The 144,179-nt window shown below is 42.3% G+C and overlaps 3 protein-coding genes across 14 annotated transcripts; 2 read left to right on the top strand and 1 right to left on the bottom strand.

The window, feature by feature from the left end:
- Positions 1-65,471: 65,471 nt before the first annotated feature.
- HNRNPA2B1 (heterogeneous nuclear ribonucleoprotein A2/B1) lies at positions 65,472-77,935 on the bottom strand. Of its 5 annotated transcripts, XM_031590129.2 has the most exons (13): positions 77,727-77,935; positions 73,659-73,769; positions 72,722-72,868; positions 70,942-71,152; positions 70,533-70,634; positions 70,367-70,456; positions 69,747-69,809; positions 69,222-69,341; positions 68,867-68,989; positions 68,091-68,173; positions 67,009-67,937; positions 66,638-66,768; positions 65,472-65,819 (listed from the first exon to the last, which is right to left on the bottom strand). In XM_031590129.2, exons 1-10 carry the CDS (start codon positions 77,754-77,756, stop codon positions 68,112-68,114), a joined length of 1,059 nt encoding a protein of 352 aa, XP_031445989.1. In that variant the 5' UTR covers positions 77,757-77,935; the 3' UTR covers positions 65,472-65,819; positions 66,638-66,768; positions 67,009-67,937; positions 68,091-68,111. The 5 variants fall into 5 exon arrangements, with proteins under 5 accessions (XP_031445989.1, XP_031445988.1, XP_031445991.1 ...); XM_031590128.2 differs by having other exon boundaries at positions 65,472-66,768; XM_031590131.2 differs by having other exon boundaries at positions 65,472-66,768; positions 70,376-70,456; positions 77,727-77,934.
- Positions 77,266-91,103, top strand: CBX3 (chromobox 3). 5 transcript variants are annotated; one of them, XM_031590134.2, is made up of 6 exons: positions 77,266-77,525; positions 79,290-79,340; positions 83,224-83,366; positions 85,219-85,384; positions 86,745-86,839; positions 88,413-91,103. In XM_031590134.2, the coding sequence occupies exons 2-6, from the start codon at positions 79,317-79,319 to the stop codon at positions 88,537-88,539; spliced, it is 555 nt and encodes a 184-aa protein (XP_031445994.1). In that variant the 5' UTR covers positions 77,266-77,525; positions 79,290-79,316; the 3' UTR covers positions 88,540-91,103. The 5 variants fall into 5 exon arrangements, with proteins under 5 accessions (XP_031445994.1, XP_031445997.1, XP_031445993.1 ...); XM_031590133.2 differs by lacking the exon at positions 77,266-77,525 and adding an exon at positions 77,976-78,083; XM_090142651.1 differs by lacking the exon at positions 77,266-77,525 and adding an exon at positions 78,410-78,713.
- Positions 91,104-101,296: 10,193 nt separating this feature from the next.
- On the top strand, positions 101,297-132,881 carry SNX10 (sorting nexin 10). Of its 4 annotated transcripts, none has more exons than XM_031590138.2 (7): positions 101,297-101,474; positions 113,349-113,404; positions 120,875-120,961; positions 123,058-123,158; positions 123,833-123,931; positions 131,461-131,676; positions 132,117-132,881. In XM_031590138.2, the coding sequence occupies exons 2-7, from the start codon at positions 113,381-113,383 to the stop codon at positions 132,193-132,195; spliced, it is 606 nt and encodes a 201-aa protein (XP_031445998.1). In that variant the 5' UTR covers positions 101,297-101,474; positions 113,349-113,380; the 3' UTR covers positions 132,196-132,881. The 4 variants fall into 4 exon arrangements, with proteins under 4 accessions (XP_031445998.1, XP_089998776.1, XP_089998774.1 ...); XM_090142650.1 differs by lacking the exon at positions 101,297-101,474 and adding an exon at positions 101,512-101,775; XM_090142648.1 differs by lacking the exon at positions 101,297-101,474 and adding an exon at positions 110,055-110,882.
- Positions 132,882-144,179: the final 11,298 nt, after the last annotated feature.

The following is a 144,179-nucleotide window of genomic DNA, read 5'->3' as shown; positions in this document are numbered from 1 at the left end:
TCCAATTTGAACCTCCCCTGGTGCAACTCACAGCCATTACCTCTTGTCCTATCGCTGTTACCTGGGAGAAAAAGCCAACCCTCACCTCACTCCAAACTCTTGTCAAGGAGTTGTAAAGAATAAACAGTCCCAGAAACAACCCTCACGTGCCGCATCTGGCTCTGTTAACACATACCTTCAGCTTCTCCTGTTCTGCATTAAAAGGTGGAACTCACAGATATCTGGCATCTTCAGTCTTGCTTGCACATTGATGATTCAAACAGATGCAACTTGAACAGCTTGTGCCTCACACCCAGCAGCTATTTCCAAAGCTGCTCAGAGCCTCCGCACCTAGTTTTCCCCCCATATCTGTCACACAGGATGTTCAGTTGACAGTGGCATCTCTCTGCCAGAGAAGCTACCAGACTGAGCCAAGTGGACACATCAACACTCTCCCAAACCAGAAATGTTGGCTCTACCTCAGCTTAAGTACATTTCCCTAACTCTATGCTTCAAGCACTGTAAAATAATCGGATGTGTCTTTTCCCATAGCACATCCTTTGTGCATATATTCTTACATTTAACTTTTCTTCCCTGTTTAATCAGAATGTTCGCATACTTCTGAAAAAAGTCTCTACTGACTAGATAGTAAATTACTCTCCTGAGTTTTCCTGTTTTTCACAATGGTTCACAACACCAAACATACTTACTACCAACTGTTTTACTAAAAGAAGCACAAGTGATGAAAATTCCCTAAACGCCTGTGAAAATATCCTTTAGTTCTTCTGTTCTCCAGATATCTCCAGGATATTCCCTGGACCAGGTGGACTTATCACCACAAAGGCTCAGAAGAAATTGCCCCCTCTGCTATCATGTGCCTGGTGCTACATGTGGGCATTCCTCCTTCAGCCTTCCTGCCTGCCAGTGTCTCTCTGTGGCAGGCAGTGTAGTAAATTCTTTTATAAAAGATCACATGCATTGTCTGAACTAAGATATTGGTGAAGCAAATTCTGTGTCCATAGATGCCCTTCTGTAGGCCTCATGCTTGGAAAAAGCAACATAGACAACAAAACCTAAAATCATACTTATGTATATACATATATAAGTGTGCTTTAAATGATATATGGTTATCTAAATATATGTGCCTACATTCTTCCTCTCCCAAGAAACAGTTCATGAAGTAGAATAAATAGCATCAGTTTAGAATGTGTGATCCAACAGCAATTCCTCTCACAAATGCCTTTTATTCTTACTGCTGGGAAGTATTTCAGTCTTGGGGCTATGAAATCCAATTTGTAGACAGAAGAAATTGAGTTCTTCAGGTATCTTTTCACATTCAGTAACTTTGAGCATGACTAAGTGGCAGCATTTTGCTGGAAGCTGTACCTAACCAGCAGTGCCTCTGCTGCATACTGCCAGGTCAGCTGGAGCGGTGACTGTCACCGGCACGTTCACCTTCATGCATAAGAAGTGCTTTTAACATTATTCTAGCAATAAGCTTCTGGTTTAACGTGAGCACAAAGTTAAAAGAATTGAGAGTAAGATAAATCTAGGCCTGCAATGCAAACATTTTGTGCTTTCAACAGCTTTCCCCCATCATGCTGCTGGCCATTGAACTAGCCCTTGCAAAGCTGAAGAAGGTGCTGAAGAGTTCAGTGCTGCAAGCCTGGCTCTGAGCTACACCAACCTGTTCCTGCTTCATTCACATGCAGTTAAGACCTGCCTTTACTGCATTTCCCCCCATTTGTTCACTTGATTCCAATTATAACTAAATTTAACACGCAAATTTAAACAATACAGTTCACACAAGTAAACCATAGATCAGAAATGTAACCCAGAACTGGATGCTTAACTCCAAGCCAGGAGCACACAATTTCAAGAAGGAAATCTTTTAAAGACAAGATTTAATTTTCATTGTATTTATATTCTCACTGCTTAATCAAACCCACATGGAAAACACCACACTCAATGAAACTACAAAATTAACATTCCACCAGACCACCCTGTTCTTAAGCCTACAACTGATCCTCAGCTGAACAGGTTGTTTCCAAACATTTTTGCAAACATCCTTCATAAGAGCAGTGCCCTCAACTGCCCATGTCTGCTTTCACTTTTCCTCTTGGCACGACTGACCACCATGCAGTGCCTCCTTTCAGCTCTGCCTGGGGCTGCCAGCTCATAAGTCCAAATTTTCACCATCCATGTTGTATTTCTTCAAACAGTCACAATGCTTTTGTGTAAAACTTGCACCCCTTGCAGCTCATGAGCCTTCCTGCCTCGTTTAGCAGTTTGTTACTCATATTGATTTTATTTACTGTGCAAGGGTTAAGAACAGCTCTACTTTCTTGGCAGCACTCCATACAGTCTCTTCTTTCTCTCTAAAAGAAGATAGTTAATTATAGTGGGTTTTTTTCCCCAACAACTGTTTGAGCACTGACGGTCCTTGCTGGTTTAGCTTAGTAAATGGTATTTGAAATAATGGACTGCTATGTTATCATGAAAAGCCATGAGAATTCAGGATTTGGAGCCCACTTCTTTTCAAATTAATGCACAGCAGAAATGTAGAGTAACATGTTATGCAAGCGAAGTATTTTATGCACATTACATTTCAGGTACTTATTAAGGCATCTCAAGAGGTAAGGGCTCCATTTGTACACTGCAATTACAGATGAAGCTCTTCAATTCATTTGGTCAACATACAGTCTGGCAGTTTAACGTCTCAGGAAGTATTTACCAAATGGAAATCACATGGACATCTAAGTTCAGAGCAGAACCCAAATCCTGCTCCTCTGGCAACTCATGGCACCTTCTGCTCCCCACCCTCTGCCTCCTTCCTAGCTGCACTCACACAGCCATTCCTGCCTTCTTCCTCCCAGTCCCTCTAGCAGTACCTGTGTGAGAGCACACTTGTGTCAAAGTCTCAGCAGCAGCAGAGCAAATGTCCTCCCATATATTTGCTCTTCAAGGCAAGGACTGCAAGAGCTCATCTTTAAAAGCCAGTAGTATGAAATGCACCTTTTCTCCACAGCTTGCTCTATGCCATCAGCTCCTTGTCTTAACAGTGATGCAGGGGACAGAGATGCAACTGGAGACAAAATAAGAGGAGTCTCAAAAAGCAAACAGAACAGATATCCATTATTATTTGGAGCCTTTACACTTATGTGACGCTACTTGGTGAGTGGCACCACATTGGCTCTGTCACCCTCACCTCCCCAACCCTTCCATACTGCCATAGGCCCCTTCTGTACACTGTGAAAGCTCTACACAGGTCTCCAAGCTTCAGTGCTTCCACTCACAAGTGACTGAAGAGCAAAGCCCACTGCTTGTGACAGATTAACTGTTACCCAGGGAAGTAAAAATCCTTCTTCAATGAACATTTAATCCCTTGTTTTACTACTTCAGACAGTTAAAGCAAGCATGTACCTTCGTCCAATGGGACTCAACTTTTGCTTTTCACACTTAGCTAGTTAACACCCTGCAGTCAAAACTGATCATTATGTGCTTAACACCGATCTTTTGTAACCCTTCCTCCTCTCTGCTCCCCCACTTCATTAATGAAAGATTGTGTTGCCATAAACGGCTGTAGAAGCAGATATGGAATAAAGCAAGCAGAAAAGGTAAAATCATTCTTTGGGTATAACGACTGGAAAACAAAACCAAAGCATGAGAGCTGATTGCTATATCTAAGTATGCTTCCTCCAACTGAAACCATCCGTTCCGTACCTCTCCCAGGGCAGCAGGACCTGAAGGAGCTACTGTAGTCAGGTGGGATTTGGGGACATGCTCACAGGAGCTGGCAGTCAATATGGCAAGAACAACGGCACTCACCTGGACAGCTCTAGCAACCCTGAGGCCTGCTGCTAGAAGGTCTCACATACTGGGCTGGAGGAATGAGCAGGGTCTGCTTCCCTGACTACTCTTATCAGTGATCCTTCACCACATTCCCAATGCAGGCACACTTTCCAACTCTCTCCACTTCAGATCAACCCATTTATTTGTGGAATACTTCTTGATTCCTGAAGCTTCTACTACTCTGGACTTCTCACATTACCACAAGTATCAACAGATTATTCCACTGTCCTTCTTAAGCAGATCATGGTACTAACTACTCCGTGCTACAGCTCCCAACCATGTGGTGTATTATTTGCTCACACCTGTACTTAAACATCTCCTAAGTCGCTCAGCTGACAAAATGCACAGTATAGAGAGACTTCTGCTTGCCTGAATAGGACTATTTAAACACACTGTTACTCACTAGTGTGGGTCTCTGGTGAGTGATGTTCTCACAACCAGTAGCTCTGCAAGGAACTACAGACTTACTACTACACATTAAGGATGTTAATGTACGAGCAGCCCAACATTCACTAGTGAGACTTCTATTAAAAAAAATCAGAAATACAGAACTTTACTACAGCTGAAGAGCATTTACAGCAGCTCTGCAGAAGGCAGAGTGTTGCTACAAAGATGTAGCTTTCAAAACTGAAAAGGTAAGAGCAATCAGATGAAAACTGGGTAAAACCAGTGTTGCACAGAAAGCCAGTACTGCCTCACAGTCCAACCCAAATCAAAATAAAGTGGCAACCATTCAACCATACATCAGCAGTTAAATGCTTTTTATTCATAAAGCACAGGATTTTGTATGCTTACTTGTGAAGTTACGCTGGTATAATCCAGCATGTAATTACTTTTGTGTTGGCTATATGAAGCCAAGTTCCAGCTCCTTCAGTCTGCAGTTAATTACAGTGAGGTTTCAGTGCAACACCTTGTGCCTTAAATATAGGTTCAGCTGCACTGAGCTATTTTCAATACCATTAGCACCAGTAATTCAGCAAATAAAGCTCAATCACATAAAGGGTTATTTCTGGAGTACAGTAAGCACAATTAACTGTAGTTGATTTTCTAGCCCGTTACAGAAGGCAAGAAAATAGCCTTACTTGAATGACATTTGCCAAATTTTTTTGCAAATCCTACTTCCCTCCCAAAGTAAAGCAGAAAATAAGTTTGGGACTGCAGTTCCAGTTTGCAGTAAGAACCCACATACTCTCAACTCAGTGCCTCAGAAGCAGTTTGGCCTCCTCCAGCTATGAGGCAAGAGGTACTACTGAAGTACCCCATGGCTGCAGCAGCTCTGCTTCCCATTCTGCAGCTGACAATGCTGGCACACACAGCCTTGTGTGGGCAACATGTATCCCGCAGAGCACTTCCATCCTGCTTTCCTTAAGACTTAGAGAAAGGGCCATCGCTAATGCCGAAAGCCAAACAAATGGAACTCCACAACCCACTGAAATACAGCTACAGTCACACAGCCTGTTCTGAGTGAGCTTCCGCAGTGCTTCAGTTTGACTGGACCCAGAAATGTTTCTTGAACATAGCTGCCCAGGCAACAGATATAAACATCCCAGTGTCACTTACTGCTTTTTGGAGTCAGCTCATGACTTCCAATACTTTGTTTGTATTTCACTGGACCCTATGGTCTATTTATAAATTGTTTATCATACAGTTGCTAGAAGTCAGCAAGTTTACTTCTGTTTTTTGTAAAGCAGTACAATTTAGTTCAATGAAAGCACATGTACAAAATTTGTTCTTTTCACCACTTTCTACAGCATTTTTAGGCTACAGATGGAAGTGTTACATTTGTGCTTAAAAATTCACCAGCACAAAATGTAATCTTTGGAAGTCACAAGAATTGTCCTCAATGCATCATGCCCAGTAGCATCCTGAAACTAAGTACCCACAGGCTGTGCAGCTTGCCTTCAGTCTATGTTCCCTTGGGCCATACCAGATGCGTTCAGCTTTCACTTTCAGAGTATTTGACAGCAAGCTCCTTTTCTGTTCTCCAGCTTCCAGAATAATAAATAGGTTGGTATAATTTCTTTGGACTCTGCCCCTTCAAATGAAGGGCTTGTTGGAAATGTGTGATTTACTCAGCATGCTCATTTGCTGCTCTTCCAATTAAGAAAGGGACACAATTAAATAGACACTTCAGGTTTTCAAAAAGGACTAAAATGTAAAGCAGGTTAGATGTGCCTCCAGCAATGTGTTACCTCAGAGAAATGGCCAAGAAGCCATTGGAAAATAAGTCATATCAATGCAATTATGTAGTTTGACATTCAGATTTTATTTTAAATACCATCACCAGTTACGGGGTGTTGTTTTCTTGTTTGTTTTCTGTTTTGTTCCCTGTTCCTATATCATCTCCCACAAACATCACTCTTAAAGGATAAGACAGAACCCTTTATCCCCCACACAAGGCCCCAGGTACAACCACATACCTCAAGCTCTTTCACATGCCTCACACAAGAGCTAGCGTAAAACAAAACCTGCGCATACCAAGCAGCACATTGCTTTTGGTATATGTTTCTGATGTCCAAAGTCATAAAAAGGCCAGAAAGCCTACATTGCCACAGGACCATTATGACCAACACATTTCAAGACAAGAATAAAGCACAAAACCAGAAGTGTAGAGCTCTTTAGTCCTTCCCTAAGGGCACGTGATCTCCCATATCAAAGCAGAAGTGCCACCAAAAGGTCACTGTTCCAGTAGGACTCGTAGGACAGGAGGCACTGTGTGTCACAGGCATGCGGCAAGGACAAGCCAAGGGCCACTGGGAGGCCAAGCTGTACTCACCTCGCTGTCACAGCTACCCAGCTTGAGCAGCATGGAGCTAAAACAGGCAGAGAACAGGCTCCAAAAGCGATGAACTCTTTCTTCCCACCACTGCCGGATTCAAACATTTTATTCATCCCTATTCTGAAGTTATAACTGGGCTGAAGTTACACTGAACTAAGCTAAAATTTGAACGTGCTACATTTACCCTGAAGGAATACACATGTGCTCATTTCTGTGGGTTTTCAGATCTATAATCATCTACAGCTTTAGCCAGCAAATCTGAGAAAAGTCTTTTTAAGATCTACTGCCCTCAGAAAGTCTATTTAGTAGTACAAAAACTAAAAGCTGCAATTTGCACTACATATCCTATTAGACAGGAACCACCCCTAAATTAAATATAGTGGGACTACAGCCCCAGCAATACAAGGTGTTTCCCTATAACCGCACTGATTAAACAGTTGCGGACACCACACTTCCAAGTCCTTTTTAGCAGACGTCACACACTGCACAACATAAAGCAGCAGGCAATTGGCCAAAAATGGTTAGCAAAAAGGATTCCTTAAACCTCCAGTATCCAAATATAGCTCTAGCTGGTCACATGGGCTGCCATACAGTAAGTGCTCCTCACTTTACCTACCCTCTGATTAAACAGTTTGAGCTAAAAAACATGTACTTAGAATAGCATTTCAGCTTCCAGCTCAATTCCATGAACTGTATAATCTAGCTGTACCTTCCACGTTCAGATGGGCAGGAAAGAAAAGTTAGTTTAGGTTTCCAGTGAGCCTAAAGGGGATGATTAGCTACAGAGAGCTAACAGAATATGTACCCCCTAACGTTTATATATATACACAGACAAGCACACACACATATGTGTGTATATATACACACACACACACACACACATAAAGCAGCATAACTAACTTCCCACAGAATGCAGCCACCGTGAAAAGAGCCTCACTCACTAATTCTACTGTACATAATGATTAATATTTTAGAAATGGTGGTACCTACTCCACCCATTCTTCAGCAATTCCTGCCTTTCCTATTACTCTATGTTCAAAGCTGACCAGCTGAGGATGCCCACCATCTCAAAGATCCACAATTGTATTTCTCTATTAAAGAACCACACAAAGTTTCTGAAGAGAAAAGGGCCGCTCTTGTACTGCTGCCAAGCTTCAACTTAATTGAGGTGGAATTTAGTCAAGCTAGGCCTTTCCCAGCCCTTAAAGCCTATGTCCATGTAACACAGGTGACAAGTTTCTAGTACAGAACGCTGGAACTGTATCAATAAGCACCGGTTCCATTGGCCCTTCCAAAGCACTCCCTCCCTATGGGCTGAGGACCAAGCACTGTAGCACTGGCTCATGGCACATCACACAACTTCTGAAGAAGCAGAGGCTCAGATTCAGGTAACTATTACTTGACAGCAGCTGGGGGCTTGCAAGGTCCGTAAAGAGGAAAGAAAGCTCAGTGCCACCAGGCCATGCCAAAGCATTCAAACAGCAAACTTACACACAAGTTACAATAGAACAAGATGTCACAGCTTCTTTGCTGTAAGTATGAAGTTTTCCTCCAGCCCCAGCCCTCAGTTCATCTACAGTTGTCACACACACAACAAAGCACAACCAGGAGCCGTGCCCGGCAGGTTAGCACACCCACCAACCGGCTCGGTTCCACCGGCAGCACCACGTTCGGTGTCACGTTCAAGCCCGCACTCAGGTCGGGCGCCGACCGCACGCCGGTACCCTGCAGAGCCCCAGACGTCGCGCTATTTCGACCCCCGACACCGCCGGCAGCAGGGCGCGGGAGGCCCCGTGGCAGCAGCGGCACAGCTTTCATCGGAGCGCGGGGCCGGGCGCGGGCAGGGCGCTCCCCGGGCCTGCCACGGCGGAGCAGTGACGTGTCCACCTGAGCGAGCCGCTCCGCCGCCGCAGCCCCCGGAGACAAAGTTCTGTAGTGCACTGACTGCTATCGTAACCAGAGTCTGAGTGTCACAGAACTTTGCTTCAGGAGACCGGATCCTCCTCGGGCGCGGGCAGCGGGGCTCCCGTCCTGCAAAAGGAAGAGGGCACGGTTAGGGAAGCGCAGGAACCCCTCCGCTAACGGAGGAGCGCGGCGGAAAGCGCGGCGCGGAGCGGCGGCGCTGCCCGCGGCCCCAACCCCGCGGCGGCGGCCGGCTCCGGCTGACAGCGCGCGGCCGCCGCCCCTCAGCCCCCGCCGCCCCCGGCCGCGCCGCCGGCCCCGGCCCCTCGCGCCGCGCGGGAGCGGCGCCCCCCTCCGCCGCAGCGCAGCGCTCCGCCGCACCGCCGCGCGCAACAGGTCCGCCCCGCGCCGCCGGCGCCCCCCGCCGCCCGCCTCGGCGCGGCCTCGCGTCCCGTCCGGCCACGACGGCTCCGTCCGCGCGCCCCGCGCCGCCCCGCTCCATCTTGACTTTTGCCGACGTGGAAATTTTGGGTTCGGGGACGAGCCGCGCTCTTATTGGCCAGCGGCGGGCGGGGTCGGAGGTCACGGCTGCTGTCGCCGCTCCGCGCCAAGGCGCCTCGCTCGGAGGCCACGCCCCCCTCGCTGGCCACGCCCCCCGCCCCCCCGCGGGCGGGGCCGCGCCGCCGGCAGTTGCGGCCGTTGAGCGGCGGGGGGAGGGAGCGCCGACGGGAGGGGAGGGCGGGCGGTGCCGAGGGAGAGGCTGCGCGCCGGGGCTGCCGCCGGCCCCTGCTCGGCCTCGGGGCGGCGGGGGGCCGGGCGCCGCGTGCCGGTGGCTTCCGAGCGCTGTGCCCGCGGCCCCGTGCCGTAACTCGGGGAAACTTGGCGCATCCTGCCCGGCTCCGTGCCGAGCGCCGTCCTGCTGCGCGGCGCTGCGGCCGAGGGGCTGAGCCCCGGCGGCGGCCGTGTGGCTGTGGAGCGCGCGTGCGAGAGAGCCACGGGTGTTTCTGGTGCCCGCCCCGAGCTAGCAGGATCCCGAGAGGAGTGTAACACTTCACTTGCGGGCATGTTCCCTCACCCCGGCGTGCCTGACACACAGACTCAGGTGGATCACTTTCCTGAAGTGAGTTTCACACTCCTGAGTTGGTTCTCTTGTTTTTTGGAGATTTGGCTGCTTCTGCATGCTGGCTCTCCAGCCTTCCGTGGCCATTAAAAGCACGGATTCCAAAGTGCACTTTAGCACAAAACAGCCTGAATTATTATAGAGTACGTACGCATTTAGAGGTGACAATTCCTACCATCGTTTTCTCTCGTACGTGGAATTAAGGCGACCAGACCCAAGCCCTGCCGCTGCCCATGGCTGCTCCTCAGCCAGCAGCCCAGCGACCCACCGTGCTGGGGTGGCTGCTGGTCAGGCCCAGGTGTGGCCTGAATGAAATCCTGGGCGAGCAGTGGCAGCCTGCCCCAGAGCGGGATGCCCAAGCAGGAGGGGCCCACCCTCCTCGCCGCAGGATCCCTGCTAAGCCAAGCTTAGTGCTGGCATCTCAGAATCTGGAAGGGAAATAATCTGAAAAAACATTTTAAAATGTGTTCTTTTTAGTTTATATCCGGAAAAAATTAAAGCATAGTGTGAGGGGACGAATAATCTCAGAAGAATCTCTTACCTTTATATACTTTAATTTTGTCTCCTTCTTTTTAGCTCCTTTGTCTGCAGAACCAGAAATTGCAGGTCTTGGGCGAGCCTTTCTGCTGTGTCTATGAAGCATGTTCCTGCCTTCCTGCCTGTGCCTTCTCTGCGCCGCTCGTGCCTCAGCCCTATCCCATCCCGCTCCATTTTGCCATGGATGGATTGTTTCCTGTCTTCCCATTCCTGCTCTATCCCTGGCCCCTCAGCGTGCTCCCCTGTGCTAGGCCGCAGAGTTGGCCTTGGCTACGCTGTTGCCACCGCCGCATGTATGGGAATATTGATTTTACAGTGTGTGTGCTCTGTAAAAAATCAATATTTCAGTAGATTGAGCAGAGCATGTGGCGGTGTAATGGAGCCCAGCCTGCTAATGTAACATGCAGGGGTCCTCATTCAGAGATTGAGGTCAGTCAGAAAATGGAAATGTGTTTTCTTGTTTTATTGTCTGTTTCAGATTTAATGTAGGTGTTTATGTTCTCGTGTTTAACCTATAGCGAGCATAGAGTTGCTTTAAAGTCACATCCAACAGAATGTCACGCATTTCATGCGACATGCATAAAGACATGCCTCAGATGGACAGCCCATTTTTAGAGCTTAGTAATCCCCCTCTCCCCCTTCCCCACCATGTGTCTGTTAAACAACAGTTGAGAGGGGAAATTAGTCATTTTTGTTTCTCCAAATAAAAAATAGTTTTCTGTCATTTGATGCAAACTTGTGTTCTGAGAACATAATTAACCATTTGCAGTGCTTTTATTGAGTCCTGGTATAACAGCATGTATCAAACAGCTCTGTAACTGGGGACGAGTGAAAACAACGAGGGAGGGAGGAGAAATAGCAAACGTACAACACAAAACCAGAGCAGCAACCACAACTGATTTTCACGGAGTTGGGATTTTAGGCAGAGTGTTCCCTATGATACATTATCTGCTTTTTAAATCATTGCATCATTCCTTAAAATGTAGCAAAAGCATTTCTTGAAATGACATATGAAACCACTGCATTCCCTGGTGCGGAGTCAAGATGAGTGTGAGCTGGCTGTGGTTTCACATCGTCAGGGAGGCTTGGTACAGCTCTATCATTCCTTAATCATTTTATCTTCTGCCTTTGTCAGCGGCTATTTCTCACCTACCACATCCTCCCCCTGCAGCAGTGAATACAGACCTGCACAATGTGCACAGGCGTGAGTGTTGTTTGTCTTTGTGCCGAATGTCACAAAGAATCAGAGATGCGGTGGGGCCCACATGTAAAAAGGCAAAGGTGTTTATTGTTCATCAATGACAGGCAGCCCTGGCTGGGGAGGTTTGCAGGACTGGAGCTGTAGCATCAGCTTCCAGTTACAACTCTGGTTTAAGACATGGCTGATGTAAATGGTTTCCAAATGTAAAATACTATTACCCACAGATGCTTACTGCATGGGAATTTCTTAAGTGTCAGTTGATTTTCTTCAGTCACTGGCCCATATTTCTAATTCGTTTATATATCTCACTGTTATGAACAAGTATTCATTGTTTTCAAGCATGGAGATTTTTTTTCCCTTACAGAAAACCACTAATTTCAACATTTTATTTTCAGTCATCATTAAGAAATCAAATGCAATAGGAATGGTAGTAATACTATAGTATTACCAGTTGTTGGGAACCTATGCACTTACCACTGTCAGGAGAAGTAGTAAAATCCTAATGTATTTCAGGAATACATTAAAAACAGTGGTGTAAAAACATAGGAAGAACAATATATTGAAATACTATACTTTGACTTAATTTTACAATATTTCCACATGTAAGTATGATAAACTTATTGTTCCAAGGCAAAATTTATGTCTGAAGATTAAGAACTAATACTTAGGGCTGAATTTTACCTTAAGAATCCATCTGCTTTGGCAGCATCTTTCTGACCAAGAAGACTCAGGAAGGTGGGTATTGCACAAGTCAGGTGGGGGCATGTGAGACAAAGAATCCAGCTGTGACTTTTTGTGAAGTAAGGAGGAACAATTTTTTTCCAGAATGTTAGCTTAAGCTTAAAAGGTGGTAGAGGTCTATGATACCATTTACTTTGATGAAGAAAAGATTCTGTTTTCCCGGAGTTCTCCGCCAGTTTTATGAAAGGGCAGTTTGTTTTTTTGTTTGTTTGCTTTTCATTTTAAAACAATTTGCGTATTATAAGAATTACTATCTAAATGTAGTTTGAAACCAGAGTTATGCGGGATGGAAAATTAATTATCTCATTAGCCAGAGAACTTTTATGGTATTCATGCCAACAAGTAAAGACATAGTCATAAACATCAATCAATATTACAGGACATTTCAGAACAAAAGCAAACAATTTATATATACATAACAATTTATATATATATATATAACAATTAAATATTATACATATATATATATATATATAACAATTTATAGTTTGTAACACTATTTATTGATAAAAGAGAAATGATACAAATGAAATTGGTGGCATATCATTGTAGTTCTTGGTTATTATCTGAGATTGTTTGCTCTTGATTAAATATGATTTGTGTTGCATCTAGGTAACTCTGTACTTCATTATTGTAACAAATGTGCATTAAAACAGCATAATAATATCCTAATTGTGAAATCACTATTAAGTAAATGGAGGTTAAGAGCAATGTCATGTAGTGTTTAACCAAAATGTTATTTCCTAGCGCTTACATTTCCTTGCATCGTAGAGTCATACAATTATTTGCTAAAGTGAGCAAATAATTATAGTGAAAGCAAGTCAGCGATAAAGTCAGAGAAAAGAAGCCAGGTTTCCTGAGTTCTCACTCTCTCTCTAAAAATAGAGTTGATATCTCTGTCTGTCATCATAGAGATGAGTGATTGATCTAAATGCAATTTTGGTAGCATCTGAACATCACGAAATAAAGCAAGATCCAGTATCACAGTCAAGATACAAGGGCATAGCATAGCATAGCATATTTTCAGTTAAGTCCAGCGGAAAATTTTCTCTTGACTTTAGTAAAAGCTTTATCAGTGCATAATGTGATGGTATCGAGTGCATGAGTCATTACATTAATTAGCTGCAAGTTTGCTCATAGCATCTCACAGTGTAGAGATTTGCAGCAGCAAACCCAAGTGTTTTCTACAAAACACAGAGATTCAGGTGTTACAGATCCCAACCAGAGCAACCCTATCCTTTGCATTTTAGGAAGATACTAATGGATCTCCGAGGCTATCAGTGCTGGCTTAGTGTAAGAGTGTCTACGAAACATTAACGTTTTGGAAAACAATACAGGTTTCAAAATTTGGTTTTGTTCTAATTGAAATAAAATTTGGACCTTGCTGATAGAAGCAGGCTTAAAGACCAAAATCCAGCCAGAGCAGTCCCTCTTACCCCATCTGAAGCTCATGTGCCGTTACATACTGGCCCAGAAAAATGCTGCCATGCTGCATTGGAGGGACTCAAACCCCTCGGGAGTGCCCCGGCGCTGAGCAGCCATCTAGTTTGAAGAAAAGATGGGAAAGTTTGTTTTTCACTGTTTTTTTCCAGAAGTTCAATACTGAATCTGAGAAGCCTTACTGGAACAAATACTTTCCCACAAAACGGTTGCAGTTCTGCTAGTCAGCATTTTTGATACAAACAAATATATTGTGGGAAAATTCCCAACAAGCGTTACTTTGGAGTCTTTCAGAATAAAATCATGCAAAGGAGAACTATTGGAATGACATTTACAAAGGGATATGATCTGTATAGATTGCGAATAAAGTGACAGCAGTGTCAAGGACAAAGACTTGAAGGAATTTAACCTTTCCTTGTTAGGGCAGTAAAAGCCCCTGATATAAGAATCTCAGCCAGAGACAAACAAACAACCAAATTCTGTACAATTTACCACCAGCCATGACTTAATCAGTTTGTAACAACTTCAGTGTGGATTGTGCTCAAGTGTGTAGGCAGATCCTGGAGGAACAGGGCTGAGATTTAGCAGCCAATGGGTTCTGGACATAAAAGGCCCAACTTTGTTGAATGATGTGTCCTAGGAATGGAAAGCAAGGGTCATACTGCTCAGGTTGGTGAGTGGCTGCAAGTCATCTCACTGATTTCAAACCTGTCCCAAAAAGCCACTTAACAATCTTCTGGCCGCAACACTGTGAAAAGAAGGCAAATAAACAGGCTAAGATGTATTTGTGTTATAGTAAAATACTTCTCGCAGCAAGGGCTGGGGCAGTCACCAGTCACCTGTGTCTTCCATCTGCCCTGCACCAGCAGCTTGGGCTGAACCAGTTGCCTTCACAGTGAAGGGAGGAAGCGTTTTCATGGCCCATTCCTGCAGTGAAAGCTACTGAGTCTTATGCCATTGCTGCTGTTTCTGCAGCGGACGTCTACCTGTAGCCTCAGTATTTGATTGCAACTTTTTCTTCAGGCTAGAAAAATCTCCATTTATGACCTTCAAGAATGAGTGAAAGAATTCATGTGGCAAAACTTAATGAATAAGTGTCAGTAAGGCAACTGGCAACTGCAGACTGGCTGGTGTGCAAAGAATATTAAAGAAAGTCACCCCCTCCTCCCTGCATGCACACTTTTCTCTGAGCTTTTTTAATGAAGAGTCAGAAATGCTGTCATTGGCTGATACTGGTCTTCTGTGGAAGTCTGAGGGAGCATCTTGCAGTGAGCATCTGGGGAAGAAGAACTCTCCTTACGTACTGAATAGCCAAAGAAGATGGAGGGTGGAGGAAAAATCAGGTAGGATGTTGGGAACAGCTTTTCTCATCCTCCTCCAAACCATACATTTGTGGGCATCAATGGATGTGATCAGGAATTAAAGGTAAATTTCCCTGGGAAGTCCCTTCTTTTTTAATTTATTTCCTTGCTTTTTAGGTTTTTGTAGGCATTTTGCCCCTACATGCACAAGCACAAGTATTAATTGAAACTTACTAAGTAGCCAAAGCAATAAAATCATAGGTAGTAATTTATATTTATTATCATTTTTTTTAAATAGTGGTTGATTTAGAAATAGCCAGTGAACACCTGCTTGATAAAAATCACAATTTCCCTACCACATTTACTTCATTTCTAGTCTCTGCATCAAAGCATGGATTGAGGGAAGAGATGGCTGTTCCTGTTCTAGCTCCCTCAGAGACTGTGTGGCTGTGCAACATCACTATTTCCCCAGGAAGGAGCCTGGGTTCTCCAGAAGGTTCACAGCTCCATGATCATACTGAAAACACCATCTCCTGCCTGAGACATGCCAGGCTGGTGAGGAGCCCCCCTGAAACAAGAATCTTTCCACCAGCCTTCAGAAGCCATCTGTATCTCCTCCAGAACACTGGGGCTTTTTGTAACAGCCTTGGAAGAGGAAGTACAATCTCTGCACCTCCTGGGAATTATTAAAAAATATGGTTCAAAAGTTTCCACTTCCAATATTTCCTTATTCAAAGGAAAGGATCTTCGTCCTGTCCAAACCTCAAAGAGATGAAACGAAGTTTTGGCACCTTAGGTTCAAAGCACTGATGGTCAGTCTGCCTTTCACTTCTGCTCAGGACTGGTTTGTGGCTCTCACCTTTTGCAGGGCACAAATTAAAATCACCATCTGCTCTGTCCTCAGGGAGAATCTTCAGGCCAAACTGTTGCAACAACCCCCTGCTCCTGCCTTTCTGCACCACCAGGGAACATCAGTGAATGCCAAGCTTTTGCAACTGCAAACAAAAGAAAGTGGGTATTCATATCTGCCATGGCTTTGATAGTTGGTTGAACAGGGAAAAAACAATCTTACCAGGAAATCCTCACAAATCTGAACTACACATATCAGCCTTGTTTGCTTGCCAGTTCTTCTGATGAACCACAGGAAATCTATTCCAACCCCAGCACAGACTGTTCACAGGAGACAAGATAGGCTCATTAGCACTGGCACACACATGGAGTAGGCGCGCACACACACACACACACACACACACACACACACCGCTCAGCCTTTGGATGGGAGAGCACAGAAGCTGTAAAATGGGCTTGCCTGACATTATTTGGTTCATGTATTTGTGTTTCTGTTGATACAGCTCTGGCTGTGGTTCCTTTGTGAATGCACCCATGACCTCAATTTGCAGGCTGTTGGAAAATCCCAAGATTGCATGCATGAGAAGCTTGGACAATGCATGTTCTCCTGCATGCAGCTCCACAAAGAATTGCATTTCTTCTATGCTGTAGGGCAAATAATTCTTTGGTAAGAATGCTAATTGATGTAGTGATCACTTATTGATAGAGTCATTTGCAGTTGCTGCACAGCTCTTCATAGGCACTGTAAGCCATAATTACAGTGTGTCTTTTTTTGGGAAATGTATGATTTTGCCAAATCCATAAGTACAACACAACATGAAATGTATTTAAATAATCTCAATAACTGAACAGTGTGTTTAAAAAGAAATATATCAGAAAGTAAATGAGGCATATTCTATGAATCCAAAAGTTTCCATTACTTCCAGCTAAGTTCCCTATCATTAAGTGGGGAATTGCACTAGATTTTAGTTTGATGTCTATAGAACATTTAGTAAAATTGCAGCTGCTTCCAAATAAAGGAGTTAAGTAAAGCTGCCCAACCAAAGAGTGTTTTTGTTTTTTTTTTTTCTCATTAAGATCCTCCAGAAAGATTTCTGTTAACTTCTTTAAGAGGAAGATGAAAACTTCATAAAGTTTTCTTTTGGCACTGATTCCCTGCAGTCCTTCACCGTAAGGACTGTGCTCTCTAGGTCTCATCATAGCACTCTGCTAATTTTATGAGTTTGAGAATAGCCTGTCAAAATTCTGAGGCACACAGAGGTCCTAATCACAAGCAGCTCATTCCTGCTCAAAACAGATTTCTTATGTTGCAGGGGAGCAGTGGGAAAAGCACTTTGTTTGCAGCTCACAAATGAGGCATGCTTTTCCTCCCACATTTCTCAGCAGAATGCAAGAGGATCCTTCGTCTGGTCCTTAGTGCAGCCCTTAGCAAAGGAAAACAAGGAGTAAGGCCAGGACTAGGAAATAACTATGGATTCCTGAATGGAGGAGGGCATTTTCTGAAGTAAAATCATCCAGTCATAGGGAGTGTAGGGCAAGTCCAACCTTAGTGGCTAGAAGGAAAGAGGACAGGCAACTTAAATTGACATTGATCTTGCTGTCATTCCAAGGGTAATATTTTCTTTATGATAAAATGTTCTTTAACAGTCTCTCCAGTGAATTGGGCACAAACAGGCTTTTCTTCTACAATGCTCCTGCCTATCTTCCTGTTCCACCTATTTTTATACCATTAAAAAAAATATTTGTTTAGGCAATGCAAACAAAATCCCACTCTTCCATGTGCTTAAATTCCCTTGACATTCATGTTATAATGTAGTGCACAATCAGCGAGACAGCTAATTTTGTTTCAAACCATTTTGCTGGTTTTGTCTTCATTCCAGTCCTCATTCAGGGAGGGGGAAAAAAAAAAAAAAAACAAAGTCATAAAACTTTCTCACAGTATTTGTAAGCATATGGGACCTGGGGGCAAGTCCTACAGCACCCTTTCCCAACACACATGCATATGTACATAGATACAAACACAAACACTCTTGTGTAGGTGGGTAGGTGAGGGTGTTTTGTGTGTGCTGATGTTGATGAATCAGCACAAAGGTGAATATATATATGTAACTTTTTGGATGCATTTTAAAATTTTCGTCCCCAAGAGTCAATGGATGACAAGATATGTTTACCAAAAAAAGCATGGATTAGCATCTTCCATTAATGTCCATGGTTCATCCACCCATCTTCATCAGGCAGTTATTTGTTTCTAACATTTTTCATTGCAGTAAAATAGTTTTTGAGCCTTTCAACACTTCTCTACCAGTATATGGTACTGTTATGTGCCAGATTGCATTGATATCTCACATGTAACTGCAACTTTGTATTCTAAAGCATTCAGAGTGCGTTCAGGAACAGGACGAAAGACAGCATCTGATTGAAGTCCTGTGGAGTCCTTGTGAAGATTTATGTGATTTTTCTGCAGCTTATGATGTGGCAGAATGGGCAGTTTATGATGTGGGTGGAACTTTGTTCAACACATGAAAACGACTTCATTCTCCAGATTACATTCGCCTGTGGTAGGCAGCAGTGCCTTCTGCCCTCCATATGGCCACCATGTGCCAGTATACACCAAATTGGTTTGTGGGTTAAATGTAAAAAAACCACAAAAGCTCCAGAGCCAATGATTACAAAGCTCCTTTTGATATGGTTAGTGTGTCATTATCCATACTGTGTAATAATAAAGCAGAGCTCATGTTGTCCCTCTCCTTCAGTAGCTGGGGAGCTCAGAGCAGAGCTGCTACACACATTTGATGTCCATGAAATGCCTCTGTCAAAAAGTACACTCGGTTCTCATTTCTAATTAGACATTAGCTTGAAAGAAAAGTTAGATGGAGTCAAATAGGCTCATTCTATGTATTCACTAAAGGCATATATCTGGTGTCCTGTTCTGAGCTTCCTGGTTACAGGGAGTAGCTCAACTGGTTGGGAGGGCTTCTGATCCTTTAAAGCCCAAATTATCGATTTTCAGCTCTCAAAACCTGCATGCCACTCTGTAAACAGTGTTCATCTCCTTCTTCCTTCCAGGTGCAACTCAAGGCCTGGATGTGAAGTATTTTATGACTTTGGCCTTGCCATGAGTATCTCTAAAACAAGACTGTGTGTTTTGTCCAGACAGCTAAGATAAGCTGTAGCTCAGAAGCAAGTGCTTGCTGGCTGTGCCTGTGGAAAGTTTCAGGACAGGGCTCACACACAGCTCCTGACTGCTGCTGTGCTGTGATGCAGCATGTCCTCAGCTCTTTGCAAGGATCCCTTATAGATGCAAGATTTCTGAGGAGGTGAGTTCAGTGGGACGGATTTCTCAAACAAGGTGCATTTATAGTGAATGGCTTCTGCCTTATACTTTGGGCATTTGAATTACTGCTGGGCATAGTTCCTAATGCTATTTTGTGTGCTAAATGGAAACAAATAACAGCTTATCACTCATTTGTCTTCCAACATACAGCTCAGTATTCTGCAACTGTCCAACCCAGAATAGGGCTAAGCCACCTCAGAGAAGTGAGAGGCAGATCAGAGCTGCTTTTCCAGCTGTGATTTACCACCTAGGCTGCACATTGCCTGCTCCAGACAAACCAACAACATGACACCTCATTGAGAAACACATCACACGTCAGGAGAGGCTACCGTTCCTTCTCATGCTTTGTATGAGCAATTCCAGCTTGCCTTTAATCTCTATTAAGATTTTCAGGGAACGCTTGCACATGCATGTAAAAAAATACATTTCTGATTTACATTAGTAATTTGCATTTAATTACAACTGTTTCTGTGAATAAAATGCTATCCATATTATCATAATCCCTCTTTTTTTCCAATCTGTTACAAACTAGTTGTCGTGTTCCTAATCCAGGCAGCTCCCACGAGTATCAAAATACCCTCTCAGCACCAGATTTTGTACTGGATCTCAGAGTTGGCTGACAGACATGCAGAATCACATACAGGCAAACTGCTCCAGCCCAGGCTGGCAGAGGCTGAAAGCTGTTACCATCTGGAATCTGTCCAGAGATAAATGGGAATTACAATAATTGTGGAGTCTCTGTCAAGTTCCTTGCTGACCAGTATCTACATCACAAAGCCACCCCTATATCCTCGCTTGGCAGTAGTTATTACTTTGTTAACAATTTTCAGAGAAATACTGTTAGCAAAAAAACACAAGGAGGATCAGAGAGAACAAAAGGGCAAACAACTGGATATCCAGAATGGATGGCTGTGTGTGAGTATCAGGAATATGTTGAATAAAACAGGAAAACTCTAAGTCTTCATGTACAGACAAAGCCACGACGTAATAGATACTATAAAGACCCAATGGAACAAATCAGAGACCTGGAATTTGGACACACATACATTTTTTTATTTCAATAAAGAAAGGAGGGCAAAAGGGGAAAGATGCAGCCCTGCCTTTGGATACATGTGCTTGTTTTCACTTCGGGGAAAGCTAAGAAGCTGCTTCTTGACTGCCCATGGTGAAAATGAGGAAAGAACAAGGTGGATGTCTTGGTGGAGGTCTGGAGAAAACGAAATCACAGGGAAGAAGAAATGCATGAGGATCTTTTTGCTTGAGCAACTCACAGAGATGATCAGAAGACCTGACCTCAGTGCTACAAAGCACTCTAAAAAGTATATCATCTATAGAGGAAAACACAGATGGTCACCAGGGTCTTGGTATTTGCTAACAATGGAATGTTGGAAATGTATTTAGAAATATATAGAATATGTGAAAGATATGAGAGTTAAGAATTGTCAGCAGAAGTCCTATTTCTGGCTTCTAGCTTATTTTAAAAGGTTGGCAAATTAGAGGAAATCCAGAAGAAATCAACAAAAGAGGTAAGAAAGCATGGAGATACATGACAGAGACGGAGCTGGCTTCTTCTAGAGAGGTAATGAGAGAGTCTCCATAGCAGACTTCCAGTGAATTAGCTATGGAGAAGATGGTGGTCAACCTGAGGTTGGCAGGCTGAGAAGAAATGTTTCATCACCATCAAAGTAGATCTGGGTCTGTTGATGGGGACAGAACCCTAGTTATGAAGTCACGTGAATGAGCTGCTTATAGAGGCCTGACAGACCTTGCTGTCTGGGCGCTGTAAGCCCTTCTGTGTTCTCCCTGTGGTTCTGCCACGTAGGCAGGGCCCAGACCATGTTCAGGTCACCCTGCTGCAGAGTGCTGGTTCTGGGTTATACAGGCTGGGTGTAGCAGCTATGAAGGAAAGCTCACTCTGACTCCACTTAGCTTACCTGTTAACTAGTATTGGAAAAGGATCTTACTTTGAACACATACAGCAGGAAAAAGACAAAGCAGTCTAACATAAACTTAAATTTTCTTTGGAGCCTGGCATTCCGGCTGGGCATCCCCCAGCAAATGGAAAGATTGCTGGTAACCTGCTTCACATGCTTACACAGCACTGTAATTATCATTACCTACAGACTCATTGGATTCTGATTTGTCCTCCAGTGAATGATTGGTATCCTAGTAACACTTTCCTCGATTTTTTTTATATCAGTTATTTTTATCTTTGCATCATTTGTCAAACTGCACACGGTAGCAAAGGCTGAGGACCTTTCATGCTGTGTAAAGTTCATGTCCTTCCACAATGGATAACCTTTATTATGCTCTTCAGGAGCTCCTGGATTGTAAGCCAGCTCAGAACAGCCACGTAGCCCAGCTTTCCTTCTCTGGCAGACACTGTAGCCCTCCCTGCTTCTTCTTAACGAACAATTGCTGGCAAAGAAACAAAGAGCAAGAAATTTTACTTCAAATCAATCTTCCCACCCATACCCATACTATATACAATTTGTGCAGACCAAACAATGTAGTTTTTAATTTGAAAATTATCACTAGACAAGGAATGTGGTGATTTCTTCCCCCATACATATCCACTATGATATATCAGGAGTGACCATTTCCAAAGTCTGTGTCTCACTAAACCAACCCTAGCCTTCAGGAAAGGGGAGAAAGAACCCTGTGTTTCCCTTAAATCCCCTCCTAATAACACTGCATAGCAGTTGTTGAACTAAGAATTTGCTACCTGGAGCTTTGGCCCAGGAGGCTGTCTCCAGGACCATCATATGTCCTTCTTTGATAGAGGCCAGTGATGGCACCAGCAATTGTTGTCACTTCACTGTGACAGTGGATCCATGCTCTATTAATAGTCTGCATGGGAGCTAAGGTCATTGAAATCTCTCTATGGCTGAAGGGAAAAGTGGCTACAGGAGTTCAGGAATTAGTGGAATGTCAGGTCACAGCCAAAATCTACCAGACGAGACAGGGTGCATGATAAGAGGAACTGCTCAAGTTCTTAGCTTTCATCATTTTCTAGTTCCTACCTTCCCCTTTGGTTTTCTGTCTTTGTTTTTCAAAAACACCCTGCCACCCCATCATCCTGTTTTATCTGAGTCATAGCATCACTGCATGACCAAGGAAATCAAGCAGTGAGGTCTGCAGACTGGACACTGAGCATAAGCATCTTGGAAAAGGAATGAAATTACTCTCTTGTCATGACTAGCAGACTGTGGACGCTCGCCTGCAGTTTCTGTGTATGTTCCTTAAATGAGCTCTGCTCTGTCACTTCCTAGGAAATGGGCTATTGCTTCAACACCGGATCTCCTTCCCCATTGCTTCTCCCACGTATGACTAGACAAATTCAGGATCTTCACTGAGTGCCTCGGGGGAAGAGATTTCAGTACATACAGTCCTCTTCATCCTTTCTTGAAGTTCCTCACAAACATTAGTTGGAGAGAAAACCTGCTTACAACCATGTCCCAATCCTATAAACCAGTCCTGAGCCAAGCTGGTCTACACCAGTGTCTTTCATCTAATACTGGGTACAGAAGTCCCAGAATAAATTTACCCTTAACCTGGTTGGAGGCAGAGACCCTATCTCAAGACTCTGAAATTCAAGTGAGTGTAGGCAAAGTGTGTCAGATGGGCATGCCGAGGAGCCACTGAGGAATGCATCATTAAAAATGCACATCTCCTGGCTTATAGATAGAACTACTGATGCCTATGAAGGTTATTTAAATATAACTTTCTTTTAGATGGTATGAAAAGACATTTAGAGCCAATTATTGATATCTGAATAAATTATAGCCTATTGGATGAATGCATAATTACAAACATGGCTGGCCAGACTATCAAGATAATTCTTCTTTTCTGTGGGTAGCATCAATACAGAAGAATCAGAATTGGATGGAAGAGACACAAGTTTCTAGTAGGAATACAGCTGCATTTTAGAGATCTCTGCAGGACTCTGCAGGAACTATCTCTGTTCCGCTGTCTCTGAAGTTTTCTACCAAGTTTTATGGCAGCACATTAACAGAGACAGCACTGTTATGTGCATCATCCCCATGTTAACTGTGCTCTTTTGTAATTTAAGACCAAATAAATACGAGTGGAGAAAAACATCAGGAACAGGCTTTGAAGATATTGAAGTTCTCCAGATAGATGGCGGAGAAAACAAACAGTGGGGAAAAAAAATTGATCATATCTTGCTCACATCAGGACTTAGAAACTGAGATTCTGTTTGCCGCTGTGACACTACCTCCCAGTAGCCATATTGTCATCCACATCATCATTATTTATTTGTCTGCAACACAACTGGGATGAATGACAGCAGCATCAGAGCAAAGGCTCCACTTAGGTCAGTAGGCTTGTTGTGGTTATTGTACACAGAAGATAAGACAGTCCCTACTTAAAAAGCTGAGTTCATGCTTTGCAGATGCTAAGAAAATAATTGCAAATTCACAAAAGTGGTGGTATTCTCTAAACTTCAGGCCAGATCCCCTAAGGCCAGCACAGTGCAATGAATTAATGTATTCCACGGCTGAGACCACGCTCATGGTGCTTGGAAATATCTATTTGCAGGGCTGACACATCCCCAGTGCAGCTGCTGTTGTGCTTTCATCCACAATTACTTTCCTGAATGAGATGAGGAGTGTGAAGAAAACACAGCAAAACATAAGCCATAAAATTAGCTTTATATAATGTCCCCAAGACCTCTCCCTGAGCGGAGAACCGTGTCATCAGCTTAGAACATGGAAAGCAAAATGGGAGTGGGGTGACACTGCTGTCTGGGACGTTCTTGTAAATGTGCTTTGCCAGTTATTATGCTTAGTTAATGTATCTTATACTTTGTTGTTAGTAAAGACTTGCTCCTTTTTCTTCCCCTTAAAAATATCATCTGCTTTATCAAAATGTAGAATATGAAAGCCAGATGCCTTGATATTCTTTTGACTGTTACAAGTTTCCACCCACTTAAACATTATCATTTTTCCTTAATCAATGCAAGAACATTTCCTAATCTTTCTTTTGGCCTCTAAACAAAGACAAAGTTTGGATGAAACAATGGTGGATTTATCAATTGTTAGAGCCACATAGTCAATAATTTTCAGAGGGAAGTTCTGATAGCTGGAGACTTACCAAGCACCACTCCCTGGGCAGGAGGAAGTTTGTAGACAATCTTTGAGGGGTGGAGTGCACATCTGTCTTTGCACAAAGGACAACTGGTGGATAGAGATTCAATTCAATACTTTCATTTTGTAATCAGTATAAAATAGTCTGCTAGGGGTGACATTATGACTCTTCCCACGCCAAATGTAGAACTCCTATTAGCTTTATTTGTATCAGGGCTTCATCTGTGGTGTATCACATGCATCACCTCTTAGTCTGTTGTTTCTGGCAAGCTGCTTAGACAAAAGGACTTTTCATTTAATGTGCATTCCTAACATAGGCTTATCAGACACCAGCAGTGGAAGAATGAAAGCAGAAGGTAAACTTTCCTCCCAGGTAGATGTAAGAAGAGTTAGGGTTCTGTGACAAAGAAATAACCTTACTGACTGGAGATACTGCTGGTGCCTATGAGACTTTGTTTCAATAGGGTAAGGAGCAGAAAAAAAAAAAAAAAAAAAAAAGCCTTTGATGTGTTCCCCAAATATGTCCCACTACAAGTTTAGCTGTGGTTCATGGTACTCTGATCTCCATGAGCTTTAGTACTTGGAAGTAAAATGTCTTTAGCAGAGTTTGATGCAAGTTTTGCTTCCATTAAGTTACGCCAGAACTCTAACGCATGCAAAAATGTGGCCGAGAGAGGAACTGAAGCTGCAAAAATGCATCTGGGTCCCAGTTCTTCACTATCTGTGCAGAGCAATGTGATCACTGGAAGATGGAGATGTTCATATGACGTGGTATCAGAAGAGGAAGATATAATTTACACTGCAGAATAGGGACATTCTCTGATACTAAATACAACCTCCACTTTTGTCCTGTGTACCACCCAGGGAAAGACACTACTACCTATAAAGGAGGCTAAAAGCAGAGATTGGCTCGGCTTAACTTCAGTTCCCAGAAAAATCTCAGAACTGTTTGCAATCAGCTAGAGTAAAAGAGTGAGATAAATAACTGCCACTGATTTGTTAAGGAGAAATTACACCTGACTAATTTAATTTCTTGTTAAGTAGTAGGCCTTCTGAATAGGGAGGAAGAATCACTGTCATGTGTCATGACTTGAGTAAAATTTTTGACACTGTCTAGATAGGTGGGGTAAGAAAATAGAATGAAATAGACTTGTCAAACTATGGGGACAAAACTGTCCAGAAGACTAGTCTGGAAATACAGATCTCCAAAGGATCTGTCTTAGAGAACTTTTCAGCATTTTGCTTTGTAGGACAGAAAAATGAGCACGTGCTAGTATTACAGATGCAAACCTGGGGGGTTGGACGGAAGGCAAGGAATTCAAAACAATCTTGACAAAGTGAAAAGAAATTACCTAGAAATAAGATGCAATTCAATAAGGAGGAGAATTTTCAGTTAGGCGAGAATGATTAACAGCACAAAAGAGTAACTGGGTAGGCAAGAGTTTTGCAAAAAAGGATGTGGGGCTTGTTGCAGATCACAAGTTGAATAGGAGTCAGCAAGATCACGCTGTTATGAAAAAGGCAAATATCACAGTGGGATGGATGATGAGAATTACTGTCTGTAGGACATTTGAAGTAATCTTCCACTCTACTCAGCATTAATAAAACCTCAGCTGGATGCCTGTGCCCAGTTTTTAGGAAATGAGTTTCAAGAAAGACATGGACTAATTGGAAAGAGTTTGGTATAGAAGTTTTGAAATTGGGGATGTTTAATCTAGAGAAAAGAAAACTGAGGAGTGAGAGAACAGTCCTGAAGTGTTTTATGGAAGACTACAAAAAGGAATTGGACAGTCAGTTTCCTATGTCTGTGGAGGACAGAACAAGGAACAATGGGCTTAAAATGAAGAGAGAATAAAGCTAGGCATTAGAAAAAGCCTTTTTTTGTTCTAGCAGTAGATTAGTACTGAACTCTATCTGGAAGTCTGTAAGTCTCAGTTATACAAACCATCCAGGTGGGTAAGGAGAACAACTAAGGATCTTCATAGGTCCCTGCAAGCTGTACTTCTGTTGATGCTGTGCTTATTTAGACAGGCCTGCCTTATTGATGCATATATATTATCAGTGTATTCGAACAAGATTCAAATCTTTTACACCCGTATTAAAACTGTGTGCTCCAACATCTGGTTTTGTAATAGCTGCCATAATAAATTTTACCTTGTAGTTAAGTGATCACATACACTTCCCCTTCCCATACAAAGCAGCATTTTTTTTTTTGTTCCATTTAGGTCTCTATCTTCTGAAACAAGCTCACTTCCTAACACCTGCAGATGCTTTCATTTTCCTGGCAATTTGGAAGAAACACCATTGAAACCCATTTAGATTTGGTATAACAACAGAAAAAAAGTTAGAGAGCTTTTCCTGCTACTTTGAGAAGGCAGCAGCTCATTTTCTGAGGATAAATGTACCAGTAATACCTTGGCAGGCAGCAGAGAGAAGATCCCTTATGTCTTCTAAGCCATGGTAAGGCTGTTCTTTACAGAGCACTTTATAGCAGTTTTAATGATTGTTACATATAATGGTTGCATATGGCCAGAGGGTAACATTAACTTGACACGCGGGATGATACAAGCAGCCCTTTTATGTTTTATGGGTTGCCTGTCATGCTGTTGCTCTTATATAGTTCTTTGAACACAGTATATGAAGTACAGTTGCCAAAAGAAGCTATGTAGTCATTCCAAGAGAGTAAGGGGAAGGGCAGGAAGGAAATACCTGCCTGTTAGATACATCAGATAAAAATCACTTCATTAATAGTGTGTTCAAAGGCTAAAGGGGAAGCATGCTTGCAGCCAGCTATCTCTGAACTCTGGAAAAGCAGCTCACACAAACGCATAAGCAGAATTAGAAATAAGGATCCTCTACCAGCTCTACCAGCTCTTCAGACTGTGGGTCTATTTTACTTCCAACTGCAGTTTCACACGGAGGTAAGTCAGTGTCCAGAGCTGATCCTGATGTGCATCCCTCTGCAGGAAGAACTGAGGCCATCCTTCTCTTTTAGGTCTTGCAGACCTGTCAGTGCCAAAGAACTGCTCAAAAATGTGAGAGCATGGGGTCCCACCAACTGCTGGATGTTTCAAGTTTCACAATTTGCAGTGGAAGGAAGGGGAGTACCAGGGAATTTTTCTTTATTTTGTTGGGCCATCGTCAGGCTGTTGTAGCTGTCTCATAGAGCCGCCAAGACTGCCATGGGAGCTGAGTCCAGGTTGCTGACCACCAGCCTGCACCTCTAGCATCAGCTCCTCCTAGTTCCTCCACAGCACCGCCTCCAGCCACCCCCCTCCTTGGCATCACAGCCTCTCGTGAAGCTGAGGTTAAAAATAACCTTTTCTTTTGCTGAGTTATTTTTGACCTGGATCTGTTCCCCAATCCGGGTCGCAATGTAGTTTCACAAATAGCTGTGCTGGGATAAGCCAGCGTGTTCATGGGGTGGAAACAAATGGCTAAAAGAGGGAGATGGTTTTGTGCCATGTCACGTAGATACAGCATCCAAGGGGCTGTGTTCTGTCTTGCTGGTTTGCAATTTTGGGAAACTGAGTGGCAGAAGCTCCAGAGCTGGCTGGGAGCTGACAAAGTGCCTTGTCACCAACTCCATCAGCTGCTTGGCTGCATGGGCTGCACAGCAAGCTGGTACTGTGCCAGCTTACAGTAGGGTTTCATGAACTTTAGAGAGTGTGTTCATAACTGATGCCCTCTGAATATGAGCTGTTAGAAGCTGCAATGATGCTTAAGTGTGTAAGGTAAACAGTTTAGTTTAAGAGAACGCTCACTTGACCCACAGACCCATGCAGTACAGGCTGAGCACAGCAGCACTTGCTCACCCAGATTTTTGGACTGCAGCACGGGTATTCACCTGAGTGTTTTTTTGGGTATTTACTCAGGTATTCCTAAGCACAGCTTCTAAACCAGCCCAAGTGGGAAGCAGGAGATTTTGATATGGCTTTTATGGTAAGTAAGGGTCAGAAAGCATGGTTTAAAGTAACTGAGGGACAGGTAAAAATTGGCTGTTCTCAGTGAGGCAATGCATATAGATAGTCTGCCTGTGCCCTCAGCATGATAGGAGTGCCCAATCCAAGACCCATGGCATTATGGAAGTGCCACAGTCACCAAAAGTGGTGTAGCAATGTCCTGAGGGGACAGCTTCCCAAGATATGCACAAGGCCAGGCACTGCTACGAGCAACATGCATCATTCTGGAAAGAAGTTTCAGCTGCCAAGTACGTTCTATACACCATCCCATTTCATTCCTCTGCAGAGAAATGAAAACCATCCGTAACATCAGGCAAATCACTAAACTTCCATGAAAAAAAAAAAAAAAAAAAAAAAAGAACAATGAAAAATAGGATTTAAACAGAAGCCAAGACACAGAATTGTATTTTGAATGAGGCCTTATGGAAACTTGTCTTCATGGAAATGCCAGCATTGAAAATAGACCTTGCAAGTTCTTCACCTTTCTGACTGCATGGTAGCTACTGAGGAAGCAGTAAATGTATATAATTTTCACTGATTACATATTTTGAAGTAAAATTTTAAGAGGTAAAATTTTCCTTGCAAATTGTATTGCCAGGTGCTTGTAAGGAAGCCTCATCTGAACCCTTATGTAGGATCTGGATGCCAAGGAAATATCACTCAGGCAGGTCTCAGAAGTCCACAAAACACATCTCCCCAGGTCCCGCTGTCTGGGGCTGCCAGCAAGAAGCTCTCAGCACACTCAGCCTTGTTCCTGGCTCCTTTTGCTCCAGAAGCCACCAGGACTTGGTGATCAACACAACGGCAATTGACACAGTGGGGACCATATTGCTCATCTCTTCCCTTTTGCAGAACGTGTGTGTTCTGTGGAGTATTTTCTGCTCTGAATCAGGATGTTTGGGACTTCAGATCAAATGTTCTTACTGAGTCAGCCAGCCCATCTCCATGCCAGGAAATGAAGCCATCTGATGTCCTGAAGTGAAGCTACTGGAGGGTGAATGAATCCAGAACAACTTGAAATCTGTTTTCTAAATAAATCCTTCATGTTTTGGAGTTTTCGAACAGCATGGGTAGAATCTCTCTTTTCTGCCACAATCAGCACTGCTTTCGTTTTATTTTCAAGCCTTACTGGGGGAATAAATCCAGGATCTACTACATACAGGTATGGTTTACAGACTTCTATCTTTCTAAGGCAGTTGGCTAAAAATTCTGAATGCTCTCTGAAGGCTATAGAGTGTAAGACCTAATGCTGGAAAGGTGCAAGCTGTGATCCTACCCATGGACCTTGTGTATTGCAATACTGGAAATAAGGATCATAGAGATGGACAAGCATGTGCCATTTGTTCCACTCAAAGGACAAACTGCCATTGGTAATGACATTAACCAGATAAATTACAACTTTTGGTTAGATAAAATCTCCTAAAATTGTATTTACTTTGTGCAGATGATGGGTCTTTATCCTTCCTTCTTCTGGGGAATGAAAAAAGTGCAAAAGTTAGAACCCTCTCCTCTGAGTTTTGAAGACATTTCTGCTACCTTGAAGCTCAGTTCTGGGCGAAGTATCTCCATAAGATAAGTAGGAGCATGAGACCTGCTGGAAGGGCCAATTTGTGCTTCCCAGGACTGCATGCTGGGGTGCTATGCAGAACTTGCAGAAACCACACAATTTCCAAATGAACAGATGTGAGCAGAAGATTTGTAGGACTGTATACAGAAGTAAAGTATCAGCAAATTTTTGTACCTTGACGAATACGGAGGTGTCTCTACTTTGGATGGAAGGAGCTTTTCTTTATGCAGTTTCTAAGCTGTTTCCCAAAAGGCTGGGTCAGTCTGTGCTGGGAACAGAAAGACTACTGAGGCTGTTGTCATTAAGAGTTTTATTTAGAAGCAAACCATTATTTGGTGCTTCTCATTTAACTGCAACCACTGAAAACTTCAATGTCTCATCTCAGTCTGACATTGAGCCTCCCAGTCACTGCCCAGCTGGACTTATTTTTCTCTACTGACCACAGAAGAACTCAACATGATCCTCTTAGTCTGAAGATCAAGTCTGATTGCTGCTGTTCCCACTTCTCAGGTGGACCATTGACTCCATTTTCCATTGCCACTTACACTGTGCCGGTTCTGCACCACCAGAACTCCCCATAAGCCTGCTCAGCTCAGAAACCTGGAAGGATACCAAAGGCATCAGAAAACCTTGCGCAGCTGTCTGCTGGTTTTGCATGCTGAGTTGCAGAGCTGGTCCTGTGACATTACAACACCATGAGAATGCAATATCCATACGTAAGAGCAGTTTGGTCACTTGCCTACAGTTTTTCATAGGAATCTCAGGTAAATTTGGAGAAATATGGATGAATTAAAGAAGCAGGATGTAGATCCTCTGTCATGTGGAGCTGCTTAGAGTCTGACAGGGAATTGAGCCAGTTGCTTAGGGGAAAGATGCTGGGCTGAAGTCTTAACCCAGGTGTCAGTTTGTTTGTATAAGGGCTCAGAGAGCGGTGGGTCTGCATGCATGACTTGTGCTGACCCAGAAACTGAAAGAGCTGGGTTCAGAGTTGTGCTCATGCACGAGTTCTGGTGATACCAATACTCTGAGACTGAGAGGTCATAGAATGACCTGGGCTGAAAAGTACCTCGAAGATTATCTAGGTAAGCAACAAGGAAGCAGCCAACCTGCTACCTGGCCAGTGTGCATTGACAAAGCAGAACCTGCAGAAGGTGGGGACGAGGAGCATGGACAATGCAGCCAGGTCAATGCCCCACTGCATGTGCAGCCTGTGGGGTTGTGTTCGACAGTGTTCTGGGTCTCCAACCACCTTCAAACTGGGAAACTGGGGGAAATTATGGACTCTATTGTAAAGGGCTTGGAAAAGGAAAAACTGTGTCTTTTTTTTGCCTTGGAGCTTTACACTTTTTCTCATCCCTAGAAGTTTTGCCAAAACATAGAATGAATTTCACTATTAAAACATGAGGCAGCTGTGTAAAAGAAGGAGAAGCGTTTTTCTAAAAGAAAGCTCAGATGTTTTTGCCCAAGGCAACTCAGGATCAAAAGAAGGACTCGTTGATTTCCCAAATTAATGCATTTTCAAATGAGAGTCCCTTACCCTCTGGAGTCTTTTAGGAAATGTTTTGCAGATGGCACATCTCTCTGCAGTGTGACTTCTTCCAGATACAGTGAGCATTGAGCACGTCCGTGGTTCGGGGACATTGCAGCTGGAGATTTACTCTCAGACCCAATAGACGAACATAATACAGAGAGCACCTCCTAGGTAAATACCAGCACTTTCCTTACAAAACGATCAAAGGAAATGCTAACAAAACCCTGCCGCCCACACAATGCCAAGTACCCGTTTATCAACTACCTGCAATTATTTACATTAGAAGGCCCCGGGGAGGCACACGGTGCTGGAGGGGACTCGTGGGCACACACACGTGGAGCTGCAGAGCCATGAGAGGAGCCCCGCACACCAACCTCGTGGGCATCAGGGCTGACCTGGGGATGCTGCTCAAGGAAAGATGTTCCCAGTGTGCTGCTCCACTGAGATCCACAGCAAAGCACAGGGGCTCGGCAAAGCATGCAGAGAAGCACACCTTTCTCAAACACAGGCAAAATCAGAGCTACAGCTTCCAGATGTATCTCAGCACACCCAGAAATGATAGCTGAAATGAAAATCTTATTTCACTCCTGGGCTCTATGTCCTGTCCTTTTCTGTTGCATTCACACCGTGATTTATGTACATAGCTTTTGCCCAGTTTAATAAGTGAAAGCTGTGCATGTGAAAAGATGAGATATGTTTTCCACTTGGGATATTCTGTGATTCTGTCTATGATGCACAGTTCTTGGGGTTACGCATGAGCAAATCTTGTCAAATGCAAAACTAAATGTATCTGAATAAGACTTCTTAAATGGCATTACATTTCTGTATATTATATCTCCGATATTGCCTTTATCTCAACAGAATCTCACGAAAAGGCACCTGCAAATATTGTACATGCTACATGAACACCGGTCACACACACAGACACGCACGCAGCACCTGCAGCAGTTCAGCCAGAAGCAGCGTGGCACAAGGAGACATTTAACCGCGGCGAGTTCTAAACAGCAAGTTGTGAAACATGCCTTCGCACTGTGGGATGCTCACAGCTCACAGCTGGGCCAGCAGCAGTGCCAGCTCTGCAGAGCAACCTGGGTTTCACCCCAGCTCTTCCTTGCACAGGCTGCCGCCCTGTTCCATTGTGCGCCTCTGCAACACAAGGTCACGGCTGGAGAGCAGCGTGACACACGGCGGTGTGCGGCACACGGTGCTCTGCAGGAACAGGGGCTGCTGCGTTTGGCAAAGGATGTGGTTTCATTGCAGCAAGAAAGCCCTTATCGATGTGCGAGCATGTGTGGCAGCAGAGCTATATAGAAAAATCATACCACAGAAGGTGGGTTAGACAGAAATATCTGAACAATACGTCAGATTGTGACAAAATAGTGACAAAAAGCAACACATAAACATACAAAAAGGGCAACCAGCAATACTGCCTCAGTGCACAGAACTAGTTAGACACCAGTTCTGAGTTAACACAAGATGCCATTGGTGGGTTCTGCTGGAATCAGAGAGGAGCTGTACTTGGGTAAGCCAGAAAAAGCACATTGGCAGAAAATTCTTTTCCCCATTGTTAGAGCATTTGTTGACAGACGTTATGTAGAACTGGATATGAGCGTTGCCCATACATGAAAGCTTTGACCAAAAATTGCAACATACACCCTTTCAGAAGAATATACAAAAAAAAAAAAAAAAAAAAAAAAAAAAAAAACCACTGGCAGTGAGAACAAAGCCATCTCTGAGCTCCACCATTTGCCACGTTTCAGGGGAGACTTTTACTAAGAAAATTTACAACTGGAGGTTTAATGGCTCTGCTCTCACAGACTCAGTCTTAACCAAGAATAACATAAGCCCCATTACATCTAGAAAAACAGTTTTAAGTAGATAGCAAGGTGATTATCAGACTGGATGCCCCTCTGGACATGCAGCAGTTGCAAAGATTTATAGACTAATTCTACACGCTATACTTTTTTTTTTAAATTTAAACTACAGCTACTCATGAAAAGGAAGTGTTCCTGCAAAGGAGACAATAATTTGAGATTATATTTAAAAAAAAGACAGTTCATGGAGATAAGTAACTCCAAAAAAAAAAAACGACCTGGGGTTCGTAACTCTGTGCAATTATAGGAGCTTGCAGTTGGAAGGCGGCTGGCTGAACCTGTTACTCCTGATTGCAAATCTTGGGCTGACGCAGGGCAGGGTTGTCCAATGTCCACACTGGAAGGGGACGGCAGCGGCACCCTCACCCTGCTGGCGTGGCACACTGCTGGAGCAGCAGCACCAACATCCCCGAGTGATCAAACGCTGCTTTCTTATCTCAGGCAAGGGGAAAAGTGCACAGCTCAGAAAAGCCAGAAATTCCAGTTGCGGTAACTCTACTGCAGAGGGGGAATGGGCTGGCCTCATTTCATAGTTGACTAATTCTGCTGGGTTTGCTATCTCAGTGGACAAAACACAGGAGAAACCAAGACAATGCATCACTTTTCCTATTTTGCTTCTATTTTTTCATTCTTACATCTTATCTAACACATGAAGAGCAGAAAAGTGTCCTTTTTGCTCAGTTTTTAAAGTTAAGTGAACCCATCTTCTATTACATGATAGACATCTGATTTCAGGAGTTTCTTCTTCCACTCAGGGTGGGCTCAAGCTCACATGCAGCATTATACTGTTCCACAGATTTCCACTTTTTGCTTACATACAGCAATTCTGGGGAGTCAGTCCTGTAAACGTGTTTTCCTATGATATCTGTGCTGATCATTACTCTCTGATTAATGCATCTTTGCTTATCATTGTCAATGCCAACACCACCTACCATTCACGGACACCTTGTTACAGAGCTTAAAGCCACTGGAGGCTGTTAATTTACCACAATGAACAAGATCCTTTTCAGTCACCATGCCCAGCACAAGCTGAGCTGAGCCACTTGCTGTTTCCATAGTCCCACGGTTTAGACTTGAACTCACAGGTTCCATCTCAGCAATCTTAATGAAAATCATCACCTGTTTTATTTCTAGAGTTGAAATAAAACTTACTACAATAGCAGCCTGTATTATATCTTTGGAGTTGATTATCATCCTTCTTACTCAGGGTGAAGCTGGACATTCCCAGCCTGTGTTTATGATCAGGGACGTGACAGAATAATGTATATAAATTGAGTTTATTGATCACTGAACATCTGTTGGCACTTAAATACGTGGACACATAAACATGAACATAAGCTTTGCAAGTTTGCATTTTTGATGTTCATAAAATTATAATTTACAATCAAGCACACTGCGTTACTTTTTCTTTATCACCTTCATAAAGATAAAGCAAGGTAAGCAGGGCTTTGGATTACAAGACCAGTGCAAGATTGCAAATACTTGGGATTTTATGATTTATGGAAGAAAAATTTCATTATTTTTCCCTCACATCTGACACCATTTAATCGCATTTGGCCTGCTGTGGTAGAGGATTTGTGCCAAACAGTGACTATTGCAAACACAGTTGGAAGTGCGGTGAAATATTAGTTTCTTGAAACACATCCTTTGCTGAAGGTGGTGAGCAAACGGCACTGTATAAATTCCTGATCACGCAGTCCAAACCCATCTCCCCCAACACCAATACAGACCACATGCCTGGGCGTTGACTTTTGATGACAACGCTGAGAAATACCCATAGACCCATCTCTCTCCCCTTCTCCTTCCTGCTCCCCCTTTTCTCCACTGCCTGATCGCCTTGATGTGGGACAGAAGGCCGCAAATTAAATGCTGCAGACCGGGACAAGGGGACAAACCCACGGCGGACTGCAGATATTGGGGCTGTGCCACTGCACGGCCTCACTAGAGGGCAGCCGACAAAACCTCTGGCAACGAAGGCGCGGGAGCGGCACGGCTCCTGGTTTTGTCTGGAGCGTGGTGGGCGCACAGTTTGGCAGGGATATTGCTGCTTTCCTACTCTTGCTTCTTTTCCTTCACCGCCTAAAGAAAACATCATAATTACAACAAAATATGTGTATCCCACCAGGTAGCGCATTCTGAATTATTTGCCATAAAATTGTTTATTCAGTAGTGATTAAGATTCAAGAGCATCAATGTATTTCCTTTCCTCTTTTTTTTAATAGTCCTTAAAATGAATTGTAATCTTAAGTGCCTCCAGTCCTCCCCTCTCTGTTTTCGCAAGTGCTCGCAGATACCTGTCCTATCCTGCAGCACCAACAGAAAGTATGCTATATGCCTTTCCAAAGAAGCACAGGATCCCAAGAGCTTCCAAGATAAATACATTCTTTGAATTCCATGCATTCATCATCTACTTTTCATTAGACCAAAAATTCGCCTATGAAATGATGTGTGATTCTGAGCTGAGATGCATTCCCTATCCCCATAGAAATGCCTTTATTTCCATCACCATCTATTACACTACCATGAAAAAAATGACGCATGTGTTTTCTGCAGTCTCCACGTACCAAGAACAATGTCTATCGAAAATAGCCCTTTGAAAACAAACTGCTTTAGAAATAAATACCACTTGATGTTTATAAGGCTCATTCTTCTGGCTGAGGCTGCTAAGCACTGCTCGATTATGGCCTCCCCTAAGGCGACTAAATGTATCAGGACTGACTGTAATGTCCTCATCTCAATCTTCATATGTTATATATTCAAAATTTGTTTTCCCAAAAGGAAAAATGGGTAGGCAAAAAATGCTAAGCTGGAATCTGATAGGGGAGGAATCATTGGTTGATGAAATCTTGACGAATTAAAATTTATTGCAGAAGTAAGTTTCCATTTCACATCAATACATTAAGGAGTATTTGTTTTCCAGTACCAATTAATACAGTGGAGTGAGCAGTTATGCACAGTTTTTGTCCTTTTTGTCTCTGTGCAACACTTGCACTTGGTCTGCAGTTTCACCAGATACATTCATTATCAAAATGTAGTCAGCACTTCTTTGTTCACGAGTCTGGTAACCTGAGTCTGGCTTTGTTTCTTAATCCATTGAGAGTATTTGGTCCTTTCAGTTACACACGCGTGTGTTGTATGCAGAGTTCCCACCTGGCTGATTTAGTCTGCAACTACCAAGGCCTGTAATGCTGGTTCTACACCTGGATGAGCAGCAGTTTTTCAAGAAAAAATGTTTTTTCCCTCCTTCTCTTGACTGCAAAGATTTTTCTCAAACTGCCACTCTCGGAATGAAAAGATATTTGAGTTGGGAGAGGGGTTTCATTGAATTCTTGCCTACTGCATTTGTAAGAAGTAATTGATTGCACGTGCAGTGTCTGGTTTTGGGGGGTACAGTCGGTTCCTTATCTGATCCACCTGCAGGTCTCCTGGGTAGGGAACTGGTAGTGAGCAGCAAAACCCTTGCCACTGCCTGGTGTCAGGTCATATCCACTCTGAGGCAGAGGGGAGGCCAGTTTTTTTTGTGAAATATGCAGTGAAATGGGTTTGGCCAGTGTGTTTAAAGGATCTTGCAGACTTGAGATCAATAACTTGCTGATGCTTTTCTGTATTTCAGTTTATGTTTTCTGCAGTACCCTTTGGTATAGGTGAGACTATGTCACGTTTACTATGAAGCAGAATGCAAAGAATTGCTGTTTTGTATATAGCTGCAGTGTCAGAGGCAGATATATGTTTGACAGTAAAGGTTGAACCTTCCTACCAATATCCCATTACATGTTGTTACACGTGTGACAGATGACAGCAGAGGGGCAGTCTGACAGTATGGCAGCGGAGATGGAAGTGTGTGTGAAGCAAAGGAGTGGACACGAATCCCTCCTTGCAGAAGAAATTGCACTAATTGACATTCATTGACATTTGCTGAGTGTTTATGGAGACCAAACAGTGGATGTGAGCACAGTGAGACAGTGGTGACAGCAATATGAAAAACAAGCCATGTCCAGATGGCAGGATGGCTTGAAGATTTTTACCAGTGTGGCATGCAGACAATTGTTTATTGCTAGTGAAAATACATAGTGAATGGTGATGACTATGTTGAAAAATAGTGTTTTATAGCTGAAAGTTTGCTCTATCAAACAATGTTATTGTGTTTTTTGTATCTGACTTAGTTTCCATGGAAATAAACGGGAGACTTTACTTTCAAAGCAACCTACATAGTTCCCTTCCTTCCTAAAACAAGTGTTACAAAGTCAGGGATATTCTCACAAGCATTTACTGCTTTCAGATTCACATGGCTGGGCTGCCCTAGGAGCACTTCTGTCATGCCTATGTCTCCCATGAGGGACATGACCCACACCTGGGGACAGTCACCTCTGCTGCACCTGCAGCTTGACACAGCCTGACTCGGTGATGCTTGGGGTCCCCAGGAAATGACACTCTCTCAGACCCTGTTGATTTGGGGCCCAAACACTTCTGTTGTAGCAGACAGATTCAGGGTCGCAAGTGATGTGGAAGAGTTTCTACCTGAGTGTTCCCTGAGAGCAAGTCAGTGAGTGAAATTAAAACCAGGCCCAGAAGATCTATCTGGCTGCCCAGTGGCACACTTTGTGGGATACTTGTTCTGTGCCCAGCTGTTGGTCAGCCCAGACCTGCTTCCATCCATGTGTTCCTCAGTGCAGAGTGCATGCTGTTCTTTACTCAAACCATATGGACCCGCTTGGTATTTTTGTTACATTTCTTATGTCTGAGGCTACCATAAATGCCTGCTGTGCATCTCTGCATGCTTCAGCTTCCAGAAGGAATTTTCTCCTTCATTTCAGCTGAGTACAATATGCATAATTAATTACAGACTTGGGTTGGCTTGTGCAGTAGGATGCGTTCTTCCTTCTTGTGCATTCACTTATTCAGTGTCTCTTGTGAAACAGTCATACACATAGCGGTATCTTATCCACAAATTGTCTGATGTATGGGCCTTTAGAATCGTGGAATCACAGAATAATGAAGGTTGGAAAAGACCACTAAGATCATCCAGTCCAACCACCAACCCATCCCCACCGTGCCCACTCACTGTGTCCTTCACTGTCACACCCACACAGTTCTTGAACACTTCCAGGGATGGTGATTCAACAACCTTCTTGTGCAGCCTGTTCCAATGCAATGCCACTGCACATCTGAGAATATTTTTTTTCCTGAAATCCAATCTGAACCTCTCCTTGTGCAACTTGAAGCCATTACCTCTCATCCTATCACTGTTACCTTGGAGAAGAGGTGACTCCCACCTCAGTACAACCTCCATTCAGGTAGCTGTAGAGAGCATTAAGGTCTCCCCTGAGCCTCCTCTTCTCCAGTCAAGCAACCTCGGTTCCCTCAGCTGCTCCCCATAAGACTTGTGCTCCAGACCCTTTACAGTGTTATTGCCCTTCTCTGGACACAGTCCAGGGCCTCGATGTCTTTGCTGTAGTGAAAAAAATGAACACAGTACATGAGATACAGCTTCTTCTCCTAGTGCTGAGATGTGCAGCAGAACCCTTAGTGATGGGCCCAACCCAAACTTCTCCTTTTTGCCATGCATCCCCGCTCACCCACTTAGGATTAAGGGAGAGGGAGTGTCACTGGGTAACAACATCACTCACCTCACTCAGTTGAACAGATGACACAATAAGGCCAGTGGTGGACAGAGGACACTGGGTACAAAGAAGTGAAAAGTTTGGTCAAGAGATTTCTAGAAGTTTTCCACTGTAAAGCAATGTGGGACTCATCCTGTGCTGTGCCTACATCATCACAGGTCATTTAAGTATACCCCTAGCATGAGTAGAACTGCTGCCATAAACGTGTATAAAAAAATAAATGTTTTTCACTGCTGCATAATTCAAAGCGATGCCAGATTATTGTTTGTTTATTAGCACTAGATTATTGTCACTTGATTATGGTGCTGTGCCTCTGATGCCATGCAGCAAGCTAGGCCTAATAAGCTGTTCCCTCAGTGCCAAATGGGGAGACTCCCAAGAGAGGAGGCAAAAAAATGTGCTTAAGATGGATTGGTGACTTTCTTCAGCGTGACAGACAAGACATTGAGCACAGAGACTGTCCTTTAATACTAGTGCCTGTGCTGGGTGGAAGAGGTCTCTGAGTCCACACCAACCAGCCCCAAAGCTGGTGGACATCAGATTGAGCTGGCTGATGAGATGTTTTGTCACTGTAAGGCACATTAAGTCCCAGCATGAGAATAGGTGGAGTCAGGTACTGACGGTAAGAAATAGCCAGTAGCTCTGCCAAGTAACCAGTGCCTTTTGGCAGCTCCCACCTGCCTAGGAAAGCAGACAGATCAACTCTGAGTGAAGCCAGGCATGTAGGCAGCCCACAGCAGTGAGGCTGCGTTGGTTTTGTTTCTTCTACCTCACAGGAAACAAAGCTTTGCATACTTCACCAGAGTGTTTCAGGTTTATTTTTGTCTTCAGAGCTAAACCCCAAGAAAGAAACCAATGGCTTTGTGTTCTCTGGAGCACGTAGCTGTACTGTAATGCTTGATTAAAACCTAGAAGCACTCCAGTGACACCAGCCACTAAATAATGCAACAGCTCACAAAGCATTATCTGAAATGGCCCTGATTTGCAGCAGGGAAGAAATGAGATCACTGATAACTTTTAATGTGGTCAAGGCAAATATCTAGAAGTGAGGTGGCAATAGACACAGGTTAGATGGACACTGATACAGAAAGCAGACAAACAGACCTGTTAGGACTTTCAGGTTTTCAGGAGGGGTTGTAATAAAGGAACAGAAAATAGAAGTACTTTTTTTGTCTGTTGTTTTCAAGCCAACTCACCTAGGGTTTCCCCACCTGCTGTATGGCAATAAAGATGCCATCACTTGAAATACTTATTTTTGGAGATGACAGATTTTTCTGGGTTTTGTTTTTTACATCACTGCTGCACTTGTGAAGCAAAACCTCTGGGTACCATACACAGAAGGAACCTGTGACCATTCACAAGATTCAGCATCATATTAGAATCACTGCTATACATAAGACAGTCAAAGGTTTTATAGGAGTCAAATGTGTCTGAAAAAAAGAAAAAAAAAAAACCACACAAAAAACAATATGTTTGATTTTTCTAGTTCATTGGAAACAAGAGCTAAGTCCAGCCTGGAGCCTGCTGCAGCCCTGGATCAGCTCTGCTGTTTCTGTGTGCCCATCACATGTATCCTTGCTAAACCTCCCTGGAATGGGGTGGTTGCTAACACAGCTGTGTTCTGCTATGAACCACAGATAGTACTTTGATCTAACATCTGCTTCTCCGCTCTCTTTTAAAGTAATTTCAACCAAGCTGTTTCTTTCAAACTTTGTTTCTCTATTCAGCCATCTATTACTCATGGAAACCACTGCCCTAAAGAAGGAAACACCACCATGTTTCAGTGCCTATTCTCCATGCTCAGCATCATTATCTAGGTTTTTCTAGCAAAAGTTACAGAAGATTGCAGGATCCCTAGGAGCCGTAAAAACAAAGAGTAGCCTTTTCTCAGAGCCTAAGATAATGTAATTCGTTTTTCACATGCTTTTATTTTCTCCTAGGGCCAATTGAAAAGCATGCCCATTTCCCTGCTGCATTTACACAAAAGCATTGGCAGCTCTGGCATTCTGCAGAGCCTGAACCTGCAATTAAGGGATTTATTCCAGGTTAGAAGAGAAGAACAGAGCTTCCACGTATAGAGCTACCTGAGAGTCTTTTGGTTGATGTGATCAAGGGAGGTTGGGTAGGGCTGATGCCAAGTGATAGAAACCATGAGACCCAGGTCCAACATCCAGCACTGCCACCAGACATGGAATTACTGTGCACTGATCCATCATGCATGGGGAATGAAGTCTCTGTATGGGCCTCAAAAGGGTAAAATAGGCTTGGGAAGCCATAAACTTTTGAACATCCAAATACCACAACATTGCAGTTTAATAACATTTCTATATCTGCAAGAAATACAAATGAACTCCTACTATCTCTGTGATGTCTGGGTTACTCCTTCTCAGGCAAATATGCTGCTTTATGGAAGTGATTGCTCTGCTAAAAACAAAGAAAAGGTTATTACTGAAGTAGGAAAAAGGAATGGTATAAGTGAAGAAAAGTATAAAGCAGTTTTAGTAAAATCATTAGAGAACCTTAGCAGCTAAATGGAAAAGAATAAGGTGAACCATGAGGGATTGCTCTTTTTACATTACATTGCACCTAAGTATGTATTTATCAGTGTACAAACTGATTTATATAAGCACAAGACATTCCCCTTCTGAACTGAGAGCATTCTGCATTCATTCTGCACGGGTCTGGGCGACTCCACAGGTGAAGGGGCAAAGAACAGCAAGAGCAGAACCTGAGCACAATTCAGTGACAGGCAGTGTGTACAGAGGTGGTTAATGATGCATGTAGATCAAGTGTAGTTAGAGTCTGGAGAGAGAAAATGAAGAAAAGAAAAACAGGATACAATCAGAAAGAGAATGGCAGAATCTGTAGAGGAGTGGAAATAAATGATGCCATGGACCACTTTCTAGTAAGAAATAGTTTCAAGAAAACTGTCATTATGAACAATTTGCAAACAAAGGAGGTGGAAAATCTGGGACAAATTATTCACCCAGCTTAAATTAGAAAAGGGTTTGGGGGAGTTTTTCCAGCTTTTTATAACCAGTTTTACTCGGCCTAATAAAAGTTGCAGTGCACTGATGAAGTGAAGACAAGGTGCTCTGAGATGTGACTCACACTGGAGATATGTTAGGATCTTTATATCAGCTAACAAATTTGAGGGTATCCCTTTAGTGCCAAAACCTGAAATTTCTTCCCACAACAATGAAATGTGACATCCCGCAAGTTGGCTGCTAATTGCAGTTGTGTACTTCTTGATGACTGATTATGGCATTAGAATAATTTTCTAGATGCACATCTCAAGAAAAAAAAAAAAAAGGAATCCTGCCTAATGATTGCAGTTCTTTAAAGCCTGCCAGGAGAGCTGGATGCCTAAGGATGCCTTCAAACAACACTGATTCAGTAGTGGCACAGAAAATCCATCTGTCCAGAAACTCAATAACAAAATTTGTCATTCAAGCCTAGCTTTTTGAAGATCATATTCCAAAAGCCATTGCTAGACTAATATTTAATTGATGGTCTTATCTGGCAGCAGTGTTACGACAGACCTTCTAGGCAGATGTTGAACCAATCAGTAACCATGAGATTTGGTCTCCTATTCAGTTGGTGTCTGTCCTTTTTTTTTTTTAATGCTGTCTCTCCTTATTATACCTTCACATGGAGAGCCATATGCATTAATATTCCAAAAAGAGATATTAAGCATTTCCTACTGATTATTAAATGCAAGCAGAATAAGTGTAATCAGACTCTTAATTGCACTCAAAAAAAAAAAAAAAAAAAAAAAAAAAGTCCTAAATTCCTGCAGAAAATAAAGCAAAACAGAACAAAAAAAAATAGATTCTGGGAATTGGAGGTTGATGCCTCTCCTTTCTGCCATGCCCCAGTAATGCATATTGTGAGGAATATGAGTGTGCTAGCAGATGGTATAGAAGCAAAGCATATTAAATGTCATTAGCACTCATGAGTGATGATGGTTTAGAGACACAGTGTGTGGCATGGCTTAATTCCTGCCTGAGTGCGGAGCTACTGCAGCTCTGACCCAGGATGGAGCAGGACAGAGAAGCTGATGCTCAGGACTTAGAGCTGACTTGGCACTTATTTTTCACATGCAGATGGTTGAATTTGGAGCTGGAGAGTCCAAGGTGGCTGGGCCTGATGTTGGCAATACTGTTTCTGTGCTTTAACTATCTTTGTTATTCCAAACATTCTTCATTATTCCAAGCATTCGGACTTGGCAGTTTTCATATTCTGTCCAGATTATTACGCAGCTGGTGAAATAAGATGTTTATAGCATCAGTGATGGAAATATCAATGGCAAACCACCTCCCGGAGGGACATGTCACTTTGAGAAGCTTTGGAAAGAGACATTCAACTGTGTGGTCAGATTTTAAAGAATTTAATATTCAAATTAAATCTTGTTTTACCAGCACAAAGATCTCAACCATGAGAACACCTGCATTCACATAGCCGAGTCCAGTGAGGGGAGGCTGGTACTGGAGGTTAGATCTGTAGGAGCTCTGCAGGTGAACAAGGGAGCACCTCTATTTTCTTTCAAATCCCATTGTGGTTGTGTCCAGGCTTTGTATTAAGAATAATCTATATACCTGCTTAGTTTGGAGAGTGAGTGGTCTTCAAAACTTGTGCCCTCAGGCTCTGCCATGCAAGAGAGCCACCCCTGCCTTTCCCTGTTGTAAGCCATGAGTAGAAAATATATAATCTTTTTTCCCCTTCTTTGCATACTTATATGTTTGTACAGTGATTACTTTTGCAGGTAGCAGATGTGTTGATTATAAGGTTCTTATAATCATTTGCAATCTGCATCTTACTGATACAGTCAGATATGAAAGGTTTTCTTTCAATTGCTGAAGGAGAAAGTTTTCCTCTGCTTGTGTTCTACATTTATTGTCTTTTGAATAATTGAATCCCTGCTGGGGAAAAGAAGCAGAGCATTTTCCTGTATGTGTGGTTCACTTCTGGAAGCAAGATTCAGGGTTTGATGCACAGAAATTCCTTTTAGGTCTGCATGACAAGGGCTGATAGTGCAAATTAATTAATTCTTAGTAACAAATAGCAATTTCTTGGGCGTAACACTTACTGAACTAATGCAACATTTTAATTTGCTTTTTAGAGGAAGTGCAGAAACCACCTATGAAGAAACACCTGAGACACGGATAGAAGATTTTGAAAGGTATGCATAACTTAAGCATTACAGTAATTGACATACCTCCTATTCTTAGGTTTTTTTTCAAGTCAGGGGTTTGTTCAGTAGGTTTGGCTGTTTAACGAGAATATGTGTTAATTAGCTACTCATTCCTGTATCTAGATCTTTGCAAATAGTAACACATTTATGGAAAGCAGCCTTCTCCCATTTTCTAATTGCTGAGCTTGGGGCAGAGGTTGCTTCTGCAGATTACACTGATAGCTTTTAAATGATGGTATCAGCTTGCCTATCCAACAGCAAAATTACAGCTGAAATTTCAGAAGAGAATTTGACAACATTTTCTTCTTGGCTTGCATGCTGCTAGTTCTGCAGTACCAGACATGAAAACGTCTCTTTTTAGAGGCATTGGAAGCAAGACCTCTGGCCCACAAAGAAGATAATTTAATTCAAATACAGGGGATAAGAACAGACAGATCAAGTAAAGGGAAGGTTGTTGCAGGTAGTGCCAAAGGGCACACCGAGTGAAACCTGAATGGAAGGAAGACATCTGAAGAGAGTTTTGAAAGCAAGGAAGGAGTTAGCTTAATGATGGGGTAGCTGATCCAAGTGCAAAATGCGGCTTGAGTATAGGGAGGACGTGAGGAATGGAGAGAAGAGACAAGGAAAGCATTAGGAGAGAATTAGGTGAATTCTACACCTCATCTCCATTAAAAGAGATTTGCTAGTATAACCTATGCCAGTAAAGATCATGTGCTGGCAATCCGTTTTGTTTGTGAATATACAAAAATTTGTTCAGAGGGTCTGAATAAATAACTTCAGACGTGTACAGATGACTCTGTCTACAAGACCTTCTTGGTCAAAATAAGAAGCTCACAAAAAAACCAAGCAATTTTACAGTGCTAATGACCCATGAATGGTCATGTGCAGACCTGGCCAAAGTTATCCCAGAAGGCAGTGCAATGGGCAGTAGACACCTTGCACTAGCCAGAAGACTTCCACACAGAGATGTAGGCAGCCAAAGGATGATGTAGTCTTGAAAAGACATGGTGTTGGTTAGAACCCAATATGAATGATTGTCAGAGTGGCAACAGAGAAAGAGAAATAAGCTGTGAAGCCTGTGACCCAAACCTTTGTGTGTATATTATGTTCAAGTTGTGATCAGAGGAATATGGGATCGGATGTTTTAATTTATGTTGAAAAAAACCTCTAATTCTGAAGACAACAAAATTTTAGGTTAAAAAAAAGTGTATACATTGAAAGAAAGCCATTAGCTCTTCTGTTTGAAGAATGTATGACAATTTCAGGCAAATTTTATTTGCAAAACAGATGCGCTAACTTTCATGCTGGATGTGGAGCTCTGTTTGGTTTTTAATATTCTCTAATCTCGCACATTTATTCCTGCCCTCACAAAATTAATTTTTTTCTGCTCTCCTTCTTCTTCATCTTCAATAAAGTAACATTGATTACTTTACCTAGCTTCTGCTGATATTTGGAATAATGCAATCTGTTTGAACAATGATGTTAAATAATAACTAATAATCCTGGCCAATTGTGTGTAATGGGTTGTGTAGATCTGCATTACACTTTTGTCTGCTAGCACTGATCAAGAACTGCCACAGTCAGCAGAGTTCAGGAATCAGAGCATGGTAGAATTAGGAATCAGACCTGTTAGGGGCTAGATGCTGTAGTGACCTAAATTCAAAAGCTAATCCCTGTCTCAAGGAGTTTATGCTATAGATTAAACCCATCACAGGGATTGTCAAAGGGGAGATTATGACTTATCTTTGTGAAGCCACTTCTCTACTTTACAAATGAGCCTTTCCAGAAACTATCATCAAATAAGAACATTATTTATTTATACAGCTCCTAAAAGTATGTTCAGCATTTGAGTGCAGACGCAGACAGGATACAAAGCAGAGGCATTTTTAAGTCTGACAGAATGAAGACTTTTCACATCAGCTGGTCATTTCCTTTTTTGCTGTCAGTTCGTACAGCACAGAACACCATTCTTTATCTCTTGGCAGTGAAGACTGGCAGGTGCTGCTAGATATTGTGTTAAAGGTACAGAGCATGATTACAGTGTGTTGATTCAAAAATATTAACAACTTCTTCCAGAGGGGGAGGTCTCCTGTGTTTTATTTGAAGGAAACTGTAGTCTAGAGCATCCAATTAATACAAGAAAATAGCTCAGAAATTACATTCATCTTCCGTAAGCCTGGCTACCAATGCTGCTACGTTTACTGGCAGACCATGAAGGCATTGCATTGACATGAATGTATTTATCTATTTGTTTAAAAAAAAATAAAAGGGAGCAACAGACATTTTTCATTTTGAAATTGTACCATGTGGTCCTGTAATTAAACGGGCTCAACTGCTCTGTGATTTCATTTGTTCCTATTAATGCAGGGGCATGTCAGAGTTTATAGAAAGTTAATCACTGACACTAAGACATAGAAGACATTGAACAGCACAGTGCATCATATCCCTGTTTGTGCTGAATGTGAATCACCATGCTGGGAGGAACTTGAATGATGCCCAGACCCTTGGCACAAAATGCATTGCTTTGGTTGAAGCACAATGCATTATTATATTATTATATGAACAGGTGTTATGCTGGAGGAGTTACACTGTTGCTGAGTTTGACCCATCCTGTAGTGGGCATGGGGTCTCCCCAGCCTGATCCACATTCTTCATACAGCCAGGCTGAACTAGGGCAGCCTCACAAGGCTGAAGGTTTCCCCCCTGTGCCACAGGGTTCAAATTCCCACTTTTACAGCCAGGAATACCTCTGGCCACTGGCTGTGCTGGTTTGCCCAGCTTTTTAAGCCACACTGCCAAGAGAGGGCAAGGAGCAGCTCTGGGCTATGCAGCCCTCAAAGGAGCAGTGGAGATTTCACTGTTCTGAGGCAGGAGATGGCACTTCAGGCTCCCTCCATGCACAGGGAAAGCTCCATGTAACTCCGTGCCCTGTCCAACAGGGATTTCTGCCAGGATCCTCAGCTGAAGGATGGTGTAATTGAGAACTGGAACTCCCAGCAGCTCTCAAGCTATTTTTTTTTTTCCTGTGGCAGTTGAAAGGAAAAGGGTTGTTAACCCTCTGCTCATGGAGGATTGCAGATGGATTCAAAAGGAGATTATTTTCCATAGACATTCTTAGCAGCACTGCTGCTCCTTCCATGCCTTCACTCCAAAACCCAAAATGTTTCTCTGCATCATTAAAAGTAAATTAGCTCTGAATCTCAGGATGCTTGTCCACAAAATTGCCCTCCATCCTTAAGTGCGAGGACAGATTGGCAGACGGATGGAGCAGTACACATTTTTTCACATCTGATTTCCGTGGAGCAGCACATGTGGGAGCAGCCCTGAGCATCCTGCTGAAAGGGCAGGTGGGTGGGGGGGATCACCCTGCCCTGTTATCTCACCATTTGAAGATACTTCACAGTGAAAGTCACCAGCTCCTTTGTGCTGGATTTACCTTAGCAGCTGCTAGCCTTCCCAAAGTCACAGAAAATATCGGTGCTGTAGGAGAGAAAATGAAGTGCAAAGACTTAATATAATTTCGTCGAGGTTGTCATGAACAGCTTACAAAGCCAGTGCTGCTGAGAGAAGAACAGCAGATGTTTGCAGTGTCTCATCTGTATGCACAGATGTTGTTCTGCCCATCAGGTACATTTAAAATCTAGAAGGACCCAGTGTTCCCCTCCAGGATTCAGGACCCAGCATCTATGCAGGTCCTTGGTGTCCAATCTGCAGAAATATAATTTAAATGTAACAGAATGTCATAACTATATGGCTAAAATGAACAAAATCATGGCAACTATTTAATGCTGTCTTTTGGCAGGAACATTACAGCAAAAGCACACAAAGAATGTTTTTTTTCACCATTTCTCATAACTCAGATCATATGACATAAGCTACAATTAAAAAAAACATCATATAGTAACATGGGGCACATGACTGTTTCCTGCACAAAAGAAATCTTTTTATTTCCCGTATGCATGAATTTCCATATAATTTTTTGGCAAGTTGTTTGTAAGACAGGTAGGTTGCTCAAGTCAGTCTATTTTTTTAAGTAGCAATTCTATTTTTTAATTTTTTTTTCAGAAGAGAAAGGAATAATCTTGAAAACTCTGCCATGGGATCTCCTGTATTGCTGAACAAAAGGCTCAGAATCATACTCTGCGGAAGACCAGCAAAACTGCCTATCCTTCACCAAGATGTATTGTTTTGGCACTAGCTGTCAGGACAGTTGTCTTGAATTTAGCTACTGCATTTAAAAAGTCTGCATAACACCACATACAAACACAGTTTATAAATAGACATATTTGGAGAAGTGTCTTTATTCCTCATTTTTTCAGGACATATGGACTGGTGTGATGATAAACTCAGCACATGCACATTCAGGATCTCTGTTTAGGCCAAATGTTTGCCTGATTCAGCATAGCATGCTTTAATAATGTAATTCAATTCTTCCTCATTTTTAATGCTATTTCAGCCCGTTAATATAATTTGGTGAGCTATTATAGTTGTTACAGCTGCTAGTTTTGCCCTTAATACTGGTTTCACTTATGACCTCAGTCAGAACTAGATTTAAAGTTTGAGATGATGTAAGTGAATAAGGATTATTAGATTTATTCATATGGCAATTTAAATAAGAAACTGCCTGGCTTAGAATAAATGGTAAATGAAAAATGCATGTGATTTATAGACCTGTCCATTTTAAAGATTTATACATAGAGTAGGATGATTAAGTAAGAGACAGACCTGATTATATGAAATATGTAATTTTTGTAATGCAATACTGGAAGCAAGCTGCTAAACAGCACCAGCATAACAATGATTGTCCAAACAGCTTTGATTACAATATTACCATGCAGCTGCTATGCAGTCTTGTAAACACAAGCAGCAGGCCTCTGACCATTGCTTTTCCTTGACAACTGGTAGATGGTGTTATGTTCCCACAAAAAGCATCTTCTTTATTGCAGCGCAGCCTCACTGGAGCAGGCTGTGGGAGCAGAGCAGCATCCATTTGTGCTCTTAAAGAGCAGGGACAGACAACAGCTTCATAAGCATCTATGCTTTCATGTCAGTGAGTATTCAAGTTCCTCCAAGGCTGCATGCTGGAATCACTGACCGTCTTCCAATAGTCTCCTCTATTAGAAATAGAGAACTCCAGGAGCTGGTGGAAGAAATCGCACCTCTCCTTCAGGCACTGAGATGGTCCCAAAGCATTGTCACAGAAACAACTGGATCAGCAAAAATCATTCCATTCCTTCTACATAACAGAAAGAGCAAATTATCCTTTTGCTTTCCATCAAGCTTGGAGAATAGAAGAAAACAAACTAAACCACAACGACAACAAAACAAAAGAACCCCAAACAACAATACTACTGTATTTTCTACTGTGGGTTTTAAGGCTAGAAGAAGCTGCTGTAATTATTTATTATCTCAACCTTTAGAGTGCGAGCCACAGGCCTCCATTCCTCCTGCCACCTTCCTCTTAATTTAGGACTGAACGAAGTCCTAAAGCTTCACCACTGATATAGTAAAAAGCCTTTGTGAACAACGCAGAAGAAGAGTGCTTTAACACTCTCATTACAGCATTACTACAACCTGTTGTGTCTCCTAAGACACGGTCTGATCATGTAAACATAAAACAGTAATTCTGCTTGTGGTTACTGCAGCATTTTTATGCATGCAGATGTGGAGAATTGAAGACCACATGAGAAACTGTGAGTAGAGATACGAGGTTCTGCTATTCTGCATGAATTAATACACTTTTTATGAGAAAGCTTAATAAATGTGTTCCAACCAGGGGGTCCTCCATAATATAATTTGCATGAAACAGAATTGACCCAGAAAATTTTAATCTAAATCCCAATCTGATTTGTATAAAGTAATTTAATTTCCTCCCTAGTAGTTATATGGATTTTATCAATTACACCAATTAAATTGTCAAGCAGATTTATTGACCAGTCATCTACAAGACGCTTTCTTTGATGTACTATTCTGGTATCATCAACTGGTCATGCATGTCCAGCCTTGGGTTTTGGTGTCATTGTGTGCAGCTGAATACTCAAATGAGACAGTTTTAATAAATGAGTTGTGTGAACCAAATTTTGAAATAAGTATGAGGATGGAAAGCTCCTTCCTTTTAATTGCAGGCACAAAATTACAGGTAGTGGCAAATAGGATCAATTCAGACACTCAGCCATCCTATGAGGAAAACATACATTTGCTTTCTGACCTCAGATTTGGACCTCTATGCTATTATCTAGACGTAATCGTTCTTGGTAGAATGCACATCCAGTTAATTTTAAATATAAAAAGTGAGGCATAAAATTAAAGGTTGGTTATGAACTTGGCAACCTATGTTTTTCAGTACATCGGATTTTCTCTGCCTGGTTTTTATGCAAGTGGAAATAACCTTCCTGAAATAACCTTATTATCCGTCTTGAATAATTTTGTTATTAGAATTATTAGATTCAAATTTGTCAGAAAAAAATTATTGGAATCGGACATCTTGCTTCCACTGAGTGAGTCACAGTGCACCTTCTGATTTCCTCATAACCTTTTCCTAATTTCCTTCTACAAGTTTGCCAAGAAAATGTGAGTAATACTGGAAGAAGAGCAAACAAGTTAGAGATCTTTATAGTCAAGCAAAAACAATAATAATAATAATAATAATAACCAGGAAAAAAAATAGCTGCTAAATAAGGGGATTGATATGGAGCAGATTTTAAAGTCTAAAGGAAAAAAAGCAAAGCAAATAAGGAATTTGACACAGTTGGGAGTGCTCTCCTGCCCATTTGGCAACAGCAGATAGAATGGGCACAGTGACATTTAGCCCTCTCCCACTGCAGGTTCAGAGAACACATGGGACACCAATAGCAGGTCTCCTGGGATCTCTTCTAGTACCAATCTCCTCAGAAATACCAATCACTCAGCATAAATTAGAGAATGACACGTGTCTGTCATTGAAAGGAAGAGGCCCGGTGGTGCTGGTTACAGGGCACCCCAAATCTGGTGGTTTATGCTATGTTCTTTTACCACCAAACCACTAAGATTTTATTTCTCACCACTGGCACCAAAAATCTGATTTTTTGGTTCATGTCACTGCAATACTTAAATTCTTTTCCTAAAATATTTTGAGACATTTCTCAAAAGCAATAAATGTCACCGTATGGTAAACAGAGCTGATGTGAAAAAGCCCTTGTTAAAGCACTGAAGAGCCAGTTGGACTGTTTCTGAAATACATGGCTGCATGCATAGTCTCAGTATTTTTGGTAAGCATGCCTGTGAATGTATGCTTTTGCCAATGGCTCTGTATCACTCTACTGCATGATGTAATGAAAGATATCTCGTGATGACTATGAAACTTAAGTAACAGCTAACTATGCCTGTGCCAAACGCAGAGCAAAATGTCTCCTCATCTGCCTGAAGAGGCTCAGGGCTGTTTCTCTGTCATTCTTACCCTCTTCCATTCCACATCTATGCCGCCCCCACCCCCCTTCCTTTTCCTCTTCTAAATCCTAAATCCCCAACATTTCTTTGGTTTAGCCTTTACACAAATTTACAAAATAAAGAATAAGGGAACCAATAGATTAATACACAAACTACTGCAGCAAACAGTATGTGAGAATCATTGAATTGTTCAGGTTGGAAAAAACCCTTAGGATGACCAAGCCCCATCACCTGCCTAACACTACGAGTCCCCCACTGCGTCTCCTATTTAGACAGGTCACCTGTGTTTCCAGCAGGGACTGTCCTGATGGCAATAGCTCAGAGGTTGGGCTGCATCAAAGTCACACTAAATAGGTTGGGGAACAGGAGAAAAACATGACAGCCAGACCCCCATTTCCCTTCCAAGGACTTCAGTCACCAGGTTGGTCTCCAGTTCAGAGTAGTTGTTTTATTCATGAAGGACCTGAAGGTGATCCTGACAGGCAGGAATGTGCGGGGCAGGAAAATTTACATTTGTGCCTCAACTCAAAAGAGCAGCTATAAAACATATGTTCTATACACCTCCTTCCAATCTGCATAGCTGGAGCAGCGCAAACCTGAAGAGGTAGAGGGTACCTCTGTGCCTGTGATGGGACAAAATGCAGACATAGTATTGTGGGATGAGTGATCATTCCCTCCAACCTAGGAACCCCTTACGTATTTCAGATTACAGAAACTTAAATTAGCAGACTGACAGTGACCACAATGTCTTTAAATCAGGCATCTTACGTTGAGTCAAGCACAAAGATTTTTACTGGATAGTTTTGTGATGTTTTCCCATTAAGGATGGGAAATGCAGAGTCAAAGCACAGATATAAAAATGCAGGGAGCAGCTGAGCTTTTTAGTGTAGAAATTCAGGTGGTGTTTCAGGGCCAACAGAATCAAAAGTGTTATTAACTGAGCTGGAGGTGCCCTGCCTGAAAAATAATACTTTTCATTATGAAGATGACACTGTAACACTCTGAATCTTAGGGGATACTATTATTATCTAGAGTAGTTTAACACTTTAGGTTTGATTTCAGTGGGTGCAAATGAAAGAGAATACGGCCTTTGATGCTTAGTCTAACTGCAATTACAGAGTGCTGTAATTTAGCGGACAGCATCTAATTCCTTTCTCCTCATCAAAGAGTAGCTTAAAAAAACTATATATTATTTAAAATGAAGTCAAGAGCTCCCTGGTATCATTTAAATGACCCAAGCAGCAGATATGGCAGGAAAGAAAGAATCATTATTAAATTAACAGTTTCATAAGGTGGTTCAACATCTGACACAGTGGGAATAGAGAGTGAGGTGGTTATTTTTGCTGTATGGAACAGGAATAAATTTCAAGAATTGCTCAAGCATCTGTCAATAATATAAATATATTTTAAATAAGAAACCTCAAGGCTGAAGTCTTCTTTCCAAGCATAACAAAATATTTTCTGACAGGTGTGGATTCCTAAATGCTGAAGAGTCAGTCTTTGACCCAGCAATATGCCTCTGCCTAGGAGGAATTACTGCATTCCAGTTGAAATCGTCAGCCGAAGCTATACTCCTAAAACTGCTACCTCATTTAAGGCTGGAGCAAGTTTTAGAAGTATGTAACTCTTGTTCCAGAAAATCCAACTGAGTCAAAATGTATTTGTAATTTAGCTGTGAACTCTATTGCCAGCTGGATACCATCTTCCTAAATGCTGGGTCTGCAAAACACAATCCAGTATCTCCCTTGAACTCTGAACCATCTTGTCTTGCTAAACAGTCATTCTACAATCTCCGTGATAAATCGATCCTGACATACTATTGCATCAATAAGTAAAAAGAAAAATTTGTATTAAAAAGCTTTGCTTCTTCCAAGAAGCAACTCTTGATAGTACCAACCCCTCCTTACTTTCCTGTACATCAGTAGTCAGTAGCCAACAGTACTACAGTGCCTCAGACTATCAAGATTATCATGATGTTGAGTGCCTCAAGTAAGTCAGGACCTCTTGTCACGCTAAATATCCTTGGATCCCACAGATGCCACTATCATGAAAGCAACTGCTTTATCTGAAATAATAAATGGAAATGTATTCATTTCTACTGATGAGTTCTAACCAGGTGGACTAAACAATGGCTTTTGTCTTTTTCCCCTCCTAGTTCCCAGACAAAATCAACATTCCTGTTACTCCTGTCAAATGATTTTATTTTTTGTGTTTCAGTCTATTTAGTTCTGATTGGTGATTGCTTAGAAGATTTCTTCCTTGGATCCTTGGACTTTTTTGTGTACACATCTTCTTTTCTTTGCCTTTCAGCTAGTGTCCCTGCTGGGAATTTCATGTTTTATGTTGCTGGTTTTTAATGCTTTTTTAAAAATTTTATTTTATTTTATTTTATTTTATTTTATTTTATTTTATTTTATTTATTTATTTTTTAATGGAAGGATCAGATCTCTGTGTACCTGAGGTGTTTGGAAAGTTGGTAGAGTCTTTTCTTTATTTCTTTGTTTTGATTGCTAATGTTGCTAAGCCTGGTAGCTGAATTCATTCATGCATGGAAGGAATTGCAAGAAAATAGTTAAAGCCAGTACTGGTTGTAGGAGCTTCTAAGCTGAAAATGCTGTAAATGGTGTAATGGAAGTAAAAATTAAAACAGATGCACCTGTGAAAGAAAGTAATGAAACTGTTGCTAGGGGGCTATGGTTAGATTGACAACCCAATAGGATGGTGAGAAACTCTACAGATAATAAAATAGGAGGGTGGTTGGAGTCTAAACCTAGGAGACAAATCCTTGATGTTTGTATACTTGTGTCTACCCTGAATAAAAGCCTGAACTTCATTGCTTACATCACTGTAAATAGCTGCTGAAGAGATTTTGACTTGATTGCCTGGCCTCTACCATAAACACTCCTATTCTGAAGAGCTCATTGCTCCTGTTTGATGTTGGAAGGAAGCAAAAAGACATGCTAGGGAATAATGCAACCATCTAACATAGCAGAATCAATGCCTAGTAATTAAGTAACGCATTTGTTAATGCTATTGCTTCTCTGAGAGACTGTTGCCTAGGAATTGCTTATCTTGATTAAAACTACATTTCAAAGGAAGTGTCTTTTTAAATTAAAACCATCAGAAATGATGTATGAAATGTCACGTGTAAAAAAAATATATCCAGATATGTTATTAAACAAAACAAATTGTCCTTAGGAGTAATCAGTAAAGAAGAAAAAAACAAATTCTTACTTGATTGACTGGATACAGGACTAGCAGAACACTTGAAGCAGCATGGAATAAAAGACTATAGATGCTATAGTCTTTAAGAGCTGTAAACAGCTGAAATGTAACCTAGCCTCACCTGCAGCACTATACAGGGACAAATATGCAGGCTTTGCTCCTTAGTGAGTCAGAGCAGAGATGTTTCTGTGGGACCAAATGCCACTGAGACCAACCCTCCTCTCCACCTGAGGAGCATCTTTTGTCAAGTTACTCTATTACAAATTAACGAAAGTAAAGAGGGCTTTGTTTTCATTTAATACTTCCACTGTTGCAAATCAAACTTTTAGTCAGAATTATGAAAGTTGGCTGCCTCTTCTCCCTGATAAATGAGCCAGAGCAAAGCAAGGTAATGTCAAATGTAACAGTCGATGTTGTGGTGAACTTGATTAAGAGGTTGCGGAAGACTTCTTAATTAAGGGATTTGGGCTGAAAGAAGTGTTCATACTGTAACAAATATGCACAAAAATAACACTGACTTTACATCCCAGGGTGAGGGGATGATCCCTTGTAGCCAAAGTAACTGCTTGTAGAACAGACAGGAGACACAGGAGCTCTCTGACACCAAAGCCATCTTTATGGGATGCATTTTGAGTGCAGAATGTTGAAGCCCTGAATTCTGGGAGCCAGAGAGACCCGGCTGGTGTCTCCAAATCTTCCACTGTACGATCTCCTGTGAGCGAGGTTGATTTCTAAAGTAGGAGGCCAGCCCAATGGAGGTCTTGGTCCCTCAGCAGTTAACTTAGGGACCAGGAGTCAAAACTCAGCTCAGCTAAAATCCTGCCAGCTTCTGTTAACATTACTGGAAAAGCTGATGTGCCTGTCGGTGTGAAGTGCCGCCCTGTAGTGGCTCTCAGTGGCCACGCAGAGGCTCCTCAGGCGCTGTGATGGATTAGGAATTTTGATTTACAAACTGAAAGATAACATGAAAAGTGTTTCTGCTGTAAAAAAAAAAAAAAAAAAAAAAAAAGAAAGAGGGGTTAACGCCACTGGATACTGTGGAACGTGAGGACTCGCTCTGGTCACAGCGCTCCCTCCACTTGTCCTGTGAATCCTCAGGGGGAGTCCCCTGTATTTGGTTACACGTACAGTTTGGTTTTGCTCAAACTCCTCCGAGGCACTGGGAGCGGCTGAAACGGTAAGTAGTAGCGTTTTTCTTTTCTTTTATCAGGCGAACGAACGTCAACCCACAAGCCGGGGGACGGGCGGGCGGGCAGCCCCGCACCTCGCCCCACCTCCCGCACGGCGGAGGCCACGCCCCCGGGTGGCCGTTAGGGGAGCGGCTACGGAGGCTGCGAGGCCCCGCCGCCCCCGAGTCACCGCCGCGCTTAGCCTCCTCGAGCTCCGCTGGGAGCCGGAGCCGCTGGGCTGCGCCTGGAGCGACCCTAGCGCCCGCCGGCGGCTGGGGACGTAGCGGGCGCCTCGTGGCCGCCGCTGTCCGAGAGCGGCTGTGCCCGGCCCGCCAGGGGGAGCCGCCCCGCCTGCCGGAGGTGAGGGAGGTGGGCGTGAGGCGGTGGGCGTGGGGCGGGCGGGCTGCGGGGACGAGAAAGGGCTGATCCTCTGTGCGGGGCTCCCGGGAAGTGAGGAGAGATTCCTGAGTGCCGGGCGTGGCAGAGCCGGACCGCGAGCCTTTCCTCGTGGGCTCCTCCTCGCGCCGAGGTTGCACAGCAGCAGGGATCGAGACAACCAGCGCTGTGAGTAACAGCGTAACGTTTCGCTCACCGAGGAGCTGACTGTTGTTTTCGAGGCGTGGGAACAGAGTGAAACCACGAGAGATACCAGCCCTGTGTGCTACTGAGGATGGAGGCGTCGTGTGTGACCTGCGGGTCAGGACTGCAGGATGAGGACTTTCGCTTTGATTTGGCATTTCCTCATGAATTGTCTTCCTTTTCTTCATGTGGGCACGTAGGCAGCTCAAGAATGTGTTTCTGCTGCCACGTTAGCGTTTCTCCAGCAGTGTGTGTCAACTGTCAGTGTAACAGCACAGCCACCTCGTGAAGGGTACGTGTGTGGCACAGGCTGGTAAATACGATTGCCAGAAGCGTTTCTCGCTGTCATTCCAAGTTTGGGGATAGTGCCAAGGCTGAACCCCAGTCTCACTTCATCTGCTTGTACTGTCAGTGTAGAATCTCAAACTACGTACTCAAGGTAGGCAGTAAATGCCTGCCAGTTTCAGTCATGCCTGGTGCGGTCCCTACTGCACTTCTGTCTGCAGGTGATTGCTCGAACCCTAATCCTGTGGAAGAGTTGTATACATCTGTAACTCGAAGGCTAGCGGAGCCCTTCAGCTTCAGGGACTGCTTTTCCAAGTCAGATCACTCATGGGCACAAAGTTTCATTAAGCCTGAATAACTTGATCCAGTACTTTTGTGATACCCTGTGCAGTTACAGAAGATACAGTAGTGCCTAGGTGATTGGGTCTTTGGCTCAGATACTGGCTGTGTCTTGAAATCTCAAGTTGAACTACTGACGTCTTTCAAGTTTGACTGAGCAATTATGAATAGCTGGTTCTTCCTATGATTTGAAGCATCTACCCAAGCAAGGCTAAATTTATCTCACATGGTAGGTTTTAACTTTTCCTTCTTCCTTTTTTCTTTTCCCCCAAACATTAGTTCAGCTGATCTTGTCAGATGGTTACAAAACTAGCTTTTGTACCCTAACTCTAAGGCATTGCTTGTTTCTGTGGAGAGAGTTCGTTTCTTTGCAAAATGCTCTTTCTTAAGCATGTTTTCTTTAAGTGAAAGAGTGATTGAACCAAGGCAAGGGAATGTTAAGTTCTTGAGCAAAGACATAAATGGGCTTTAAGTGAAAACCACATCTCTCCCAGACTTCTTTCCAAGTGCATAACAGCTCCAAAAAAGTGAAACACAGGAAAAAGTTGATCTTAGCTTGAAAGATGACCTCTGTATGTTTGAATAAGTCTTGCGCTGTCAAAATGTTATTGCATCTGTATAATGAATTTCAAAGTATTTCAGCTGATTTATGGCATCCATTTTGCCTCTTGTATAAATAGACCAAAGCTATTCTTAACCTTTCTTTTTTCCCTGATAGACTCCAGAGTGTGGTTCTGTTCTGTGTAAACAGATCAAAGTGATTGTTTTGTTTTCCTTCGTGTTGTGTGGTTGTGTAAAGTTCTGAGAAGTTAGCAACTGGATTCATCCGCTCCTGGGTTAATTAAGTGCTCACAGCCACTGTTTGGTCTCCACAAACATTCAGTAAGTGTTGATGAATGTCAGTGAGTGACGTTTTTTCCACGTGCAGGAATTGAGTGTCACCCTCCTGTTTCATCAGCAGTCATGTCAGACACCATTCTGTCAGGCTGCCCCTCTGCTGCCATCTGTCACATGGCAGCTGTGTGTAACCGGATATTGGTGAAAGGTTCAACCTCTGTTGCCGTATCAACAACAGTTGCCTCTGATGTCATGGGCCAACCTAATAAGATAGGAAGCTTTACTTTTGGAGCAGCCCTCATAGACTTGCTCATGTGCCTAGGATATTAATTTAGTACCTCTGTGCTGTTCTAATCTTAGAGATTTGATTTTCATGGATGTTTAAGATTGAGACTAAGGTACCAGGTTTCCTCCACATGAATCATAAGTTAGATCTTTTGTGGGGAGATCATAAAATTTTGCTTTGAATAGTCAGGTAAAATTGTGTCAGTCAGTTAATGCAAGGCTGAAATCATCCATAGCTGTGAAGGCTGCTGATTCAGGTACAATTATTTGCAGAATGCTGCAACCCCAAACTTTGGACTGCGGTGGTCGTTTTTGCTGGGGAAGTACATAGTAACAGCAAGAGTGAACCATTTCTGTGCTGATTATTTCTCATTGTACTCTTTTCCCATGTACAAAAGTGTTTGTTTATCACTTAGACTTCCTTGTCATAGTTGGCTGAACAGATAAATTGCAATTTTTTATTTTTTTCCCCTAAAGAAAGAATTTATGATCGAGGCACTGTTTACTCCTTAAGTGCTGATGGTGTGTCCTGTACAGGTTTGGATGACATCCACTGTTGAAAATATGGTTGCTTCCCCTTTTTTGTCCTATTCTCATAAGTAGGTTGCATTAATGAGGTCATACTTTAGTAGGTCATATGGACCTGTGCATACAGGTAACACTTGGGGAAAAACAAAAACAAAAAAAAACAACCAGACATTTCTGTGTGCTTTAAATGCTTGTATCTCTTAATAAATGCATTTTAAGGAAAATGTAAGATTGAGACTCTATGTAGGGGTGTAAATTATAATCTTAAGCACAGTAAAAGCAATAAAATATACACGAAAAAATCACGCACAGTTGGCATATGGGTGTGATACCAGTGGAGAAAAGAGAGAAGCTATCCCACAGACACAGAAACTGGAATGCAGTCTATGCTTCATGCCAATAGAAGGCTGTAACTTCCTTAGGCCTCTCATTGTAAATTTGCCTGGCAACACTTCTAGAACTTGTAAAGTTGAGCTACAAGTTCATGTGCAAGACTAATAGGACATAGTTTCCAAAGCAATGTAAGAATTGCATGCGTGGAGGTCTTGGTGCTTCAAGATGTTGCATCAGTCTTATGTATATGGTAACACTATTTGCAAATACATAGTCAGTCTCAAGAAGCTTGTGGTACAGCATCTAAGCCCAAGACCTTGTGAGAGTTGCCCTGCTTGGTTAAATGGCTTTCTTTTTCCTTTCTCCCTGTGTGTAGCTATTTGTGTCAATATATTTGTACAGACAGATAAAGAACTGGAGGATAAAATTTGGATGAGTTCTTTTGTCTTTTAAGAAATGATATGGGTTACTAGGAACGGACTAGGTAGCACTAAAACTTATTATCTGTGGCCTGACTCTCCCAGTATAAAAACACTCTCCCCTTCCAAACTGCTTGAACCCATAAACACTGATGTTACCCATGTCAGCTGAAGAGCCAGTGCCTGAGTGAAGGCGGCAGCTGCTGTGCTGGGTTATCATGCTGCAGGTAGGACATGCTCCAAATTGATGTGGGACAGAGAAAGAAGGCTCTGTCCTCACCCAAACCAAGAAGTTTGCTGTGTGGATGTATTGTGTCTTTTACAACAGATTTTGAAGCCTGTTCTGAGAGCTGAATTCCTGTGCTAGTGTAAAGAATGTCTGCCTTAATTAATAATGAACAGTTTACACTGTTCATTACACTTTAAAATACAAGAGTTAAGGAAGCAAAGACACAGAGGCTAATTACTTTTACTGTTAATACTGTGGTCTCTGTGCTAATTACTTAGGCAGGGCATTTTAGAGGATGATAGATAAAATCTTTTGCAAGTGTAATGCTTTGAATGCAGTTGGAGGCAGAATCTTACAGAACTAAAAAAAAAAAAAAAGTATTGAATGGGGTGAATCATGCCAGATTTTGGACACCCTTTGAAGTATTTGTACTCATAGAATGCTTTGAAATACATGGTTTTATTTTGCTTTCTTGGAAAGTATCAAAGCTTTGGTAAGCTGAAAGTAAGGAGAAACAGTAGGCTTTTTTTCTGGGGGCTTTTCTCCCTGTGAAAGCAGTCACACTGAGCTGTGTGCTTAGCTCAGAATACTTTTATTTTTAATGCTTTCAATTTTCTGGGCACTACGGCCTGGCAATATTGCTGTGGAGGGTCATCTACAAATAGGTAAATAAGACTAGCTTTGGCTCCTGGGTGGCTGCTGCCACATTAGCCAGAACTTAGCTAGATTTAGAAAGAGGATGTGCGAAGGACTGGGCAGTGTCAGAAAAGTGGGTTAAGAGAAGAACTTCATGCACTTGGGGTACTTTCTGTCTTTGAATGTTAATGTTGATTTTTGTTGCAGTTTGCTGAGGAAGGCACAGCGGTTTCAAAAAAGCCAAGTCACCCAGGTGGCCAAGAGCAGTGGAAAGGGAAGTGAGTGTTGTAGGGCTCACATACACCAGCATGTTGCTGCTATCTGGAGATAGGGGCAGGTATTCTGGATGCAGGTGGTGTGTGAGAAGTGTATGTGAGAGGAGGTGAGATTAGCAGGCATAAGGAGAAAGAATGAGAGTGTGGATGATAGAAAAGGAATTGCTTGTGGAGGAGAAGGTGAAGTTGAGATACTTGAATCTCAGAGAAGCTAGAATATCATAGTGAGTTTCAGCAGTGCTCCCTGTTCAAAGTTGTGAGTTGGCAGGACGGTTGTTGCTACAGTCAGTCAGTTAACTTGAGAAAGTTGGGAGTTGGGTACCTGAGAAAGTATATTAGCTTATAGTGGCTCAAAAGAAGGACATCTGAAAAATGGAACTGCATTGCAGATAGTTTTATCAGAAGGGGTGGTCCCTGAGTACTTCTGTGTTTATTCAGTGCCTCATGAAGTGATTATGTAACGTTAGTGAGGATGTACTAATGATTTAGTCTTTGTGAGCTTTGTGAAGGTAGAGGAGGAAAGCCTGGCTTTGCTTTTTTGGGACAGAGTACAGCACTGTTGCTATTATTCTACCCAACTTGTCTGTCAGAGAGAAGACTAGATGGCAGGGTCAGCAACTGTGTTTCACAGTATTATGCTTTGTTTCCTCCTGGACTTGGTTTTGTTGTTTTTTTTAACCTCCTTTTGTATAAGATAACTGTGCTTTAAGTGGGTGTGGTTTTTTTTGTTTTTTGTTTTTTGTTTTTCTGTTACAGGGCAACTGAAACAACTAGATTTCCTTGGAGGACTGTTTCCAGCTTCTGTTGTCACAGACGACAAACATGGCAGAGGTAAATATGGGAAACACCTGATTAATGGATTTATTGCATTTGTGAGCAAATCAATACAATAAAACTTAGCTGAAGAATTTAAACAAGCTAGTGTCCACCTTCTACAGCATCTCTCATTGGCTCAGCATGAATTCTTTTCTCAGTAACTTGTTTAGGATTTGAAAGCTACAAAGATCTTTCACGTGACCTGATATTCAGTGTTAGATGGAGCTGCTAGACAACTTAATTAGTTCAGCTAATGATTCCCTTTCTGAAACCTAAAGCCAATTTGTATTTACACAGCAGCTCTCAGTGTGTTTCTCTAAAGCAACACTTAAGTTTTTAAATACTAGTAGTTAATAAGCGTTTCGAGCTGAAGATTACAGTTGTAAATACAGGGTAAAGTGCAAACAGGGATGCTGTTGTTGAAAACAAACACTGCAAATTAGGTCAGTCAGTACTAGCAGAAAACCCATTTTGTTTGCTTTGTTAATCTTCTGGTTTTATTATACAATTGTTTGTGTGCTTATTTTCACCAGAAAACCCAGTTGTCATCTTAATTAGAGGCTCCCTCTTCTGCAGCTCATAGCTGCAGTCATTACCCATAGAGTGATTCCCTATATTCCTTTCAGGACTCAAGTGGCAGCTTATATGATTTCCATTGTAGGATCCTTAGTAATGTTTTCCATACAGCTTATTGTTTACAGCTGGAACACCTGGCATTGGGAATCTCTAGGTTGGACAGTGCTTTCTGACCCATTAATTACCTTCCTCTGTTCAACTTTGGTAATGTGCTCAACATTAACATAATTAGAAATTCACTGGCTTAGTTTTTTCCTATCCAAGATTCAAAAGGAATTTGGCTCTAGCACTTACATAGCTATAACAATACATGACCGCATATTTTACTTAAGACCACCAGTGCATTCCCATCTTGTAACAATTTATCTATTGAAAATCAATTTATTTTTTTTTTTAACTAGGTGGAGGAATTTCTTAAGTACGAAGTTGTGGGGTTTTTTTTATTACATATTGACAAAGGCTTAAAAGAAAAGACCATGGAAGCTATTTGGGCATGCTAAGTAAATGATGTGTAGGAGCAATGAAAATAAACCTTTGTTACATTGAAAATCGCTAGACAACTTCAAAATGAAAATGAGCAACAAAACATTAAATTACTAATTTGGAGATTGTTTTGGATTAGTCTTTAACACCCAAGTTGTGAAATGTATTTTTACTGAACTGCAATGTCTGTACAAGATTAGAAAAGGTCACCTCTAAGATGTATGAAGGAAAGCACTGAGTGGTGGTGGGTTTATGTTTGTTCCTTGTTACACTGGTAGCAACACTTACAGGCACTACAGAGTAGTTATTAGTTAAAACATAGGTTTAGTACTTTATTGGAATGCATTACAAAAGAAAAACCACTACACACAGGAACGCTGTAAGCAACCCCTCACAGAACATGGCAGTCTGCTTTAACACCACACATGCTTTGGCTGGGCACTAACAGTACTGCACCAAATGTAGCTTTAGCTTCATGCCGTGGTTTTATTTGGTAGACCTCACTTTCTTCAGAGTAAGACTTCCTGTACAAAGCTTAAAGTCTAACTTTAAATGTGATCAAAAGGACTAGAAGAGGGAAGATGTGGCAATGTAACTGCCTCACTATCAACTTCAGTTTGAAAAGCTCAGTACCTTTTTGTTCCAAAATACATCCTCTTGTAGTTATGGAAAATAAAGCTCTAAACAACAATTCTTGAGAACAGAGTAAGAGGCCTATAAATGAGACTACAGGACACCCACCACCAATTTGTATTTATTGGATAATCAGGTATCAAGACGACACATGCAGCTGTGTGAACTTTTATGACTGTGGTGTGTACTGTGCAAATGCATTGTAGCTTCAGTGATGACAGAGGCTATAATAAATCATCATACCATGCCTAAGAACTGACCAAGTACGCAAGAAGGCAAGAAAACCAATTTGACTGGTGAAAACTCTAGGAGAACAACAACTTCACAGGGATTTGTCCAGACACCCTCTGTGGTGGACTATGTGCTTGTCCCTTCCCCTAAGTGCTAACACTCAAACTTCTGCTTCTAATAGGCACTAAGAGCTGCAAAGCAAGAGAACTGTTAAAAGGGAAGGTATGACTTGTGGCAAAACAGATCAGTGTAACATGAAGGGGGTTTCCCAGGTAAAGATCTGTTACTGTGTGAATGAGAATTTATCATCTCATCTAAAAGAAAATAGTGACAGCACCATTACAGGACTTCACTTGTATTGTGCACTCTGCTTGCAAAATGAATCAAAACACTGAAGTTACAGGGAGTGAGCATACTGCATCATTATGTTCTCAGCAAGTTAACCCCTTTCTCCAGTGTGGCTGAATTACCAAAACAAGATCAGCTGACAGAACTCTTTACAGTCACCGAGTTTTGTTTTTGTTTGGCTTCACCACCTCTTCCCCCTGTCCCATCCAAGTAACATGATTTCACATACAATCATCAAAACTAAAAGAATGCACTCTTCCTCCCAACATACAACACGATATTAAGTGCAATTTCTCTCATTTCCTATAGAGTTTTCATCACTTTAAGTATTAGAGAAAGCAATTAAATCCAGCTTTCATTGTAAGTGACAGAGAACAGAACATGTCAGTACCCCAACATTAACTTATCTTCACCACCACTCTGTACATGTAAGTCAATCCACTGTACTTCAGACACACAAGTGTGCATTTTTTCCTCCCACAACAGTTACCAACAAGTTACATTGTCTATCACATCATTCACCTTGCTGCAGAAAGGGCTTGCTGAGACAAGCTGAGCCTGTAATTGACAACCTAATCTTCTGTTTTCTTATGAAACTGCAATGTACCTGAACCACAGCATCGTATCTTCAAAAGAAGGGAACAGAGGGACATAAAACCTACTTCTCATAAATACGTATTATTAAGGAGCAGTAACTGATCCCTGTAGTTTTTGTTCAGAATTGTGTTTTCGGTTAGGTTGACTCAAGATGATAGCTCCTGTGCTGGACTCATCAGCCAACATTGTGATTATCTTGCCTTAATTCTTAAGAATGTACCACAAAAAGAAATAGTTGCAGAAGTTTAACAGCAAAACAGTGAGCTTTCAAGACTTCAAACATCCAATAGCTTTGTTTTTGCACACCACCACTCACCCCCCAAGAAGACTCCCATCACCAGTGGATCAAAACAACATACATTTTCCATGCAAATGATGTAAATATGAAACTACTGAAAGAGTGTAAATATCAAGCAGAGAGGATTATTATTCCCTTCTGAAGTATTTTTTTTGCAGTTATGTGATCTGAATGTCGACTGTCAACTGTAAGGAAAAACGTCCATTAACTAAATCTAAAGTTCCAGGAAAAAAGGCAAATTCCTAATCAAGTGGTTATAACTCATTCTATTGGAAAGAGGAAAGTAAAGCAGATTTTTCACATCTTCATTTTCTGCTTCCGTTGCAGCCCAGTGGATACCTATGCAAATATTTCAAAGTTCAACTTAACATACAAAAAAAAAAGTCATTTTAAATACTTAAATAGTGTTTTTGGGTTATAATAACGGTTAAATACATGAGTCTACTGAAACCAGGCATAGACATGTCAAGTTTAGAATAAATTATGTAAGCAAGTAATAGGTTGAAACAAACACCTTCCTTCAAATATATTCCCAACTAGAGCTTCCCAAGCTCATGACTGTTGTTTGAAGATGCAACCATCAGTAATACGGTTCTGGTACAGCAGGAAGTCTACTTTCCATTAAATCTTTCTCCGTTGACACTAAAAGCTCTTTATAGGTAAGAAGGATAAAGCTACTGATGAACTGTTGTAAGTGGTAAGTTGCATTAATGGGAAAGGAGTAGGTTTTGGTTTGGCTTTTTTTTTTTTTTTGAAGTCAATAAGAAAGCAGCCAGATAGCTGCTTTAGAGCAATTGCATCCAAAAGCAAAAAAATCAGCTTCTTTTGTTTGCAGCACTGTTTCTCCCAACAGAGAACAGATGCCTACGTTCAGAGATACAAGTTCTGTGCATACACTTGCCAAGTAAATTTGGTTTTTAACTCCACCTCAAAATGGCACATTTCAAATCGTCAAAGGTTCTAAAAGCTGCAAATCAACATTATTTAATGTTAGACACACACTAAATTTTATTAAGCATTACACTAGAACTACTTTGGTATAAAAAATACTTTATTTTAAAGCTATGAAAGTTATAAAAATATGTAGTTAAACCTTCAACTCACAGAATGTTCGCTATTTTAACATTAGTAATTTGTTTCTCCTAACGAATCTGAGTTTTATTCGAAATGTTTACAAGACAATTATTACTATCATTTAAAAAAACCCAGCATTACAGGGAGCTGTACTAATTGTGATATTTTATCAGTATTCATTTAACCTCTAGGTTTTTAATGAAGGCAGCAAAAACAACTATTTTCTGATGATACAGAATTTCTTATTTCTTGAAGCGTTTCTGTGGTTGACCACTTCTTCATTAGTTACCTGCAGCATGGCACCTTCCTGCCAAAGAAAAAAAAAGTGTATCTGAAGAAGTTTATCACATATGTCTAAACCAAATTACCAATAGGGGAACTTCAGCCATTTTTAAAAAGAAGTATAAGCAGTTCACTGGTGTGTCTAACACAAAAGGAACAGGACTGTTGTTAGCTGAGTCCACGTTCTTCAGTAATTAGCCTGTCAAAAGCAATGGAAGTTTGAAATTAGGATGTGGGCTTTTTTTTTTTTTTTTTTTTAATGTTTTGTGGGTTTTTGTTTAAAAACCAGATCGTATGGAGTATGCCACCCTTACTCAGATGACTCATTACTTGGCAAATTTTCGATAATTTGAGGATCAAACATTCAATGCAATGAGAGTAAGGCTGACTGAATTTGGCACTAAGGTTTATTAGCTGCAAGAACTATAAAAAATGGTGGAAACCTCATCATTCTAGCCAAATTCCAATTTAGGTAATTACATTGTACACTCATAAAATACCACCTGCAGTTTCATTCGAAGCTTTCACTTCTCCTCCTAAAGAACTGCTTATGCAGTTACAAGAATGGACGACACATTCCTTCACAGAGGCAGATGTATTCTGTGGTGCAATTTTTTTTTCCTTACACGTAAACAGTCTAAAGTTACTTGGGAACCTTCAGGATGAAACGCGTTATAGATTACAGTAGACAAGACACATAACAACACAGTTCATTTTTAACAGCACAGCGCTACCTTCATTGCATTACCTTGCAACCACCATAATGCATAGTCTCCCAAGAAAAAATAAAATGTTGCAGGATGCATAAATAAAGTTGTATGATTTAATTAACATGTGACCTACCATTTTAACTACCAACACCAGGGATGGAACCCTTGCAAAGCTTTACTAATGGACACTTGCAGGTCTCATTTGTTCAACTGTAGCAGAGTACAGTGGCAGCAGTCTATGCTTGTCCAGGATTCATATCATAGCTAGATTCCAGTAGGAAAAAAATATGTTAAGTAGCTGAAATTCACAGAAATCTGTACGTAGAAAATTTAATACAAGAAAACAGGATTCACATATTTCTCTTCAGTTGATAATTGTTAACACAATTCATTGCTACATTAAACTACATAACAACAATCACTATACTGAAAGAATACTGTCACATAATATTAGTTTCTCAGTTTTGGAACATTAAGAAAGAAAAAAAGTAAATAAGATCTTACCTAAAGAAGTTTAACTGAAGCTTAGAACTAAGTTTGCTCTACTCCCTCAGCCTTCGTTGGCATCCTTATACTATTGCAGTTAAAGCTTTGCAGAAATACAGCGCAGCTTTTTAAGACTGGCTGAACTTAGTGACGTTTTCAAGAGTTCTCTTGTACTAGACCTGTGTCCCTGGAAGAGTACCTCGCTGGGGATATTTCCTTTCCTTGCCATTGAAGAAGCAGCATCTAAAAGATCTAAAAAGGTGTTTCTCCTTGCAGAGATATCCCTTAAGTTATCTAGATATTTTAAACCTGATCATTTAAAGACAACATACTTTTTTTTTTCTGACCAGCATTTAATTTTACATGTACAACAATAGCTTTGTATTATTTGTGGGACCTTATACTACCCACTCCTTTCCTTATTTTACAACGTTAAAAAAAAAAATCTAAAATTACACAATATTTCCTTTAGAATTATTTTATTAAATCATAAATGTACAACAGCTTCTTAACTCTACACACGCACTTAAATTTTTAAAAGGAAAACGTTATGTCTTATTACACCATGATCCTGGCTAATAGCTTTTCAAAACTTTGAGAAAAATCTTAAAAAAGGTTTCACATGTCACCTGAAACTTACAAATTTAACATTATCAAAGGAATGCTTCTACACTTACAAAGACCACTAAAAAGAAACAACAATTAAAAAGCTAAGAAACTGTCTCAAAGGCATTTTTACAATCCTTCCTCCACAGTAAGGTAATGTTATTAAATAATCCAAATCCATTCACAAAATGGCTCTCTGCATCTGCTCTGGTGTCTTCTGCCATACCACTGCATATTTATGCATGACTGAGATAAGTGTTTCCTTAACATTGTTATTTCCATAACCTGAAGCTGTTCTGTTACCTCTGGGCTCTCATCCTCTCCTATTTATACAGTGAAGCCTGTTTCAACAGAAGTAAAGAGTAAAAAAATAGGTTATGAAATTATTCAGCTAACCATTTTTTATAGGAAAGATAACATCCTAAAAAAAATTTTTAACTCCTGCAGCTACTCTCACGAATCACTGCAATTTTAGCACTTAAAAACATACTTACCCATGGCAAGCTTGCTGAAGCTCAGTAACGGCTTCTCCCTCCATATCCACCACTTCCTCCACTGCCACCGGGACCATAGTTTCCTACAATTACAGAAAAGTGAGAAACAACAGTTAAGTCAGTGCACTTCCATCTAAGAATACTTGTAACGACTCTACCAAAATATACATCCAGTTTACTTCCAAAGATGGCATATCCACAGCTTTTAACGTTTCACTATGTTCTACTAATGCCCAGAAAGCGCTGCAACAACTACATGCTGAAATCCTAGAAGACTCAACAGGGCCACATGTAATTTGATGTACTGCATAGTTTTGAGCCTCACCATGAGGGTAGAGTTTACTTGCAAACTGAACCTTACAAGAAAGGGGTTCTTGTTTCGGTTTCTGTTCCACAAGTTTTATACAGCGTATTAAATAACATCTAGACAACTAAAAGCAGGAAATGACAGGAAAAGGTGACATTAGAACAAGAAAGCAATAGGGGAAATCCCAGTAAGTTTAGCGGATGTTACAAGTTGTGCTGCAAGTCCTTACTGATTGGAATCTGCATGATGTTTTTTCTAATATTCTAGAGGGAAAAGAGGCAGAGGTCCCCAAAACAAACTTTATAGTCTTGAGATCAACGAAAAACTGCAGCCAGCTCATATACTACATAGAACAAACGTGGGTATTGTGCATCTGTTGTAGAAGCTAGCAATTTTTACCTATCACCCTCCCATCTCCCCAAAGGACTGAAGCTTGCCCAGTCTGGCTCCAAAGCATATCAAGACATACCTCCACCATATGGTCCCCCCATGTTCCTGCTGCCACCAAAATTTCCACTCTTCATTGGACCATAATTGGAAGGCTGCTGGTTGTAGTTTCCAAAGTCATTGTAGTTTCCACTTCCATAATTGCCTGAGTTATCAATACAAGAATAGACATGTCTGGATGAGCTACAATGTTCACAGAGTTCTTATCATTACACAATTAAAAGACAAAATCATAGAAATAGTCCAGCAGCATGTGATATCAGCTGCTTTTTCATTCCATTTGTAAAACTTGCTTACTCCACCACACACCTCCCAGATTTCATACAATTTGCGCTAATTTACAATTGAAACTTGGTCACTTGAAGCCAGTAGGTTACCTCCTCCATAGTTGTCATAGCCACCTCCATAGCCCCCACCCTGGTTGCCATATCCAGGTCCTCCTCCACCATATCCTCCTCTTCCTCCTCCGTAACCAGGACTGCCACCGAAGTTGCCACCTATGACAATATAATCCTTTAAAATAAGCTTTTCAGTGTAGGAGGTAACCAAATTCTACAGATATTTTTCTGTTGAGAAGTCTACAGGGGAAGGAAAAGGGTAGGATTTTTAGGAAGATATGTACCCAACTCCCACTCTAACTAAACTGTGACTAAAGCCCACTAGCCAGACTGCCTAAAAGCATCAATGAAGTAACTTGCTACCGTCGTAAAGAGAAGGGCATGGTTGTTCATGACATAACTATACAATTTCCCATGTCAGGTGTAATGCGACCCAATAGTTGTGTTTCTTAAAGCCAACAAAATATCTATGGCACTTTCTAAGTTTTACACAAACAGCAAATGAATGTAAAAACAGTTCTAAGTGAAAGAAGAAAATAAAAATAGAAGCAGAAGCAAACTTACCTCCAGGCCCTCCACCATATCCATTATACCCATCACCAAACCCACGGCCACTCCCATATCCATCTGTTGGAGGAAAAAAAAAATGTGTATTTCAATTCACCTGTAGCAAACTGATTTTTATCTAAACCATATGACATTTAGACTCAAATCTCACAGACTACTGAAGTACACACACTTGAACTTGGGTAAAATGTATGTGAAACAGTATATCTACCATTCTCTACACCTCCTACTTTCTTGCATTTGTGAAGTACTGGGTTAATTTTGAACATAGCTAACCTCGTTGGCTTTTATGTAATTTAAATGTTCAATAAAGAAACCCCTCACAGTGAAGCTCCTGAGCACTGCGTGTAATTACAGAGAAGCAATAGGTGAATTTCTTACCAAAATTACCAAGTTTAAGTTAATTTCAACTTGTAATAGAATCATTTAAAAATTGAATCACTTGAGTTTATGAAAAGCTACGTCATCTATTTGTGTACTATGCAACAGGTTTGAAAGTTATCTTTCCCAAAAATTCTGTAACACTTGGAGATGCATTTCAACTAAACAGTAGTAGCTTACCATTACCCAGAATGTGAAGGATGATGTAAACAAACAAACAAGTGCCATAAACATGCCTGTCTTACCAGCTCCCCCTCTGAAATTGCTCCCAGGTCCCGGACCAAAGTTGCCACCACCTCCACGTGCATCACCAAAACCAAAGTTCCCTATAACAATTTAACATTTGTAAGCAGCAAAATCGTGAGAAGTGCACAAAAACAAAAAAGCATCAACTGAACATACCTCCTCTCCCACTCCTTGAATTTTGAACTTCCTGCATTTCCTGTCTAGAGAGGGCTTTCCTTACTTCTGCATTGTGGCCATTAATGGTGTGATACTTCTGCACTGTAATCACATGAAACAAAACACTGTAAGCATTTAAGTACTCATCTGGCAACAACAAGAATCTCAAGCTACCAAAAATGCAGTCATTCCAAATTGGCCCATACACACTCCCTACTGTTATTTTAAAAATTATGAATACTAAAAAACATTTCATTAGGTGCTAGATTATTTGTTTAAAATACCTGTCCCCACAATTTGCCATAACTATGATATTACATTCACTTTATTTTAAATTTAGCTTCACACAAGTACCGTGACTGTAAGCATCAATGTTATCAAATAAAGCAGCGAGATGAAGATTACTTACATACAATTTTATCCACAGGATCATGGTCATCAAATGTAACAAATCCAAACCCTCTCTTTTTACCAGACTGTCTGTCAGTAATTATTTCAATAGTGTCAATTTTTCCATATTCCTCAAAGTAGTCACGAAGGTGGTGCTCCTCGGTGTCCTCTTTAATACCACCAACAAATAATTTCTTCACAGTAACATGAGCACCAGGTTTGCCAGATTCCTATTAAAAGAATTCTCTAAATTACCACAAAGAAAAGCAATTTAGCAAATCATTTTTTTTCAGAATGTCGGGAATGGAATGCTAAGATTTTCAGACACTGAGGTAGTGCATGTCCTCTCATTCTTTCAGTGCATGTCCATAAAACCTTTGTGGGGTGGAAGGTAATAGCTGTCCTCCCCAAACCCACATGAAAGTTCTAAATGCACTGAAAAATGATGGGGGGGAGGGGAGAAGAGGAGGTTGTGGATGCCCCATCCCTGGAAGAGTTCAAGGCCAAGTTGGATGGAGCCCTGGGCAGCCTAGTCTAGTATCAGGTATGGAGGTTGGTGGCCCTGCATACAGCAGGGGGGTTGGAGGTTGATGATCCTTGAGGTCCCTTCCAACCCAAGCCATTCTGTGCTTCTATTACGTATAATGAAATATATAGAAATGCAAACCCTTTAAATAAACTTAGAGAAAACTGTCAGACCAACTGAACAATTCCTTAATAACAAAAAAAAAAAGCTTTAGTTAACTTAAAATAAAAATGCATCAACTTCCTCTGTCCACCTCTCCAATGACAACGAAGCCTGCATTCCACTTAACTGCAAAGCTCCTTCAACTACAGCACATCCACAGCTCTGCACTAAAACAAATACAACTCTCCACATACCTTTAAAATAAAAAACTGAAGTGTTTTGAGCATAGTATTTAAGCAACTGCAATAAGTAGGAAGGATTTATCCCTAAAGCCCAGTAATAGCTTTGTGGGTATAAAGAGTATGCACGTGTCCTGCTTTGTTTTAGTTACATTTTTATAAGTGCTAATCAAGCCTGAACTCTTCTGGAAGCTGAATGAAAACTGGGATCACTAACAAGGGTACCACTTCTAGTTCGGGGAAAATGGAAATTACCACAAGACACCTCATTCAGCTGCAGCTCATCAGTCCAAAAACATTAAAAGTTTGGGTCAACTTGTGCTTGAAGTGGCTAAATCCTCCAACAATGCAGAGAACGCGAGTTAACAAGAATGTGCATTTGTTCAAATATCTCAGTGCTACAGTAACCCAGGTATACTGCTTTACTGTGTGCCCATCTAATTTATAGCCTGGATTTTAAAATCAAATGTGCAAGGAGCAAAAACATGAATAGTCTTAGGCTGATTTTGATCACCACCACTGAAGGAAAGCACAGATCCTAATATTGTGCTATTTTTTTTATCACTTCTGTTATAGAGCTTACAGAAATACTCATAAGATTAACAAGAGTTTCCTAATTTGAGATCTAATAACAGTAATGATCCCAGAGAATAGATGGTCTAGAATTTGCATAATTACAGACATCCAACACATTTCAGCTAAGAATACTTTCAGATCCCAGTTAGCACCCCTTGCAGACATAATTCACAACCAGACTAATACATAGTTACTATAGTAGTAACAGTCAATGAACAGACTAAAGATGTGGAAACAGTGTCCCAACCAGATCCTTTCAACAAATTCAGAGACAGTTTGAAGTAAGAATGCATAACCAAAAAGCAGAGTAGTCTCTCAAAGCATGAAAAAGGATCTTCTTTCAATCCTGTGTTTACCTCTCTAGCCACAGCTCTCTTAGGCTCCACCACCCTTCCATCAATTGTGTGAGGTCTTGCAGCCATGGCTGCATCAACTTCAGCCATTGAGGAGAATGTTACAAAACCAAACCCCCTTGATCTTTTGCTTGCAGGATCCCGCATCACCTAAAAACAGTGAACAAATTTAAATCACTTCTACATGTGTCATGTTAAACTGAACAGCAACAACATTTGGAGAAAACAAGAACCTAATTCAAATACAGTTACGTATGAAGCAGCAAGTTGTATGGACCAAATACATGAGCAGCATCCACATGGCACCAGAGTCCATGTCCTCTATTACCCTACCAGTAACTCAAAAAGTAATCGGTATCAACAATTCATGTTTATATACACGTATCTTTCTCTAAAAATCAAACATTTGTTTCTACCTCTCTGAAGACCACGCTCTTTAAACGTAGATTATGAAATGCATATTTACTGTTCTGAAAACAAGACCGGTGGAACAACTTCAGTACAACTACAGTAGAGATAATAAGTATATAAAAATCACAGACTGCAGAAAGCCACTCCTCTCTAGCTTCAACAGGACTGCTTACCAAAGTAGAAGCTTTCTTCCAAAGGTTACTGGTTACACAGATGCTGATGCACTAGTGCACTTGGCACTCCCTAATGCATTTCAAGCAATGATACCCCAGTTAATTTTGAACAGCTGTGATCAGCGGTTACAGATAATCTGAGAGATTTTACAGGAAACAAACTGCATTTTATCAGCAGTGTACAGGAGGAAATCTGCTTATAGCTTTGAAGGACTGATAAGCCTGAACCAACTGCAGGAACTCAAAATTTAACATTAAACTTTCTCTCTTATATTAAGCTATTAAACAAGCAGCTCCCCCCACTATAATTTTTACACATTCCACATCATCACTGTGCATTAGCATGCCAAACTTACCACGCAATCTGTAAGCTTTCCCCATTGCTCGTAGTAATTCCTCAAGCTTTCCTCTGTTGTTTCAAAGCTTAAGCCGCCAATGAACAGCTTGCGGAACTGCTCCTTTTCCCTCTACCACAGAAAAGATAATAGAAAACTTTTTACAACTGCATCAGAAAAAAAAAACAATGCCCCAAACTAACAAAGTGTCCTCGCTACAGGTAAACATGAGTCCATTCATACTGATTTTATTCCAGATATCATTTATTTAAAAAATATATAATTCAAATTACCATACATCAATACTATCAAGCTATTTACACAAACCATTAAGTAATAAAAAAATACAATCAAAGTGTTCTAGGTCACTGACTCAGATTTCATCACTAGTCAAATGAAGCACGCTGGAATATCTATAAAATTTATCTGGAATTAGTAGTACATGCATCCCCTACCAACATCAGCAACATCAAAACTAAGTAGAAAAAATTCCTCACATTTCCCATTAAGTGTATGAACTGTATTTTCAAAAAAAGACTTAATCACTTCTCAAAGAAATTTTCACTGAGCTCATTCAGCAGAAATTTCTATGACAACAAGTAAATCATTAAAAAAAGTTCAAGGCCAATAAGAAGATATTTCACATTTTTTGTATACGTGGTAATTATAATGCAGAAACTAACAACCTTTCAACTCCCCAAGTACTTCATATACTAAGAATGTATTGTAAATGTTCTTTTCCATAAGCAGGAGCACCAGGGAATGATACATATTGTTATCCCATATGCCAAACAGCTAATTAAAAAAAAAAAGACCCTTTAACAAAAAGCAGAATTTCAGAATCTTGTCTGAAGGAGGTAACTGTCCTGCTAAGCTTTCTCCCAAGAGAACTCCAATGCAAATACTATGTCAACATTATACTCGTCATTTTAAAAAGGATTTTTTTTTTTTTTTAAACAACGAGCATTCAGCCAATCCACACATTTTCTGAAGCTGTTGGAGGCAGGTCAGATCTAGAACTACGCAACATGGAAGACATTCCGGAGATGCTACTGAATCGGTTTTGTTAAAAATGCATAGCTGTATTACCAGCTAAGAAGAAATGGAACGACTATTGACTATTCCTTTTCCACCTCCAAATAAGTATGCTGTTTGAGAACAGTTACTTCAACGTCACTCAAAAGCATTACACTCAAAGTAGATTCAAAGTATTTTTTCTTCTGAGAAATACAAAGAAAGCTAATGCTGTCCCTTTGATGTACAGATGGGAGAAGTTAGGCAGGGTAGTTTTGACACAACAAACATGCATTACGTGAAGCTTCCCTTCATAGAATCTTTTGAACAGAATAAGGGAAAGGATGCTGCATTCGAGTCTTGAATTAAAGCTACATGTTGGAAGCTGTGTTATCATTTCTTGCCTGAGTAGGCTATTAACCAATGAGTGCTTAAAAAGCACAAATGCCCTTCTCTTCCAACTACTTCAGTTCAATTGCTTCGAGATTAACCACTACCTACTGGTTCCATAGGCCCATGGGAACACTTTTCCCTACACAATCAACTGCCATATGTACGTCTGTCAAACAGCAGAACTAGGATAAAAAGATGGGAATTTGGAAAATTTTAATGGCATATCGATTTTCCCATTAAGCATTCAGCTCATATTTGAAAATGAAACTTAAAGAAGTCTACCTACCAACCATAATAACCACATTTGCTTTTTAGAGAGCAAAAATGCATCACACATCACTGATAAAGAGAACAGCTGCAAGTTCGTATGTCATCATACACTCATCCGTCATGCACTGCCACACCAGTATGTGCCCTAACCAAGCAAAAGGTAGGCATAGGCATACACACAGTCAGGACATGGCAATGTCACTACCACTACACGAATTAAAAATGTATGAAAATATCTTTAGTGCTACTCCACACGTGCGCACTGTCTTACATTGTTAGTTGCGAGTCTCCAACCACGACCCTGGCCAGGGCCCAGCTGCCTATGATAACTGCACGTTTACGCTGCAGCTGTAACGTGCACGATTATAAGCTATTTTAACTACAGTCCTTTTCCGATATTTGACGAAAACCCTACACTAAACACAACCCGTTGCCTCTTCCTTCCACGCTCAATACAGAAGCCACAAGATAAACCTCCTAAGATGCCCCCGTAACGCTTTCTAAGGCAGGGACAGACTGCGCGTGAGAATCTCAGCAGCCCTCCGGCATCCTCAGTCAGGAGCCGGGCGGGATCCCCAGCACGGCGCTGCTCCTCCTTCAGCCCGCCGCAGCGCCTCGCCGCGCCCCAGCCCGAGGCCGGCCCGCCCCGCCGCCTGACGTCGAGGGAGCAAGCGGGGAGGCGGCGGCGGCGGCTCCGCCATGTGGCGGCGATCAGCAGAGCAGCCCCGCAGCCAGGGAGCAAAATGGCGCCCGGAGCCGCCGCCTCCAGGGAGCGCGGCGCGGCGGGAAGGACAACTGCCGGGAAACCGATCCCAGTCGACCGCCCACCGGCGCCACGCGAGCCCTCGGGCTGCTCGGCAGCCACCCGCCCAGCACCGCCGCGCAGCCAGACGCGGGGTGTCAGTTTGCAGGCGCGGCCTCCCGCCTCCCCTCCCCCGCCGCTCTCGGCGCCGCCATTTTCCCCCTCCCCCTTCCGCCGCCATTACCGGCGGCGGCGCCGCTGCTGCCCGCGGGGCGACGGCGCGCCCCGGGCCGCGCTCCCACCGACCTCCACCGCCGTGCCCTGAGAGCACCCGCTCCGAGAGCCACCTCGACAGACCCAACCCGCCCTCGGCTGAACCGCAGCGTCCGCCTCCCCTCAGCGGCAACCCGGCCCCAACCGCAGCTTCCAGAACCTTCCTTCCTCCCCCGTCGCTGCCCTCCCCCGCGCGGAGCGGCCCAACAGCCGCAGCGCCTCCCGGGTCCGCGCCGGCTGAGCGCGGCCACACTCCTCTCGTAACCCTCAGACCCGCAAAAACGCGCTCCGTGCGCGGAACCGCGAGCGGCACCCCGTTAAAATGGAGCTCCGGGCCGCCCCCCACACGTACCATGTTCTTCATGGTGGCGGTTCCTGCCCGGCGCAGCGCACGGCCCTCAGCAATGGCTGCCGCAGTTGTTACGTAATTTGAAATTCAGCTCCGCGCACTGCGAGCGCCCTCCTCCTCCACCCGGCCGCGCCTCCGGAGTTTAATTAAAAAATAGCTCGGATCTAGAGCCTAAATCAGTCCTGAGAGGCAGCGGTTCTGTGCAATGCCCCTCCGTGTTTTTGTCACCTAATAAAAAGTCATCGACGCCGTTACTAATGGCCGTCTCCGAAATGAGCCGAAGGAGTCCTCCTCGCCGAGCTTATCCGCTTCGGCAGCCGCCGGAAACAGCCGAAACACAAATGGCAACCCGATCGGCTCGTTTCGGCGATTTCCGGAATCAGCCGACGCCGACGAAACCGGCGCTCGGCTCAAGCTCGGCAATTTCCGGAAAAAAAAGACGCAGCGCTCACGGACTCCCCAACCCACTCGGCAATTTCCGACAGCGGAAGAGCTCTCTAATACGTGCCCGAGTGGATCCGAAGCGACCCGAGCGTCGCTGGCACAACGTTGCATCTTCCCCCCCCCCCCACCCCCTCCGGAAATTGCCGAAGACTGCACCTCGTAGTGCGGGGTTATAATTAGCCGCAGCGGCCCCGCACCCCCACCACCCTCCGCGGGCGGGAGCACGGCACAACGCAGCGCCGCGGCCCCCTCCGCCCGGGCGGGAGGCGGGAAGCGATAACCCTGAAGTTCGGCTCGGTGGAGAAAAGCGGGCCCGGCCGCGGCCAGCCGCGTTCCGCCGGCAGCCACGCAGCGCTCACCTTCCTCGCGCCCTCCCCTTTCCTCTCACGCGCGGCGAGAAAGGGTGAGTGCTGCCGCTCGGCGGCAGCGACACGGTGCCGGGCCTCCCGCTCTCTCTCTCCCTTCAGCCCCGCACGCACCTCCCGCCGCCGCCGCCAACAAAGGCCCTTCCCGCCCGCCGCAGCCCCCCGGCCGGGCCCTCTCCCGCCCTCGCGGTGGCGGCCATGATGGCGGCGGCCGCCCGCGGCCCGCCGGCCACCCTCACCCAGTCGCTCTCTCTGTCGCCGCGAGGCATCTTCCTCCGTTTGGACGCCTGGCGCGGTCCTGCGCTCGCCCCCCGTGGGACAGACGTCTTGGCCCCCTCCTGTGCTGGCGGCGACAACGGGAGGAGGTTGCGGCTGGCGCGTAGGCGGCGTCGTGCGCTCTGCCCCGTCAGCCGCCGGCGCGCTCGGCTCGGCCCGGCCCGCCCCGCGCCGCCCGCCCGGCCCGGCCCGCCCCGCGCCGCTCCCCGCCCCCTCCCCTCCCCCCCCGGCCCCTCGGATGCCGCCGCCGCCGCCGCTCAGAGCGCGCAGGGCGAGAGCCGGGAGGAGACGGGGGAGCGGCGCGGCCGAGCGGCAGTGAAGTCTGTATCCTTCTTTCTCCCCTTCTTTCTTCGCCTCGGCGGCACTCCCCGCTCCCCCGTTTGCTCCCCGCCGACGCGGGGATGGAGCGCGGGGTGCGGCCGACCCCCCCGCAGCCCTTAGCGCGGCGGCCGCGGGAGGAGCGGGCGCGGCGGGAGGGCCTGCGGGAAGGAAGGGAGGAGGGAGGGCGGGCGGCGGGGCCGGGCCGGGCAGACAAAGCCGCCCGCCAGCGCCCGGGGCGGCCTCCGCGGCGGGGAAACGTGGCGGGGCGGGGGGGCGCGGGCATGGCGAGGCGCTGCCCCCCCCCCTTCCTCCTCCTCCTCCTCCCCCCTCCCGGCGGCCCGCGGGGCTCCGTTCCTTGGGGGGGGGGGTATCTCGGGAGTGTTCTTGTGGTTTCTTTCCCCTTCCTCCTTCCTTTCCGACGGGGACGCGAGGAGCTCCCGCCCGGCCCTTCCCGCCGCCTGGCGTGGGGCTGCCGAGGCCTCCCCTAGCGGGGCGCTGGGCGGCGGGCTGAGCCCTCGGGCCCTGCGGGGCCGTGTGCGAGCCGTGCCCGGGCCTGTGTGCGAGCCGAAGTTTTGTAGTTGGAACGGGGCGGGGACGAAACGTGCTTACAGAGGTGGTCGGTGTGAGAGGTGCGGTGGTGAAGGGGATGGATGGTGTTGGACTCGCTTGCCTAGGATAAACGTAGCGTGTGCAGCTTAGCCGAGCTCACGTCGGTGCAGGGCCTTAATTGGTGCAAACTTGAGAATCGGAGGGCAGCGTTATGCATTAAAATAAATATTCGCAGTTTTGAAAGCGGTGGGTGCTCTGCTACACTGCAGATGTGTAGCTGCTCCCCGCCAGATCCACAGTTAATACGGCTAAAGCTATATTACAGTTAACTGCTGGAATCTGAGCTCCTGTTCTGTTGGGTTTAAGGAATTAAGCATCCCTGATGGTCCTCCCCCTTCTCCGTGCCTTAGAAGGCCTTGGGAAAACCTTTTTTCAACCCCATCTACCACTTTGTCACTATTTATCCCGGCTAGGTAAAGGTGCGTTACTGGGTTATGCCGGACAAAGCAGTAAGCTGCTTCTTGTCCTGGATTTAATCCATTCTGTAAGTGTTCTATGCTGTGAATACATGGGGGTTGGAACAAGGACCATGTTGTATTGGGATGCCTTTCTTTGAGTAACGTAAACTTCCTTTTAATTGTCATGCATTTTTCTAGTAAAAGCTCTGCAAGTCTGCAATAAAAATGGCCTCCAATAAAACTACATTGGTAAGTTCACGCACACCTAAAGTATGTAAGGATTTAATCAACATATTTTTCTTCAAACTTATAACTTGGCATCTCCATTTAAAAGATACATCCACATCTCCCCTCCCCAGCATTTTTCTGACCAAAATTTCAGGTCCGGAAAGTAAGGCTACTGGAAAGGACATTCTCTTTGGCTTTAACAAATCTGCCATTTCTACAGAGACTTGTTGGGGATTAAAAAAAAAAAAAAAAAAGGACTGTGCACTGTTTCATCTGTCCTGTTGTAGAAAGCACTAAGGATTTTTTTAGCCTCCTTTCAGGATACCACGTAATTCATCATTTATGTAAAAATAAGTAAAATCATGTATTCATTTAATTTCTCCTAGTCTATTCAGAAAAAAAAAAAGAACAAATTGAGCAAAGGCGGTCCTTACAGAAGAAAAATAACGTTACTGGGAAATGATGTGGTGTAGTTAAGATGCCCTTTGAAATTTTTTTTTTTTTTTTACCAAATAACGGTTTCTTTGAATTTCATAGGAGCAGAAATTATCAGATGTCAACCCCTCCTGAAATATTTTAATGATGCATTCATGGTTCTCAAGTCCCTGTAAAGTTTTGCTTGACGTTAAAATATGAACTTCTAAAGGCAGTTGGTTGCTGGAAAAATTATTTTAATTGCCAATTCAACTACTTACTTTATATATAAATATATATATACACATATATGTGTGTGTGTGGAAGAACTGAAGAAATATAGCATGAGATGCATCTGAGGTTGAAGCAGAATGCATAGATGCAATTGGACGTTTGGATAGCAGAACAATGGACTTATAATGCACTCAAAAGGCCCGTTCTTAAATTACTAAAATGGTTGCTAATTGACCCAGGTTGAGGTACATTAAAAACTCTTATTAACTCCTGGCTTCAAAGTGCAGTGCTTGTTTGACATTATATGATGGCAAACCGTTCTAAAGATTTCCTCAAGATGAATGTCTGAACTTTGTTAGTAATTGATTGTCCACTTTTCCCTAATTTGAGGAAGAGGAGCAGTTACCAGCCCAGGGAGGGAATGCCTCAGGGAGGGGAAAGTGTCTGCAACTGCAGTATTTCTGATATGATGTTCAGAATTTTGCTGCACAGGTCAGGAAAATCAGTTATGGTTCCCATGGGAACCGTAACTAATTCTGCTTCATTGCATATTTGAATGCAAAACTTAGGTATACTGGGAGTAGCGTAGCTCTGGAACTGTAATTCTGAATTTGTTACCTCTTGTGTTGTGAAACACTCCATCGCAATGTCACGTCTCTGTTCTAATGTTGCCCCTCAAAGAAAGAGTCATTACCCATTGGAAACCATCTCTGTCTGTTGGATGTGATTTCTGAATGCAGGACAGGAAGCAAGCCACAGATGAGCATCCAGTGCTTAGATGCCCGTGTTAAGGTTTAGAACAGGTAACCCTAAAGAAAGGAGCTTCAGGGATCTGGTGGATGTTTCTGCCCTTCGTTCTGGGTCAGCTGCTGCTACATTCACCTCCAGGCTGAGATTTACATTGGTTTGTATAATCTCAGGAGTTACCATTCTTCAGTATTTCTTCAGGCTCTGCTGTCAAATATTATTTTAGTAGGCTAAAAAGGCTCAGGAAGTGTTTGGAAAGTACCATTATTCAGAAGATGTAGCAAAAGCTCTAATATTTAGAGCAAAAAGCAACGCACCCTTGATTTTGTTATTGCTTACTGACCTTTGAGATAAAGGATCAGATCCTGTAGTATTCATTTTCTTCTGTGGAAGATTATGTACTATTTAAAGTCCTAAAGAATTTGTGTTTCTTTTAGAGAAAAGTTATTTTGATACAGAGGTCTAAAACATTTAGGTGATGTGATTGAAAGAAGCTGAGAACAGTTATCAGAAAACAGCCTTCCTTTGAACCGAAGGGTTTTAGTCGAGTGGAGAGCACAGATGGAGATGTTCCACTTGTAGCCCGCTTGCCCCAACACCAGTAATTAGGATGTTAGCGTGGTATAGTGAGTCTGTCTTTTTTCTCCTCACTTCTTTTTTTTTTCCCCCGTTTTTCTCATCTCATTTCTCTTTTTAATACTTTCATTTATTGCAGTAAGCAGCCTTCATAGACAAGGTGGATGTTTTCATATGTTTATGTTCATTTACCTTCAGTCCTGCATTCTTTTTTTTCTTTTTTTTTTCCTGTGGAGGCAAAAAAAAGCCAGTGTGGTTGGTACTTCTCAGACAAGAGTACTGGGTTCAATATACACCTGGGATGTGCAGGTAGTTATTTTCAAAGTGGAAATACATGCTCTGTTTTAAATAATCTCTTTTCTATTCCCAAGTCAAAACAAGTGTCACACAATGTATAATCATATATGGAAACTTGCTGTTTGAAGGGAGAATTTGAACCTTTTCCTCATCTTTGCTGTTTGTACCTTCAGCTCATGGGTTGCTAACGAGAGTAAAGGTGTTTGGGGGAGAAGAAGTTAATGCAAAAAAAAAAAAAGGAAGAACACAAAGAGTAGGCTTGGAAAGGCAGGTCAGCTTCTTCATTTTGCAAAAAGAAGAGTTTTCTTTGTGTCTGACAGACACTTTTTTTCCTTCCTTTTATCACATCAAGGAAAAATTCTGCAAAGTCTAAAAATCAGTTTCAAAATTGCTTCGCAGTATGCTCAAACTAACCCACCCTCATTCTAGAGAGGTCTAGAAAAGTGCCAGAAAGTAAAGGCAGGTGCTCCATGACTTCTGCTTGCCTCTTTCTGTCATGTAGGAAGCGCATTAGTGAGGAAGTAGCTTTGTCTGCTTTAAGGTGCTGCATGACTGTGTGCTCTCAGAGGTTAATACTGTTCCCATTAATTTATGGCTGCCATTTTAACAATTTTCCTATAAAGAGCAATCCAAAATGGCCATCAGACTGCTTTTGGTCTGTTGGTGCTCAAGAAATGGGATACAACAAGATTATAGATACGTCCTGACCTTTTCCAGATTGCAAACAAGGAAATTCTGAAAGGTGTCCTTCTATCAATATTGAATTGTGCCTTATTAAACTGGGAATGCCTTGAGGATGATGTGGATGTAATATTTATTTTAAGAACTTGAAGAATATTATTTAAAGTATATCAAATGTAAACTTGAAACTCTTGAGTATTTTAAATTAGCAAAATTTTAATTACATGTTAAGTGCTGTACCTTAAGTGTAGCTGTCTTAACGTTTGCACCTTTCTGACATCCCTTTGAATGTTAGTTACATTGGTGCGTGGCTGATAGTGGGAAGGGACTACAGTAGTTCGCTGCTCCTGGCATGCATCCTGTTCAATAATTATGATTATGATTGATTATTTTGTTTATGGTAGCGCTACATTGTAAACTTTGCTCCCATCAGCTTTTTCTTTTTTTTTTGGAAAAGGTAGTAACCACTTTTTTTTTTTTTTTAGTAGCACCCCTTTTCTGTTTGATGCGTTTTCCCTTATTACTTTTCTTTACTTCTGCCTCATGCTGTTTCTTGCCCTCCGCCTTTTCACAGGCATGGAGTTAACTTATAGAAGCTTGATAAAATTTTGAGCATGTAGCACTCTGAGAATTAAATTTATAAGGGGAGTGGAGGCACTGAGTGTACGGACAAAGATATTTCACCTTTATAAAAACTGGTGTTCTATGTTGGGTATCTCATTAAGTGGCTGAAAAGAAAAACAAAAAAAAAAAGAAAAAAAAACCCCAAAATATTACCATGTCTTGCTCAGGTTACCTGACCTCATGCACTAACATGAAACAAGTCCAAGCTTCTGGCTCTAGTGTGAATAAATACATGATTCCTTGCTGTTTACTGAGCAAAGTTGGATTTGGCCAGTGAAGTAACGATGTAAAGCAAAAGAATGAATAATGGCATTCTGAATTTCTTTTGTAGCACAAAATGGGAAAGAAACAAAATGGCAAAGGTAAAAAAGTTGAAGAGGCAGAGCCTGAAGAATTTGTTGTGGAGAAAGTCCTGGACAGACGTGTTGTGAATGGAAAGGTGGAATACTACTTGAAGTGGAAAGGATTTACAGAGTAAGGCATTACCATTATTTTTTCTGGTACAATGCTAAATATTAACCATTTATTTGAAATAACTGTGTGGATGGGGGATTGGATGGTGGGAATACGCTTTAAAGAGCTGAAAGGGAAGGACAGCATAAATGTCTATTCAGGTGGAGCAGTCAAGTATGACAATAAAATAGAAGACTGGTAGCTTAGGGTTTGTGCTTGGTCACGTTCCAAAACCTTATACAAAGCCTTCAGTGATTGTTCTTTTGCCACTGCTCTTTGATCTAGCTTGTGTCAATATCAATCAAGGTATGCTAGGCTGACAGTTGTCATAAAATAGGTATACTTTCATATGCAGAGGAATGAATGTTATTTCTGAGAAATAATGTTTGCAGGGCTTTAAACAAGCAGCTCTGAAGCTGTGAATTTGTTTTTTTGGGGGGGGGGGGGGGAAGGGTGTTTTTTTTAGTTGCTTTTCAAATAGGTAAGTTTACAAAAGGAATTCTGTGGCATGATTGCTTTCATTAGACATACTGAAAAGGTATTTTTTGGTCTATCCAGGGCCTTTTGTAAGCACAACAGTGCTTCCATCAGCCAAGAAAAGGGGGTGCATTGAATACTAAAGCCTAGCATTTTAACATTAGTAGTTACATATACGTATCTCCCAAAGCAACCTTCTGAATTCTAGCACCTTAAAGTTTTGGTAACTGAAAATAATGGGTAGGCATCCTGTTTGTGCAGTAGCGCTGTGGCAATATATTAGTGCTTGAGGACTTCTGATGAGGTGCTTAATTGTTGGAGGGAACATTCATGGATGGTGTAAAATGTTATTTAACAAAATACATACCTAGAACAATTGCAGTACCCAGCTCTGGATATGGAGCCTTTTTTTTTCCTATAATTATAGCCTATTAGCATAGTTTGGGTTGGAAGGGACTTCAGGGCCCGTTCATTTCCAGTTCCTGCCATGGGCGGGCTGCTGCCCATGAGCTCAGGTTGCCCAGGTCCTCATCCAACCTGGCCTTAAATGCCTCCAGGGATGGAGCATCCACAGCTGGGCAACTGTGCCAGTGTACCACCTCTCTCTCAGTGAAAAGTTTTCCCCTGACATCTAATCTAAATCTCCCCTCTTAGATTAAAACTGTTCCGCCTTTTCCTATCACTTTCTTCCCCTGTAAAATGTTGATTTCCCTCCTGTTTTTAAGCTCCCTTTAAGTATTGGAAGGCTGCTATCAGGTCTTCCCTGAGCCTTCTCTTCTCCAGGCTGAACAAGCCCAGCTCCCTCAATCTGTCTTCATAGGGGAGGTGCTGCACCCCTTTAATAATTTTCATGGACCTCCTCTGGACCGGCTCCAAAAGCTCTACAACTGGAGGAGTGAGAAACAGTTCAGTGCTCAGATGATAGTTTTGAGAGTATTTCTGATGCATAGAAACTTAGATATGTATCTATTTCTGTCATTTCTAGTGGGGATTGTGTATGTTCTGTTCTCCTGAGGTCTTAGTTTATGCTCTTACCAAACAGCTTGTTTGCATGGTCAGTCTTAAGGGGAACCAGGAATTAAGTTTAAATGTACAGGTAGGATGAGGGTTGCATGTTGTTGCTTCTACCAACACCATAGGAGTTAATAGAGCTGCTTATTCTTTATCTCAAGTTTAAGAAAAATTCAGCAATATTCTTCAGCATAGCAGAGCTTACTTTTTTCAGTCATCAAAAGTAGTACACGAAGGCTATGGCAGATGGCTAGAGAAGCATCCTTGGTTTAAGAAAGACACCTTACATATTGAGGAAAGGAATTACTTCCTTAGGGTGAGCCATGTAGCTAGTTGTACGCTTCTCTTCTTTTCCTAGTTTTACATAAATGTATGTATGTTTCAGTGCTGACAACACGTGGGAGCCTGAAGAAAACTTAGATTGTCCAGAGCTAATTGAAGCTTTTCTGAACTCTCAGAAAGCTGGTAAAGAAAAAACAGATGGTGCGAAAAGAAAATCACTGTCAGATAGCGAATCTGATGATAGTAAATCAAAGAAAAAACGTGATTCTGTAAGTATATGTTCATGTGCTAAACTTTGTTTCTCCTTTGTTTCTTTCTACCTCTCCAACCCTCTACCCCCAAAATTCTATTGTGACTTGGAGAACTAGAATAACCATAGTCTTAAATCTAAGAATCGCAGAACTGGAACTGTGGTTTGGAAAGTGTAATGTTTTATAGCAGTTAATGAGCCCAAATGGTGGGTAAAAGATGATTGATTTTTCCTTTTTATGACCAGAAGCCCTGATGTTGTTCTGTGATTCTTGCTGAATAATCAAAAGTAAGACTGGTTGAGAGTTACTAATGAACAATGTGGTCAGTTTGTGTTAGAGTAAAATGGTCGTGAATGGAACGAGCAGAAGTTCTGTTCTGGCTTTTGTATGAACTATGGTTTTTTAAATAGGTGAGTGGGAAGATAGCAAAGTGGGAAGACCAAGCACTTGCTTAAATTAGGATTGGGCATGGTGGTAGGAAGGTGACTGAAGAAAACCTACTATTTCATGGATATTTGGGTTTCACCTCCAATTTAAATGTGCCAACAATATAATAAGTTTAGTGCTAGTAAGAGCAAAATAATATGCTTATTATATTATGTTCAACGGTATACATTTTTCTCTCTAAACTTTCAAACTAACAATGTAAATCAAAGCTGGTTGTCAGTGTCAGTGGTTTACTGAAGACAGCTGCTGGATGTGTGCTGTCAATTACTAGGTGACATTGGAAGGCATCAGAAGCAATATTGGTAAATGCTACAAATGACATTTTAGTTTCTGTGTGAAGTTAATTTTATGGCTTCACCTGGTATGGTAGCAGTCACTGTCTCACAAAGGTATTGTGAAACTAGAGGCAAGCAGTCATATTGCTTACCACACATGTGATTTCAGTGAGCCAAGAAGAGTTGAAGTGTGCCCTATGGGTGCAGTTTCACAGTTGGCTTAAGCCAACCTAAGTGCCCAGGTTTGTTGTTTTGCTGAAAAGAACATGTTTTGCCTGCTGCCAGGAGTGTGTTTTTTTTGTTTTGCCTGTTCAGTTTGTTTCATTAGCCATGCTTGTTTATCTACTATAAAGACTTGAGACCACTTGATTCATCTACCGAGTTTTCAGAAATTGTTGCTAGAACCATTAATGTAAAAGTCCTTCATTGTTACTCTGCATCTGAATGTCTAGGTCTGAAGGTCAGTCAAGAAAAATATAAAATTCATATCATCTTCAGACAACTTTTATATGTAGCAATAGCTTTTATAATTATGTAATGCTATATTTTGTTGTTCTGATTCACACACACACATTAATGTGTATATCTAGCTCTAATGCCAGAATAAAAGGATAGTTAGATGATGATAGATAATGATCTTTTAACTTACTCAATAGGTTGATAAACCGAGAGGGTTTGCAAGGGGTCTTGATCCTGAGAGAATAATTGGGGCTACGGATAGCAGCGGAGAGCTTATGTTCCTCATGAAATGGTAAGTCTTACCTCCACGGTTCTGAGCCATATTGAGGGAGGGCTGGTAGTTGCACTTAGCTAATGAGACAACTTCATTTCAGCAAACAGAAAGAAGCTGGCCGTCTGCTTATTTATTAACCATGTGTTCTTGCAGAAGCAAAACTTGCACAATTAGTTAGTACTTAGTCCCCCTTTCTTCCAAAACCAAAATGACTTTAGATTCTCTTGATTCGATATCATAGAAATGGAATTTAGAACTGGCATTTGTATGGAAAAGATGTATCTGAGTAGCATTCTTGCTAGGGAAATTTCAGGTAGAACTCTGCTTTTACATGTTTCACATAAGCTGATTCTAGCTGCTAGGCAGACAACCTTTTATCAGACTTAGTGTCTGCTGTTTGTGTGCAATCAGGTGGATAGAGAGTTGGAAGAAACTAGTGGAGGAAGCTGAAGTTGTGATGAAGAACAGACAATATGAAGAAGTTTGTCATTATGGGCCTGTAACAGGGAAAAGTGCAGGGGGGAGCTGGTGTTATTTGGAAGATAGGAGGAAAACAGTTCTATTAGCTACGATGTTAGCAGAAGACATCTTGTCTTTGCGGTAGAGAAGCAGGGTAATTTTTTTTTCTTCATCCAGCATTGAGAATATAAGGGTTGAATTAACACTTGCTTGGAGTTTGATTTTCTGTGGTGCTGGCATAAGAATTATAGTTTTCAACAACTTTTAGAAAGGCCTAGTTTCTTTAGTGGTGTCAAACTGAGCAGTCTCCAGAGAATTGGTTTGTCATGCAGTGTGCTTAGACTCTTGAAGATCAGTGCTTTGGAAAGGTTGTCTGCCTTCTGACTTCAAATTCTCTTTAATACATGGAACTGAGAGAAGTTTGAAAATGTGGATTATGACTACTTGAATTTCTGTAATGATAACTGGCAGAATAAAACACAAAGGAAAACAAGAAAGGAGCATTTTCTTTTTAGTTCGTAGTGGGTTAGTTTTTTTGTAATTGATTGCAGTCAACAAAGATAGGTATGAATATGTAGTCATAGAGCTCGCTTGTACAATCAGCATACTCTTTAAAAAGGAGCCTGAAGCATGTTATATTGGAATTTTTTTTTTTTGTTACTCCAAGACAGGCTCAGAAATTGCAGTTACTTGCATAAACTTCTAATTATATAAGTCTCACTTTGAAGTTCAATTATGCTTTAAAGTAAAATTAGTGTAGTTTTACTTACTTCATTATATCCTGCATTTGGTAACTGTAGGAATAATTTCTCTTAAACAGTGTTTTCCCCTGGAATAGAAAAAGAAACTTGTGAAGGAAGGTATCAGCTGCAAAATCTTATTATTAGCAAAGAAATTCTTCATAGCTAAAATGAAAAGATTACTGAAAACTGATTTCTAGCTGATATTTTTCATGATGTTATATCAAGAGCTGCTACATTTATATGAAAACATACTCTTCCTGAAATCCATTTGATGTTACAATAATTTAAAGAACCCTGCTATAAATATAGGTTAATTAAGAGAATTAGTAATTATGGTTTTTTGTTTTTTTTTTTTTTGTTGTTTTTAATCTCCCTTCTTTTCCCATCAGGAAAGACTCTGATGAGGCAGATCTGGTGCTGGCCAAAGAAGCTAACGTGAAGTGTCCTCAGATCGTAATCGCTTTTTATGAAGAACGACTAACTTGGCATTCATGCCCAGAAGATGAAGCACAATAATTGTTTGCATCACTTTTTTTTATATATATATGAATATTAAAACCTGAAATTTGATTTATTAGCAATGTGAGAAGCATACATTCTAACAAAATTCAAATTTGATATTTTTTTGAAGTAGTGTGTTTTGCATCAACAGCAAGTAAATAAAAGCTTTCTGCAACTCATTTCATTTATCTATCACAGGAGAGCATTTGATACTACTACTTCCTCCATATTAGGTAAAAGCTTTTATAAAACATTCATAAACTTCCATGGTTATTATTGAATCTCAATGAATGTCTGAACAAGCTCACAGATGTTTTGTAGTCTTCTATACAGTTGATGTGCATGTATCTTCTTTACCCAAACCTAGCCCTTTACACCTGTAGATTCATTCTTTTTAGTATTTGGGGTCACATGATCCCAAGAAGACCAGGTGAAAATTAACTTTGTAGTAATTTGAATGTTATCAGACTGTATATTGTTTACTTTATTGTAAATACTGGTGAACAGTGGTCAATAAAATAGTTTTATATTCTTCCTTTATAATGATAGGCTGTGACTCTTTTGAAGCGGTATGATATTTCTGAACTTTTTATATGTTAAGCTCTCAGTTCATGATGTATTTAACTGTAAGTTGTTCTTTTGGGGATAGATTGATTGATATTACCCCACTGCTACTCTGTAATCATGAAGCCAGACAAACGTCAGGCTTTGATTCTCTTTAATTTTTTGGTGGAGTGTAATATTATTTATTTTCAGTCAGAAAGAGCTGACTTTTTTGGGCTGTGAAATTCATGTGCTCTGAGTACTTGTAAGCTGCACAGATAGCAGCCGTGCTGCCTGGGTATGGCTGCTGGTCACAGGGCCAAGTGGCCTCTGCAGATGTATTGGAAAATACCTGGTGTGTTGACAATGTCAGCCTTTGCTTTGATTTCAGGTCTTAATATGGGGCTATACTGTAACAAGTGATGGGATGGTTCTGGTAGAATTACTCTTCGGGCAGTGACTTGAAAAATACTTCCACAGTTCTATGTCTTTAAAGTGTAATATTTTAATCCAGATTTTAAGCTGTATACTTTTAAATCAAGAGGCTTTGTTTCTCGTTAAATTCTAAAATGGGTCAGTCGTATCATCTGCTGCTGGGAGAATGCCTCAGGTCGGCAAAAGTGAGGGATGGAGAAATTGGAAGAAAAGAATTTTGCCTTTTTCTGTTCTTACGGTTGTTATTCCTCTCTTCGCTTGCTTTTGTCTACATGCATTCTTTTATTTGGGTTGTGACTAGCGTGGCAGTTTGGCCTTAAGCTTTGCCTCTTCATAGGTCAGTGGCCAACCTTGTTTTAGAATTCCTATTAAGTTTTGACTAGAATAATCATGTCATGTGCTGCTGTCACAGTCCTACATGAGATGATAAGATTCCTTAACAATGGCTATTCCTGGAAACCTTCATAGATATCCTGAGGAGAAAAAAAAAAAAAAAGGACCTTATAATCTACTCTTGATTTTCTTTTTGACAGAGACTTACAAATCATGATTAAAACCATTTGTTTTCATGTAGATTCAAAAGCTGTTTATACCATGAATCAAACCATTGTAAAACATTTAATCACAAGAAAACACTGGGATGGTTAAAGTAATGCTAAGTTACCTTTTTAGGTGTAACTGCTTTATCTTAATATTTTTTCTTACCAGATTTGGGAGCAGTTCAGTCTCTGTGGCTGTAGGGGAAAAAAAAATGTTGTGTGGGGTTCTCTTGCTCTGGTTAATGATGGTTTCAGAGCTTAGCTTGCTTCTCTTGCCTGCTCCTTTGAGAAATTTCTCTGAATTTCTTGTATGTGCAAGTCTGCAGAGTTCATGGTTTAATTTTTTGGGGCTTCTAACAGGAGTATTAATACAGTTGTTGTGTAGGATTTCCAAATACTGCTTTTTTACCCAGTTGCCTGAGAAATACACAGGCTAAATGAGAATTATAAAGCAGCATGCATCTTCCTGTCTTTTTCTTCAGTATGAAATACTTTTGAATTCAGTCTTGAAATATTTCATAGTTTGTGTTATACTGTCTGAAACTTTGCAGTTTCTTTGTTTCAAGAGTGGATATTGAGTTTATATAACATTGCTGATTTTAGTCAATATAGATTGAAGAGTCAGTTATCGGTTATCTAAGTGGTAGGTGTGTAACGATTTATGTTGAGAGGTTGTTTCAATTTGTAACCTTTAAAATGTTATTTTGCAACTAGATCCAGCTTTTGCGTATATTTGATTCTTCCTTCTGACAATCTGTAAAAATGCACTGTACTCACATTTAAACTACCATACAGCTTGTTACAGTTACGTAAATTTCTAATTTTTTTACATTACGATGGTAGAAATGCTGACTGGTATTTGTTTCCTCTTTTCCCCTTCCCCACCCTTGATTTGTGTCAAACTGCATTTTGACAGTGACGAAATGCAACACTTTGAAGTTGCAAGTTCTGTAAAGTTATGCTGAATGTGCTTGGTTACATATGCAAAAAGGCGTTATCAAATGTTAGTAACTTTAACTGACTAAATAAATGAATTATCTTCCGTAGTTAGTGAGTTATGTAGAGGTTTCTGGTCATTGTCCTTTCTGATTCCAAAGCAAATGGATTTCAGGCTGTCGTTTCATCATCACTCTGCTGATCTTGCTGTCCAAAAACAAACAGTTGCATTTAGTTGTGTTTGCTCCTTTACTACTCCTCTTCTCAGTTTGGCTTGCTTCATTAGCCATATGAAGAGTTTTATTAGCATGTGTTCATTATAGGTAGTGCTAGGTTACCCCCAGATTTAAATCATAATTAATGATGGCATCAGCTTCTCGCAACCTGGTTCTTACTTCATTGGGAAAGAATAATATACTTCTGGTTTCTATTTTTTGCTTCATTAGCCAACTGCAAATTTACTGTTAAATTGAATAAAATAGGTATTCTTTGTGTCTGCAAAGTAAGCAGTCAGCACTGTAAGTTGATTATATCAATTTCATTACAAACCAATGCTATGTGCTCAGTGATAATTACAGATTCATGATCCAGTTCTCTAAAACTACTTTAAGGTTGCTTAATGCACTGTCGTGCATTTAGGACATGTGGTAAGTTGCCATAATGTAACTAGGAGTACATTTTGCCTAAATGCAAGTTATCCCATTATTTACGCACCCACATCAGGCTCTCACAGTGTATTTTGTCCCTCTTCCCTGTTCTAAGAGCTGTCTGCAATGTCCTTGACATTTTCCTCAGCATTTTCCTGACCTCTAATATTTTCTGGTGCCCTTCTTGTTCAGAATTTCTTCTCAAAGCATCATCTCCATTTAATTCAGCTTTGGAATGTAACTGGTTAACTTAAGGCAACTGCTTTGCTGTGAGGCCTCTAACCTGGGGGCCAAGGCAGGTGCTTCCACATCTGTGGGGTGCCTCCCTTAAAATTGAGAGTCCTATTGCATGGACTCCATACCTAAGGGCATACTGTGCAAGTGTGGCAGCCTGGTTCACACACCAGTGCTTGGTAGGGCCAGGCCAAGCCACACTTCTGCCGTTGTTTTATGAAGCTGCCTCTGCTAGCTAAGGAGCTGTGCTCTCATGCTTTGCTTTGCAGGGCAAATGTGCTGAATGGCTGGTTTTGATTTTATCTTTCTCAAATGTGCTGCTCACGAGCAGTTTCAGTCTGATAGTCTTCTGCTGATTTCCCACATCTCAGCTGTGGCAGCACTTGCAGGATATGCAGCAGCAGAGGTAGAAGTGTTTGGTGTTCCCCACGCCTCAATGGGACCGCACAGGAGGCTGAGGGAGCACTGAGCTTCACCCCCATTAGGGCAGGCCTAGCCCACAGCTCAGGTGATGTCAGAAGCTTTTGAAGGTCAAATGGAAAACTTCATCTCCCCCAGTCCCTTTCAGGGACTCTTATCAAGCCATTCTGGGCTCTTATTTCAAATAAATGGCAGATGGTTAAAACAGGCAAAACTGGAGCACTTCTCCCAGAGAAAGAGCCTGCTGTTTATCTACCCCCATGCAAGCAGGAGTAGTGCTTTTCTTCCTTGTAAAGTGCTGTGGGATTTATTAGTGTTAACGTGGTGAGAAAATTGGAGATGATTCCCATTGCTCCAGATGGCACTGTCCAGATGGGAGCTCCTATTCTTACTTCTGAGGATGCTGGTGTTATTGGCACGTTGTTTGAGAACCTATTATGGTATATTCTGTTTCTAGATGAGGGTTTTAGTGTGTGGTCAGGTGTTTATATTCGCTGTGCTGTCTCCACAATGATTTTTATCCAGTGCAAAGACAGCCCTGAGGGTGTTGTATTGTTGGGCTAGTCCTTAGTTTATGTACCAAACACTCAGGCTTTGTAGACTAGGGGAGGCATTGTTAGCTTCTGGTTCCTCCTTCCCCAGGTGGTTTTCTTCAGGTGCACTGTTCTGCATGTAGTTAAAGTGTGTATGGAGTTTTGCTGCAAAAAAAACCTGAGCCTTGAGTCAGCACTCAAAGTTCTGTCTTGTAGAAAAAATGTATTGCTTGGACAGAATGAGACTGCTCAATCTGAAATACAAAGAATGCATCAGGTGCTTGCTCTGCCTTTTAAAATAACAATCAAAAGGCAGGGAAGTAATTGTGATGTTGGTTTTCCTGGAACTGCAAAGTGTTGCTTGTACTAAATGCATTGAGAAGCTAAAAAAAAAAAAAAAAAAAAAAAAAATCTGAAACCATTTGCTTTTTCCATCATCAAGCCTGAACAACTGAAACACTTCTGCTTACCTGAGTGCCACTGCAATGTCAGTAGTTACAGTATTAATCCACATGGAGATGTTTAAGGCTTTTGCTTTAATAGAATAATGCACCATAGATCTTTAAGTATTTGGAAGATTGCATTTGTGAGCTTTCCTTTGAAATTCTGTTACTACTTTTAATTGTTGCAGACCCAAAGATGCCACGTCCATCAGTGCTCTGCACATCCTGCTTAGGAAACATATGATAAGCACCTTTGGGGGGAAAAAAAAAACAACTTGTTAAACCTATATATTTTTTTTTGAATGAGGTGCTGGTCCTACTCTTCCAGAGGTAGTTCAAGATACAGTTGCTTTAAGCATTTAAACAAGTTGCTAGGTGTAGCAATTAAAATACCTCCTGTTCAGCTGCTTTTATTTCAAATGCTGCGGCTAAATCTGCAAGCCAAACCAAACTGCCATAGGTGGCGGTTCTCCAGGCTGAACCTGCACAGCCCACACCTGGCCCCGTAGGTTCTGCTTCCCAGCACTGTGCACCGCCCTTCTGAATGCCACTAACCAAACAGTTGTTCAGGTGTGTTGGCACTCAGTTTGGTGGTGACCTGGAGGCAACGGAAGATGCCACAAGCCTGGCTGCTATGGTGTACTGCAGACAGCAGTAGAGAAGAGAGAAGAAAACAAATGTTTCTGTACAGCCTTGTGATGGTGTTGAGAATGGATGAGAAGCAGTGCCCAAGAGTTTCAAAGGTGGATGGCCACTTCAGGATGGTTCCAGGCACCAATGCCCCTTCAGGAACCCAATTCCCCTTGTTGCATGCTGATTCGGTTGCTTCCAGTAGATCAGCAGCCAGAGCTGATGTGAAGGACTGTGCCTTCAGTGAGAGGATGTTGTGTTGATTTGGCGGGAAAGGAGTGGGCCTGGGAAACAAAGCTGACTATTTCTGTTCAATGTCTACTGCTTAAATATGGTTCACAGTTTGAATAAAGAGGCCTTGGTTCTCTTTATCCCATGGCAGATGCAAGATCCATACTGAACACTGCAAATGTACTGTTAGAATGCACAAAATGATAAAATTAAAAACATGAGAGTGTTTTGAAACTTGAATAAATACATAAGGTAACAAATATATAAAAAACTCTTTGCAGAGAAGAGCTGTTGTAACGGAATCTCTTATCCACCAATAACGCTTTATGGGAAAGAACAGCTTCTAGAGTTGATCTTTGTGGGAGTCACAGTTGCCTTCCTACCTCTGGTTTCATGACTGCTGTTCGGGTTGGTGGTGGTACAGTGCCCTGAGAGACACAAGTTAGTGTAGGCTTCCTTCAAGTGGTACCAAAGCTGCTTTACTGAACACTTGGACAGGAGGCTGGAGCTGCTTGTTTCATCCAGGACGGCCGTGGGGCAGCAGCAGAGAGCAGAGGTGGGTGCCTGCAGGCTGCCTGCTCCACTGCGGGGCTGAGTGCCAAGGGTTTGCTGCATGACATCCTTTACCCACAGTAAATGCTGGTAAACATAGACTTGGGAAAGCTTCTCAACGGTTAGAAATATTGCCTCCATAAAATGCAGATATTTCAAACTGGTTAAAAGATTATGCCTCAATAAATCATCTCCAGGATGATTTTTGTCTCTCCAGGAAGGTTTTTGTGCTGAAGTTGCACTGGAAGTGGTTCCTTTCGCTGCAGTAGCACCAGTGTCTGCTGGGCTGACTCATGGAGCTGACATGATGAAGGCTGAGAGTGCCGCAGAGCAGCTAAAGAAAATGATGCAAAGAGGAGAGGGAGCTTTACCCATTCAGGCAGAATTATGATGCCACATTCTGGGAATATTATGTAGAAGAAGACCTATGGAGTATTTCTTGTTTCTTTACACTATTGTGATAAATGCTGCAATACAGGCCATTGCAGACTCAATTTCTCATCCCTCACTCTTTCAAATAATAGATATTAATTGCTCTCTATGTAAGAGATGCTGTTGTTTTGAAAAAGAAACAATTTGATTTGATAGGTAGTGCAAAGGCAAAAAATGAAGTTAAATGCAGTGCTAAACCTCTGCATTTTTGTAGTGGACAATGTATGTGCATAAAACCAGCAACTTGGGAGTAAATTTTGAAGACAGAAATGCACATTTAAAAGATACTTTACGGTAGAGGAGAACTGAACTGCTCTTCCTTATGATCCTCTGCATTGCTCCCTGTCTGAAACAGCTGAGTTACAGCTGCTGCAGGCTGCCTTCTGCTGTCTCTGCTTTGAATAAGGAAAAAAGGGAACCAACTTCATGTCTGCCCCTCATACCTCACCACTAAGACAACTCAGCGGGCTCTCATGCAACATTTGCATGCCTTCCTGCTTCCTGTACTGGGTGAGAGCTGGCCTTTGTGTCTGTGCCATTGGTCTGAGTAGAGGTTGACATACCAAGGCCTGAACTCTTTCTGACACGAAAGGCAGTGTGCTCTAAAGAGGCAGGTGAGAGCTACAGGTGTGAGAGTACTGACATGTTCCCTGGAAAGCAGTAATTCTAGCTGTGCCCCCAGTACTGCACGACACACCCATTGTCAGAGTGTTGGTGTAGCAAAATGCTTGGTTGAAGTCATACAACATTTTTGGGAAAAAAAAATCCTTGCAAAAATACTTTTGTTTCCTTGCTTAAATGTGCCAATGAGATGAGAGAGAGCAGCCCAGAATAATTTGTTTGAAATTGGGGCAAGTACATGGGAGAATCTCGTGTCAGAAGCTGATCTAAGATGGGAGGCATTGCAGCCCTCCTTACCAATGTTACTACACCAACAAATCATAAGGCCATACCAATGAGTTTTGTAGCAATTTGGAAGCTCTTACCACTCTTCCCACTGCAGAAGTTATGCTAATATCCACACTGGTGAGCATAAGGCAATTAAACCAAAGTAATTATTTTGGAATGTGGAATCGGAAAGAAGTTAGCCACAAGCAGACCCTGAAGAGTCCCTCAAACATCTGAAAGCATCTCTAATTCAGCACTATGTACTCCAGACAAAGATGGGCCTGAGATTTTTGGTTGTGCAACACCTTGAATAAAGCCCCCGTAAAGCCACTAAGAGCAGACAGGGTGCTGATGCTCACCACAGGACCTGCTCATGCAGAAAACAACTAAAGCATTGGATCTGTATCGCTACAGGTCCTTGGGGGACTTTCTTGCATTAAGTATATAATAGTGTGGGATAGAAGTCAAATATGTTAAAAGCAGCCAAAAGCATCCATTGTGGACAGTAAGTTCATCTCTGGGCTCTGCTGGGTTTCAAATCCCTCCATACTGGATCATTTCACAGGGACCATTGTACATACATTAGTGCAAAGCAGTGCAAAGTGTGCTACTTCTTCACTGTAAATTTGCAAAACAAATAGCACCAGGAGGAAACCAATATGTGGGGCTCACTACTGAAAGACTGAACAGGGTCTGCTGAGACAGACCTAAAATATAGTCCAGAGGGATTCTGATGGATTATCTCCTCTGGGTGCCATGGCTCTGTAGATTTCATCCACATGGGCCAGAGAAAATTCTGCTGCAATGGGGTATTGAAATCCAGCTCTCCCACACCTCCTGCCCCACTGTGGGCTCCTCCACAGCTGCACATGGAGACCTGCTGTGTGGTGCCCATGGGCTGCAGGAGAACAGCCTGCCCCAGCATGAGCCTCTCCTGGGCTGCAGGGAACTTCTGTTCTGTGCCTAGAGCACCTCCTGCCCTCCTTCTGCACTGATCTTGGTGCCTGCATGGCTGCTTCTCTCCCATTCCTCACACTCCTTTCCCAGATGCTATTGATCAGCAGTTTTCCCTTTTCTTAAATCTTTTTTCTCTGTGGCCCACCAGCATCACTCATGGCTCAGCTCTGGCCAGCAGCTGGCTCTTTTTGGAGCAGCTGGAGCTGCCTCTGCTCTGACATGCAACAGTGCTGGGCTCTGCTCACAGAGGCCACCTCCACAGGCCCCACAACCAAAACCTTGTCAGGTAAGCCTCATACTGTACGATAACACACTGTACAAAACATATTGTTAGCATTTAGCTTACGTCTTTCTTGTTTCTCACTAAACTAGACAGTACAACACAGAATTGACATGAACCAATGCCAGAGAAATGCAACTCAGCTGATGCGTGTCAATCTGTTCAGCTGCTTGATCGTTAACACAGACCAGAGACCTGGTCCTTTGCTGCTGAAGTACCAATGGGAAATGTTCTTTCCTCTCTCCATCTGATTAGAATAAGTGCACGCCCTTCAGCTGTTATGAAAAGCACTTCCCTCCTCATTAACACTACCATTCTGCCAATTATGCCTCCCCAGTAAATCCCAATCTTTCCAAACCTGCTTCTCCTAATACGTTGCTGCTGCTGATCACGTAACTCATTTTCTTCCCCTTGCTCCTCTTAAAATATCTACTGTCAACTTCACCTCTCCTGGTTGCATTCATCTCAGATAAAAAACATCAACCCAAATGCCTCTCAAAAAAATTTGTCCCTCCTGGCTTCGACTCTGCTCCAGGCTCTCCCTGGTTCCTACTGCTCCTGGCTACCTTTTGCCTGCAGGCAACAAAAAGATATCTTAACAAATAACTGCATGGACACTATCAGGAAACCTACTGCAGAAGTTGCCAGCCTAGGCCAGCCCCACCTGTCCCTCTGGCTCAGAAGAGTCCCAGAGGCTTCAGAAGAGTGGTGAAAATTGTGAGTCAATCTGCCAAATGAAACAGATGCTCAATTAGCAACACACAAATGCAATCTGCTTAGTGCAGGTTTCTCTCCAGAGCTGATAATGGCTGGTTAATCTTTTCATGGTTTTTCAGATTTGGAATAAATTGTATATGAAAAATTTCATGGCTTTCTTTGCATCAAAAGAAAAACCGATTTGACATATTAACTGAGAGTATTTGGACTGGGAATATTGCAAGTTTGTGCTTATTCCACCTCTTTGTATGAATGCATCAGGACAACATGGTGGGGAGCAAAGAATAGCGCATATTTGCAGATTATGTGCCATGGCACATCTTTGCGCTAACTAAATGCCAGCTCATGGTCAAGATTCTACAAGCCAGAAGACAAAACTACTATCTTTAGGCAGTCTGATCCAGATGCCTCCCACTCAAGGCATGCACTTGACTGTGGCTGCCTTGCAGGTACTGGAAGCACAGTTGTTTTCAGAGGACAAATGAAATCTTACTGAATCTAAGCTCTGTGGAGATACTGATATCTGCCTTGACTACAGAGGGCCGAGGGACCAGAAGTCCCCAGAGTAGGCAGGGAAAATAGGGCAGGCAGCTAAGCAGCCTTTGTGACTTGCATCTCAGTACAAAGAGCCAGAAGCAGGAGAGGAAACTGGGAAATATGAAGATAACACTGTCACATCTGAAATAATTCTAAGTATCAAGCAGAATCTGAAGCTGTATATTCTACTATTCAAGCATTTGCCCCAGATGCTGACTTTGTCAGTCTGGGGGATCTGTGCAAATAAACATTGTGACTCCATTATTATTCTATTAAATCTGGCCTAGAAAAGCAAAAGTAAACAGAACCCAAATAGCCCAGAAATAAAGCAAGGGAACAGCAAACACCTTGTAAGAAACAAAGTTAGAAGGGAGAAGGGAAAGCAGAGTCTGCATTCCTCTGCTGCTATCTAATACGTAAAGGAGGAGCCTCTTTAAGAATGTTTCTGTTTGTTTCAGTGTAGCTCTTTCTGACTGTTTTCAGTTTTTAATGGAGCATTTTGCATTGCTGGACTTGAAAAGACAGCATACATTTCATTTAGTTTCCATTATCTGTTCTTCTACATTATAGTTTTCTTCCTCCTCACACTAGAAACACAGAGGCCTTCCACTTTAGCCTGCCTTCATAACAGATATAATACAGAAAACTGGAATTATATAAGGGGGGGAAAAAGAAACAAAATGAATAGTCCTTTTTCATGTTCCATATAAATACTAACACCCTTCTCTCTCCTCCCCCCTTCCTCCCTCTGTCTGACCCAATTTTGCTTGAGCAGAATGTTTCTCCGAGGCAGGCACCTCTGAGACTGCAAACTTAGCAGATAGTAGTGAACATGAGAGCACTGCGCTTGGAAAATTGAGTTTAAAGCTACTGTATTTGTGGCGTTAACATTTCCAGTGTGCTGATAAACTGCTTGTCCTTTCTTTTCACCAGAACTTCTCCCTTAGCTGTGCTCACATGAAAGAACAAAGCAGTTCCTGCAGCAACTGTGTATCTCAGAACATCTATCCAGCCAGCCTGAAGGAATGTCATACTCTTGGGTATGAACGTTCGAATATGTTAAACCCCTTCCTGCTGTACATAGCCAGTAAAGGGATACAAATTATTAGCAGGACACCAGCAAATATGTTCATTTCATGCTTTATTGCAAACAACTTTGCCAAATCCAGGATGATTCCCACCACAGAATACAATCACCGGATGTTTTTGAAGAGTTCCTTTCTTTCTTTTTCTCATTCTTAATTCTTGCACCTCCCACAGCGCCAAAGCACCAAGCACTTTTTAAAACCACAACCCGTAATACAACTGCTGCCATCATTTATTTGTGCTTCCTAGGAGTAATGCCTCAGAAACCCACACCAGGGTTTGAGCAGAAGACCCACCCTTCACACTGTCCACTTCAGCAGGCTTGTATTACCAGTCTGGCTCCATTTCTGGCTGGAGAGCAGCTTCTTATTGCATGTTAGGTGGAACATTTATTCTGCGTGTCCCGGGGATGCTCCACAAAATAAGCCAAAGAGCAGAAAGGAAGACCTCAGATAACATCAGCAGCAAACCTCCACAGTTCACACCAGCACTACAGCTGCACCCTGAGCAGCTGTCGGAAAAACCTTGGTAGAAATGCACTTCTGGACATTATGACATGACACAACGCCACCAGTGTGAAAAAATGGACAAAAGCAGCACAAGAACTTCACTGAAAATACACAGGTATGCAAATTCTCTGTGTAAAACTCTGCACTGGCAACAGAACTATTCTAATTCATCACCTTCCCTTGTTTACAACAGTTTTACAAGGCTCATCTCTCACTTCTATCCCTTTGCTCAGAGTATTTATTTTCTCTTTCTAGACTTCGGTATTTTTTCTATTTGTCCTCCTTTCTTCCCCTAGTTTTCCTAGGATGCTGTATTAGGGTTCTGTGATCGCCATATACATGCTATGCTGCTCACTGCAAACCACCACCTCAGCAAGTGCTGATGGTTTCCAACCTCCTTTCTTTCCTAGAAGATACACACCTGCTCACCACACCCTTATGGAAATAATCGTGTGGATTAGTGGCTGCATTATCTCACACGTGTGCAGAGATCACTATGAGAGATTTATAAATCTCACTGATAATCATTTTTATTACACTAGAGTATAAAAAGCTCTGCTTTCTGAAAAGTAGATGATACCAGCAGCCCTGCAGAAATTTAATTGCAAGCTAGTCCATGCAAACAAACACATTCATCTATTGCTCCTGGAATCCTCTGTACTTTGTTATTATGGATGCGTCGTGTCCTTATGGATCTCTGCACCTTTCTGGGTGTACACTTTTCTGGCTCTGCACCTTTCTGGGTTTGTTCTTGTGGCTATCTAGCTGAAGTCACTGGGTATTCTGCTTCACGACAAGTTAAGAGTAATTATTTTTCTTTAGCAAGATTTTTTATCCCAGGACTTCACTACATGTTTTCAACTCTGATGAGAAAGGTCAGACCCCAGATGAGATGGAAAGGCCGAGATAAGGCTCCGGGCTTTCCAGCACGCAGGAATGAGGTAAAAATACATTCAAACGATTCTTCCTTTCTGGAAAGCAGAGGGGTTGCTCAGATTCTGTAACGGTGCACGGGTGAGCGCGTTGCAGCCCTTCAGACATAGAAACCGGTACCACTTCTTGAAACACAGAATTACCATCTCTCCTTCCACTCTAATTAGCGTACATTTCCTTAGGCTGGCAGGCGCGGGGCTCCTCCCTCACAGCCCGCAGCGCGGCTCAGCTGCGCCCCGTCCCGCCCCGGGGCATCTCGGCGAGGAGAACCGCAGCGCCAGGTGATGGCGGCAACGCGCGGGGCAGCGCGGCCCCGCCCGAGGCCGGTGACGTGCGCTCCGCCTCCCGGCTTAAGGGGCGGCGGCAGCGCCTCTGTGGAGCCGTGCGCGGCGCCGGTAGAGCGGCGGGCTGCGTGCGGGGAGCTGCTCGGGCAGCGCTGGTGTCACCGCGGGCGGCTTGGCGAAGACGGTAGGGTCGGGGCTGCGGCTCCCGTGCGTCGCCTCCCCGCGGCTGCGCGGGGTGGGATCGTCCCCGCGAGGGTTCGGGCGGCGGCTGGGGTCCGTGGCTCTGCTGCCCGCGGGGCTGTCTTCGGCCCGTGTCGCGGGGCTACGTAGCGGCTCGTTTCAGTGCTGGCAGTGAGGAACGTTGGTTTACGTAATTAATGTCCTTGTTTTGAACCGACCCGTTTATTGGCCGCTCCCTTCGGCAGCTATCGGCGTTATGCTGATGCTCAGAAGCTCTGCGTGCCCGTACATAACGTACATATAGCGTATGTAATCCCGCGTAGCGCGTACGATCTGTATGAACGTGCTGCGCCTTCTCGTTAGTCAGGGACTGCCTTCGTTCGTGGCGGCGTGTTACCGCGATGAGGGACCCGAGCGCTGCGGGGCACGTGGGGAAGGAAGGCCGGGCCGCGGGGCTCGGGCCGGGCGCTGCGATGGGCGGCCGCCTGCTCCGCTCGGTTCTGCCCGCGTTATCCGGTCGCGCTGAGAGCGCCCGGAGGAGACGCGTGGTCCGCATCCTCACAGCCGCTCCGAGCGTGTGGCAATCCTGGGTGAACGTTGCCCAACTCTTTTGGCGGTGGTCAGAAGATAAAAGCGGGCGGGAGCGCTGTGTAAGCCCGCCGAGGGCTGGCTCTGCTCCAGCCGAGCGTTTGGGATTTCTACCAGCCCGTGGCCGCATCACCGCCGCCCGTCCGGCTGGCCCTAACGTTGCACGGACCCGCTTACTAATGGCACAAGGGAAACAGCGGCTTGAGTTCGTGTTTCCCAGTCCTCTTCTCAGGTTGGCAGGCACTGGGTGGAGCAAAGAGGACGTTCTTCCTATGAGTGCTGGGGGAATTGAAACTAAAAGTGATGTCGGGGCGAGCTTGAGTGACACGAGCTGAGCACTCCTCCCTGTAGAAAAATGGAAATGCTAACGTCTTCTTGGTAACGAAGACAGAAATAATCTATATGCCTGCTTCAGCCTATGATATTATGGAAGTTTGTAATGACTGATGTGAAATCCAGAAGTCTGTTGTTGATCATGAGTATGTTATGTTGAATCTGAGCAGGCTTTATCCTCAGTTAATTTCAATTTGAAGAACTTCTATCTGTGCACTGTACTCACGTTAGCATACTTCTAAGGGCTTGTAGTCAGTGTGAGCTTTATGACTGTTGTCATTCTAAATGTTGTGTGTGTATATATTTAAAGGAGATACGTGTTCTGAAAATGCTAAGTACTAACACCATAGTATTTCCAGTGCTATAGTGTAATCAATTAGGAGAGAGCAGCACCCAGAAGCCTTATTCAGTTGCCCTGTGGTGTGCAAACAAAAGCAGAAAGGCAGTTGTGAGTCCCAAGGAATTTGTGAAATAAACGGGAAACAAGAGACTTTAAGTACAGACAAAAATATTTGTTTAATAAAGCACCTCTGAGTGCTCATACAAGTGGAAAGCCCATTATAAATTACACTGATGTCGTAGTTCTTATTTTCTTTATATCTCTCTGTAGCTTAGCTGCTGTTAATGTGAGCTGCTGGATTTAAGGATTAATGCTTCTACACCACTGAAAAGCAGCGGTTGCCAGCTAGTAGATTCTCTTTCCTAAAATGAGCTGTTTTGTGACAACCTGCTGCAGTAGTTTTTATATAGTAATTGGTTTCAATGATGTATTTCTTTTTTTCTTAAAATTAAAAAATAAAAATTTTTGCTGCAGTCAGTCACTCTGGAAGGCTGCTGCGTACTATTACAGTGTTCCATGAAATATTACCTAGGTCCCATCTTGACAATCAGTTTCCTGTTTTTTTCCTTTGCTCCTTTCTGGATGGTTGCGTGCCTGTAGCACTGCATGGCTTCCAGCATAGAAGCAGTGTTAGGTCTGATGCCAGTGGTGCTGTGCTCTGCTCTGCTGTGGGCTCAAGTGCCCTGGGATTTCCCATTCGGGTCAGGCTGAGTAACTCTCACACACAGGAGGTGGAGCATTACATCAAGATGTCAGGTGAGAAGTGTGGCATGATGTGTCTTCTCTCAAGCCTGTCACCATGTAGCAGGGACATTCTGTAAGGTGGTAGCACTGAGCAGGTGAGGACTGGAAGGGCAAGGTTTGTGCTCCTAGAAATTCTTACAGAGCTCATGCTGCTCCAGCACGTGACGCTCTTAGAAAATAGCTTTTCCTGCTCAGAGAGGGTTATGGCAGGTGTTGTTCTGAAGTTTCCCACATCCTGTTCCTAGTTGAGCAACCCCAGATAAGTCAGATAGGCTTGCTTCATCACTTGTTCTGCTCTGTCTCTGATCCTGTGTAATAAAACATTATTGTCAAGAGCACTGTTATAGAAGTAGGGCCTTTGTGACAGTAGAGAGTGGAATCAGGCTTGCAGACCCATTTCAATCAATTTTTGCTCAATAGTTTTCCTAATTGCCATCGTTTCAAGCAACTGAAATCTTCTTTGCTTTGATCATATGGCTTTGTAATTTATTCATATAAAGAAGGAGATGCTTCTCTGGTGGGTTGTGTTTTTTTTTTTTATAAAGTAAGTCCTAAAAAAGACAATGAGTGTTTATTTAGCAGTGTGGACTGCTTGAGGAGGCTTTTTGTGTCTCATTTGGGTGAGCAGGTAGGTAGAACAGGGCAGGTGCATCAGCGTATCGTGGCTTTGCAATGTATCACATGGGTCTTACTTTGGTGCATCTGGCATATAGTGTGCATCAGCTTTTGGTTTCTGTAAACAGAGAAATGTAGGAGATCTGACTAACAGGATATTGTGATTATCTTTTTTTCTTTTCTTAGAGATTTTGCATCTTCTTATTGTCTGAAAAGGATAGCTCAGCAACTTGTGTTCATTCTGATACTGAAAATGCTAAGAGGAAAGAACAGATGTATTCTCTAGGAATTTCCTGACTGTTTGGCACAGTAACTCTAGAGATAAAGCATGACTTGCTTCTCTGTTTGCTTCTTCATTTGAAGGAAAAAAAAAAAAAAAGTTAAAGCAAACTATATGCACTAGTGCATAGTATTTTGCACTGGATTTCTGTATTGGTGGCGTTACTTGCTACATCTAGGCAATATTTAAGTATATAAATGCTTTTAATGAGCTTTTTCCCAGCTTAGGGGGGAAAAAAAAGAATAATTTCTTTACTGATCTATACGGTTATGAAACTTTCACGATTTGCTTGTATGTAGAAATGAAGCAGCAAAAAATAAAAGGCTTACTTCAGTAGTGGCTGCATGAGTGACCACTCCGCTTGCAGAGAGCAGCCTATCATTGTGCTCTGCTTCTCAGCAAAAGCTCTGGCTTGCACACAGCCTTGATCAGCCACAATTTGGGCTTTTGCAGTCCAGCCCTGTGGGAAGGGAAGAACAAGAGGAGAGGCTGCAAAGAGACCCCACAGTCAAAATGCCTTGCAGCAGTCCAAGTCCAGAGATTGACTTTGTGATGGAGCACTGCAGATGGAGCAGGATCCCTTGGGCAATCAGTTCGTACTATGTTTGGTGCCTGGTGAGCATCCACAAAGATGCTGAGCACTCATGTCTACATGTCTAGGTATCTGTATCCTTTGTATCCTATTTGTCCAAACTTCTGCAGGATGGGGAGACTTGAGAGAAATGCATCAAGGAAGTTTAGATTGGATCTTAGGAGAAATCTTTCCACAAAGATATTGTTCAGGAGGCTGCCCAGGGAAGTGGTAGAATTGCCATCTCTGGAGGTATTTGAGAGATGTGTGGTTATGACTCTTAGGGACATGGTTTAGTCTTAGCTTTGGTAGTGTTAAGTGGTTGGACTTGGTGATCTTGAAGGTCTTTTCCAGCCTAAATGATTCTATGGTAATCCAAGCAAACCATCACAAATGGTCTTCACAGAAACCTTAGATGCCTGAAGGTTTTGCTTGGTACATTTCCCATATAGCATGTGCTACAGAAGTAGGTAGCCCGTGCTCTGTCTTCCATCCTGACTCCATAATCACCTTCTGCAATACATACTTCTTCAGTAACTATGGAATGGTTGTCTAAATGATCCTATCTTCTTGTTTATTTTCTTCTGTTCTACTAACAGCCTGCCTTTAAGCAGGGATTGGTATTGTGCAGGTGTTTCTGTCAGTGTCTGTACACTCACTGTCTCACTGGCACTTCAGCACGAGTCACTTCAAAGCATCTCCTGGTACCTGACAGAAGGGCTACTTTTGTTGATAGAACTGAACTTGCAAAAACCTGTACTCAGCGTGACTCCCATATGTCTGCCCAGGAGGATGCACCTTCTCCATCATATTCATGGCAGCAGTGTTTGTGACAGGCACAATGGCTTGCCACAGAGAGCTTTGGCAGGGTGCACACTGATGCATTTAATTTATTTGAAAATAAACCAGTGATGATTTTGTTACAGATCTTCTCTCCAGTGACTTGTTTTCTGGCTTCAGAAAATTACTACTTCCTCTCCCTTCCTTTCCTGCCAGAGAGCTCTCTAGGAGGGCACACTCACCTGGAGGTGTTCTACACTTCAGAGCAGGTGATTCACTCTGCAGCAAAGCACCTGTTTTATTGCGGTGAGTAGTGAACCCTGACCTTCCTGTGCAGTGCTGCCAACACATTAGGCTCTGCAGATTCAAGTTCCTGTTCCTCCCTTCCCTCAGGATGCTACCTGTTAGCTTACTTTGCTACGTTTGTACACCAGCAACCACGGGATTATAACTCTGGGCCTTCTAATAGTCTCATCATTTTAATTGCGTAATGGGAATGTGTGGTTTTTTGATTAGTCATGACTCTGGTACCTGTTTGATGAGCTCTTCAGCTGTCTTCCCTGAAGGGAAGGCTTTGTTTTCCCAAGAGCTGTGTGCTGCTTCCCAGAAGAAATGAAATTCTACTAATGAGGCATTAAAAGGCAAGATTATAAGTTGTGTGGTTGGGAGTGTTTACAGGGAGAAGGGAAACAGCTAAGAAATACATTGCTGTGAGCATTGTGCACACTGTGCACTAGAGCATTTTGATATCGCTGCCTGTGACATACTGGACATTCTCATATATATATATATTTTATATATATAAATAGCTGCATCAGAGCATGGTGTCATTGAGATTACATCTGCTTTGAGAACAGCTATGTGTACACTTGTGGTGTGGAGGAACACAACTCCAAAATACTCTCACATGTCTTTAGATGTGAACTGGTGAGCCCAGCATTTGATGACTATGACATGAGCTGGTCTGCTCCCCAAGAACTTATGGCTATCTTATATTCATTATGTTAGACAGGTGGTTGTGAAGATTAGTCTCTGAGTAACTGTGGAGTTGACTCAGGAGGGCTGTTGGGGAAACAGGAAAGCAAATCTGTGATAAGACACAAACAAGCCCTTTGACTCCCATCTGCAGAAAAAGGTGGCGTCTGTTAGGAAGGACAGCAGCCAGGTTGCTCTACCTCCCAGACAATGAAACTGGCTTGGGGCAGCAAGACAGAAATATCAGAGGGGATTTCTACCCAAAATACTCCTTCAGGGGACTTATGAAGGACTATTTTATGCAAAAACACTTACACAGAAACTGAGTTGTCCTAGGCTCTGATCCTCAGAGAGGAAACTTGACTAGTGATCACAGGATGTGAGAGAGATCTGTTAGGCCTGTTTGCCAGGAAGAGAGTATCTATACCCTGTGTTAGTCCCAGATTAAATCTTAAAGTAGGGGCACAAGATTCTTGCCTACATAAGGTCTTTAAGTGAGCTTTTAACAGTTCATTGTTGATGCTTCCAAAATTCTGTTTTTCTTTTGCAACAGACTAGCCTTTTCAACAAGCAACGTGCCTGGTTGAATTCATTGCCAATACATTCTTAAATGTTTAATTTAACTGTTAGAAAATCTAGTACGATAAACTAGTGTAATATATGAGCACAGCTACACATGAAACAGCAGTAAGTTTTTGCAGTAATGATAGGCAATCTGATGACTTCTTCAGTGAAAGAGAACATTGAGTTACCATAGTATTAGAGAGTGGACAGACGTGGGACATCCAGTTGGATCATTATGATGATCCCTGGTGAGTTTGATCAACTTAAGACCGAAGAATCACAGCAGTTTGAACAGAGCTGATCAAAATGCTTGGTGAATTTGCAGTGTTGATTGAATATATGTATCTTCTCCACTGCTCTGAGATGCAGGTACAGTGACTGTTCAGGACTGATTTATCTCAGGATGTAATTACTGAACTGATTTTTATTTTTGACTCTGTCTGTGCCCTGTCCTTACCAGCAATCTCATTAGATACACACAATTAGGCTGGCAGTTCTAATTTTGTGGTTATGGCCAAGACTGTCACTTTTGCCTCACTTTCACTGAGGACAAGACCAAGCATCAGCACTTCCTAGCTGTGATCTGGTCATGCTTCACAAAAATAACTGTCTTAATAGAATATGGAAATCCCCAACAGGAAGAAAGCCAAGATAAAACATGCACCGCTGTGCAACAGCAATTCAAGCAGCAGAGAGCCTGAGAGCAGAGAGAAATCATGTGATTAAATTAAAGGCATCTGAAATGAGCACAAATGAGAAATTTCTGGCATGTGAGATTAAAAATGTTACAAGGAATGAGTCAGGAAAAAAAAAACAGGTTAGATGATGTCAGCAATTGCTATTATGAGATTGAAGAAGAAATGTTGAAGTAAATCTGCGTTGTGTTTGCTAGCTTGTTACACTTATTCAGTGGCAAAACATAGCTTCCATCAATCCTTCTTTCCTGTGCTAAATGAAATTTGTTATTAGATAGAGAGATACCTGGGGGAAGATGGTATTGCTAGGGTGGTTTAATTTGCTTTGATGAAATAAAATTTTCAATTCCTGTAAGAAATCTTAAGTTCTGGAAGAAATAAAAGGATATATTGTCTGAACCCTTCTTCAGATGCAGCATTTAAAATTTTACAGCATTTACAAGACCAGATTGGAGTCTGTATATTTTAACACCTATTCCCTTTCTTTCTGGTTTTATAATTGAGCTTGCATGTGAGTCATTCTGCCAGGCAGCAATATGGTGTCAAGTTTATGCAGCTCAAAGTGGCTGTAATGTTACTGAAATTGAAAATTTGTGACCTATACCTGACACTGTAATTCATGCAATGTCTTTTGGAGGGTGGTAGGAAATTGGTGATTTGATTAACTATTTGATTTTTCATGTTCCTCTGAAATGAATGAAAGGTTCTTTAACCAAAGACCAAATCCATTCTCTTGATGAAACAGGTCTTGATAGCCAGGAAGGCTGCAGCAAAACAGAATGGCTGGGTAGAGTAGTATTTGCAGTTATCTTCTGCCTGGTGGTCAAAAAGAAACATTTTGCAACCAAAAGGAGTGAAATCCTATAGGAAAAGAGTAGTTAGCTGAATATCTTGACAGTGGCAGCTGCGTCAGAAATTCAAGTAGTGACTCTTGGTAGTGTGTGTCTATGTAGTGTTGTGCTAGGTGGGATGTCCTGTGAATTCTGTTAAGGACTGGGAAAGCTCCTTTTCTTCTAGAAGCACTTTAAGACAATGTGTTTGTTTCCTGCTCAGCACTGAAGTACTTTTACTGCTTCTGTGATGCAAAACCAGTGATGTAAGGTGGGAAGTAAGAGAAGTTTGCTTGAGGGTGCTTTGTTTTTCTTGACATCACTGTGTAGTTCACAGATGTTGTGGGCACTGTGCACAGTCAACTTAAAAACGCTTTTGTTTTTCACTTCTAATGAGTAGATCCTTACATTTATTTGCTGGAGGAAGGTGAAGCAGACAACCAGCAGGGTTTACGAAAGGAGGCTGGACATACTGCAGCCTGAACAACTAAAAGATACTCACCCTTCTGTTTATATGTACTTTGTACAGAGGGGAGCCTGTGACTCCTTTCCTGAGTGCAGTCACATCAACCCCAAGCATTAAACTGGACCAGACTATCTAGAAGGCATCTGCTTACTCTCCAGGCTCCAAGGTTAGCCTGGAGTGACTGGGTGGCCCCACCTGGGGACCAGCTTTTGAGTAAGATGCAGGGGAGCTGTAACTGAAGCAGACAAGCTGGCTGCATGCCAGGTGCTGGTAGTGGGCTAATCTTTTCTAACAGGCATAAAAGCTGAAAGAGTCAATCTGCTGGTGCTGAAAACTAAAGATAGCTCCTTCTGTGGGCACTGTTGTGTTTGCATCTGTTAGCTGGGCTGTGTTACTAGGTGTGCCAAGCTCAGCCCACAACTAGATTGCCTGTCCCTGGGCCTTAGGATGGTTTTGCAGTGGGGTGTGAATTGTCTAGATTGGCCTAGAGCAGATGACTAGGCTGGGATTTTCAGCTGACAGGACTTGTGGTCTTTAAATGGTGTGTATGTGAGAGGAGCCCACTACTTTTCCTGTAATGGATGTACTTCTGAGGTAGGTTGTTGATTCCTGTCAACGAAAGAAGCAGCTCCCTCAAAATGAGGGCTGTGTACCTAAATCCTGTAAGCAGCAGACTGTGTTAGAATGTAGTAGGTGTGGCAATGCAAAATTGGCTTATTTTATATGTATTACATCTATTAATGTATGCTACCCTTATATGACTTTCTGAATATTTTCTTCAAAACTGGGGAATAAGATGCAGAAATTAGTCTTTTTCTTGCAGTCTGGTGTTCCACTGCAAGCCACCTGTTCACTGCTGGACTACGTCCAGCTACTACAGTACCTATCTGTTAGGCATGGCTGCTGTTATGGCTATTCTTCAGACTCCAGGCAGTTTTCTTACATAAACGAGGTAACATTGCTTTCTGCTGCTCCTTATCCTTTCATTGGAAACAGATCTATCAACCTTTCCTTCATGCTTTGGAGTAGCTGTGGGTTTACTCCATAGTCTGGTCCCTGCATCCTTAAGGGTGACATGCCTCTTGGGAATGTGGCATGGTCGGATGCCTGCAGGCATAGGGAACTGCATGTAGGGATGCAGCTCAACTATCTGCAGGCCGTTCATTAAAATTCTTAGGGTGTTCTCTGCAACTATTAATGTAAGCAAGACCTAGAATGTGGGGAAGACCTTGATGTATTTTGATATTTATGATCCCTCTTTTTGACACTTTGAAGCCTTGAAAGGAAGTTTCGTGTGATACTATGATGGGAACAACCTTGAAAGTACAGCTGAGGACTTTGCTTTGTGATTGTGTATAACTTCTGATTGTGACCAAGGTCTAAAAATAAACTGCTTATTTAAAGTTTGGGGGGTGGGAGGGGGTAGACGTTTAGTCATATTTTCACAGTTAACTGAACGTGGGTGAATGGATAGTTCTTGGACTGAAGATCCACATCTATGGCTTGAGGGGAGATGTTGGCTATATGGAGTTATCAAACAACTGCGGAGCAGACAGGCACGCTGCCTGTGCCATGGGCTGGTGGTGGAATCCCAGTGTGGCTGAGCACAGCTACCATGAAGCAGCCAGAAGGTGGGTCCCCAGCCCAAGCAGAAGCCTGAGGCTGGGAGCTGCAAGTGGCTCTTTCTTGAAATAAAACATGACTCAGTAGTACTTAAGTATTATCCCTCAGAGAAACACCAAAGTACTTGCTTTGTTGTGTTTGTGCGGTGTGTTCTGTGTGTTGGTTCTGGCTTTTTTTTTTCCACAGGAAGCATGGCAAGTTGTCCTGCGTATCTCCTTGTGCTTGGCGGTGGTGTTGGCAGTTGTAAATCTGCTCTGGAGGTTTCCTTGCTTATGCAGTGTAGAGCTGTCAGAACTGCATACTGAAAGGAGCAGGTGTTGTATTAATTCTGTGAAACTAAAGAATAATAAATACATAGATAAGAAGCAAGATAAAAACTAGCTCAAACCAGTGTTGTGTTAGTTATTTTTTTTTCAGTCACAGTAAGAAAGGGCTTTATCAGATCAGTGGGTGCCTCCCACTGACTTTTTTTATTCTTTTTTTCTGAGTACTTGTTCATTTCTCTGCCAGTGGAAAGTTTTTGAGTACAGAAGACCAGCAGCCTTCTGTTATCATCTGCAGGCAGCTTCTCTCCATCAGTGGGGTAGGGTTTTTCTGCAGGTGTCTTAAGCACACAGTTGAACTGCTCTGCTTTTCCACCTTCTACTTATGCTTCAGGGCATCCTTTAACATTGGTCTTGCTGCACGGCTAAGTCCTTTATTCAGTGTGTTTTCAACTGTCTGTGGCGTGGCTGGAGTGATTTTGGACTTGCTGAAGTCAGTGGAAAATGCAGCTTTGGTGAGCGTTGAGATCAATTGCAGCGTAACTGCTATATTGACAGCCTGCTCGCCTATAACATGTGTAATGGAAAATGCATTTTACTGTTCCCATTTGTGAACTTTAAACAGCTGTGAGGTCTTATTTCTTTTCTGGAGTAAGAACCACTGGTATTAACTGAGGATAATGTTTGTAGTGCTGCAACTTAGACTGCTTCTTCTCTTTCATAGAATCAATCACAGAATTACTCAGGTTGGAAGGGACCTCAAGGATCATCAAGTCCAACTGCAGCCTAACCATAGTACCCTAACTCTAACAACCCTCTGCTAAATCATATCTCCAAGCACCACATCCAAATGGCTCTTGAACACATCCCTGGGGAGCCTATTCCAATTCTCTTTCTCCTCAACCCAGGCCATTCTGTGTTTCTGTCTTGGCTCGTAATTACATTTGAGGTCTGCCTAAAAGAACATACCCATATGTGCATATGAGTACCAGAACACTCTACTTCCACTAATTCCATTTTTTCAAATTACTTGATGGAAAAAATGGTATATTCAGAATATTTTCAGGCAGCTTCTTGATGCTGAAATATTAACTTTAGAGCTGGGTAAGAAAGTTGGTTCACCACCGTTAACAACACCATGCGTCTTTCCAGCAAGATGTGCAGGAGGGTTTTGCTGAGCTTTTGCTTGGGAAATTGCCTGCTCTGACCTCTGGCCCAGCAGAGAGCTGCCCTCTGGGAGGGAAGGAAGAGGGAAGCTTTTGGATCTGTTTGGTTCGGGAAGAGGATGCTGATGCTGAAAAGCTGCTGAGGAAATAGCATAATGTGGTAGCTGAGAGGGTCAGTGGGTGTGTTACCTGACAGTAACTGGATGGTGTGTGAGATGTAAATGGGAAAGGCAAATTGCAAATCTTTTTTCTTGTGGCCATTGTATTTATGTAGGCAGTATATGCGTGCCAGCCAGAAATAAATCTGCCTCGTTCTTCCTGAGTATATGTCTACACAGGGCAAGCTGGCTGTTTTGTGTAGCAGCAGAGGTGGTTAAGATTTTATCAGGATTTCCAGTGAAAGAGTGGATTTAAAATATAAATTAATGACAGGATTTTTGGATTTGGCCTAAGTGTATGCTTTCCCACATAGAAGTCCTAAATCCATAAATGCTGTGAAACTTAGCCTGAGTTTTATCCAACATGCAGAATCTGGAGGATTTGTCAGCATTTTTCTCTGTTGCAGAATTCAGAGAGGCTTTTGGATTCTGCCAGCTTCGTGTATTCTCTGCAGGGCCACCCAGATAACACTGGTGTCTCCCAGAGACCACTGCAGCTACAGTGCTGCCTCTGCTTTATTTTTACAAAGGATAACCAGGGGTGTCCGCTGCAGCTGCTGTTGGGATCTTAGTGAAGATCAGGGGTGCTAGGATGAGCCCTGGGACACAGGGTGATTGCCAGGAGTATTCTAAGTATTCCCAGATAGGGACTACCCCGGTGTTTCTGTCACTGCTAAGCAGAGAATCTGCACGTCATGAATTGGAAAGGCATAGGAATGGGATCATTTTAATAAATAAATTCTTAGTTATGGTGCAAACATGTTTTCTTCCATGTACAGAATGGAGTGTGGCTCTTCCTGCTGTTTACTAATGTCCAGCAAAAGCAATAATGACCTTTGAAATAATAATTAAATGGTAAACTGATGTCTTTTTGGTGTTTTTTACAGGTCAATTTAGATTTTGATACGAGACATTAAAGATGACACCAAAGCACGAAAAACAAGTAAGTGATGTTTCAATAAAAATAACTCTATTTTGGGTTGGTGTGAACTGTATTTCGTTAAGATTTATAGTTTGTCATCTGATATCCATCAGAATAAGTAAAATAACTGGTTGTGGCAATTTTTAACATTTTTCACTATAGTGAATAATTCCAAGAAAGCATATCTGTTTCTTCCATACAGCAGACTAAACCTGAAGTCAGAATGACCTTTATCTTTTGGAGTACATCCAGTTTAAAAACACTCATACATGGGTGATTAGGCTGAGCTGTGTTAAGGGGTACAAAGCATAGTAATAAATAAAATAAGGCGACATTTTTAATGGCTACTGATGCAATCTCATTAATAATCTGCAACCTAAACTTTGTTCATTTTAGAATACTAGAACAGAGAAGTGAAACTGATTTGTTGCCTCAACTGAGAAATGTAATTCCCTGCCCCCAGTCCTCTCCACTTGTGTAGATTTTGAAGGAAGACAATCTGATGGAGTATTTAAACCTCATCTGATCCTTCTCTGAAGTTGCACAAAATGCAGCATCACATAATTTTTTTGCTTGTCTGGCAGTGATTTCTGGGTCTTCGTGACTTCTGGTGCAGTTACCTCATTTTTAGGATCTGGATTAAATGAAATTAAAATGATCTCTGTAGTATGTGGCAAATTGTGATTCCTGCTTTGCAGGCCAGGTTAATTTAGTTTAGCAGTGCCAATAGATTAAGTGGGACTAATGATATGTAACTAATTAAAGCTCACCAAATGATCACCCATTTTGCCACCATTTCTTCTGTAATTATATTTTAAATTCTTCAGAAGTGGATAAAAGCTGAAGATACAAACAAGATTTCATTGACTTAAGTGCTAAGTACTGATGTAATAGACCTTGAAGACCATGCAAATGCAGGAGAGACCAAAGTCTTTCATTTGTGGCAGTATCTTTGTCTACTATTGCTTGTAGGCTGGTACTAAGGGACAGCTGTAGGTAGATTTCTGAAAGCAATAGTTTTTTTGAAAAGGATATTTTTCTGTTCAAACCATGCAGTTTCAAACAATTTCATTGAAATAATAAAATGAGTTCACTGAAGCATTCAAGGATATAAGTTGATTTGCAATTAAAAAATGTGTGAATGAGTCTTTGGAGGCAAATGAATTTTCTGATGAAATTAAATCACTGCTAGTGTTCTGTAGTAATGTTGTGGGCCAGGAGCATCTCCAAGCCGTTGGACAAACAGGTTGATGAAGAGCAAACTCTGCAGGCAGTTTTTAGGAAGAATTCCTTTGAAATGCTCAGCTGCTGATGCTTCTGCTGTGCTCCATGTCCTCAGGAACCACAGGGATGCTGTGCTTCCTCCTTTCTCCAGTGCTGTTGAGTAGGCTCCAGGACTGGTTTGTTTTTAACAAGGTAGTAATAAAATGTTTCCGTCTAACCAATGAGCACTAAGAATTGACTGCTTCAAGCTAAGATACCTTCTGCACTGGAGGTTAGTGTGAAATGCAGAAGTGTGAGAAGCTCTGGCCTCAGCAGGCACACACAGAAAAGAGAACATGAATTCCATGGCAGTGCTGGTCTCACACATGATGCAGTTAGATTTTAAGAAACAAGTTGAAGCCTTGGCTCTGCTTCTGCCATGACTGACCCAGCAGGGAGCCCTTGTTCTTTGTGGTTTGTTATAGCCCAAACCAAACTTAGTTATGCAGTAGCTATAGCAGTCTATCTGCTGATTACTGATTTAGCAGAGAATCTCAGTATGATCTAATTGTGTGCTTCCTGTGTTGCAATATACTTTGCTGGAATCAGGTAATAAAGAGCTTAAACTGACATGCTCCAGGGTTAGCGCACTGTCAGAAGAGTTGAAAGCTGCCAGCAACCAGAGCTTTGCAGGAGCAGCACCTTCTGAGTTGTTGTTTTTTTTTTTTACCACTGCTACCATCAGTGAAATGGGGAAAATAGAGAATTTGCGCTTCTGATATTTTGTCTGTCTCATGGGCAATGTGATGCATTTATGTCCTAAATAGCAGAAATAATGTCACTGTTCATAGAAGGACTAGTGTCTTCCTGTCTCCTTAGATTATCTGTCGGAGCTATTAAATCCCATACTTTGCTGTCAGCTCCCAACCACTTACCCTTCAGGCAGAAGCTTCATATACTTGTGGCAGTAGCTCCCCTCCAGCGTCTAAGCCTTCTACAGGAAAAGGATTTAATGAGCACCAGCAAATTTGCATGTGCATATCTGGCCAATGCTGAGTAACTCACTCCTTAGCTTGTGTGCCTGCTTAGGGCTAACAGATCTTTCCTACCTCTCTCACCTGCATGGCAATCCTGGACAAACAGAGTTATAATAAACCTCCTATTGGACCTGATGTAACATACTGGGGGGGAAAAAAGAAGAGGCATATCTTCTCTTACCTTCTCTTCATCCACTGAGAGTGTGGCTTAAGACATTTACGTGGTCCAGGAATGATGCGTTTTATTCTTCATGCTTGAATTGTTAAGCTGCAGAATATTCTGGAGTGATGCACTGCCTTTCATGCAGTATTCATTGCATCAGAGAGGAGGGAAGGAGATGACTGTGCATAAGTGGTTCAGACACTAGGATGGGAGAGAAGAGCTTGGATTTCAGATGTCTCTCCATCAGTCAGCAGATATATATATTTTTTTTTTTAGGAAGTAATGATTTGAGTGAGATTTCAGGTTCTGACTTCAATACTGTCCTGATCAGTGTGGGCCACAGATATACCTGCATGTTCTCTTTGGCACAATACTGATAAACTCAGTTTAAACAAATCATTTTCTCTCTACTATTCCCTTGCTACCAGTTTTACTATCCAGCCTGCATAGAGGAAAGATTGCAGCGCTCTCAGTGAGAAATGCCCTGTGCAATATGTGATCGATCCTTTTACTAATGGACATCCTGATGGAGAAACTCTTTTTCTAGGAGGATTCATGGGAAATAATGTTTTAGGAGTTACTGACTAATCAGTGGCACCACGGAGCATGAGGTTATCACCTGATATTGTCCAGAGCATGGAGATTTGGACTAAAATGCAGATGGAACGAATGAAGCACACAGTCATCCACTGCAAGATGATTTTTATTTCTCCCTCTCATGGTAGATTTTTCCCATATTAAAAATAGATATTTCCATGTCAAATTTCCTATTTTCCTACTGAGAAAATAAAAATAGACTTCTCAGAAACACCGTTTTTGTGGTCAAGTTCTAAATATTGGAGCTTGTGGGTTATGCTTGACTTTAGAGCATTGCATTGCATTGTTGGGGAGGGGGGGAATCTCCAGCAGAAGAGAAAGGAGATTTAAAACAAAGAAAAGTCTTGTTTGCCCCAGCTGCTGTTATGGTATATTCTTCCTTTTGGAGCAAATCCAAATGGAACAGAACGTTTCAGTCTTCAGTGCTTGCGTCTACATAACCTTAGTGCTGCCCTTTTCCTCTGTCAGTACGCCTGTTCCCCCTATGGGACTGTAACTGTGAGAGTACATATAAACCAGACCTTGGGGTCACTTTGGCCATTTTGTCATTTATATTTGACCCTAACTACTTGGTTTGCTTCAGTTCTTAAGGACAGAGTAGCAAAGTGCCACTGGTTCCTAAGCTGGCAGCTACAGAAAACACAGTCATGAATTAAGAGGCATATCCTGACAGAAGCTGCTCCACTCATTCCTGGCTTGCTGAGCAGTCATATAGTTTTTTTGTTCTTATTACTATGCACACCTGCTGTGCTTCTGCATCTAGTAACGCTGCAGAGTTGTTTCACACAGGAGGTAGAAATTACTTTTTCTTTTCCCTCAGTCATCCTTAACTGAACTAGCAAGGAATTCTGTTTTAGGGCAGATTGGAGATTGTTCATGAGGATATTTAGGCCAGTTTCACAACTGGAATTCAAGTGAAAGCTGAGTTTGGATAGGAAGTGTTTTGCTTATGAATTTCACAGTTTCTAGGAGAAGGAATGAACAGAGATGCTGCTTGCTGATAGTTTTCTTTTGGAATGATGTAGTTTCCAGTGCAGTAGTCTTCCACTCTTAAGGTCAGACACTTTGTACCGTCAGCAATAAATTCTGATTTGGAGGGAATTGTTGTTTTAGGCTTTGCAGAAAACACATCGTTCTTGAGTGCATGATAGATACATCCTCAAAAATAAACAAGGAAAGCCAAGCAAAAAAAAAAAAACAAAAACACAAACATTAGACAAAGTATGTATAACATGGCATAATTGGCAGATCTGCCATTCTGGGAAAAACAAAGGGAACTGGGAGAAAGAAGACAGCTTGAAAATGATTGTAGCAGGCCAATGTAAAACTTCCCTGAAATTTTGTTTTTTTTTGGGGGGTTCTGTTTCCCAATTTGCAAGGCTGGATTGCAGCATAGTCTTATGACAGAAGGTGAAGTATGTTTTCATGTGGTCTGTGGGAAGAGTTCAGCCTCACCCAGCACAGGTAAACAGCAGATCACTTGAAGATAGACATGCCTTCTAAGGGTAACCTAACTTCTGTAGCAAGACTGGGAGGGGAAGGAATATATAGAGAGGAGAGTAAGACAATTACTGCCTGAAACTGCTGTTATCTGTGTAATGTTTGTGACCAGAGGCCTGAGCCATCTCCCAGAGTAATCTTCTGCCCCCAAACTCTGCTTACACCCTTACAGGGTCTGTATGTGAATCCTGACCTTGTACAAGGCTCAGTTACAGGGTGGCTTAAGCACTGTTTGTGACAGCATGTCTGCATCCATAGTAAGCAGTTAGGGCTACTTGAGTTAAGCCATTGTTGTTATCCCAGTAGGGTTTTGTATCCTAGCAAAGGCTTGAAGGTTAAAAGAGAAGGAACAGATTCAGTGTATGATTTCACTGTTTCAGAGAAATGGTAATGAGAATTGGAATGAAGGCTTCCTGGATTCAAGACGTCTGTAGGGGAAGTACTGCAGGTCTTGGGAAAGGCTGTACATTTTGGGTTTCTTCTCTAGTTGTTTAATGTTTATCTTGCTTCATTCTGACCTCAGCCTTCGGTAAATGAAGAAAAAAAAGAAACACCCATTGCTCTGCTGAAGTTAAGGTTCTCTAAATTGGAGCTTATGCTGACTGTGTGGCAGTTTCCGGAGGTGCCCTGCTGTACTGTAAAACATTTGGACTCTTGGGTCAGTGAAGTATCACCCAGGTGCCTGCCTACTACAGCACTTGTAGCAGGTCTTGTTTCTTGTACGGGTAGAGTCTGAAAGGTGTTCAGCTTCCACAGTAGTAAAACTTGGTGACTGCTTAACTGGAAATTAAAAGTGCATGAGGCTTTCTGTGCAAATCATGTGGCCTGGAGCCAATGACAAGGTAACCCATATATATCCCACAGCATATCCAATAGTAATTTTTTATAATAATGTTTCAGTATAGTAGAGATTTAAGGGAGCTGTTTACTTACAAGCTTATTTTGATTCCTTACAAAGGAGAAGGCTATAGAAGGTCACTTGGAAATGAAGTAATTTGAGGAACCTAGGCAACAGGAAGCAAAATGGAAAGATGATATGGCAATTGATGCTGGGAAGGGATCTCAAGGTTAGTTATGAGCAGGCGGTTTACGATTTTGACTCCTGGGTGCCAATTGTTAAGGAGGAGAAGAGGGGATAAAAAGCTACAAAGAATGCAGCAGAGGAGAATCAGCCTCCGGCACTCTTCAGTGAAGAAAGAAGTAGCAGATGTGGTAGGAAGCTATTAAATAGGCTTTAGTTGGCATGACACTCATGACAGATACCAAAATGGTGCCCAAAATGCAGAAAGCACCCCTGTGACTAGCAGGGGCTACACAGGGTAAATCTGTGGGCTGGATACAGCCACCAGGCCACAGGTTCCCATCTCTGGAGTAGCTCTTCTGTGATAAATGGTTGAGTCCAGACCTCCTTGCCACATACAGAGGGCAGTTACTGGTCAGGAAAAAAGTCTCTTTTCCTGCCAAGGCTGTCCTTCTTCTCCTGGCAGTCTGTTCCATGTGTGCTGCTGGTGTATATGGTGGAAGGAACTTCGCTGAAGAGTAAAGCTTTATTTCTGGTATCTGTGGTTTGGGTATGGAGAGACGCAGTTTGAGAGCTTTCTAGTTCAGGATTTTTTGAAAAGAGAATACTGAGAAAGCGTATAGTTGATTTCTGTACCTGGCTATTAAGTGCAGTGTCTTCTTCTCAGGAAAAATGTCTCCACAGCTGAAGATTATGTGCTTATCTTTCAGTCTGTGAGTGGTTGCCCTAGCTCTTAGGGGTAATCACTTGTTTAAGCAACTGCTTTTGGGCAGCCTGTTCTTTTTGCTGTGGAAATAGCAAATAGGTAGACAAGGCTTTCAACCTTTGTATTTTAAAGAAAACTTTTCCATCTCAGTATGAACACACAGTTTTACCATATGAATACATCTGTATATGTATTTTAAATTGTAATGCAGGATTTCATATGGTCGTTAGCTGAGGAAGCATGTGATTCTTCAGCTGCTCCCAGTTACCATTGCCACAATGCCCACAGGCCTCACTCACTCCTTTGGGATCACTCTAAATTGTAATATAAAGCTGTAAGGAAATGGATTAGATGTGACAACCACGAGGACAAATATTTTGTATCACTGTATGATGGAAACAGAGAATTATGCTCTGCAGGGTGGCTGTGTTGCTTTCTTGTACAGATTGCTGGAGAGGCTGGGATAGCAGTACCCTCATCCTGCAGTCCTCAGCTGTGCTCTGTGCCTTAAGTTCCTGGTATATCAGAAAACATAAGGGGAGTATTCAATCTCCTTGCACACTGGATCTGGACTCTAGGCTTTGGATCACGGTTCATGCTATCAAATCACATCCAGGGCAATTAATAGTAGTACATTCTTATCCACTGGGCTGGAGCAAGTAATTTCAAGTATGGAAGGAAGGCAGTTCTTCAGCTTCTTGTGGAAGTACAGAGTGGTTACCTCTCAGATCCCTGGAATCAATATGTGTAAACACTTGATTAAAAAAAAAAAAAGAGAGATAAAATGACAAAAGAATTTTAGGGGCAAATAAAGCATTATGTTTAAGTATTGGGTACACGGAACATGTTTGTAATACTTTTTCTCTTTGGTGAATCCTGTACAAAGGTGGGAAAAGCCAATTTTAATGCTTGCCTGGCTGTATCTCACTTTAGTGACTTAGTGTGTTAGATTTTTAGTTCTTAGCTTCTGAGATCACCACCCTCCCATGCATGAAGCGTGTATGACTTTTCATCATATTACTTAATCTGAAATATTCCCTTTCATCTAGCATTTTGGCAAAGAATTTCCTGGGCATGTGGTATAGCTCAGATGATTCATTGCACTTTGCTTCTCCTTTTATAGCATTGCAAAATTCAATAAAGCAGCAGTTCAGCTTTTAATCTGAGTGCAGTAGTTTATGGAGCAGCTGAACAGTCAAGAGAGTCTTTCAGGTTCTCTTTGTTTTATGAAATTAATTGCTTGATTTTTATGATGCACCTGCAGGAATTTGTTACTGTTTTAGTGCGAGACCCCAGGACACAGAAAGAAGACTCATGGCATTCTTACATAGACTACGAGATATTTATTCATGTGAGTATAAACATATCACCAGAGATTCTTTGGACTCGTACTACTGCTTCTGTCCAAGTTGGGACTCACTGCAGATATTAATAGAATTTCTTTGCAACAATTGTGGGAGGCTGTAGGGTATTAGTCTCCCTTTAATGATTGAGCTGCAGTGGAACAGGTAAGGATAGACTGGCCAAAGACTATGCAGAAAAGTGCGTGAGAGAGCTGGGAGTAGGACCTGGTATTGCACTCACAGTTGCATTTCACAGTGTCTTACAACAGATGCTATTCCTGGCTTTACTTATCAACTTAGAAGACTGTCAGGATCAGTGGTATTTTACCATTACAAAAGAATTTTGGTGTTCAAGTATTCATGCCGAAAACAGCTTTATTTGCAAGTATCTGTTTATTTGTACTTCGAGTTCTTCTATTTGACAAATTACTTGGTTACTGCAATGTGCTTGTTTTCAGCATACCTTGACAGTCATAACATGCCAGCTCACTGGTGCTTGGATGTGTCAAATAAGGATATTCATAATTCATAATTGTAGTTTACCGTGTGTTAATGGGAGTGCCCTTAGAGTCATAGCCTCTTGTGTCTTAAATCTGTCTTATGTATATGTTTATTTTCTTCAGTGGATGTGAGTTACCTTAATTTCCTAAACTAGAAAAGTTATCTTAATTTCCTAAATCTAGATCCAGGGTTTTTATTACAGTGTAAATAAAATTTTCTGAAGTGTATCAGCTATTGGATGAAGAGTTTGAGAACACCAAGTTTACATGGTTAGCACAAGAAAGAAAGAATTTCTCTTTGTGGGAGTTAAGCACTCAGTATAATGAGAGAAGTCAAATGATTGCTTGTTAAATGTCCATCGTGACAAGTACTACTACCCTGTGTGTCAGTCAGCTGTGAAACTTCTGCAATGTGGTTTCAGTGCTGATTCAAAAGTGATAATAGTTTTGACATACACTTAAGAGAAATTCTTTCAATTTGGCTGTGGGTGGTGTGCTGTGTTACTGTTTCCATAGGCAGTAGTGTTTCTCAATAGAAGTGTAGTACTGTCTTCCTCAGCAGTTGTTAGAATCATAGAATCATATGGGTTGAAAAGGACCACAATGATCATCTAGTTTCAACCCCCTGCTATGTGCAGGCTTGCCAACCACCAGACCAGACTGCTCAGAGCCACATCCAGCCTGGATGGTTAATTTGGGACAAAGTCATATAGACACAGTGTTACATGACTCATTGCTGAGCATCTTTGAAGCTGGTAAGCATCAGCTTAGTTTCCTGCTGGGACTCTCTGACCAAGTATCTAGATCAGTCCTACCACCCAGTCTACCAGTTGGATTCAAAGTCTTGGTTCTGCCAGGTTCCTAGACCAGCTGGATTCCCTTTCTGTCTATCTCCTAGAGTATCTGACTTCTTAAGCAGTGTGCTAGCCAGGATACTCATCTGTTTCAGAAAGCTGGCATCTTTGTGCCTTGCACAGTCTGCATTGTACAGCTGGCTAAGAGCTCTCAGCAAGATACTGAGGGCTGGTTGGACTGCAGACAATTTTATAATGGAATCTTGTCTAGGAGATGGGGTTTCACCTAAATGTATGCTTCACAGAAAAACTTGGCAAAAGCATTTAATCTTCATGAATTGTTTCTCTTTGGATTGGCATTTTCTGGTGGGGAAGTAGTATTCTATGGGAAAATTTCCAATTGCTGCTGCTTGCAGAGTGCAATTTCTTCAACTTAAGATTGCACGCTGTTAGAACAGCTAATTGTTTGCAGAACTATAACTAGAATAGCTAAATGAGGCTTTTTTCTGTAAATTTTGGCACTGTCTGCTAAAACTTTTTTTTCTTGATATAGGAAATTGTACCATTATCCTGATCTCTCGATTTTAAGAATAAAAGAAAAAAAGGTGATGAAAAATATTTCTCTGAGAAGCAGTACAAACTGTCACCTGTCCTGTCTGAGATACAGCACAATCCTTAATGTAAACTGAATTAATGTTAAGCTTTTCGCTGGTATCACAAGGATTAGCATCCCAAATGGTTTTTGATATCATGCCTGCACTTTATGCTGAGCTGGTTTACAAAATATTTTTTTACTTAACTTCCCAACAGACAAACAGTATGTGCTTTACGAGGAAAACATCCTGTGTTAGACGACGCTTCCGAGAATTTGTTTGGCTTCGGCAGAGGCTTCAGAGCAATGCTGTGCTTATGTGAGCAACTTTTTATTACTGGTTTGTTTCATTAAATATCTATTTAATTATCTATCAGTAACACAGGGAAGGGGAGCATTGTTTCCTCTTAATTCTGAGAGCCATACAAATCAGAACTGGAAAGTGTCCTGTGTTTCCTATTACTACAATTTATAGAATCATAGTGTTTTAAGCTCAGAAGAATGTGGTTTGTACTGATAACCTTGTTTGGTGAACCCCAATCTAATTTCTAACAGATCTGAGCTGTTTCCTTTTGCTGCATAGAGGTAGTGGAAACAACCGATGTGGCCGACACAGACTACTAGGCCATGCTGAGCTTGGGGCTGTTCTGCTTAAACTAGCTGATAACAACAGCATAGGTGTACCTTCTGTGAGCTTCTGGGATGTGCATGGTAGACCCTAAGAACATAGGGGGACACCCTAAGAACATAGGGGGACTGCATACCTGCAGTCTTATCTTCTTCTGGACCAGAAGAATCTGAGTCATTCCTCCTTCTGAGGTATTGTCAGAAGCCCTCTGATTTCTCAACTTTGTGTTGTCAAGTTCAGTTTAATGAGGCTTCTGGAATATAACTCATTATTTTAAAAAATGTGGGATTGGCATTTGCTTATATCATTTTTCTTCTTTCCTTTAGCCTTGGTTTTAACTGTGTATTTGCTTGTTCTTTATAAAGACAGTTACCTGAACTGCCATCTAAAACTCCCTTTTTCAATATGAACAATCCCCATCATGTGGACCATCGTCGCCAGGGTCTGCAGGAGTTTCTGGAGAAGTAAGTATGTCTTGTCTTAGTGAGGCTGGCTTTTTTATGATGTCATTAGTTTTAATTGAACATAGTTCATCTCTGGTACCTGAGAGCCACCTTGTGGTCATCTGTACATGCTACATATTTTGCTTTATTTGCGCAAAGTCATATTTCATACACGTGAATTCAGCTGTACAGGCTGTCAGAAATTGTCAGCTTGAGGTTTTCTATCATTTCATTGACTGATTAGTAGTAATGGCTTTGTATTTATGTTGCTTTGTGATTTGTTATTAAGGTTGAAAAATATTTCATGGTGATGTCTACTTATGTCTTCCATGAATAAGCTAGGTATTGTTTATACAAAGAAACAGACTTCTTTCCATCTCTATATTCATGGAATATCAGTGTCTCTGTAATGAATTCTGGGGTCTGTACCACTGGGAGCTTGGGAAAATTCGATAGTAAGTTCTTCTAACATGGGTACTACCTATAATGCCAATTACTGTGTTTACCACTGCCAACATAAACAAGCTCTAGCAGCTGTGATAATTTTCACTACAGCTGCAGATTGTATAAAATCATTCAGCTGTGTGGTTATGTAAAAGATTTACATAAATGAACATAGCTAGACTGTGACCTGAGTAATAGGGGAGCACTGTGTTAGTCCAGCAGTGCATTGCTCAGTAATGCTGCTATAAAGCCCTTCACCATCTGCAGTGGCAGGAACCTCATTGCTGTAATTTTCTGCTTCCTCTGCCATTATCCTCTATCTTGCCACTGCTGTTATGAGTGCAGACCTGTTCAGTGTTGCTAAGGCAGAACTGTGAATGACTTTGGATGCTGCCTTTAACCTCTGTTCAGATTAAGAACATAGCAAACCTGAGAACAGAGACATTAATCTTCTATTGTTATTAACGTTTCTGTGAAGCAGAGCTGCATAAGGAAGAAAAATCATTTAAGAAGACTTCAAACCTTATGGTCAGGAGGCAGAGGAATAGTGGACCCACTGTTCTTCCAGTCAGTATGTTACAATTGTAGGTTTCCATAGCAGACTGTAAATGCTTGTTCCTGAAGAACTATGTTAAGCTGAACAACTGAAGGCAGGGAGAGCTAGCCATTGCAAAGGCAGTGGGAATATTTCCATGTACAGTTGTATACAGGATCTGTGGTCAGGTTAGTTGATAAATACTGGTTGAGGGCATATAAGATAAGGAAAAGCAAGCAGAAAAGGATTACTGTGTATTTTCTTACCCTCAGGAGAGAAAGACACCGAAATATTGCCTCTAGAAGCACAATTACTAATTCTGATGGTCAGCCAAAGAGTCTGGTAGTTCAGCCCCTGTGTCTGAGCAATTCTACGTTATCTGTGCCTCCTCATGGAGTAGTGAATTTTCAAAATCACTCTTATTTTAAAATGTTAACAGATTGGCCTCTGCACTAAGGTATGTTATCTCAGCGTCATAAATAATAACAACCACTGCCTGTGCTTCAGGAGGTAAAACACAAAGGTAGATTCTCTTGAAACAGATCATCACATTCTGATTTTGTGGATGCTTGTTTTGACAGGGTACTGACAGGAGAAAATGACGGCTTGTTGAGCATTTTGCCTTGCTGCTGTTAGTCCAGGAGTGAGGAAAGAGGCATCTCTGCTGTAAGGAAATGATTTAAACGTTTCAATTTGGATGCCATTTAGAAAGGTGTCATCTTTCCCTCAGCCCTAGGGTCTAGTTGGAATTTGCAGAGATACAGTTGTGTTGTGATGAATTGACTTGGCAAATTGCATGCTGTACCATTGCCCTCTGCTGGCTGGCATGTTAGACGTACTGCTATAGTAGGGATCATTTTGTTGAGTGATCCATATTGCTGTGATGCTTCTTTTATTTCTTTCTAAATAAGTTAGGACCAAAGGACTTACTAGATTTTACACTGAAAAAGCATCTGGGGGACTCATTAACTAGTGTGTTGTCTTTAAGTCTTATATGTGATCATTGCTGATTTTGGACTGCTCCAGCTAATCCTACTGAAAGCACTCCAATACTTCTGTCTTAATATATTGGTGGTTTATATATAGTTTATTTATACAGCTGATTTTTCTTTGTGGGATGAAATCTGTGCCACTTCTGTGCATCTGTTGAGGCAAAGGTTTATAGGTAACAGATTTCAAATGCCCACATGTAAGGAACCCAACCTTTATTCAGTATGCTATAAGCTTATTGGATTGAAATCATACCTGCACTGGAGTTCAGGTTTGTAAGAATTTCTCATTCTGCTCTGTGCCCATTGCTCTGTGTGAGAAGTTGCTGCAGCTTCTGCCAGGGCAGCAGCCACATGCCAGAGGAGTAAGGATTTTGCTGCTGGAGGCAGCACCCTGGGAGCACTTGGCATCCTATCTTTGTCAACTGCTGTAAAGTCCCTTTGTTGTTCACATGTCACTCAACACAGGTAGTTAGCATGGTGAGGTGCTTAGAAAGGACCTCTGTGTAGCTTCTTCCTATAGAATGTGCCAATAGCTAGAAACTATATCCAAGCTATACAATTTGGCGAAGTCTGAAAATGTTTCCCATTTTGATTTGGCTTTCCCACACCAGCACAGGGTAAGACCTGCTATTCTTACAGGTTATTATCTCTGAATGATGAAGAGCTGTAAGGCTTACTTCTTGCCTGGGCATAATTTAATATTTCAAAAGTCCATTTGCATTAACGGAAGCCAGCTAGCCCATTTTCAATTACAAATTACTTTGTAAGAATCAGGAAGATTGTGTTTTTTTCCTGGTATGTACATTTGAGGATGTCTGTAGGTTGATTCACTGAAAAGCTTACTCTTAAATTAGAAGTCAAAATTGAAGCACTGCTTTATAGAACTAGGTTCTACAAGATCCCTTTTGCTTTCATCCCTGAATAACTGTAACTTTGGGATTCAGCTTGCCTTCCTTCCCACAAGCATAAGCTGGCATAGAGGTAGAGGACTCTTTCCTGGAGAGGTCCCCAGATGGTGACATATGGAAAGTGGGGGGCTGGTTCTGAAGAGGATGGATCCCAGCCTGCCAGGGCCTATGTGGCTGATTGGTCAGCACCGAGCAGCAGGAGCACTGCAGCCATGGGCAGGTAGGATTTACTCCTGTGAGTGATGGCTGCCTCTTTCCAGTGGAGCTGTTCTGAGCAAAGCATTGAAGCTTTTTCCTATCTGGTGAGGGAAGCGAACCCACTGAAATGAATAACGCTTAGCAGACGTGCTAATTCTCAAATGTATTCATTATCAGATCCTAAACAGTTACTTCACAGTTGCTCGCTATCAGTAACATTTCCTCTGTTATAAAAAATGAATGAGGAGACACAGTAGGCTTTTTAAAAGGAGGAAATGGAGCTTTGTTTACTGCAGACTGTGCAGCCCTGCGCTCACTGCAAGAGGCCGAGTGGATGTTCAATAGAGGGCACCACAGCCCAGGCTGTGATCTGCTGTCTCTCAAGTTTTATTTTCTCCTTTCCCTCCTGATATGATGTAAATGGGCAGAGTAAATTTGTTGAAAACAAAATCGGAGTGTTAACCTTCCACACATATACGAGTGTGCATCTGTCATTGTATTAGGTTACAGTAGATACAGGAAATCTTTAGTTAGGATTAAGTTGTACTGTTCGGCCATATGTTGTTCTCCTCCAGCAGAACAGTGTATAATACACCTAATAAAATCATGTTGAAGAAAACCAGATTTTGGACCTTGTCCAAATAAGACAAAGCACATGTTTTGTCTTTAGTAAATGTTCTTGCTGTAAGATGGGGAAGGAGAAATACTCCTCATATACTACCCAGCGTTTCCTCAAAAATGACATTACTACTTTTAGTTATGAAGTCATATTTTCTGCCCCTTTTCTTTAAGGGTCCAGAAATCACGAGCACTTACTGAAAGCTTACAAACAGAGATTCACATGGCCACGAATAAAAAATGATTTTATTATCTCTAATTCAAATGTAGAGCCTTCTCCTGCAGCCCTCTTAATCACATAAGCAGTCATTATGCATGTGAGCAATCTGGCTGAGAGGAGTGAGATCTCTGACAAGTAATGACTGCTGATGTGATAAAGACTTGCAGGATTTAGCCCTTCGTTGTTATTCTAGGCATGCACAGAAAGTCTGTTGTTCTCTTAAATGTGTCCAGTGAGTTTATAGGAATTATCACTGTGAGCCCCATGACTCTGACATTAGCACAACTGCGGAGGGAGCTGATTTACATCACTGCAACTGCAGCTTTGCATTGACACCTGTAGTCATAAAACTGCTGGAGGAACACCGTCAGTGCTCCTGGTTGGATTCAAAGTGTGAATGCTTAGCTTGTGCTATGGTATTAATAATACATATGAGTATTAATATTAGGGCGTTCCACCTTTTCTTCTGCTTTTCTTTATTTGTGTGTTGTGCTGTGAGATTTTGACCTTGCAGTCCATGGAGCCCAGTGTGTATTTCAGAGGTGCAGCACCTTGCACAATGAGTCCCCAACTCGGTGAGGGCCCATGGGGTGGCTGCTCTGCCAGCCCTCAGTGCTGCTCCCACACCTGGCCACCAACGTGTGGTTATTTCCTTGGAACAGGATTTCCAACAGGAAAACGATGGAGCAGAAATTATTTTTCATTTTGATTGCTAGAAGGATGCAATTAAAAAGCAATCTAACCTGTTGGTTCAGATGAGGGGGTGAAAGCAGTTATTTCTTAATTAAAAGAAAAGAGAAACGTTTCAAGGGTACAACTGGGTGAAAGGTGTGTGTGTGTTCGCGTTTGTTTTAACTGCTTTGCAGAATGCATTGTGTGTTTGACGTCTTCCCCGCCCCCAAAAGCGTGTGTGCTATTTAGCTTAACCTACGTCTTCCCGTTCCTTCCCCCTGGTTTCTCTTCCGTCGTTTCAGCTCCAGATGGCGCTATGAAGCAGAAAAGAAAATCACTGCGAAATAATGAGTCCAATGTAAAGTAAAATTGGAAATTGAATTATAGCAGCAAAAGGGGAAAAAAAAAAAAAAAAAAAAAGGACAGTAGCCTTGAGGTCCCGATCGGTCTGTACGCCCATGGCTTTTGTTTGCTGTTCCGTGCGTTGGGTTACTGCTGAGTTAATAACCGCGCTTTCGCAGTTCAAGGCTTAGCAGAATTGCACTGGACGTGAAGTAAAGCTAAAATGAATTTGTGTCCAATATCATTGACATTAGCGCTCATTGCTCCTCTGGTGTAATGCCTCAAACCATCTAAAATCAATTTTAAAGATTAGCCATTATTTTATAAAGAAAATAAAATAAATTCCAAGCAGCAGCCGAGCTGTAAGCGCGGCGTAATGGCACGAGCAGTTAGTTACTTGTGCTTTCGCTGGGTGGCAGGAAACTTTGGAAGGTAGAGGAAGAAGAAAAGCTGTGAAACTAAATGCCATGGGCAGAATCTAATCTCTTGGCTTTTGCTGTGTTACTTTGTATTAGACACGCCAATGCTTAGAATTGCAGAAATGTGCATCCCCTCCTTGTGCTTATAAGCCTGGGAAAACGGGTAGCTCTCCTTCCTTGAGGGGTGAGCTCTGCGACGTTTTTATACTTTTTAAATACTTTTTTTTCCCTTTTCTTTTAAGAGGAGGAAAAGAGGGAGGAGAAAATTGACTCCCCTGAGCGCATAAACCATAAATGTGGATTTAGTGTGTAGAACAGTGGTTTTTTTCTTGTATTTTCTGTCGCAATGTTTGTCGTCTTTTGGAATGTGTTTATCACGAGTCAAGGCTGAAATCCTCTGTTAGCATCCAGTGAATGATGACTTTTCAAAGCATTCACGAGGCTGGTGCTGTCAAGGTGTGTAGACTTGTAAATTCTGTGATTTGGGTTGACTTACAGGGCATTTGCTTGCTTCTTTATGAGAGCTAAGAAGTTTTTCAGTATGTTAATACACTGCATGCATTGGCTTTACAGATACGTACTCTGTTGGCTCTGTTTATTTTTAATTAGAGTTGTGAGAATTTATATGAGGTTGAGAAGACAACGTAGGCATGAAAATGTGTTTGAGTTTCAGTCAAGTCTGTTCCTTCTTAGACAGTTTTATACGCACCTGGTAGGTCACCGGGCTCACTGGAGGCATTTCCTCACTGGAAGAAGTCAAAGTTTGAATTATTTGGTTGAGAATGCGTGTGTGTTTGCCTTGGCAGTGGAAATACGTGCAAACACAAATATCCTACATTTTTAGTTAGACAACTCTTATTATTTGTTTTGACTTGCCGGAATTGTATAGGCTTAGATAAAACCAGACATATGTTAGAATGCTAATTAAATGTTGTAATGTTGGCTACTTTAGAGCATGGATTTCAGAATGTATTTGTATTTTAAAATGTTACAGTCCAAGCACTTCATTAGTCTTATTTGATAGAAGGAACTGATTAGTTATGCATTTAATTTTAATCAGAGTACCTATCAAATGCACTGTGTCTTACTGCTTTTACTACTTCTTGCATTAATGTCATTTCTTGTCTCCTACTGCATAGTAATTATTTTGGGGGGCAACTGTTGTAACCCAAATGGGTAGAAATAGGTAAATAAAGACTCCTAATAGTTTTGGTTTCTTTAAAGATATTTAAGTTTTATGGAGTGCTATTTGGCACGGCCGTAGACAGTAATGACTTTACTCACGTGGATAGGAAAAATTGCACGTGCATATAAGCAAAAGGTCTCTTGTTACACATTGTAGGATATACATACAGAAGAATTCCTTCTGTAGATAAATGCTACAGCAAAACTGCAATATTTTTTTCAAAATAGCGACGGTGATCTGCCAATTTAATTCCTTGCAGAAGTGCCTCTACAGCATTGTGTGTTACTGGAATGTATTACACTTTCTTTACTCCATATTATATGAAAGTAAATGCTGTGTGCTAAATGTATTTGAAGATTTAACTTGAAATACGTATAAGCCAAATATGAAAATGGACTTCTGTAAAGCTAGTATGAAATTGTATGTAAGGTTCTCTGAGAACTACTTAGAGGTACATTTAAAATTGTGCTCAATAGCAGCATTTTCACTCTTGTTTAAAAGTACGTATGTAAACAAGTTCTGGCTAACATTGGCTCTGTTTGCAGGGATTTCAAAGTTCTGACACTGCGTGTGTCTGAAGTTCTCTGTCTCTGTACACACTTCTTTGCCCGACCAAAGAAATTGGTGACTTGCAATTTTCAGAAAAGAGTAGCTATTTAAAAACAATTATCAAAACAGAGACCAAATTTTCGTAAGAGTCTCCAACTGCCTGAAAATCATTAATTAATCCGTGTTGTAATAACAGATGGTTACACGGAAGAAACGTCCTTGAAGTTATTCTTATAGCAGATGTGCTTAACTCTTAGCTTTGTGTTTTTACTCACCTGAAATTCCAAATAAGGTAAAAAGAAAGTAATGCACACCTAATCATTTTAATAAGTTCATTACCTTCTGTAATTGATTTAGGATTCAGAAGGAATCTTAAAATCAGGGCATCATTCAGAATTTGTTCTGGTAAAACACTTCAGAATGTGTGTGTATCCACATAGAAACATTTCACTTCTCTTTTTTTAAAGGATTCTACAAAATGCATTATTGCTCTCAGACAGCAGGCTTCACCTCTTCCTACAGACTCAGCTAAGTCCGGAAGATATGGAGGCTTGTGTATGTGGGCAGACCAAATATTCTGTCGCTGATGCGATTCAGAAGTTTGCCTCTTTGAACAGGCGCTTTCCTATAGAAGATGAAGAGAGAAAAAAAGGAGGAAACGATGCAGACTCTGATTCGGAGAGGTGATTTCTGTATTTCCTTAGTTTCGGAGATTGTATATATATATACACACACGCATGCGTGTGCTTCAGTTTTTTGTTGATGTAATACTAAGATAATGAAAAAATTAATTGACTGAGATTTTATTGAGCTGTGACAGCTCATCATAGAAGTCTTCACACACACCTCCACACTGAATTAATGAATGCAGTAGAAATTCAATTATCTGCATTCTGATTATGTGAATTTCATTTAGTCAGACTTGAATTATTCGCGTTTAAATTATCTTGCTAAAAAAAATATCCAACTGCACTCCAAATGGCTAATTAAAAGTCCAAATTTCCTGTCTCTCTTTGTGACTGGAGATAATTAAAGTTCTCCTCTGTTACTCAGGCTTTGAGTGTGTTGTGAAAACCAATTTCCTCCTTTTATTTTATTTTTTTCCTCTCCCCTTTTTCTGCAGTTCATCCTCCGGGCTTGGACCTAGTGATGACAGCATTTCATGTGGATGTAAAGCAAGCCTAGCTTCTGAAGAATCATGAAAGATCTGTTCTGTATTCTTACCTTAAGGACAGCACAAAATGGTTTCTCCTATGTTTACTAGTTACATACACCACATGAATGCACCTTGCTAGCAACATGCACCTAAAAGACTTATTGTCAACACAACAGTATGTCCTTACAGAGTTTTTAAACAGACCTCGATATTATTTCATTGATCTATTATGTCTGCTGACTCAGGTCTATGTGTTACCTATTGCATTTACTTCTCTGTAACTATTATAATCTCAGCATTGGGTTAGTCATGTTCCACTGACTGACGTGGCTGTTAAAATATTTCCCTTAGTGAGTTCACGTCTTAGAGCTGGAAAAATAAAGATAACTTCATCCTCAGCTTTAGAGTTGGTGTATCATATCAAACACAGTCAAAGCATCTTTTTGTAATTTGCAACAGAGAAGTTTCATCTTTAGAAGTCATTTGACATTGGTGATGAAATTACATACCCCACAAGGTATTAACTTTTTCAAGTAGCTCAGCAACATCAGCAAAACAACATTTGTACAAACTATACGCTGCTGACAATTTGAGATATAAATATATCTTCCCTGATCTTTCTGTGATGTTTATGGAAAGCCTGTTTTTATCGCGTATAAGAACTTAAGGCCAAAATTCTTGTGTATGGTTGCTTGGAAATTGGAAATGATAATAAAAATGACATAACTTCTAGGGTTGCTGAGGATTCTCAGTTCCCAGGGAAATTTTGGGTACTCGTTCCCAGTGAGAATCTTGGATGCAGTCCATTAAAAAACCAATGGCTGAATTTTCCACTGACTGCACTGTGGCCAGGACTCCACCCAACATATTTAACTTCAGGCACCTACATGAAGATGTCAGGAGCCATGCTTTAATGTAGCAGCATAAATGCTGTCTGTCACTCCAAGGTGATGATGATCCCATAGCTGCAACAAGCAGCGTGAATGCGGGCTGGAATCTTTGGGAATAACCGGAGCTGCCGGTTCCATTGTGGCTGCAGTTAGCACATGGATACGGAGCACTGCACAAACAAAAGGCAGGCTTGGACACAACTTTGTAACCACCAATTCTTATTTTGATTAAACGTCAGCGCTGCTCTTTATTGTTAGCAGCAGCTGCGTAGCGTCTTGTCCCAGGCTCTGTCAAAGGAATACGTTTCGCTGTGGTGCCGTATTTATATTTGACATTTAGCTGCTATTAAAAAGAGCTGGGGGGTCCGATGGGCCCAGCAGAGCTCTGTGTGCTCCGGCGCTGTGTTCCCAGCCTAAAATGGGTGCGTGCGTCCTCTTTAAGAAATATGGGGCTACTTTCAAAGAAGGAGCGTTGTTAACCTCCTATGCGTTACAGAAACAATAGATTATTAACTGGACACCTCATAAAGGTTAGCACAGGCATGTGCGGGCACGCTTTTTTAAAGCATCCAGCTGGGAATCTGTGTAATTTTAGAAACGTGTTTTAATAGCCTGAGGATAACATCTCTTAGGTAACTGCTCCGAGCCACTGTTTTCTGTTGATGGCAGCGCTTTCCTGAGATAAATACCCGTGCCTCTTTTTGCTTAGTCTGATTGAATTGCACAAATGGATCTCTTTGCCATCTCGGCTTGTGTGCCAGTTAGCAACGAAGCTGTTTTAACGTAAAACTGATAACATTTAATTAACGCAACAAGTTACTGCTAAAAGTAGCCTAAAAATAGCTATTAGTGCCACGCAGCGATGGTTCCATTGCACAACTTCGTTTTAAGAAGGTGCATTATTAGAAAAATTGTTTGGGAGCTTATTTAAAAGGCGGGGATATATAAAACTGGAAATGGGAGCGATGTCAGAGGATGATAGTGCTGTTTTTATTTAATGAAGTATAGGATGAGTGGGCTTTCTTTTATTTTTCTAATATTATTTTTAGGTTTTGTTTGGAAAGCTCAAGCCGGGCTGCTGAAGCACTTCACTGCCCTGCCCTGCAAACAAGCCCTCAATATTTGACAAAGTGCAGAAGCACGGAGCCTGGAGAAACCTTTGTGGCTGTTTTGTTTTTCCATTCCAGGAGCTGATCTGTTTGTGTGCTGCTGAATGGATTCCAAACAAAGGTGTTTCCGAAATAAATATCAGTTTTCTATCAGTTCTGTTCTTATCTTGCTGTTTCCTTTGTCAGGTTGCTCGAAAGTTGGAATTCTACAGCAGCTCTTTCTTCTGATCGGACAGAAATGTGTTTAAATATTTATCTTCTCACTGTTGGGTGTATTGGTTGTACTACTGCATCTTTTTTATTATTATTAAAAAGGAAGGAAAAGTGTTCTGTGTCCCAGTATTTATTTTGTGTATCAGCTGTATGTGAGTGCACACGAATGCTTTAATTGGAAGCATTTAAGTGCTAGTTTCTGTTTAGCTTCCATTTAAAGATATTCAAAGAAAACCCGTGTCTTTCGCAACTTGAGCGAGGCGGTGATTTCCAGCAGTGTCGTACATTTTGCTTTTACAAGAGCAGCCCTGGTATTCGGAGTGGCATTTCTTCGTTTTGAGCCGTGCCATTTCCCGCTGGTCTTTCAAACAGGGTAATGTTGAGTTTGTAATACATTTAATTACTATTGCCAATTTCATCTAACGGCAATAATTCTGTGCTCAAGTAATTGCACTCAAACGCTGCGCTTTAGCTTTTGCTTAGAATGCAACATTCCCATTTTATATGATGATTTCTTAAAAGTTTTCAATTAATTAAACTCAGTTACCCCTTTTATCCTGTGTTTAAACCTATCATTCAGGCTTCCTCTTTTTTTCTATCAACATCCTATTTGCTTTGACTTGCCCTGTATAATTTCAGCTATTTTTGTGATATGTACATACACAGTTGTGTTTGCTTTTCTTTTCTTTCTGGTTTTGTCCTCTTTTTTTATGCCCTCTCTTTTCCTTTCTTTCTCTTTTCCTTTCTTTCTCTTTTCCTTTCTTTCTCCGTTCCATTCTTTCTTTTCCTTTCTTTTTGTAGAAATTAAGAGGAAATAGCTCCAGCCATACAGGCTGTCGAATTACAGAGTGTAATCCAGGATGTTGTGAGCAACCTGTTACTGTGCCATTGGCACACATTTAACAAGAAAGACAAGAGAAAAAGACATCTTTGGGACAGCAAATCTTAATGAGAACAACAGGGCGCTTCTGTAACCCCCCCCCCCACCCTCTGCCTGCAACATCCCATGCCCATCCCATGAGATTTTTTAAAATGTTGAAATATTTAGTGGAATAATATTTAAATGCTGTGGGTGTGCATTGTTGGTGACTGTCACTCAAAGCGTAGGGTGTGTTTGGCGATGGATGGCACAGAGCTGTGTGTTTCTCTGCTGCCTGCAGCGCTGGGTTTCTTCCCTTTGGCTTTTACAGGGCTGCATTCTTCCCCAGCCCCAAAATAAAAATTCCGATTTCCATAATCAAGCTGATTCTGTTCAGGAAAAGCCCTGGTGCTTGAGGAAAGGCAGTCACAGCACCAAAGAAGGGGTCTGGGTGGAAGGGATGTAGCAGTCGTTACGGTGCAGGAGCACTGTGCTGCAGTGCTGCTTCTCCTTCTGCAGTAACGCCTTGGAAAGCACTGCATCTGCTTCTATAGCAGGAATCGGCCTCAGCTGGGAGCCGTGGCACTTCTGCTTTGGTTCTTTATTGATTTGCGAGGCACCTCGGTGCACGGTGTGTGTATAGATGTGTATGTATGTGTATGTATGTGTATGTATGTGTACGTATGTGTATGTATGTGTACGTATGTGTATGTATGTGTATGTATGTGTATGTATGTGTGTGTAGCATCTGCAGAAGCTTCTGTGAGGGAAGGGGGGAAAGAGGAGAGGAAAAAAAAAAAAGGAGAAAATAGAAGGAAAAGTGTGTGTGGGGGGGAAGAGGGGTGTGTGAAAGAAGGAAATAAGGAGAAAAAAAAAATAGGAGAAAAAAAGAGGAAATAATGAAAGAAACAAAAGGGACACGAGAGAAATAGTATTAATAATAATAAATAATAAAAACAAACAGAAAAAAAAGGTTAAGAAAGAAAGAAGGAAAGAAGGAAAGAGGAAAGAAAAAAAAATCAGGGGAGATGCCCTCTCCCCGGGCAGGCAGCGTCCCCGGCCTCGCTGCCCCGATGCCGCCGGAGCGCCGCTCCCTGCCCGTCCCGCGGCGCCGCGCAGCGCTTTACCTGCCCGCCGCGCCCGCTCCGCCTCGCCGCGCCGCGGGGCCGCGCACGTGTGTGCCCGCGTCCCGCCTGCTGGAGGCGCGCGGCCGCCATGCGGTTACCCGTGGCAACCGCAGCCCGTGGCAACGGAGAGGGGAGAGAGGGAGGGGGCTCCGCGCGGGAACAAAGGGGGCGGTGGCTCCGCGCCCCCAGCCCTGCAGAGGGAGCGTCCCTCCGCGCCGCCAGGGGGCGCTGCGGTGCAGCGAGAGGCGCGGGGCGGGCGGCGCCCTCGCGGTGACTGCGCGGCTGCGCGGGGCTGCGGCGCTTTTAGCGCTTGTGTCTGTGCGCAAATGGCGGCGTGCGGCGGCTTCGTGCACCCCGCAGCCCTGCCGGCAGAGAAAGCAAAGCGAAGCAAAACAAAATATTGTATTTCTTTGTTTTGGTTTATTTTACTCTATCTTGCTTGATTGGGGGGCCTTCCCACGCTCCCCGTGATGTAAGCCATGGTGCCTGGGAGCACCGGGCAGGATTTATGTAATTAATTGACCAGTCTTAACCTGTTATCGTGATGTAAGGAATTTGGAACTCATTAATTTGGGCCCTGACAGATTTCATATTAGAGCTGGCAAATATGGATTGAGCCTCTTACTCTGGTAGCAGCTGGAATTTCAGTGACAGTGAGGATTAGTGAAGAAGACCTATTGCCGGAGTCAGGCTGCCTCTTTGTAATCAGCAGCCCCGCTCCGCATGAACGCGGTGATGGGGAGAGGAAAAAATAAATACCAAAAGGGAGAAAAACGAAAGAATAGAGGGAGATGTGTTCATGTAGGGAGCAGCAGGGAGGAGAGTGCGGGCCGGATGGCAGCCTGCTTAAAGGCTGCAGTGGCAAATGATGGTTCAAATTAAAACACAGCAAATGGACCTCTGTGGCTGTGTCCTCTGGACAGCCCCGTCCAGCCCAGAGCCCCTCTCCTGTTGTTGCTGCCCTCAATCCGGGGACCTCGTCCGTGCTGAACACGCACTGTGGGTGCCGGTCTGTCCCTAGAGGAAGGGTTCCCATTCTTGGGATTCGCACCCACAGCAGGGCCTGCTCTGCTCTCAGCAGATAGCGCTCCGGATCGTAGCTTTAAGCCACTTGGTTTAATGCAAAGCAACAAAATCCAGATGCACAGAGTACGGCTTCACTGCCGTCCTTCATAGAGCGTCCTTTGTCTGGCTGCCTCACCCTGCTCAAGGAGCTCATGCTTCCCTGTAGGCAGGGAGGAATCCACCTCTTGATAAAATGTCAACCAAGCACAACTGATTTCCTTGTTCCTTTAAATGTGCCACATGTGCCTAATCTTACCATTACTTTAAAAACAAACAAACAAACACAAAATTAAGCATCTTATAGTGTAGCAGGCTATTGTAATTACAAGTATTTGCAGCTCCTCTGATTCTTTCCACGGGTATATTTAAAATGTGCTGGAGTGGTAATTACTTGCTAGTATTGCCTGTGATTTTGGGTGCTTGCAGAATTAGTCTTTATTACTAGCAGTGTCTTCCCTCCTTTTTGAGCTTGTACATAAGAAATCAGTCATCAGCTGAGATGGGCCCTTGGCTTGGTTCCTGCATTGTTTCTGTTCTTCGAAGGCTGATAAAAAAGCAAATCAAAAATGTTAAATAGAAAACAGTACAGAAAGAGACCTTTTGGACAAAACCATCTCTGCCTCACATGTCTTGTAACTTAACCCAAGGCAGAAGGCCTCCTTCAGGTGATGTGCAAGTACCAAATACAAAAGTTGGCGTAGAAATGCTTAAGGGGCTGGTTCAGCTGAAGTCCACGGAATAAAAAAATCATTGTGCTGCTTATACTGAAGTTGAAAAAAATTCTGTCTTCTGAATGCTGCTCAGATTAAAAATGACATTCTTGTTTGAACCAATAGGTGGCTTTTGTGAATGTGCTACAGCCAGGTGGTTTTTTTTTCCTGAGAACACAAAAATACCTGCTCTGAATTAAAGAACATTTTAAAATGTAACAGTTTTCAAATGTAATGAAGATGTATTTTTATTTCTGAAAGGAAGTAGGTAGTAGATGAAGTTCTGAATTTTTTTTCTATTATTCTGGAAATCCGTGTTTTTTGTGTGCGAGTCCTGAGTATTTAATGCATGATCAATAATTGTGATGATAAAGCAGTCTATGAAATCTATTCTTTCTTCTCCACATGCATGCACTTTCAAAGTGCCATATATTTCCAGTTTCTAAGATCTCTCACGTGTTCCTATTTCATGTTGTTTACCCAGGTGATTAAGGCAGTTTTACATGAATATCTCCCTGTGCTTCACAAAGGAACACTGTGGTTTTGCAGAAGTCTCCCCTCTGAGCCAAGTGTCAGGAACATTGAATCTATTTTATTTCCTATGCGAGCAATACTCACTTGCTATGAAACTGGGCTTCAATTCAATTGCTGGGAATTTTGAGATCTTAGCCTGGGACAGGATTTCTCCCATAAAATACATTGCTCCTACATTCCCAGTCGTATCTGTATTTGCTTCCTGTGTTGATTTGAAGACTGTTTTTTCAGTGGTGAGATCGAAGTACCACAGTACGAGGAGCTATTCTATCCTTGTGTGCTGGTTTTCACCAAGGGAGGCTACTTTAAAGGGTTTTCATTGCTTCAAGACATGCTCTCAAGGAAGTCATAACTCCCCTACACATCTCCCATGGGAAAGCTGCTCCTGCAGCTGGAAGTGGCCATGACCGTGCCCCTTGGGACAGTGCCATTTGGTCCCAAGGAATTACCTCGATGGAAGAGTAACCTGTACATGGCAGAAGGATGGTTTCCTATCATATGGCCAAAAAGTGCCTAATTTATGCTGCTTATGTGAATCTTCTCTGTTATTCTGCACATCAGAAGATCCACAGCCCTTGCTGTTTTGATGACTGAAGATGCTGGGAGAGTCCATCAAAAGGATGCAAAGTTGATTGCACATAACAGGAACTCTGGAAGCAAGTTTGGCTCTGGATGACTGGAAGTCAAAGTAATCCCTTGGCATCAGTGCCTGCACATCACGGGCTGGATATAGGAAGTCCATAATTCTTCTGTGTTTATGACAAAGCTTTCCTGCTCGGAGCTTCAAAGCCCTCTGCAGTGAGGGATTAATTCAGCCTCACATGCAGTAAACAGGATCTGCTCTTTTACAGGGGGGAAACGGAGGCACAGCAAGGCACAGGGACATCTGGGGCCTGCTGCAGGCCAGGGAGGAGCTGGGACTTTCCCCTGCCAAATGCCTCCAAAAAGTGCTGCTATCGGCACAAGACCTTTGTGAGAGGGAGCAGAGGGGCCCCACTTTTTGATGTGTGACTTGAATCACCTGAAAGGGATTTGCTTCCCTCTGAACTCCAGCACTGGGAAACCAAGCTCCCCCAGGCATCTGTTGCATCTGAAAATTTGGGCCTAATTATTCTTCAGACTGTGGCATTCGGAGCAGAGATTTATGCCTATTTTGGAAAAGAATAGGAGGTTACTCACACCTCTTGCTAATTAAAAACCAGAGGTGAGGAGAGATGGGTAATTAGGTTACCTTGTTTGTGCCGGTTAAATAAGCGGCACGGGCAGAATTTGCTCAGAGGGACCCTTGCAGCAGTGCTGTGCTGTTGTTAATCTCGATGCTACGGTTGGAACCAAACTGGAGAGAGCAGGGTTGGTGTTGACAGAACACTACAGGACAGGCCTTGCTCTGTGCCTGCAGTTTTACAGCGCTTTCCTCCTGTCCTGCTGCTCCATAATTGCAGCGCTTCCTACGGGGCCTTTATCAGTGCAGACCACTGCCCGTAAATAGGAGAAATCCTGTTGCAAAAGTCCCGAGCACAATGTTATCTTTCCTCTTTCCCACAGAACAGACACGCTAGGAAATGCCTTGCTTCAGTTTGTCCCTCCTTGTTCCTGGATGATGTTGGAGCCATTGTAAGGATCGAGGCTCGCATTTCCTCCCGAAGATGGCAGATGCACTGACGGGTGGGATTGTTGGCTGAGTGTGCACTGACATGTGGCATCCTGCTGGGTTCCTGGGCCAACCTGGGGCTTGTGAGCCCAAAAACCTCTTGCTGGTCTGGGAACAGAGTACTCGAGATTTCCCTGCCTGAAACCCAAGAACATGGCAGGCCTGGCTGCTGAAGTTGGAGAAAAATGACTTGTGCAGGCAGTGGCTTTTCCCTGGGAAATGATACCGAGAAGCACCTTGCAGAGGGAGAGGTGTTCATACAGTGCACATGTAGCAGCTTACAGAAAGCCAAAGGCTTTTCCTCCTCCCGAGTGATGCACCCTGCAGGAGGACTCTTGCAGGATGCCTTCTGCAAGGCCCTCACCCTCTGGCTTCTGTGGGATGCTCCATGCTGTGGGGACACCACAGCAGCAGCTTGGGCACGGCTGGCACTCCTCCCTGCTGCTCCTGGAGCCCTGCTCCTCCCTTGGCTGTCAGCTGCCACCTGCTGCTGCTGCACGGGGGGACATTAACCAGAAGGTTCCTACAGAACTCTTGGCAGAGAGACATAGAGTGCACTCCTGCTGTCACCCGGTCACGCTGTCCACGTGTCACCCATGTGTTGCTGATACACCTCTCTCTGCTGCTGCAGCTTGTGCTGTGGGATCTAAGTCCTTGACCAAATGTCTTTATTTCAGGTATGGAACAAGGAACTGACTGATTTCCCTGTGCCTAGCATCCAGCTGCTTGCTATTGAAGCAGCAGTTTCCTTCATGTTCAGGTCAGCTCTACATTTTCTTTCCGCATTTGTTCCTGTACCACGTCACATATAGAAAAAGCACCTCTGTACCCTATTTCCATTCGGGTCTTGGATCACAGTGTCCAGGAGGGCAGAACCGCACCATGCCCACGCACACCCAGGTTTTGTTCTGTTCTGTTTTCAGATCGAAGCCGAGACGCTGATGTACGTGAGTTGGCCCATTCTGAATCTTTGTCATCTCAGACAGCCCTGCTTATTGCCAGCTCATTTCACAGAGATCTATCTCAAATCAACTCATAAATTATTAATAGTACACGTGTAGGTCAGAGCGGCACTAACCCTGACAATCACACCCTAATATTCTCTCTTTAGCAACAGAAATAAGAAAGGAGATGCAAACGATCAATATGCAGCAGCTGAGGGACGACTCATGCAGGTATGCTGTGTGCTCTTAGGAAAAAAACCCACACCCCTTCAAAGATTTGGCACGATCTGTCAGGCCAGCATTAATCTTGCATGATGAATAATGTGGCAATCTGGGAGTTTTTAACACCTTTAAAATGATAAAACTGTGGGACACAATAGCTAAAAGTAAATCTGCTCAAATTGGAGAATGTCTTGGATCAAGTAGAAATATTGAGTAATGCGTGTGTAACTATTTAAGCATCAGTTGCAGTTGCAGGCGAGGTGGGCTTGTGGCTGGGAGCAGCTTTGTGCCACAAATAATGCACCTGAAGATTTAATTATAACTCAGGGCTGAGGTTGGGGCGGTTCCAAGAAGTGTGAAGTGGTGTGCAAGGGGCCCTATGGTGTGCAAGGGGCAGGAGCTGCCCAGCACCTCCCATGGCACTGGGCTGGGCCTGGGGATGCTATGCGGGGCCAGGCCCTGCAGGTGCTGCCTGGAAATTTAGAGTGAATTGGGGTTTTTAGGCTGACAAACCAGACTGGTTGTGTGTGGGGAATAGGGGAAGGATGCCGTCCTGCCTGAAGTCGGCACCAATTTGCTGTTGGCTGTATTGGGGAAAAGATCAGACTTTGCGTGTGATGTCACCTCCCTCGGAGGTTGCCTGACAAACGCTAAAGCAAAACATTTCATTCAGAAGCTGTCACAAAGGAATTACTCACCTTTTATGCTTATTAAATTTGCCGTGTGCTTTCCTGTAAAGGGACCGGAGAGCAGCCGGACATTTTAATTTTCACTCCCTGCAAAATAAAGATGACAGTCAAGAACTTTGCCTGTTTTTACATCTTCTAATGAAAGCAGTTCATTCTGTTTTTATTGAAAGGAAAATAAAATGTGTTTGTTTCCCCAGATTTTAGGAGAATTAGCATGTATCCGATTGTTAATATTTGATCCTTCTTTAATTATTTATGGTATCAAGGAATGAATCTGTCAAGTAAATAATGAAATGCGTACATGCAGCATATGTAATTAGGTTAGGTGCATAAATCCAAAGTGCTCACTTTATAGTTGTCAGAGCAAAATTTATTAATAATGAGAAATGCTAAGTGAAGAAAATCCCTAACAGTGCTCATTAGTGTAGGGTACAGCAGTTGCTGAGGAGGAAAGTTACCACTCTGTTCTGTGTTTTGTCACCTGAGGACGCTAGCAGGCTCACAGCCTTCCCAAAACACATCTCTGTATCACACATGTGTAGCACAGAGCCTCTTCCCTTCGGGTCTGGGTGCTGCAGGAACCAAACCGTCTCCTCATCCTCCCTGCTCCTTGAATTGTTCCTGCTTTCTGAAGATTATGGCAAAATCGGTCCTCGTTAATAAAGAAAAACAAAGCAAAATTAATCTGTGAATTGGTGCCTCTTGGGGAGAGAGGAAGATGTGTGAGGCAGATGAAACACCTGTTTGAGACAGAGAACTGCTATTGTGGGACCGTGAAGAGCACTTCTCAATCCCTAAAGGTATTTTTCAGAGCTCCCGTTCTGAAGGAAGATCTGATTGCTAAATGTATATTTAAAACGTATTTCAATATCATTTTGAAGCTTATCATTAGCACAAGTACTTCATGGGCTAATTCTCTATATCCAAAGACAAGCATTACCTCCAGCTCACATTTGCTGCTGGAAATGAGATCTCGGATGTGAATGAGTGACTGGAGCTCCTTTCCCCAACACAGAGATCTGTCCTGGGCCACAGCCAGCACCTGAGGCTCAGCCCAAGGCACAGAGGTGGATCACCCCTGGGAGAAGTCTCAGGGGGTACTGCAGAGCACGTTTTGTTTGTAGAGCTCCATCTGACTGCACGGCCCTGCCACTGCCCTGTGCTGACCAAGGGAGGAGGTGGGATGCATGGATGTCGGTATGCGGGGTGGGAGCCTCACTGCTGCCCGTAGCGGTGCAAAATTAAGTGGATTGTGAAATGGAGCCACGAGAGAAAGGATGCTGACAGCCCTTCATTACACTTTGCATCACGCTGTTAGATTTTAATCACAGTGCTTCAAATCAGAATCGCAAATCCTCTTATCTGCCGTAAGAGCTTCTTTCAAGCTTAGCGTTTTTATGCCCCATGTAAGATGCAACAATATTCATCTCTGCTAGTCAAGCTTAGAAATGCATTAAACTGCCCAACCAGAAAATCGGGAACAGGCATTTAGTGATGCAAAATGGTCATTCTGCAACCTAATGCCTAGGGGACAGATCAGTCATCGCAGCCCCCTCCTGCCTGAAAGGACCAATTAGATGGCTCTGCCTATTCAACTATCAATGCAGGATTGCTCCCAACACGATATTCCCCTGTGCTTTCCCCAGTCTAATTTTAAATTATTCAAGCGCCCAGACTTCTATTGCCTCCCTGGGGTGACCATTACACAACTGAAGGCCTCACAGTGAGGAAACATTTCCTGATATTCTGTCACAATTTTCCTATGCTCAACCCCATCCCATTTTACCTAGTTACACATTCTTGAACAGCTCTACCTTCTTTGGTTGCCGTGCCTCTGCATAATACAAAGACAGCTAGCCCTTCTTGCTTTATTTTTGGCACGATCCTTCCTGCTGGGCATTAAGCACTCGGAGGACATCCAGACGTCTCATGGTGCTGCTCCGGAGCCGCGGTGCCCACATCACCCAGCGCCAAACAAAGCCCTGGGAGAGGAACTGCTGCCTGCGTACATCCTCTG

Source organism: Phasianus colchicus, chromosome 6 (assembly GCF_987193195.1).
Source record: "Phasianus colchicus chromosome 6, bPhaCol1.hap1.1, whole genome shotgun sequence".
Lineage (NCBI taxonomy): Eukaryota > Metazoa > Chordata > Aves > Galliformes > Phasianidae > Phasianus > Phasianus colchicus.
The sequence above is the reverse complement of the archived record's forward strand: the minus strand, read 5'-3'. Positions and strand labels throughout refer to the sequence as shown.

What these genes read in the sequence shown, in the direction of transcription:
- CBX3 (XM_031590134.2), top strand. Translation starts at nt 79,317, where the DNA reads ATGGCCTCCAATAAAACTACATTG. An exon ending in AAGTGGAAAGGATTTACAGA is followed by an intron (nt 83,367 to 85,218) that starts GTAAGGCATTAC and finishes TGTATGTTTCAG; the next exon opens with TGCTGACAACACGTGGGAGC. An exon ending in CTTATGTTCCTCATGAAATG is followed by an intron (nt 86,840 to 88,412) that starts GTAAGTCTTACC and finishes TTTTCCCATCAG; the next exon opens with GAAAGACTCTGATGAGGCAG.
- HNRNPA2B1 (XM_031590128.2), bottom strand. Translation starts at nt 77,756, where the DNA reads ATGCCTCGCGGCGACAGAGAGAGCGACTGG. An exon ending in AGAGAGCTGTGGCTAGAGAG is followed by an intron (nt 71,153 to 72,721) that starts GTAAACACAGGA and finishes TTCTTTTAATAG; the next exon opens with GAATCTGGCAAACCTGGTGC. An exon ending in TCCTGTGGATAAAATTGTAT is followed by an intron (nt 70,635 to 70,941) that starts GTAAGTAATCTT and finishes ATGTGATTACAG; the next exon opens with TGCAGAAGTATCACACCATT.
- SNX10 (XM_031590138.2), top strand. Translation starts at nt 113,381, where the DNA reads ATGACACCAAAGCACGAAAAACAA. An exon ending in ACTACGAGATATTTATTCAT is followed by an intron (nt 120,962 to 123,057) that starts GTGAGTATAAAC and finishes ACTTCCCAACAG; the next exon opens with ACAAACAGTATGTGCTTTAC. An exon ending in GCAGACTCTGATTCGGAGAG is followed by an intron (nt 131,677 to 132,116) that starts GTGATTTCTGTA and finishes CTTTTTCTGCAG; the next exon opens with TTCATCCTCCGGGCTTGGAC.